The 144,179-nt window shown below is 33.5% G+C and overlaps 10 protein-coding genes across 19 annotated transcripts in view; 5 read left to right on the forward strand and 5 right to left on the reverse strand.

Moving 5' to 3' along the window:
* Window positions 1–5,801, forward strand: part of LOC133314685 (SWI/SNF complex subunit SWI3C-like) — a 6,050-nt gene extending 249 nt beyond the window's left edge. The window contains exons 2-9 of one of the 3 annotated variants that reach the window (XM_061516205.1): window positions 107–634; window positions 1,237–1,772; window positions 2,796–3,163; window positions 3,247–3,304; window positions 3,581–3,708; window positions 4,124–4,188; window positions 4,299–4,483; window positions 5,085–5,801. In XM_061516205.1, the coding sequence (XP_061372189.1) occupies window positions 107–634; window positions 1,237–1,772; window positions 2,796–3,163; window positions 3,247–3,304; window positions 3,581–3,708; window positions 4,124–4,188; window positions 4,299–4,483; window positions 5,085–5,549 (2,333 nt within the window). In that variant the 3' untranslated portion in view covers window positions 5,550–5,801. Of the gene's footprint in view, window positions 1–106; window positions 635–1,236; window positions 1,773–2,795; window positions 3,164–3,230; window positions 3,305–3,580; window positions 3,709–4,123; window positions 4,189–4,298; window positions 4,484–5,084 lie in introns of all 3 variants that reach the window. The other 2 variants (XM_061516203.1, XM_061516204.1) reach the window with 2 other exon arrangements.
* Window positions 5,802–8,606: 2,805 nt separating this feature from the next.
* Window positions 8,607–10,233, reverse strand: LOC133314694 (pentatricopeptide repeat-containing protein At1g77405). The gene has a single exon (XM_061516216.1). The coding sequence runs from the start codon at window positions 10,062–10,064 to the stop codon at window positions 8,718–8,720; it is 1,347 nt and encodes a 448-aa protein (XP_061372200.1). The 5' UTR covers window positions 10,065–10,233; the 3' UTR covers window positions 8,607–8,717.
* A 13,905-nt stretch (window positions 10,234–24,138) lies between these two features.
* LOC133314687 (cyclin-A1-4-like) lies at window positions 24,139–32,892 on the forward strand. The gene is made up of 11 exons (XM_061516207.1): window positions 24,139–24,357; window positions 24,472–24,859; window positions 25,005–25,144; window positions 25,291–25,383; window positions 30,745–30,878; window positions 30,996–31,071; window positions 31,167–31,243; window positions 31,413–31,446; window positions 31,700–31,849; window positions 31,952–32,086; window positions 32,516–32,892. The coding sequence occupies exons 1-11, from the start codon at window positions 24,139–24,141 to the stop codon at window positions 32,576–32,578; spliced, it is 1,509 nt and encodes a 502-aa protein (XP_061372191.1). The 3' UTR covers window positions 32,579–32,892.
* A 24,568-nt stretch (window positions 32,893–57,460) lies between these two features.
* On the forward strand, window positions 57,461–59,979 carry LOC133314692 (amino acid permease 3). Of its 3 annotated transcripts, none has more exons than XM_061516212.1 (6): window positions 57,461–57,906; window positions 58,088–58,321; window positions 58,431–58,524; window positions 58,647–58,871; window positions 58,981–59,113; window positions 59,210–59,979. In XM_061516212.1, the coding sequence occupies exons 1-6, from the start codon at window positions 57,792–57,794 to the stop codon at window positions 59,861–59,863; spliced, it is 1,455 nt and encodes a 484-aa protein (XP_061372196.1). In that variant the 5' UTR covers window positions 57,461–57,791; the 3' UTR covers window positions 59,864–59,979. The 3 variants fall into 3 exon arrangements, with proteins under 3 accessions (XP_061372196.1, XP_061372197.1, XP_061372195.1); XM_061516213.1 differs by having other exon boundaries at window positions 58,984–59,113; XM_061516211.1 differs by having other exon boundaries at window positions 58,647–58,861; window positions 58,974–59,113.
* A 7,691-nt stretch (window positions 59,980–67,670) lies between these two features.
* LOC133314693 (auxilin-related protein 1-like) lies at window positions 67,671–73,887 on the reverse strand. Its single transcript, XM_061516215.1, has 9 exons — window positions 73,582–73,887; window positions 72,332–72,522; window positions 71,975–72,225; window positions 71,753–71,888; window positions 71,409–71,503; window positions 70,946–71,011; window positions 70,648–70,737; window positions 68,319–68,495; window positions 67,671–68,198 (listed from the first exon to the last, which is right to left on the reverse strand). Exons 2-9 carry the CDS (start codon window positions 72,504–72,506, stop codon window positions 68,160–68,162), a joined length of 1,029 nt encoding a protein of 342 aa, XP_061372199.1. The 5' UTR covers window positions 72,507–72,522; window positions 73,582–73,887; the 3' UTR covers window positions 67,671–68,159.
* Window positions 73,888–82,790: 8,903 nt separating this feature from the next.
* On the forward strand, window positions 82,791–83,468 carry LOC133314697 (probable receptor-like protein kinase At1g11050). The gene has a single exon (XM_061516218.1). The coding sequence runs from the start codon at window positions 82,791–82,793 to the stop codon at window positions 83,466–83,468; it is 678 nt and encodes a 225-aa protein (XP_061372202.1).
* Window positions 83,469–86,812: 3,344 nt separating this feature from the next.
* Window positions 86,813–88,809, forward strand: LOC133314686 (probable receptor-like protein kinase At1g11050). The gene has a single exon (XM_061516206.1). The coding sequence runs from the start codon at window positions 86,845–86,847 to the stop codon at window positions 88,651–88,653; it is 1,809 nt and encodes a 602-aa protein (XP_061372190.1). The 5' UTR covers window positions 86,813–86,844; the 3' UTR covers window positions 88,654–88,809.
* Window positions 88,810–89,514: 705 nt separating this feature from the next.
* Window positions 89,515–96,375, reverse strand: LOC133314680 (NAD kinase 2, chloroplastic). The gene is made up of 8 exons (XM_061516192.1): window positions 96,078–96,375; window positions 93,110–95,083; window positions 91,976–92,097; window positions 91,732–91,873; window positions 91,412–91,636; window positions 91,182–91,256; window positions 90,237–90,338; window positions 89,515–89,972 (listed from the first exon to the last, which is right to left on the reverse strand). Exons 1-8 carry the CDS (start codon window positions 96,288–96,290, stop codon window positions 89,769–89,771), a joined length of 3,057 nt encoding a protein of 1,018 aa, XP_061372176.1. The 5' UTR covers window positions 96,291–96,375; the 3' UTR covers window positions 89,515–89,768.
* Window positions 96,376–97,838: 1,463 nt separating this feature from the next.
* LOC133314681 (uncharacterized) lies at window positions 97,839–120,397 on the reverse strand. Of its 4 annotated transcripts, XM_061516196.1 has the most exons (17): window positions 119,927–120,397; window positions 119,812–119,854; window positions 119,383–119,504; window positions 118,514–118,621; window positions 116,595–116,739; window positions 116,425–116,516; window positions 115,390–115,483; window positions 113,994–114,480; window positions 113,629–113,771; window positions 113,117–113,463; window positions 109,188–109,355; window positions 105,127–105,417; window positions 104,564–104,980; window positions 104,323–104,367; window positions 104,139–104,224; window positions 98,895–98,985; window positions 97,839–98,680 (listed from the first exon to the last, which is right to left on the reverse strand). In XM_061516196.1, exons 1-17 carry the CDS (start codon window positions 120,104–120,106, stop codon window positions 98,603–98,605), a joined length of 2,937 nt encoding a protein of 978 aa, XP_061372180.1. In that variant the 5' UTR covers window positions 120,107–120,397; the 3' UTR covers window positions 97,839–98,602. The 4 variants fall into 4 exon arrangements, with proteins under 4 accessions (XP_061372180.1, XP_061372179.1, XP_061372178.1 ...); XM_061516195.1 differs by having other exon boundaries at window positions 98,895–98,976; window positions 119,812–120,397; XM_061516194.1 differs by having other exon boundaries at window positions 98,895–98,982; window positions 119,812–120,397.
* A 1,937-nt stretch (window positions 120,398–122,334) lies between these two features.
* LOC133314679 (ubinuclein-1) lies at window positions 122,335–142,176 on the reverse strand. Of its 3 annotated transcripts, none has more exons than XM_061516190.1 (13): window positions 141,673–142,176; window positions 140,384–140,470; window positions 140,134–140,223; window positions 139,922–139,998; window positions 128,115–128,718; window positions 127,596–127,695; window positions 127,373–127,482; window positions 126,768–126,851; window positions 125,394–125,519; window positions 124,808–124,939; window positions 124,668–124,715; window positions 124,087–124,188; window positions 122,335–123,133 (listed from the first exon to the last, which is right to left on the reverse strand). In XM_061516190.1, the coding sequence occupies exons 1-13, from the start codon at window positions 141,916–141,918 to the stop codon at window positions 122,678–122,680; spliced, it is 2,262 nt and encodes a 753-aa protein (XP_061372174.1). In that variant the 5' UTR covers window positions 141,919–142,176; the 3' UTR covers window positions 122,335–122,677. The 3 variants fall into 3 exon arrangements, with proteins under 3 accessions (XP_061372174.1, XP_061372175.1, XP_061372173.1); XM_061516191.1 differs by having other exon boundaries at window positions 122,335–123,127; window positions 126,768–126,854; XM_061516189.1 differs by having other exon boundaries at window positions 126,768–126,854.
* Window positions 142,177–144,179: the final 2,003 nt, after the last annotated feature.

Raw genomic sequence — 144,179 nt, forward strand, 5'->3', positions numbered from 1 at the left:
CCCCATTCCAATTTATGCAATTTTTGTTTTTAATTTTCACCCTTTACTTCTTAATTTCAATTGCATGCTTTATCTTCTTATCGCTTTTTGCTCTCTCTTTTGCCAGAGAACCGAACCAAATGGAGGAAGAAGCGAAAGAGGGAATCCCAAATCAGTAAGCGCCATCAGAAGCATCTCGACGACGACCAAGACGAAGAAGATAACCAAACCAATGCGGCGGAGGAAGACCGCGAAGACGATTCCGACGACCAATTATCCGCGAATCCGAAGCCTCCCGTCGAGATCGAGTCGCTGTCCCTCGACGGAGTCCAGATTTCGCAGTTCCCGGCGGTGATCAAGCGCGCCGTGAACCGCCCCCACTCGTCGGTTATGGCGATTGTGGCTCTGGAGCGAGCCAACGAGTCTGGCGATTGCAAGGTTCAGTTGCAGCAGAATGTTCCCGTTCTGGAGAATGTGTCTCACGGGCAGCTTCAGATTTTGTCGTCGGTGCCCGCCGATAGCCTCGCCTTGGATTCGGAGGGCGGTGGTGATGGCAGTAACTCGAGCTGCATTGTCGCTCCGCCGCCGATTTTGGAAGGTCCCGGCGTCGTTAAGCGATTTGGGAGTAGGGTTCTTGTAGTCCCTATGCATTCAGGTTCTTCTTCTTCTTCTCTCTCTCTTTCCCTTCCTTTCTCTTTTTCTATATCTATTTAGCTTCTGGTTTGCTTTATTTGTTTTTGAATTGACGTGAGAATGCCATAATCGAGTTTTTTTTTTTTTTTTTTTTCAACCTTAATGATTTAATGGTTTTCTCTAGTGTGGGCAATGTCTCTATTTGATTGGAAGGTGTATCAATACATGATGACATTAAATAGGAGTATAGGACCCCGACTCCTCTATATGCTTTATATTTTTCTCCCTAATTTAAGTTCATGTGTGAAGTTCTAGTGTTTAGGGTGATTTTGTTTTCTCTTTAAAATTGGAGGTGAACTATTGATTTTGTATAATATTTTATTCAATCAAACTGTTTGGCATCTTCCTATTGGGATGAATTTAAAAATCATTTACATGTTTTCTTTTTGCCTGATAAAAGTTTATGTAATTTGTTAGCCCCAGCTATGTACTGGCTTTTGATTTACTGTTTGGGGAGAGGTTGGGTGGGGTGCAGTGGAGTAGTCTTGAGATTTCAAGACTTGAACTTTTGGTTGATCGAAACACACTTTGAATTAAATGATAATTTGGAATATCTGCTAGCAGATTGGTTTTCACCAGCCACTGTGCATCGACTTGAGAGACAAGCAGTGCCACATTTCTTCTCTGGAAAGTCACCAGAACATACTCCAGAGAGGTACATGGAGTGTAGGAACTACATAGTTGCAAGATACATGGAGGACCCAGGGAAGAGGATTGCAGTCTCTAACTGCCACAGGTTGTTGGTTGGTGTTGGTAATGAAGATTTAAATCAAATTTTCAGGTTCCTTGATCACTGGGGAATTATCAATTACTGTGCTGAGGGGCCAAGCCTCGAGCATTGGGACAGCGAGATTTGCCTGAAGGAGGAAACAAGTGGTGCAATCTGTGTGCCATCAGCTGCTTTAAAATCCTTAGATAGTTTGATCAAATTTGACAAGCCCAAATGTAAATTCAAAGCTAACGAAATTTATTCATCGCTGACGACACACAATGGCAATATTTCCGATTTGGATGACAGAATAAGAGAGCATCTATCTGAAAATCATTGCAATTGTTGTTCTCGTCCTCTTCCAATTATATACTATCAGTCACAAAAAGAGGTACACTGGCTTTCAATTGCTTTTGTCATATCAATAACATGCTAGATGAAAAGAGGAATAGAAGTCTGTCAGTTGTTGATTATCACATGTGAACGTGGATTATCAGGTTGATTAGAAGTCTGTCAGTTGTTGATTATCAAATTTTCTTCCTCTTCTGTTTCTCCCAGTTGTGGCTGCAATCTCTTTCTCAAATACATATATCAACATATCTTTCCATATCAACTATACATGAACATGCTGATATATTTTTAGATGTATTTTTATTACATGTCAATGGCTCTTTAATTCCTTGCAAATTTGAATCTAAAACTATGCAATTGTCTGTTCACTGCTGTTAAGTACTCATGCCTTGAAATTCAGTCTTGAATGGACAATCTGCCACTTAACCATAGTAGAGCCTGACAGCTGACAAATGATTGCCAGTTTGTGAGATAGATGGTTCTTGATTAATATAGCCTAGTTGGGGCTTTTTCATGTAATGCTAGTGTAAAGAACCAATTCAACCCAATGGCTTAAGCAGTTGAATAAGGTTACATTAGCGGTTTTATATATATTTAACAGCTAATATATTATTTTAAAAGTTGGCATTCCTATGCAAGGAAGCAATTGCCTGTTAGAGAATAATTTAAAACCATTAAAAAGGTCTTCACCTAACACTTTAAGGTTTTGGGTTGAAGTGGTTCTTTACATGATATCAGAGCTTCAGTGACCATAAGGTCACGAGTTCGATCCTCACCGCCCCCCACTTGTGGAATTAAATAAGCATAAGGTAAAACAAAAAAAAAGTAGGCATATGCAATATCCACGTTTCAAGTCCAAAGGGCTCTTACGTGAGGGTGTGTGTTAGAGAATAATATAAAACCATTAAAAAGGCGCCTTTACTTTACACTTTAAGATTTTGGGTTGAAGTGGTTCTTTACATTGCCTGTTGAATATTATGATGACCCTTCTCTATATAAACTAGGCTGCAGAATACCTTTGAAAACCTTTGCCAGCATTTGTAATTAGCGTCTTATGTTACAGGTTGATATTTTTCTGTGCACTGATTGCTTTCATGACGGTAGATTTATCACTGGTCATTCTAGTATAGATTTTATAAGGGTGGATTCAACAATGGATTATGGTGATCAAGATGGGGATAGTTGGACTGATCAAGAAACTTTGCTGCTGCTTGAAGCAATGGAGATTTACAATGACAGTTGGAATGACATTGCCGAGCATGTAGGTACTAAGTCAAAAGCACAATGCATTCTTCATTTTCTCCGTTTACCCATGGAAGATGGAAAGTTAGAAAATATCAATGTTTCAAGCATGTCTTTGTCATCCAATGTGATAAATAGAGATGATAGTGGAAGACTGCATCGCTGCTTAAATGGGGATTCTGCAGGTCTGTCTTACTAGTACTTTTAAACCTTCTACATTCGATATGGTTTTGATTTTATATATGTGTTCTCACAGGACCTGTACATGGCAGCACAGATTCTGATGACAGGCTTCCTTTTGTAAATTCTGGAAATCCAGTTATGGCTCTGGTAGGTGACTGGTAATTATATGCTTAAGTTTATCATTTATTAAGGGATGCACTTGAAACATGCTTATAAAGAAGACCAGGATGTGGCTATCAGTACTGCATCTGATGTCTTGTCCTTAACTTGTTTCTTCTAGTTGCATTTCTCCACTTTGAATGGGCAAATCTTATTGATAATCATACTGTGTCAGAATTTCACAGCAAATTAGTCTGTCTTTTATATTCTGGAGTTCTTTTGCTACGATTCTTACACACTTCGTTTGGTGGATGCATTCTAAAGGTTGCCTTTTTAGCCTCTGCTGTTGGACCAAGAGTAGCCGCAGCTTGTGCTCATGCTGCATTAGCGGCATTGTCAGAGAATAATTCTGGCAGCATGTCACAAATAGAAGCACTGGAACATGATAATAGGTGAGTGCGACTGTCAAAACACTGATAATATTCTTAGATGAAGTGTTTTCTTGTAGGTTATTTCCTTTGGTTTTTTGTTACTCCTACGAGGACATCTTGTCTTTTACAATTATACTCTTTTTCTCTTCCCTAATAAATTTTATGCTCCTAACAACAACAACCAGCAGCCTTATTGTATTTGGTGGCATCGTCTACATGGGTCAATTCAATTGCCCTATAAAGATCCAAACCCCCCAACCCCCGCCAAAAATAAAAGAAGAAAAAAGCAAAAAAGAAAGGAGTGCAGTTGCATACTGGATTAAACATCAATCACTATAATTTTATAACTTGGAATTAGTTGTGCTGCTTAAGTTATTCTTTCATGGCCTGTAATAATCTTGTACAGAGAATTAAGATTTTATTTCCATCTATGAAGGACGAATCCAGAAAGCATACATAGTAGAGATGGTGGCTCTCATGGAGAAATTGCAATTTCAAATGGTGAGTTATGGTGGTTGTGTTTTTCAGTTGCTGATGTGTAATTGTACCCCATTGTCTGATAAGACCCAGTGTGTAATTATCCTTTAGAGAAATGTTTGTTTTGATTTCAGAGGACAAGGCAAAAATGCTTGGTTCACGGGGTCAAAATGATGGTGGGGCCACCCCACTATCTGCGGAGAAAGTCAAACGCGCTGCTAGAGCAGGCCTCTCTGCTGCAGCAATGAAAGCCAAATTGTTTGCCGATCATGAAGAACGAGAAATTCAGAGGCTATGTGCTAATATTGTTAATAATCAGGTATAGCTCCTTCCTTTTTATTTCTTAACTCCAGTTGCTATACCTAGTATTTCGCTTTATGTATTTTTATCTTTATTTTCACTTTATTTTATTTTATTTTTTAATTATTTATTGCTTTTTTAATTTCTAGTGTCATATATATATATATATATTTATATATAAGGGAAGGATATTGTAACAACCAATTAGTGTTACTGTCAATCAATTTCACCGTTAGATCGATTATGTTGATCCAACGGTCATATTTATTTTTATATTTGTATGATTATGATTCCCTATATTTAATACTTTATATTTATTTACACTTTTGTATGGTTATGATTTTTTATAGGAAATCATAACCATAAAAAGATGAAAATAAATATAACCATTGGATCAACATAATCGATCTAACGGTGAAAATGATTGGTAGTAATACTAATTGCTTGTTACAATATCCTGCTCCACACACACACACATATATATATTATCCTCTCTCTTTTTCCCATAAGCTTTTTGTACTTTTTATTACTGTTTCAATTGCTACCGACTGCAAATAGTCTGGGATAAAGGTATTGTCAATGTTGTTGATAATGAGATGGTGGCTTGCTGTTTTCGACAGTTGAAAAGATTGGACTTGAAGCTGAGGCAGTTCACAGAAATTGACACATTGTTGATGAAAGAATGTGAACAAGTTGAGAAGGTGAGAGAGAGGTTTGCCGCTGAACGGTCCCGTGTTATATCAGCACGTCTTGGAACTGGTGGAGCCACTCCTCCAATGAATGTAGCAGGTGTTGGTCCTTCCATGGTTAACAATAATAGCAGTAATAGGCAACAAATGATGCCTGCTTCTTCCTCACAGCCTAGCATCTCAGGGTATGGTAACAGCCAAGCAGTTCATCCACACATGTCCTTTGTCCCACGGCCTTCAATGTTTGGTTTGGGGCAAAGGTTGCCCTTTTCTATGATACAACAATCACAATCAGTTCCTTCAAATGCGATGTTCAATGCCCCTGCTAACATGCAGCCTTCTCCCAATCATCCGTTGTTGAGGTCTGTATCAGGGACTAACTCCGGTTTAGGTTAACTGGGGGAGTAGATGTTAGTTTTGGAGCTTCATCGTACAATTTTGTTTGGGCATTGTGTTCAGCAGTGAAGAGTAAATTAGGTTGATGTTTCAGGAAAATTGTTTAGATTTTAGGGTAATTGGTTGCAGTTGATTATAGAAGTGTTGCTTAAAGGAAATAATTAGCATTTGATGTTCGACAGTTCTTGTTTCTTTCCTATAGTGCTGCACTTTAGAGAACATCAGAAGTTTATTGTCATCAAAGGAAACAGATCTTGTTTAGTTTGTGTACACAAACAATTAACTTGGAAGAATCATGATCAGGCCATGATGACTTTTATCTGCTATGCAATCTCGTGTTTAACGTTTCTTAGGGGGCATTTGGTACAGGAGAAATTTTTTTAGCTGAGAATTTCAATTTTCAAAAATATAATTTTTACATTCAGTTCATGATAATATCCGAAAATTTAAAATTTAGAAAAATTTATTTTCTCGGGATTCTTGAAGAATCCCGCATACCAAACGCCCCCTGGAGATAAAGTGATCTTAAAACCATGTCGATTTGAGATCAAGAGAATTTGTTTTTAATAATAAAGATTAAATATAGTGTCGAAATAAATTAAAATTATAAAAATATATCTTTCTCAATTTTAAAATGATGTTATTTTGAGATTACTATAGATATTGGAGAAAAGTTATCTCTAATGATGAAAGAAATATATATATATATATATATATATATATATATATATATATATATATATAGGGTTTAATATTTTTGTTTTTATTGCATAATTTGTTTCTGTCACACATAAAATTGAGTGAGTTTCACTAATATTTTATTATTTCTCTTTATAATATGAGTATGGCTGAAAAAAACTTATGTAGCAAAAATAGAAATATTTTTCACACACATAGATATATATATATATATATATATATATATATATATATATATATATATATATATAATCACTCATTAATGATGAGATAAGAGAGAAAAAATGTGATTTTTAAATGAGTGGTTGTAATCAAATATTATGACCACTTTTTGACATAAGAAGATCTAAATCTTAACCGTTGGTAAGAATCACTAGTCTTATATCAAATCTTAACCGTTGATTTTTGTGTATATAACGGTTGAGATTTATTAAGTCTCACTCATTAATTAATTATTAATTTCCAATAATTTTGAATCATTAGATGCATGAAAATCAACGATTAAGATTTGGAATAAGACTTATTATTTTTATACCGGTTGATTTTAAAACACACACACACACACACACATATATATATATTGGTTCATTGTTCTGCCGTTAATGCAGATAAGTTATCTATATTGAGCCCAAAACGACGTTGTTTTGAGGCAAAAATCAAGGTATTTTTGTAATTTTAATTTATTTCAAAGTTATAATAGTATTTATAATTATAATTTTTTAATATTTCAACACCAAAACGACGTCGTTTTGAAAGTAAATACAGATAATTTATCTACAGTAATTACAGAAATAGTTTTCTGTATATATATATGTATATATATATAATGGCATGTTATTCTTACACCAAAATGTTATTCTTACGGCAAATCTTATTTATTGATTTGCTTGAATCTCACATATCTATTAAAAGTAAAGTGCTCACTACACAATTTACAAAAAAAAAAAAAAAAAAAAGTGCTCACTACACACACATGTATATATATATATATATGCGCGCGCGCGTGGTAAGATAAACTTTTATATATATATATATATATATATATATATATATATAAAAGTTGATCTTACCACACGCGCGCACACATATATACATATAAGGAGATGTTATTCTTACAGCAAATCTTATTCATTGGTTTGCTTGCATGTCAGATATATCTAATAAAAGCAAAGTGCTCACTCCCCTGTTTTGAATCGTATAACTGCCCTGTTTTGAATCGTATAACTCACAATGTTTGTACTGTGTAACTAACACTGAGAGAAATGGGGAATCTATGCATAGAAGCTGCAATATTTTACGGGTTCAAGGTTATTTATTCACTATGATAGAAGAACGAAGTAGACTCACATGACATAGCAAATTGAGAGAGAGGTACAAATTTATTGCGTATAGTACAAGGGAATTGAAGTGGAACCTGATCTTTGTGATCCTCGAAAGCAGAGGAAATGGAAGTGGTGATGGAGGCACCGACGGAGCGGTGAAAGCGATGGTGGTGGCATTGGCAAACAGTCTTGAGGCACGAAGAGATAATCCTCAACGAACACGGCAACAAGCCGTTATTCTTCTTGAATTAAAGGGAAATTTAATATATTAGATGTATGAATAAGGGTGGGGGGAAATTGGCGGTGAGCTACATTGCAAATGGATGCTAAGTTAGCGCCACTTTTTTTTATGTCATTGTTCATGACATTAGTATAGGGATAAAATTAAAAACAAATATAGACACCAAATATTTACTAAATTAAAAATTATATAGACCAAATAAAAACTAAATTAGAAACTATGTTTAAGAAGTAAATTTAAAATAAAAGATAATTACATAGACCAAATATATAATGCGTTTATTGTTTATTGCCTACATTTACTATGATAGCATTTCTTATAATATATTAGCTTGAAGAATGATGGGGTTTATTATATATCCTTAATGACGGTAAAATAGGAATAAATTTTTGGTGCTACTGTTGCATCAAAGATTCAGTACATCCTACCAATAAAAATATTACATGTCAGCCAAAGTTTTTTTTCTCTGTCAAATTTTTTTTCTCTCCTCTGATGTGTAATACTCCTATTGGTGAGATGCACTGATTCTAGGTGTAACAGTAGCACCAAAGATTTATTCGATAAAATAGATCGGTAGTCATTAAGAAGTCTACTCATATCACCACACCTGTCACAAGGAATGCAATATAGAACCAGTGAATTAATGCTGAACATGAAAAACATGGCCAAAAAGAGAGAATGATGGGCAAACGATAATTGAAGTTGTAACGTATACTGAGGATTGAGCACTATAAATATGGGAAATCCATGCAAAATGAAGATTTTATAATTAAGGATACAAAAATAGTCACCTACTTACTTCGATTGTATTATGAAACAATGAGTTGGGAAGCCAATACAAAATATTGTATCTTACCAGCAATCTTGATTTGTCGAACATAAACAGTTATTTTTAATGAAAGAAACTCAAACTTGCTCCAACTCGGGATACCCCTTGCGAGCCATAATTGGTTTGAATTTCATTGTTAGCCTATATCTCTTCCATATGCCATCTTTTATTCTCTTGTGCACTTCATCATCCAACAAGCTATCCTGTCCTAAGGCTCGAAGCCCATCACAAACCAATCTATAAGTATATTCTCTAGGTACCGACCCTCCATCAACCAACTCAACAAGAAAACTCCAAGCATCAACAACTCTTCCGGCTTCACAAAGGGCATGAATGATAGGAGTATACGAACTAGAACTTGGTATTCCATGATTCAACCTCTGCATATCCCTCAACATGGCAACAGCCTTATCAATCTCATTCACAGCACTATAGTACCTAATCAAAGAATCATAAGTAACACGGTTGGGGACACAGCCCCTTTTCTTCATATCATCAAACAACTCCAAAGCTCTCTGAGCACGGTAGGTCTTGCAGCAACCATCAATCAAAGCATTGTAAGTCACAACATCAGGAACAAAGCCCTTGAATAGCATAAGCCGGAAAAGACGGCCGGCTTCATACAACCTCCTCCGGGTGGCCTTCCGGCACCCGGTTTGGACACCATACCTGCAATAAGAACTTATCAGTATGGTGTAAGTAAAGATATCCGGTGGGCACTGGAACCCGGGCAACTCCATCTGCTCAAACAAAAACCTAGCCTTGTTGAAGTTCCCAACCCTGCAAAGTACATAGATCAAAGTGTTGTATGCATAAACATCTGGCCTGCAATAGAACTGCTTCATTCTATAAAATGTAAACAAGGCTTCGTTAGCAAGCCCTTCTTCTCCTAGGACTTTTATCAAACATGTGACGGTCGCTGTTGTAACAAGCTTGTCCCTTTCTCTCTGGGACATCACTTTCAAGAAATCCCAAAGGGTCTTCATTCTGTTCCCTCTCGCCAGCACGCACGCCATCTCCCTGCACGTGCTTTCCACGTGGGCGAAACCGAAACGGGTTTCGACCCAACGGTAGAACTCGAGGGCTTTGTTTACTCCGAGGTTGATTTTACGAGGGTCTCTGTGTGCGGCGGGGCCCAAAACGAGGGCGTTGGCGCGGAGCTTGCGGTGTTCCTCGTTGAGGTTGCGTTGTCGCAGCGGAGCGCGGTGGCGGAAGCCTTTCTGGCGACCCATGGAGCGAGGGGACTGGAACGAGTATCGGGAGATGGATCGCAGCACCTCCGTGACTGCGTCGGCGGTCCACGAAGGAGGGTTGGGAGAATGTGGTGGTGGGTGGGCATCGAATGGATGGTCTTTGATTACGGCGACCAGTGCTTGGTTCGCGAGGTGTTTGTGATAATGGCGCAGTGGGTTTGTTGTTATCATGCAAACTGTGGTTTGGAATTGGGAGTGTTTATGGGACTGGACAGTGGACACCGTTAATCACGAAAGCGTTAAGGTCAGGGTTATGAGAATTGAGAATGCAACAAAATTCATGATGGATGGTTACCCCTTAGTTTGGCGTGCGCAATTCTGGCGCGAATAACAATTTGAAAATGATAATAATGGAGTGGCGTGGTTATAACTTTTAAATCCTATATTCATCGTAAGTATTTCGGAAGACAGGAAGAACCTGGCTTAGTAGAGTGACAATTGACAAACTTCTGACGTTATTATTACAACAAAAAATATGTTATTCTACCTTTTTTTTTTACGGTCTATTTTGCCTATTATTTTTCAATATCATTATATCAGAATTTCAATTAATCTTTACAATTTCTCTTTTATCTTCATATTTTGATCTAACAATGTTAAAAAGTGGTAGGCATGAAGAAAAGTAAGTAGAATTATTTATCTCTAAATAAATTTATAAGAAATGTGTTTCTCATGTTGTATGAGGTAATTTTATCCTGTATACATAAAAAATAGATAACATCCACTTTTTCTTTTTCTCTTTTCTTTTTAAGAGATCCCACATATTTTTTTATTTGTTGTATTTTGTCTCATGTAATATAAGAAATATAAATTTATATAGTGCTTTTTTTCCCCTTTGATATATGATTAGTTCAAGAGATGTTGGGCCTCATCATATAGATTAAGTCCGATTCAATTAAAATATGGGACATTTTTGTCGTGAGATAGTTGTGTTGGTGTTGGAGCGATGACCTGTTTATACCAACTTAGTATGATAGTATCTAATTTTATTGATGGACTCAAATGGCTTTTGCAGCCTATCTCGTTTGCAAGATGTCTATTTGTGAGCTATGCGCCTAGCTAAAATTATGTGTTTGTCCGTCGGCCATTAGTTGTTGAGGAAACTTAGGAGCTTTGAACTGTTGTTATTATAGTTGTATGTATGCGGAATGACGTATACGCGGAAGATATGTGTGTCCTCACTCTTTTAAGTTTCTGTTATTAGGCCTCTTAAACTATTAATGAGTAAGACATTTTATCTCACTTAATATGGATTCAGATCAGTATATAAATTAAAAGTGTTCAGTTAAGATTAAAATGTCATATGATTAGATACTTTTTAGGGAAATCAAATTCTCCTGTTGTAGCAAACGCAAATTCTCTCCTGCTCTCACCATAAAAAGCAGTGCATCCCATTTTTGATTTTTATTTTTATTTTTATATTAGGTGGGCTCCATCGATTCTTCTATGTGCAGAAAAAAATGGTCTCTTACTATAACACGAGAGCCATAAACCGCTACTTTTTATATTAACTATTGATGTAAGATTTAGGTTGTGTTTCATACATTGAGGGAAAATACAAAGAGAATAATATATCAAAAGTGATTGAGGTACTAGATAACTTTTTGGGTTATGCACTTAATATGGCTGAAATAATGAGGGGATATGAGTTATAATCTTGTATTCTGTTTGTGATGTGGATGATCTCCTGATTTGATAAAATGGGTAATAAAAAAATTAGAGATTTATGTTGTCCTGAATTACTTTTATCTAGTGTGAGAGATCAAAGGAGTTTTTCACAACCCTCATATTTTTACCGAAGAGGATTTTGTTGTGCCCCTATTTCCCCTCTAACTTTCATGCTTGGTGATCGTTTGGAATGGCTTTGTTTTGATTTGGTTTCCTTTAATTAAAGTTCTTTAAAATAAGGGGGAACTACAGGTTAGATTTAGGGGGAAAAATAAAGGGTTTTACTTTTATCCTTTAACATAACACAACAAACTTTCCTACTCTCACAACATTTTGTGGGGCCCACACTTTTTAAAATAAAAAAATAAATAAAAAATTAAGGCACGCAAAACGAATCTCTATAACATTACACAATCATTTTTCCTACAACATAACTCTTATAAAACCCAAAAATAAATCATCTAAACTAATAACCCTTTTGGGTTGGGTCGGATTAGTTGTAAAAAAGAAAAATTAAAAAAAAAAGAACCAAACCAATTGGACCAAGACTGGATAACTAGTTTGGATTGGACCATCAGGTTCGTGTGCGCCCTGAATTTCCCACTTCTTTAGCTCTCCAAACACATAGGAAACAAAAAGATTCAAAAGAACAAGGAATATATTTTCCAAAAAAAGAAAAAAAGAAGAAGGAACAAGAATAAATTGGTCAAAGAGTTTTAGGGCATGTTTGGTGCATAGTATAGTATAAGGCCGGATAGTATAAGGTCTGATAGTATAAGACCTGATTGTATAAGACCTGATTAAATTTTAATACTATCCAGCGTTTGGTATGATATTGTATAAAGATAATATCCTCCAATATTTTAAAAATTAATATATTAAAAAAAATATTTTAATATATAAATATTAAAATGATATATTAGTTCTTGAGAATTGTACTTGTAAGCAATATTAATACATCAACCCTTTATCAGGCCTAATCCACCACTCCTAGGCCGGATTAAGTTATACATCATTTTGATGTATAAAGGGGTCCTGCTGTATAAGCTTATATTATACGATGGTCACACCAAACAACTGAAAATGTCATAACGTATAGTATAAGCTTATACTATCAGGCCTTATACATCACACCAAACAGGCCCTCAGAGGAACAAGGAAAAAGAATTTCCCAAATTTCGTAAATCGGACACCACCAACATTTGTTGAGAGCCTCTGCGCTTTCCCCTCCAAGACCACTTTTTTCCCTCCTAGATTTATGCTGGAAACCGCCACCTTAGTTGAAGTAGTACATTGTCTTAAAAATATGCTTTGAATACACTGGTTTGAACCTCACATTTTATTCTGTCTTTTTGAAGGGTTGAACTTAATAAGAATTGCAACTATTGCACTCACACTGCCATTGTTATATAATAACTCTGTACTCAATTACCTGTCAAATGCTTTAATATTTCTCCTATAACTGCAGCTAGATTTATTTTAAGGATAACTGATGTTATATTTAAAACATCCGATTTGTAATCCGTATGCCAAAAGAATAGGATGGACGTAAGTTTTATCAGTTTATAAAGATTAATTAATTTAGTTTCTTTATTTATCCGTTAGAGATAATGAAAACCAATTCATGCGAACGTTAAGACTATTTTTAAACTATAAATATATCTTTACTAACCATTCCAAAGCCACCATCAAAGCTTCCTAGTTACCAACAATAATCAAGATCATCGAACTATGTCTACATTCAACAACTTGTGTCTAATGGTGTTATTTATGATTAGTGCTGTTTTGATGTTAGAAACAGGACATTCCTACAATGTACCTCAACCATCAATGGGTCCATCCATTGAAACTAATTATGCACCAGGGCCATTGTCATCATATGAAAAGCATTTAAACGAATGTGGAATGAAGTTAAACCCAGACTGTGGGGATGATGTGTTCTTTGCTATATTTTTTGGTAATCAAACAGTTTGTGATGATTGTTGTGTCAAACTTTTGATGGATGTTGGAAAACGCTGCCACGATGATATGACAAATTACATTCTAGAACAGCCAAAGTTCAACAAAAACAAAATCCAGATTTTGGAGAGGAGTAACATTGTTTGGAATGATTGTCTTTTGCGTGACTTCCCTTTGCCTGAATCGGTTGGTGCTGAATCATAAGAATTTGTACTATTCACAAATTCTATTCTCTCATAAAGAATACAATATTTTCATTTATAATTTGTTGCCATATTTTCTTGAAATTAATCCTCTGTTTTCTAGGATTGCAAGGATTTACTTCTTTGGAATGTTTGAATTATATAACATAATTCAATATTGTTTGACGCATATGCTAAAAGCACACATTTTAAAAAGCTTACATTGTAAAGTTGCATGATAAATCTAGAACTTTTAGCCCATCGAGACAACAAATACATTAAGAGAAAAAATAATTGGATTGAGAATAAAAAGACAAGCGTAAATTAACAAAGATGCACAGTTTGAGTTACACACTCAGAAGACGTATCAGTCACAATAACAAAAATAAATCTGACCTCATCTACTATGCCAATCCTATATACTGCATGACTTGAAATTTTTACTTCTTATTATTAGATATTATTTGACTATATATAATAAATTTTTAGATATTTAACATAAAATCAATTAATCTATAAACATTTGATAGTTCAGTTCAATATGATATGTATAGATGATAAGTGTCCAACACACTATCTTTTTACGGTTAAAAAGAGTTCAAATAATTATTAAAATAGTTAAAAATATAGTGTTAAAATAATAAAACAATAAAACAGAATGAATTGCCAACAAATGGATAAGATTCTAAATATTTGTTGTTGTTTCAGGTTGTTTAGACTAGAATAACAAAGTACCAATATGATAAGGACGAGGCAACAGTAGAATTCACGCATCATGAAGAAAATCAGAAATTAAATAAATAATAGATGAAAAAATATAACGCTCGCTACACTGCTCGCTCAAGCGAATAAGTGAGCGAGCAAAATATTGAAGCTCGCCATACTCCTCGCTCAAGCGAGTGAGTAGGCGACAAGCAAAAAAGAAATGTGTAACGCTCACTAAAATATTGAAGCTCGCCACACTCCTCGCTTAAGCGAGTGAGTAGGCGACAAGCAAAAAAATTGCTTGCTAAGGAGCTCGCTTTAGTGAGCTCTTTAGCAAGCAGGTCCAGAAATTGAAGCCCACATTTTATTTCTTTAAATACAACGCGACGAAAGTCGTGAAATAAATTCCGCAACGCGAAGGAGAAGTCAAAGACCGAGACGAAGTGAAAAGAAGGAGCGGAAGAGAACATTGGATCATTGGAGAGAAGAAGGAAGGAAGCACTTCTGCATCATTGATCGTCACTTTTAAACAAGTTTATCATGAACTCAGTTTCTTTTATTGTTTATTTTAATTCTGCCTTTTTAATTATGTCAAGCTAAATTACTTTTAGTAGTTAGGAAGATATAGAACCAATAGGTTCTTAGTTGATGTTTGTTTATTTCTTATGAATTACATTCTTGCCTTGAATTATGCAATCAATCTGATATTTATGATTAGTTTTATTTATGACTTGATCACTCGTAGATAAACATATGAGTCATATATGACAATAGAGATGTTGGTATGTGATTCTGATTGGTTGATTGCTGGAATTTGCATGATCTAAGGATAGACTTGTGAATTTTATAACTGTGAGTTCTTGTGTTAATGCTTATTTTATGAAATAGTACTAAGAGATTAGGCTTTGGATTAGAATAAAAATTAAATTACCAAGGGATTGAGATTTAGTCAATTATAGAAAGAGCTGTTAATAATCTAATCTTGAATGTAATCGTAAGAATAGACAAACTCGTTAAGAAACCATTGGGGAAGTTGAATTCTAACTACGCCTTTTTATTAAAAATCTAAACTCAATTTCTAGTATTCTAAAGTCGGAATTTAATTTCTAAAATATTAAAAACCAAAAATAGTTTTACAAATTCTGCTTTTAATTAAATCACAATATTCTCAAGAAAACCTTTAATGATCGATCCAACTTTAATTAAATAAATATATTATTGCTTGGTCATCGGTCCTCGTGGGATCGGTAACTTTCTTATCACTTTATTACTTGTACGACCGGTACACTTGCCGAGTCAGCAATAGATAACTACCGTAATAAGTACTTTATTATTTATAACATTCTTGGTCAGTTGACAAAATATTTCCGAAGAAACTTATGTAAAAAGAAAAAGAAAAAGAAAAAGAAATACTTCTAGCAATGACCGAGCTTAGAAAAAAGTCAAGTAATGTCAAAAGATCCGGTTAGATAGAATTAGATGATGTCAAAGTTATATTATTTTTAAAAATTCAACTAATATCTAGGTTGCATCAAAATTTTTAAAGAAAATCTATACTATTTTAAAAAAATTAGGTGGTGTCAACTGTCAAGGCACCTCCTACCTCCCAAGTGGATCAGCCACTGATTTTTAGTTAATGTTGATTTCTAAGAAATATGTATGCTCTTGTAAGCAATTTTTTCTTAAGAAAATCAACTTAAGAAGTCTATTTAGCACTTTTCATGCTGAAATCAAGATCAGAAGTTATTATTGAATATAGTAACTCCTCAAATTCGAGTTTCTGCATAAATTCAAAACTATTTTAGTTAATTTTCTTATTAAAAATCACTTATTATATTTGAATTCTTTTCTTCTTATGAAAATAAGCTCTAATTCAAATGTTGGGAGATATCACAAAAAGAGTACTAAACAAATGATTAAAAGAGAACATAAATTAGTGAAAAAAATATAATTAGATTGTTAAATTTTTGTCATACGTACAAGGAAATGAATTTGCTTTTGTATGGTCATTTTGTCAAATCATAATTTTTTTTACTAGGTCCCTGGCTCGCGTCTGATTAGCTAGTTGGTGAGGCAATAGCTTACCAAGGCGATGATCAGTAGCTAGTCCCAATTTCAATATAGTACTCTCAAATAGAAGCATGTTAACCTATACATAGCATAATTTGGAGTAGGTTATTCTACCTACTTTTATTTTGCCTACCTTTATATATGGGATAGGTTAACCTATACATAGCATAATTTCAATATAAATTGGTCAAATCACTTATACATATATATATATATATATATATATATATATATATATATATATATATAAATATGAGATAGGTTATTCTACCTACCTTTATTTTGCCTACCCTTGCCTACCTCTTTAATACCGTTTGATTATAATCTCATCTAATGGTTGATATTTGCGAATAAAATAAACTTTTTTCCTCTCTTTTTTCCCTCATTTCCTCCCACACCTTTTCTCTCTCTCTCTCCTCCCTTTCTCTCTTCGTCTACGACTTCTCTCTCCGGAAATGAAAAACCCACCACAGTACCTGCAAAGAGTGAAAAAATAGGATTGGAGTATGAAAGCTCCAAGTTGTTTTTTTTTTTTACTTGAATCTAGTGGAGTAATCGGTAATAAGATTGTTTTATTTTAAGCCAAATTTTATAAAATAAACCTTTATCTCTTCCTCTACGACTTCTCTCTCCCGAAATGAAATACCCCAGTGTCTGATTAGCAGCACAGAGACTTTAAGTATTGACGGTAAATCGGTAATAATGTCTTATTTTAAGCCAAATTATAAAAATATCTTATTTCATGTTTGGTTGCTTCATTGAATTTGTATGAATTCCGTGAAGAACGATAGCCAAAAGGACGTGAAATCTTTCCAATTTTAAGTATTCCATTCCTCTTGAGTACTGCTGCTACTACCTAAATTCATCATAGTCACTTTGGAATTATATTCAGCCCAAATGATTTATCAATAAGATTGTTTTCATCTATATTTCTATTTATATTGCAAAAACCTATATCATAATCACAAGTATACTGGTCGCTGAGGAAGAGAGAAAAAGGGAGGAGAGAGAAAGAATGTGGGAGAAAGAAGGAGAAAAAAAAGTTTATTCTATATCGCAAATATAGACTGTTGGATGAGATTATAACCAAAATGTATTAAGAGGGGTAGGTAAAGGTAGGCAAAATAAGAGTAGGTAGAATAACATATATATATATATATATATATATATATATATATATATATATATATAGGGATAAGTTATTCTACCTATCATTTTTACTGTCTACCTTTGTCTACCATTTTCTAATACCGTTAGATCAGAATCTCAAGAAGAGAGAGAAAGATAAATGTTAGTTAAGATTCTAATCTGATGGTGTTTTAGAGTGGTAGACAAAGGTAGCGGGAAAAATGGTAGGTAGAATAGCTTATCCCTATATTCTATTCTATAATATAGTGATGAGTTCGCTTTTTTCTGCAGTTAATGCAGATAAGTTATCTGCAGTAAACTCAATATGATGTCATTTTAGGGTAGAAATCATGGTATTTTTGTAATTTTAATTTATTTCAGAGTTATTACTGTCTTTTTAACTATGATTTTTTAATATTTCAATCCCAAAACGATGTCGCTTTGGGAGTAAATACAGATAACTTATCTGCAGTAACCTATGATGCACGGACACTGACACGGGACACGGGACACGACACGCCGACACGTTAATTCTAAAAAATGGCATATTTCGACACGTTGAGACACGTTTTGATATTAAATAATATTTTTAATATACATAATATAATTTATATTTATTACATATAATAGTCCATAACAAGTCATATAACCAATCAAATATTCAAATTTCATAACATAAATTTTAAAAAAAAAATCGTATCTTGTTAATTTTTCATGTCCAATTTCATAACAGAAAAAAATTGATTTATAAATATTTTTTTTATTTTTAATTAATAAAATAAATTAAGACTAAAAAAAATTAAAAAAAATGTGTCAGAGCGTGCCGGAGCGTTGACCACGTGTCGGAAAAAGTTGACTGCGTGTCGAAAAAACGTGTCGAAGAGTTGACTAAGTGTCCCAAAATATTGACCGTGTGTCGGACGCTTGTCGAAACGTGTCAGAGCGTGTCCGTGTCGGATATTTTAAAAAAAAAGCGTGTCGAGGTATTGCAGGCAGTAACTGCAAAAATATTTTTCTGTATAATGACAAGTAATGTGAAATTGGGGTTTAGTGAGGAAACTCTGCATTAAATACACAACTACACAAGTACAATAAACTGATTCTTTTTCTCATAATTTTTATTTAACATACATAATAATCACTGAATATAACAATAATTAAACATAATAAAACAAAATAAAATAGGGTTTTTATTTGTCTTGTTACAGGATTACTACTCATTTTGCGTGTAGAAATATGTTTTTGTGGGGCCAACAATTTTTTTTTTTAAATAAAGATAAGCTCAAAAATCGAAGCATGACCACTACATCAATTTCTTGTCCCGTAAAAGGATAGATACATTACCCAATAAAATTATCTACTATTTTATCTCCTAAAGAAAATTACCCAAAACTACTCGCTATGATATAATCACTATTTAAATTTTAACCATTCTAAATTGTTAAAAAATTCGCATACACTAGCATGTATTCTATAATATATATTATGGGTTTCATGTTTATCATGTAACATGATATCACATTACTTTCCTACACACACATTAAAGAGGTGAGGTCCACATGTTCTTCTTTCTCTTTTATCATTTTATTTTCTCTCTTCATTTTTGTGTGTGTTTTGGAAACAACACTTAAATCATGTAACATAACACTAATAAAACCCATATATTATATATACATTCTTGAATATATCGTTTCACCGATTAAGTTTTCAGAATCTTGAACAAACATTTAAAAAAGTGGTCCCAACCCGACCCACGTCGAAGAAGACGACATTGATGAGTTAAGGGACTTCCTACAAGACATGGACCACCATGAAACTATCTCTAGGTCCGATTCGTTATTGGGTTTAACCGTGGGCTTCCGGCCCATCTTCCAGCCCAATAATCGCCTTAGCAAAGGCGAGAAGAAACAACCCGACGGCACGCTATCGGTCGGGGCAAGAAAGGGCCGGTCCAACTGCCACCGGTCGGACCGAACCGGAGGAGTTGACTTGAAGGACCGGGTCCAGGGCTCCACCGAAGACATGGACCTTGACGGTGGCGGCCTCAGCTTCGGTGATGGAAATTCCAATGACAGTGGTGAACCATTGTGCTGATGATGTTGTTGTTGTTGTTGTTTGGGGACTCCAGGTTTGATCTCCCACTTGAATGGAACTACACCTGGCTTCTTGAAGGAATCATCCATACCCATTGTTTCCAAGTTTAATACCAACACTTCAACACTGACAACACAAACTAAGAACTTGTTTAATTGTGTCGTGTAACTTGTGTTTGTGTTGTTTGTGTGTCTCTCTCTCTTCTCTATAATTTCGTATTACTAAGATGTATTTATATAGAGTTATTATATGAGCATGGATTTAATTAATTAGTGATAGTTGGTGGGTCCATTTTGAGTTGAGGAGTGGGTGCTTAATTTGGTTTTTTTTACGGCTCTATTAGGAAGCCAAGGTTACACATAATGTGGCTGATGAGCCTTATTGTGTTTACTTTTGAGATGCAGAAAATTTTAACGTTGTAATGCCTTTTGAGATTATGGATGGACCTATTGGTTTTGTACATTTCTTGGGAAAGTGGCTTTTCCTAAATTTGAAAGATTTAGTTTTCTCCAATGGTAGGTAGCTATTGCTTGTCTCTTTTAGGTCCCAAGAGTCCCAACTCTCAAATACAACTATTATTGCAGGTTCAAAGGACCATGCTGTACTTATATTTAGGAAACAGTTATTTGCATAAAATAAGAAAAGAGTAATTCTACCAAAATAGTCCAATGTATGTGTGAGCCTAGTATTAGAGCATAGAGATTGATGAACTGGTGGGAAAATTAGAAGGTATAGTTTAGCCACGGTCCGATAAATTCAAGGAGATGTTCAATCAATTCTCCAATCGACTAGATGGTCAGGTTGCAAGCTCAAGCCGTCAAAAGGGAGACCATTCATCAAATTATTTTACTTAGGTATCACTTCATTCCCATTTTGCATTTGGACCAAGTAATTCATAGGCTTCGAAGCTGGTGAAGTTGGTTTTTTGTTAGGGGATGTTTGGTATAAGTCTTTTTGGTTGAAATGCTGATAAAGTGGGGTGGAGAAATTTTTTTTTACCATTTTTGGCACGAGAAAAAGTAAAAAAATCTCATGATACTTTTTTTTTCATTGTTTCCGTTTTTAATTACACATGAGAAAAAAATAATCTTATCTTATCCATGGTATTATTTTTTTTCATCAATTGGGAAACACATTTTGAGACAAAAATATCGTTACACAATATATCAGCAAATATGTAAAAATAGATAATGTTGTTATTTCGGTTCAGATTCTGATCAAATTTTACAATCAATCACATATAGCATCAGTAAAATTAACTCAACTTTCTCAGAAAAATCTTGGCCCACCATTTATTTTCGTAACTTACCCAGAAAAAAATTTCTCACCATATTCCTCAAAATCTTTTTTCACGGCAAAAAAAAAAAACTCTTTTACCAAATACCCCAAGTCCGTGGAATTAGCCAACAAGCTAAGCAATGATAATTTTTTTTTTTTTTGAGATATTACAATCAATTTATTGCTTCGCGACTAGTCCGATTCGGGGCAAATTCCAGGATTAAAGCTTTAAATCCGTCCCACACACAGTACTAAAAAAGATCAAATATATATTTTCATTCCATCTGCTCAATTTCCTGACGCCAACTGAGCTATACCATCATTTAGTCGACATGATTGTTGAGATATATAGTCCCACATTGATTGGATGGGTAACTAATATGGCCTTTATAAGGCCTTGAGCACTCCCACCCCTTGAGCTAGCTTTTAGGTTGGTGTATCCCAAGGTTCTTTACATGGTATCAGAGCCCCGCCGTCTCCCACTTTCTCTTGTGGCGTTTCTTAGCACAGGTAGGCTGGACTTGTTGGATTGTCCACTCTAATATGGAGTTTATAAGATCTTGGGCACTCCTACCCTTTGAGCTAGCTTTTGGGGTGGTGTAGACAAAGTTTGTAGGAGAATTTCTTGCATTCTTGATACGAAAATATAAGTACAGAAATGTCTCTTCACATGTACAGATCCTAGTTGTGCGCAATCCCTTTGTGTAATTGAACATCAAATGTTATATTTCTTCAACATATTAATATGAATTACCTTTGAAGAAATATATATAAAGAAATCTAACGAGTAAAGTAGAGAGGTCGTGCATATGCTCCTTTTTTTTATTGAAAAATAAGAAAATGTCAACAACAACTAGGAATTACCATGCTGATAAACCAAAAAATTCAACATATGCTCTGCTGAGTATGAATTACCATGCTGATAAATCATATATGCGGATATTAAAATCTAGCATAAACTATTGTTTTTAATATTTTTTTTTATTTAGAAAGGTTGGTCAGTTAACCTGTCGTAAATAGAGTGAATTAATATTTTTAAATTATTTATAAATATAAGTCAACCGGTCTATTTTTTGTCGAGTTAAAAGAGGATTATGATATATTGACCTTTACAAGGCGTTTGGTACGAGGGTTTTTTCAGGATTCATGAGAAACTGAATTTTTCTAAATTTTAAATTTTCAGATATTATCGTAAATTGAATGTAAAAATTATATTTTTAAAAATTAAGATTCTCGGACAAAAACAAAATTCTCCTATACCAAACACCCCTTATTGTCTCTCCAAATTGAACAACAAATAGACTTGGTTAAGCTAAATTTATGCATAAAATTAGCTTGGACAGCATCCCAAAATCACAGCAAATAAGAAAAAATAAGGTGATTGTTGAAAATACATTAGGGTGTTGTTTGATTTGGAGCTTTTCAAGAAATATCTATGTTTCTCAAGTATGGCTTTTAGAAACACCATGTTTGTTTCAACATATTTTCACCAAAAATTCATCTATGCAATTTGTATGGGTTTATGAGAAACATAAATATCCGTACTGTTTAGAAACCCAATTTAAAGGTGGGATTTTTGGAAAACCGGTTATCTCACTTTTAATGCACTGTTGATTTCATAAAGTTACCTAATTTTCTCATTTAATTTTTTTCCCACCAAACAATTTTTTTTTACATTTTTTTACCTATTTCACTTTATCTCACTTTCCAATTATTTCTCTATCTATTACATTTCTCTGCTATTCCAAAAAAAATTCCTCAACCAAACGCCCCATTGAATCAATTTTGAGCAGCACAATTTGCGACAAATTCACTGATATATACACCCTATTTTGTGGCATTACATTTTCCATGAATCAATGTGCAAATTACCGTTACTCGTTTCATAATTTGATTCAATAAGAACGTGTATTCCCCTTAATAGAAATTTTAATTTGGGGAGCCCTCTGTTGTTTATGCAACTTCAGCATAATTAAGTTAGAATTTTTTTAAGAGCCATTGAAAAATGGAATATGTCCACGAGGGACTCAGCGGTTGGGATTCTGTGCCATTTAGTGACCGTTTGAATTCGAATTCAAACTCAAACCTACCACTTCACTGACCGTCACTTTCCATCCTGTAACAGACCAATAGGATTCACCAAAGCCGTGGAAGTCGGATGAATACATCGGTGGACTCCTTGGTGGCATCACAATGCATACTCTTAAAAGGAAAGATTATTATTAGGCTCGATAAGATAATTCACATCTATTCACACATATATTGTCATATCAGTAATGTGCGTCAATTGTTACCATTGACTTTTAACTTTAGCTGTCACATTTACTTCTTTTTTTAAGTTCTTGCCATTGTAATACACTGATACATGATTACCGTGAAGATTATTTTGGAAAATTTCAAAATTAAACGAGGGTATCAAAAGAATCTAATTTAAATGCAATGTCAGGACAAAACTTTGTGAATTTGACATTATATACTGTCATTCAATGAAATACTATTATATTATTTAATGAATTTGACATTTTGTGATGTTAAACTCATTCAATGAATGACAATGTAATTACACTATTAATGCATAAAAATCAAATTCAAAATCTGATAGAAGGAATATATTATAAGAATTCGTTTTTTCTGCGGTTACGGCAGATAAGTTATTTAAGTAAGTCTAATATAATGTTATTTTGAAGCGAAAATAATAATATTTTTATAATTTTAAGTTATTTTAAGATTATTATAATATTTATAATTATAATTTTTTAATTTAAAATAATATTTTTTTATAAATAAATACAAATAATTTATTTGCATTCTGTAATAAATTATATTTCATGTAGTTTTATTACATACCATTTGTGATAAAAAAAAATATTATTTGGGTGTTGTTTTCCAAGAATTTATCAGTTTGAAAAAGTCGAAACCACTGTGGACCCACACTTGCGCTCCCCTGTCCTTAACTAATATGTCCTCTCATTTCAAATCAAATCAAAAATCAACCCATTTCCTCAGCTGAGAGATACGATGATAAAGCAAATTTTATCAAATTTGCACACTCAGAGATTAGAGTAGAGTGTTTCCACCCTCACTTTATTTTATATCTCTCTGTAACACAAAACGCACGCTGGAAGCAGAGTTTTCCATTTTAATTGATTCGAAGATTTCAAATGTCGACCCACAATCGTCGTTCGTCGTCGTTCTCTTCCTCCACGACGTCGTCCTTCGCAAAACGACACGCGTCGAAGACGACGACGACGTCGTCGGTGAAGGGAAAAGTTGTTCCTCCTTCACACATGGCTACGAAGAGAACACCTCTCACCAATCTCTCTAATCAAAAGAGCGTGACTCACGTTGCTTCGCGCAACTCGGGACCTTCCTCTACATTGGTATTAATCCCTTCATTTTTTTGTTTATCTATTTAAATTTGTTGCTAAGTTTTGTTATTTACTTTGGTAAGATTTTATATGGTTTTAAATTAGCTGAATTTTTGTGATTGCAAGGTGCCATGTTCAAATAAAACCGCCAAGGCAAAGAAAGAGCCTCCTCCATGTAACAGCAACAGCAACAGCATAGCAAGATCAACAATTTGCGGAAATGTTAAAACAAGCGCTGTTGTTCTTCCAAAGTCTTCTTCTTGCCCACGAAGAAAAAGAAGTGATGCTGCTGCTCCTGCTACTAAAACAGTTGCCAATGTCATTGTGCCTGTTGTTCCGAGCATCGTGGATGTTTCTCCTAGTAAGTCTGATGGGATGTCAACGTCATCTTCTTGTGATTCTATCAAGAGTCCTGAAGTTGAATACTTGGACAATATTGATGTTTCAGCTGTTGATTCAATTCAGAGAAAGATATCCAGCATTTTGAACATCTCTGATACTACAGAGCCAGCAGGTTTAGTTTTATTGCAATTTTGGTTTTAATTTGGCCTATCAAATTTTGGGTTATGATATCTTGTTTTCTTATTGGGATTTGGAAGTGAAGTGTAGTATTTCATTTTTCAGTGCCTTCTAATGTAATGTTGTTGATTTGTTTTCAGGCAGCAACATCTGCAGGAGAGACATAATTGTTGAGTTAAAAAGAGAGGGCAAAATTGCCAATATCGATAATAATTACCCGGATCCGCAGCTTTGTGCAACCTATGCTTGTGACATCTACAAGCACCTCCGTGCATCTGAGGTTGAACCTCATTTTTTGCTGTTAAAATAATAATTTATGTTGGAATATAATGACATCTTCTTGTTAATATTTGCCATCAAAATGATACCTATTTTATTATAAGTATTCTTATCTTGGGTGTTCTCTTTCAATTTCTGGAATCTTAGGCAAAGAAAAGGCCTTCCACAGACTTCATGGAGAGAATTCAGAAAGACATAAATGTCAGCATGCGCGCCATATTGATTGACTGGCTTGTGGAGGTAATATTTGTTGATAAAAACATTTCGTGCAAATGGTAAGGAGTGTGTGCCCTTTAACTAGAGGTCTCGAGTACGAGGTGTCAAATTTCTGATAATCTATATTTCATTGATTGAAACCTCAACTTGAGGAGTATATATACAGGGAAACAAATATCTAAACAACTACTTTAGAATATTAACAAACTATCAACAAACTAACAACTTCCTAGTTTTCCTATTGTTATCAAAGGATATCAGATCCCAACAAACATTTAAATGAAATAACAAACTTCTCTTCAACACTCCCCCTCAAGTTGGTGCATGAATGTCTATCATGCCCAGCTTGTTAATTGCTTCTCCAAAGGCTTTGCTGGAAATTGCTTTTGTCAGTACATCTGCAACTTGTTCTCTTGATTGAACGAATGGGAGTTGTATTACCTTCTTGTCCAATTTCTCTTTGATGAAATGTCTATCTACTTCCACATGTTTAGTCCTATCATGTTGTACCGGGTTGTGAGCTATTTCAATGGCTGCCTTGTTGTCACAGTAGAGTTGCATTGGTTCATCATGTTTAATCCCGATATCTTGAAGGACGCTTTTAATCCATAGTAGTTCACAAATCCCTTGAGCCATTCCTCTGAATTCTGCTTCAGCACTTGATCTTGCCACTACTTTTTGCTTTTTACTCCTCCAAGTGACTAGGTTGCCTCCTACAAAGGTAAAATATCCAGATGTTGACTGTCTTGTAGTCTTATCTCCGGCCCAATCAGAATCAGTATATCCCATAATAGATGTATTTCTGTTTTTTGAGAAAAGCAGTCCTTTTCCAGGAGTTCCCTTCAAGTATCTGAGAATTCTGTATACTGCATTCATGTGGTCCTCACTTGGAGAGTGCATGAACCTACTCACAACACTTACTGCATAAGAGATATCAGGTCTAGTGTGTGCTAAGTATATTAATTTTCCAACCAATTTTTGATACTTGCCAATATCAGTTTGTGTTTGGCCAGGATAAATAGCAAGGGTATGGTTCATTTCAATTGGAGTATCTATCGGTTTACAGGCTAACATTCCAGTTTCATTCAACAAGTCAAGTACATATTTCTTTTGAGATAGACATATACCTTGATCAGATCTAGCCACTTCGATGCCTAGGAAATATTTCAACTGTCCCAAGTCTTTCATCTCAAATTCGGTTGCTAATTGTACTTCCAAAGCTTGCATCTCTTCTATATCATCACCAGTTAATACAATGTCGTCAACATATACTATAAGGACAGTTACCTTGCTGTCTTGCTGTTTTACAAACATAGTATGGTCAGAATTACATTGTATCCAAATTTTTTCATGGCAAGAGTGAATCGGCCAAACCATGCCCTTGGGGACTGTTTTAGTCCATACAACGCTTTCTTCAACTTACACACTGCATTTTTTTCTAAAGGGCCGTAATCCATACCTGTTGGGATATCCATGTAGACTTCCTCTTCCAAATCTCCATTTAGGAAGGCATTCTTCACGTCAAATTGTTTTAATGACCAATTCTTCGAGACTGCTATGGAGATTAGGATTCGAATGGTATTAAGTTTGGCAATCGGTGCAAATGTTTCTTGATAATCGATTCCAAACTTCTGTGTATACCTTTTTGCCACAAGTCTTGCCTTATACCTATCCAAGCTGCCATCTGACTTGAGTTTTAAGGTGAATACCCACTTACAGCCTATACTTTGTTTTCCGGTAGGTAAGGGAACTATATCCCAAGTGGAATTCTTTTGTAGTGCTGCCATCTCCACTTCCATGGCTGTTTTCCAATTTTTTTCTGCTATAGCATCCTGCACATTTGTAGGAATATATATGCTAGACAATTGATTAGTGGCTAATGCATATGATTCGGTTAATTTTATTGTTGACACATAATTTCCAATTGGGTATTTAATGGAAGCATGAAGATTCGGTTCATACATTTGTTTGGGAATGCCTTTTGTAGCTCTTTCGGATCTCCTCAAGATTGAAGTGGGTTGTGAGGGGTTACAAGAGTTAACTGTAGATAAGATGGGATCAGAATTTACCTCATTGTCCATGAGAAGTGTAGCATTTGGGACATCCAAAGAAGTTGATTCAGTCATAGGTGTTAAGATTGGTGATGCTGCTTGTGTTTCATGTTGTGGTTCTGTTTCTTGGAGCCTTGGGCCGAGAGAGGGGGCTGGAGAAGTTACTGGAATATGAATTGAGACTTCTCCTCCATAGGCAATCTCCTCCTGAGGAGAAGAAGGCAAATCTCCCCCTGAGTAGTAAGCTTCGGATTCTCTAAAGGAGACATCTAAAGTGACATGAATTTTTCGTAAACAAGGATCATAACATCTATAGCCTTTTTGTTCATTGGAATAGCCAACAAAAATACATTTCTTTGCACATGGATCTAACTTATTTCGAAGAACTTTAGGTACATGAACATAAGCAACACATCCAAACACACGGGGTTCAAGGTTGGAGCAGTGGGGAATAGAGAAAAAAGATTCAAGTTTCTGTTGTGGAGTAAGAAAATTTAGGGAACGAGAAGGGATGCGGTTAATTAAATAGGCAGCAGAAACTACAGCTTCACCCCAAAAATATCTAGGAACAGACATACCAAATAGGGATGCACGGACAACCTCAAGAAGGTGTCTATTTTTTCGTTCAGCAAGGCCATTTTGCTGTGGTGTGTATGGGCATGAAGTTTGATGTTTAATCCCATTAATGGTGAGGTAGTCGGTGAAACTGGTATTGATGTATTCGGAACCATTATCAGATTGGAGGATACTAACAGAAGAGTTAAATTGTGTACGAACCATGGTGCAAAAACTTTTGAAGGCAGAAAAGGCACCACTTTTATGAGACAAAAGGGTGACCCACGTCATACGAGTACATTCATCGATAAAGGTAATATAATAAAGTTTGTGGGACAAAGAGGGAATTTTCGCAGGTCCCCAAATATCAGAATGGACAACTTGAAATGGAATTGAACTTTTATTCATACTTGGAGAATAAGAACTTTTGTGACTTTTTGCTAACTCACAAGTAGTACATTGAAAATGAGATACTGGAACAAAAGTAAAAAACTTGGGAAATAATTTTTTAAGATAACTGAAAGATAAATGTCCTAATCTACGATGCCATAGCCAAGCTTGAGAGGAAAGTGAGGAGTCACGAACAGAGGTGCAAGTCCGAGAGGAAGGAATGGTGCATTTGAGGTCCAAGTAGTATAGATCACCAATCTTAACTCCATAACCAAGTGTCTTCTGTTGGCGGATGTCCTGAAAGATGCAGTAAGAGGGGAAAAAAATAACACAGCATATGAGGTCAGATGTTAGACGGCTTACAGAAAGGAGATTAAATTCCAGGGAGGGAATACACAAAACAGAGGAAAGATGTAAGGCAGGAGATAGGGAAAGCTGGCCTTGTCCAGAGATGGAGGAGGTACCTCCATTAGCAGTAGAAATAAATGGCTTAGAACATGGTTGGAAATTAGACAACAAAGAGGGGTCCCGAACCATATGGTCAGAAGCACCCGTATCAATAATCCAGATATTATTCATTGAATGTGCAGTGAAGACAATAGGCTTACCCAAGATGCTGCTCTAGACGACATTGGCTTGAGGAGTGGAGGATTCAGCATCAGCAACAGCAACAATAAGACTTGCTTTTGGGGAAATCTTCTTACGGGGACGTTTGGTGAAGTCCCACCAATCTGGATACCCAATCAACTCGTAACACCGTTGCTTGGAATGACCCACCTCTCCACAATGAGAGCACAAAAATGACGAAGGCCTGGTGAGAGGAGCACTGTCACGGCGAGACCTAGGAGGGTGTGGGGAACTGATGCGTGGGTGATGGGTGAGAAGAGCAGAAGTACTAGAGGGGGTCTTCGTGTGACTCATGGTAAGACGTTGTTGAGAATCACGCCTGACATACGCATAAGAGCCCTCCAGTTCCAATTTCGGATCTTTACGAAGAATTTCACTTCGGACCTGGTCAAATTCAGAATCAAGACCAGCAAGGAAGATGTGAACCCTCAATCGAGACAGGGTCGATTGTTGATGAACAAGATTAGCAACCGAATCAGATGGAGAGGTACGGTGATCAATTTCTTGGAAGATAGCCAAGAGTTCGGTGTAGTAGACAGCAAGGGGACGTCCGAGTTGCTTCGTGGTGAACGACCGCTGGTTAAGGTCGAAGAGGCATGACTCATCAGAGCCATCATAGAACGTCTTCGAAGTGGCTTCCCATATTTCAGATGCCGTTTCCAGTCGAATGAACCTGTGCATCAGGCTTGGGGTCATGGAGTCGATTAACCAACTCTTGACGTGTTTGTTGTCGGTGATCCAAGAATCAAGAGAAGGATCACCAGGGTTTGGTTTGGGTGTAGCACCGGTAAGGAAACCAGTTTTGTTGCGAGCGCCGATTCTCATATCCATGAGTTGGGACCATAGGGGGTAGTTTGTTTCGTCAAGGGTAACAGTGAGAGGGAGAGAAGAATGATCTTGATGGATGACGATGTTTGGTGGTTGTGGAACAGCGGTAGTCAAAGGAGGATCGATTGCGGAATTTTGGTTGTCAAGATATTCGGATTCCATGGCGGTGGAGAAGGGTAGGGTTCAGAATTGGGGAAAAAGAATATTGGGAAGGATACGGGTGTAGAGTGGGTGGTGAGATGGGTATGGGTCGGGTTTGTCAAAGAAATATGGGTAGGGAAAAAAAGACAGATAATATTGGGTACGGAAAAAAGGAAAAGAGAAGAAAAAAAATTATTGGTTACGGGAACGGAGTGGGAATGGGTGGGTACTGGAAAATTTTTTTCGTAGGATCAGAACAAAGCTCGTGATACCATGTCAAATTTCTGATAATCTATATTTCATTGATTGAAACCTCAACTTGAGGAGTATATATACAGGGAAACAAATATCTAAACAACTACTTTAGAATATTAACAAACTATCAACAAACTAACAACTTCCTAGTTTTCCTATTGTTATCAAAGGATATCAGATCCCAACAAACATTTAAATGAAATAACAAACTTCTCTTCAACACGAGCCCTAGTAATAATGGAAAAAAGGATTTGGGAGAGCTTCCCCCTAATGGGATCCGACAAGAGCTCGAACTGGATGTAGTCCGAAGGATGAACCGGTTGGGAAATTAAAAACAATAAAATAAAAATCATTTAGTGCATTTGAGTCTTGACTCTTGAAACTTGTGATTTTGTGAAGTTAAAAATATATTGATCTTGTTATAATGCAAAAGAGGAGGTTTGGGCTAATACATTATTTTTTGTAACCGTCATAACTCAAATTAGAGCTAATTGTCACTGGCCTTTTTGTGTGCTAAACTTCAATTTTTGAACTGCAGGTGTCTGAGGAGTATCGGCTTGTACCTGATACATTGTATTTGTCAGTGAACTACATAGATCGGTATCTGTCGGGGAATGCTATGAATAGGCAAAGGTTACAATTACTTGGTGTTGCCTGCATGATGATTGCCTCGTAAGGAAGCATATTATCCCTCTCGTGTTTTCTGATTGATAGAATTTCTATTTCTTTTTTGCCCCACTATATAGGCATGCAATAACAATAATTTGGTTTTTTGGTTCTTATTGGCAGTAAATACGAGGAGATTTGTGCACCTCAGGTGGAAGAATTTTGTTATATAACTGATAACACTTACTTGAAAGAAGAGGTTTGGATTAAATTCTTTGGCTGATTTTTGCAGTTTCATGATGGTTCTTCCTATTACTTGAATTAAGCTTATCTCAGCCAAGTCATTTGATGCAGGTTTTGCAAATGGAATCTGCTGTCTTGAATTATCTTAAGTTCGAAATGACAGCCCCAACAATTAAATGTTTCCTAAGGTAATAGGTAGTTACCAGTGACGATATTTTTGATATGATTTGAAATTTTTTTGTTGGAGTTCCAAACAACAACCCCAGCAACTGAATGTTTTAATAGATAGTTAAACCTTTTTGAAGTTACATTGTCCTAAAATATTCACTTTTTCTTTTATTGATGATGTGATTTCAGACGATATATTCGTGCAGCTCAAGATGTCAATGAGGTATCTTTCTCGCTCTGGCTGCTCTTTTATTATATGCATGTTCTCTGTCATGGGAAATGTTCAAATAACGTTAGACTAGCATTTATAGCTGTAGCCTGTTACTTCCACCTGTTGTTCTTGTACGGCGTTTATTTACACTGGTATTGCTCACAAGTAAAATAGTAAAATACTATTGTTCAATATTGTTATTGTTATAGATTCCATTTCTAAGATATTGGTCCTTTTTTGGTGGTTTTATCTGTCCATTTCTCAGGTCCCTTCACTACAACTAGAGTGCTTGACTAACTACATTGCCGAATTATCTCTCTTGGAATACAGTATGCTTTGTTATGCCCCATCACTTATAGCTGCTTCTGCAGTTTTCCTAGCCAAATTTATACTTATTCCTTCAAAGAAACCATGGGTATGCTGCTAACCACAAATTTTTCTTTACCATATTTACCAGCGTAAAGGAAATCTTTTATGTATGGGTGGATGGCTTACTGTTTCTGTTTTTTTGCAACAGAATTCCACGTTGCAGCATTACACCCTTTACAGGCCTTCTGATTTGTGTGGATGTGTAAAGGATCTCCATAGTCTTTGTTGCAACGGTCCTAATTCTAATTTACCTGCAGTACGAGAGAAATACAGTCAGCATAAGGTAAGAAAGATGCCTCATATATATATATATATATATATATATATATATATATATATATATATATATATATATATATATAGGGAAATGATCGTTTACAAACTTTTTTTATAAATTTTTACAAATTACATTGTGTACTCCTGGAAGTACACAGTGTAACCTTGTGTACTCCCGAAAGTACACAGTGTAACCTAGTGTACTTCCGGAAGTACATAGTGTAGTTTGTAATAGTTTGTAAATAAAAAGTTTGTAAATATAAATCTCCCCTATATATATATATATATACATACACACACATAAGTATACACATAAGTACATACAGGACTCTCAATCCCCTCATCCCCTTTATAAGTATACACATAATTGCTAATATTTGTTTTTCCCTTGTAATCAGTTTGCTTACTTTCTCCTTTTACTTCATCTGTGTTCCAGTACAAATATGTGGCGAAGAAGTACTTCCCTCCTTCAATACCTCAAGAAGTTTTCCAGAATTGAGTAGATGAACTCGTATTGACAGTCCAATTGTTGGTTGGATAGGCTTAGTTTTGACATAGTTCCTGTCTCATTGATGAGCAGGGATCATTTCCTGTTAAAAGTATAGTGGGAAGATGTCTCATGTGTTGTCACAGATCGAACAGTGACACAAATATCATGGGAGATGTGCTGGTTCAACTATGGTTTGACCATTGGCCCGTGGCTTGCATAACAAATCATTAGAATTCCATATGACGAATCCCCTTCTGTTGTAAATACATGAAGCATAGTATCAAATAGTATCAAATGCTTCCAACCATTTAGGGGAATTGGAATCTCAATCTTCTCTTGAATCTCAGTGTATGTTTTAAACATTGTAGGTATAGTTTATTTCTTTTATATCCGAAATATGCTCAGTTAAGCTTGTAGTGAAGTTTGTCACTCTTCAAAGCATGAAACGAACTTACAGAGAAGTGACATTGTAGGTGTAGTTTGTTTTTTTTATATCTGAAATATGCTCAGTTAAGCTTATAGTAAAGTTTCCTTTCTCGGAGCATGAATCAAACTTACAGAAAAATGACATGATTTCCACTGGTTTCACTGCTTTTTTTCTGACTAATTAAGCATTGTCATTTGCTTAGTGTAACATTCAGAGCATAAAACAAGCTTCATAAAAAATGGATTTCCGACTGCATTTGCTGAACTTTTTGGCTAACTAGTAACTAAACGTTAATGTTGATTCCCACAAAATGTTGTCCCACATATTTAGTTTGTCTTTTACTAATAGTAACTAACTTCAATATTGTCCCACAAAAAAATGTATAACATTCATATTTGAATAATGGAATCTCAGTTTTGGACATTTTTAGTAGGGTGGAAATTCGGGTTGACAGATCATATTTTGGTCAACATAAACATGAATACCATCAATATTAATATGATATGAATAATTATTGGAAAATTATTTTCTTATATTACATAAGATAAAAACACTTTCCTACACTCACAAATAAAGAATTGAGACCCATTTATACATTTTCTCTCTTTTATAATCTATCTCATCTCTCCTCTACATATATGTGTAGAAAACTTTAGTTATGTTATGTAACATAAGAAAATAATTTCCCATAATTATTTGTGTCAAAATCTTCGACACAAATATAGTTTGTTTATTACACGGGACGACACATCATGAATAATCTAATAAATAAAAGTGGGGTAAGTGATAATAAATACGAAAATAATTATTTAATTTAAACGGGCCAATAGGATCATGACATGATTTTTTTTGGGGTCGCTTTTGGTTAATATAAACACGAAACGAATATCAACACAGATTCATACAACAAGGTACATATCACACCAAGAGACAGCATTCTGGCAACTTTTACCACAAAATGGGCCTAAATGGCTTTATGCTATAGCAAGACTTTTAGCTCACCAAGCTTGGCATAGCATCCATTTATCTTCGTCTTTTGGTATCCTTTTGTCATAGTCGGGGATAATGTTGTGAGATTTTAATATTAAGTGTATGTTTTAAATAAAAAAGTGGAGAGATATAACTCATTAATGGAGTGAATTTTAATAATCTCGTAGTTTATTGTACATATGTGTGTATTTTATTATAATTCTAGCCATCGATTTTAAAATAAAAAATTATAACTGTATTTTTTTAGTGTATTCTTACTTCATATTTAACCAAATCAATTATTGTGTGCCTTTTTCTTTCACCACTTTGCTACTAAAACCTGAGCATATATAACTTAAATAAAAAGAATGGGTGGAAGGAGAGGCTTTCTTGTCTACGCCGGTACAGGTTGGTAGAATAACAATCTAGCGAATTCCATAACCATTATTGGTTCATGTACTATAACATTGGATGGTTATTATGCAATTCGGTTGGTACCTACTAAATAATTTTAGTTTGGGGAAAGAGAAGAGAAAAATCTATCTAAATTTTCAACCTTCCATTGACCACTTTAGCTGTCTGTAGCAATTCTATCTCCTACTCACGACTTATCTGAAACGCAAACCAAAGTCTGAGAAAATGCCTAGTTAGCTTTGCGAATTGGGATCACCAAAATTGCTGCAACAAAAAAGGTAAAAAGGGTAGAGTTTTATTTAAGGATAGGATTCGTTTACAATTTTTTTTTTTTTGCAAATCACACTAAGTACGACCGATCGTACACTGCATGATTAGAGTATGACCGGTCGTACTTAGTGTAATTTGTAAGAGTTTGTAAACAAAAAAATTTGTAAATATAACATGTTTTTTTTTTTTTTTTTTAGTATAATATGTGTTTCGCCAAGGACAACCAAACTTGTACAAGATAAACATTGAGATTTGAAAATACATAAATCTTTCCTCATGATACTGATCAAAGGTCTATCAATCCATATCTTTATATACTCTAACCTAACTTATCTTATATCTCAGCTAATGTTTTGGTTTCTTATGAGAATGAACAAAATCCCTAGTAATTCATGTTTTCTTATCTTTTAGGACGAGACTTTGGTATAATACTGGCATAAAGATTGAACTTGAAAATTAACTGAAGCACTTGCCATTTGTGTAAGAGTATTGTTGAAAAAAAATTATAGTGTAATAGTTATTGTCAAATATTTTAGTAAAGATTTCGCTGCTAGCTAGTGTGGAAGATCGATTATGGTGTTTGGAAGGATAAATTTGAATGTTCGATTAATCTCACATATTTTTCCTTGTCTCCTTGTCTATAATCTTGTAGCCAGTTCAGCTTTTTCCAAAAGTTCCATGAACTATTGTACACTTCAAATTTCAAAACCAGCCAATTTAGAATTTGGAAAAGCTTATTAACTTTGCACGCAATTCATTCCAATAAGTACCTTGGACTTCGGCTTTTGTATTGGGCTGGATTAATGGGAAATAGCTTGAGGATTATATCCTACTTTGGTTTGGAGCAAAGGTTAACCCAAAGGCTTAATAACCCAAAATATTAAAAAAAAAGAAAAAAAGAAACCATATTGGCATTACAACGTTAATATCTAATAAATTTTTTTTTCTCAAAAGAGGTACATGGATTTTCTTCAAAATTATTTTATTTTATTTTTTCCACTAAACCAAAGCTATTCAATTAGTCCCTAAAGCGTGAGAGTGTCTACCTAAAGGGATGATGACAGAGCGTAACTATCAATTGAATGAGAGAATTGAACACATACAATTGCACATGACAATATAGAGTCTTGTCTAGTAACCCTGCACTGACAAAAACACGACTATGTCTGAGTAGCTAGTGACTATATAGAAAGTATTATCATCTTAAGTAATTTGTTAGAGTAACAAATTTGAATCATTTCAACGGTACCTGTATATGAAGCGGTGTTAATAAACTTCAATAAAGTAAATAAAACTTTTAGCCTACAGTAAAAGATTAATTCTTTCGAGACGAGAGATCAGATTAAGTAAATAAATATTTTCTAATAAAACTTTTTTCATACACACAGTCAGGGATCAAACCCCTGCCAGTATACTTAAGGAACCCAGCTATCTACGGTAGGCATTAAAGTATCTTTTACTTGAGTCCGAGATTGATATATATACCCCTTCATTTTGTTTACATACTTATCTTGTACGCATGAAGGTTTCCTCTTTGGAAAAAAGTTTATAAATCATCTATGGTTTGCTATGAAATTATGAATACCTTATTTCCCTATATTATTTTAATCATTTATCCCCTATAATTTCTTCCACCTAAGTTCATTCTTAATATCATTAGAAACTTAATTAATTTGTCCATTTTATCCTTTATAGAAGAAAAAAATAGACTGATGACAAAATAAAGAAAAAATAAGATAAAATATGTTAGAAACTTATAACATTTATATAAAAAATTAAAAGTAAGAAAAAAATAAGATCAAATATTTTGAAAAGTTACAACAATAATGGAAAAGACTAAAAGTTGAAAAAATGGAAATAGTCTAAATAAAAAAGAAGAAAAAAAACTGAAAAAAAATAAAAGAAAAAATAAGCCCACATATGTATAAATAAATAAAAAATAGATTGAGGATAAAAAAATAAAAAAATAGAAAAAATAAGACCAAATATGATGGAAACTCATAACACTGATTTCTTTTTCTTCTATATCTTTTTTTTCTTATTTTTTCTTCTATTTCTCTTAACAATGATAAAAAAGACTAAAAGTAAAAAAAAAAAGACCAAATATATTAAAATCAAGAAGAAGAAAATAGATTGAGAACAAAAAATAAAAATAAAGATTAGAAGAAAAATAAAGACATAAAATATTTGGAACTTACAACAATAATTTTTTTTCTTCTATTTCATTTTTATCTTCAGTCTATTTTCTTCTTTTTGATATATACTATTTTATTTTACTTTTTATTTTTTGGTTTAATATAATCTAATATATTTGATCTTATCTTTATTTTGTTCTAAGTCAATTTTATTTTTATTTTTATTTTTTTGGTGTGGAATTTTCTTCTTTTTAATTTAGATATATTTGGATTTTTTTATTCTATATTTATTTCTTTTTATTTTTTAATTTTTTCTGTAAGTTGTAAGTTTTTAACATATTTGATTTTTTTTTATCATCAGTCTATTTTATTATTTAAAGAAAGTTAAAATAAACAGATTAGTTAAGCTTCTAGACGTGTTAAGAATGACTTTAGATAGAAAAAATTATAGGAGATAAGTTATAAGTAATTAAAAAAATATAAAAGAATAAGTGATTCAAAACAAAACCACAAAAGACTTTTAAACTTTGGGAAAAATGTGTATCCTTTTAAAGGATGTAAAATTATGTTATTTTAAGTGAGAGAAAGAGATAGATAAAGGAGGAGAGAGAGTGGACAGAAAAATATAAAGGTGTGAGTTCCATCTTTTTGTGAGAGTGAAATGATATAAGTTGTGTCATTTAAAAGGACAATTATTTTTTTCTTAAACTTTTCCCTAGAATTTTCTCTTTTCATATATCTATGACCATTAGCGGACCCACACTATTGCAAGTGTGGGCACTTGTTGACACAAGTTTTTGTGGGAAATTTTTTTTTGCGAAGGATTAAGAGGTGATTTGAACAGCTCATAATGTAAAATATGCCAAGGTTAAAATTAGTGTTAAGGACACATGGAAAAGTTAGCTAGTGTGCTGTTGGAAATCTCTAGCCACATACCTTTAGGTATAAAGTTGGCTTTACAACCAAAAATATTGAAACTTATTGAAGTTTTTATGAAATATTGTACAACTCATAATATAAATTTTTTTACCTTCACTTGTGATATATAATTATATTTAATATTAAAATAATAATAAAAAATAGGACAAGATTATTTTGCATCGCTATACAAATACAAATCTTAACAAATAATTATTGCTTGAAATTATGATAACTTAGTTAACTCTTGATTATTTTTTTTTATGTTAAGTTGAAGTTTTTTTTTCTTTTATTGTTTTTTTTATTTTTTAATGCATTTAAAAAAATCAAAAAAAAATCAGTGCTACTAAATGTGCAGACAAGAATATAATTTTCTGGGTCCACCACTGTCTGTGACCAAAACCTGTCTTGTAGTTGTAGTCTTGTAGTATAATCTTGGTTTATCTCGATGATAATTTCTCAAAATTAATTTATAATATATTTAACATGCTGAGGGTTTGATAATTACTATATACTAAAATAATTTCTACCGAAAGAAACCTAAATAAATCGTCAAACCTTATTATTTCTTTTCTCGAAAGATTCGGGTGTGCACGACAACCTTCCCGGAATGAGTTTTTTTTTTTAATTTCTTTTTCTGGGAACAAAAATGGATGAGAATTGCGTTTGATAAAATCGGTTTATTTTTTTTGTTCCCGGGAAGAACCGGTTATTTTATGTTGGGGAACAAAAAAAGAATCAAAAATCTTATGATTTTCTAATTCTGGGCACAAAAAAGAGAATCAGTTTTTTTCTCTCGCGATGGACTTATGTTCAATATGATTATATCTCTTCTGTTCAATATGATTATATCTCTTCTCTCGCGATGCAGTTTCAGTTTTACGAATCATGATCCTTAAAGCGGTGGTTCCTTCAATTCAATAAACTGAAACTGAAACTGCATCTCTTCAATTAAATATTCCATATGGTGGTTCCTTCAATTCAATACCAGAAGATTAGCTATTCAATTATATCTCTTCTCTCGCGATGCAGTTTCAGTTTTACGAATCATGATCCTTAAACCATACCACCGTTTCAGTTTTCTCTTCTGGTAGCATGGTTCCTGATGTCCTCGAAGCGGTGGTAGGGCTCAGCGATGGGGGAGATGTAGGCATGGAAGCCGAATCGGGTGATATCAGAGGCGGCTTTGGAGGGGGCGATGGGAGCGAATTCGGGAGGGGAGACAGCGGTGGAGTAGGATTCTAATTTTGGGTTATACCGGAGTGAGGATTCTGGAGCTTAATGGCAGATTCAGGAGCCCAATGGCACCAGGACCATAACCTCTGGTATTGGGTTATACCTGAGTGAGGATTCTGATTCAATTCTATACCATAACCCAATATCCAATGAAATTCTAATTCTAAGAATGAAAAAAAATTGTATTAACAAACGTAATTCTGATTCTCGAAGTAAAAATAAAATATGTTAACAAACGTAATTCTAATTCTCAGAATTCTTCCAAAACACAAAAATAAAAAAAATCATTTTTTTCAGAAACAGTACCAGGAATTAGAATGGTTGTCATGCGCAGCCTTCCTGTGCCAAAACCCAAACACAGGTCAACTATAATGGCATGTGATCTTTACTTAAACAGTATTAGTCGGCACAATGGTTTCATTATATTTTTTTATTGAGATATATGATCTTTACTTAAACCTTATTTGCTGTCAAAATTGTTTTATTATATATTTAATCATTCCCTAAATCCTGCCACACGCGAAACACAGTCACAGACCCGTGAAACCCGTAAACTACTGCACTTCACTAAGTACCAATGAACATGGCCATTTTAGTTCGGTGCTGTCTTGATTCTTCACACGCATGGCGCACTCTTCCTCTATGCGCCACTACTTATCTTACTCTTGTATGGTGCATGCTTTCATAGTCTCACTATTACGATTCACCGCGTTAAAGTCGAGTCAATCTGAGTCAACCATCCTAAGGCCAAGGGGATGATGACAAGAAAAGACATCAAAGGACCAAAAACACGTTTTACGAAGAACTATCGTCCACTACCATTACATCATGGGAGTGGATCCTCTCATGTGAAAAAATAGTCATGTGATTATGTTCTTTGATCACAACCACTCATTCATGATGAGATAAGAAAGAAAAAAGTGTATAAATTTTAAATGAGTGATTGTGATCCAAAAACATGACCACATGTCCACTTTTCCACCTGAAGGGATCCACTCCCATTACATCATACAACAACTTAGATTTGAAGGAATAAATTTTTGATATTATTGCTGTACCAAGATTCAGTGCATCTCATTAATGAGAGCAATACACATCAGAGGAGAGAGAAAAAATTTGACAGAAAAAAATAAAATTAGCTGACATGTAATATTTTTGTTAGTGGGATGCACTGAATCTTTGGTACAGCAGTAGTAGCAAAGATTTATTCGATTTGAAGAGTCGACAATGTAAAAGCCCAATTATATGCGTTAAATATTTAATATAAAGCGCCAATGTCCAATATTAAATCTAAAATTTATGGTAAAAATTATATTTATTAATTTCAGCGTCTAAAATTTATCATGTTATAAGAAATAGAATTATCTTCTACACATATATATATAAATACGAGGAATTCATGTAAAAAGAAGAAAGAAAAAGAGAAAAATTAAATTTCACACATTTTTATGTATTTTTAGAATATAATTTTATCTTTTACAATATGATAAACTTTAAACCCTTAATTTTATATTATACTTTTTTAATAAAACTAAGATAAAAATTTTCAACTGCAATTAAACTTCAGGTTTAAGGTTTCTCATGTGATAGGAGATAAAATTATTATTTTCTACACATGTATTAAAATATATTGAGTTTTAATTTTTCTCTTTTCCCCCTCCTTCTCATATGGTCCAATATAAGTTGCATAGTAAAAAAACACTTTGACCCAAAATCTTATTGTATTAGGTGATGGCCTTTTTTTTTAATGTTTTTTATTTTATTCTCTAACACTCCCTCTCACGCAAGAGCCCTTTGGGCTTGAAGCGTGAATATGGCACAAGCCCATTATTGATCCTTCTTGTGCTGCACAAGTCCATTTTTTGGTCTGCCTTATGCTTTTCTTAATCCCACCTGAAAGTGGGAGGCGGTGAAGATCGAACTCGTGATCTCATGATCACTGAAGCTCTGATACCATATTATAGAACCACTTCAACCCAAAACCTTAAGGTGTTAGGTTAGAGCTTTTTTAATACTTTTTATTTTATTCTCTAACAATGATGATACCATGTAAAGAACTAATTCAACCCAAAATCTTAAAATGTTGGGTGAATACACTTTTAATGATTTATATTATATTCTCTGACACGTACACTTCACTTTCATATATATTTATAATTTTATTTCTTATAACATGAGAACAAATAAATGAGGATATAGGAAAATTTCAACATGTCCGATTTGTCAACACGTTCTAAGTTGGGACCCCAGATGGCTTATGGGGTAGGCATATGAAAACGACGCCACAACCATACAAATTATGCAAGTTGCTGGCACTGAACACGAAAATCGAATAGTACATATCTTCATCTTATTATACATACCCCATATGCTTCCAAGTTATCAGATTATAAATGAGTGAGATGTAGAAAAAGTTCACACACATAGCTGACCTGCGAATCGTCCACATGGTATGGTCTTTGTATGTCCCACTCTCCGTCATTCTTGACCGTACATTTACTGGTTTTATGAATACGAATCTGAAAATTGATAATTCAATAAAAAAATCATTTTTAGAGGATATTTTCTGAGTTATCATTATTTAATTAAAAAGATGAGGCCTATAATCAAAGTTGATTCCGAAACACTACTACTTGTTCTTGATAGCTGCCAAAATGTTGGGGCTTAATTAATTGTGTTAAGCAAAGTTAAGTACAAAGCCGAACTTAAATGGTTGATGGGTTCTTCTAGCCCACTAAAATACATCTTTGTCTATTGGGAAGGACGGTCTCCCAAAGAATATGTGGAAAAAGAAAAAGAAAATAGATTTGACGTTCATTGTTCAGGACTGCATTATTCACATTTTAGTCCGAGACTTATTTTTTCTCTAATAAGCTAAATTGCTGCTAAGTCAAGGTGCCAGTGTCAAGAATTAGAGAATAATATCGTCTTTTAATTAATAATTTAAGATGATAAGGTGTATAATATGATTATTTTCATAATATTTTTTTATTCTTTTGTGTTAATTAATTGCGTATACTGTTTTCGATATGAATACTTCAGGCACTTAAAAGATGTTTTTTTTTTTTTTTTTTTTTCAAGATATCTTCCAGCCGACAGTCGAAGACTAATCCTTTCGAGGTGGAAGATCACATTAAGTGGGTAAATCTCTCCCAACAAAGCCATCTCCATACACACGACCAGGAATTGAACCCCTGTTAGTATGCTTAAAGAACCCAACTATCTACCAACTATGCTGAGCTTTGTTGGTCTTCAAAGATGTTATTGAATAAGGGGTAAGTGAAGGCAGTACTCAGTCTTAATTAAAAATAATTATTATAATTGGGGAAATATTCATTTACAATTTTTTTTTTTACAAATTACACTAAGTATAACCGGTCATATACTTTTGATTGAAGTATGGTTAGTCATACTTAATATAGTGTGTAAGAATTTGTAAACAAAAAGTTTCTAAATATAACCTTCCCCGTTATAATTTGACTAATGTTGTAATAAATATTTAGAACTTGTCTTTAACATCGCAATTTGAATTGGCTTAGCCTTGCCTAAGTGCATGTTATGATAAATTTCTACACGTAATGCACATCTAAAATAGACTTGTTTTATATTTACAAATATTTAATCCATTTTTTTAAAACATTTTACCTATATTTTTGAATAATTGGTCATAAACTTTGAAAATATTTAATCAAATCTTAGTCGTAGACCTTTTTGAAAGTGAATTAAATTAGTCAAACACTCGCGAGTCATGTAGTTAGTCTGAGCGTGACGCATGAAACGAACTTATGGCCTCAAAGTCAACATAATAATTGTTGCCTGAAATTATATCATTGAGGAAATTTGGGCCATTCTTGAAGTTCAGATATCGTCTGTCTAACTTTCCAAAAAAAAAAAAAAATGTTTGCCTCAAATAACAATCAAAATGTGTACTATTAATTAATTTGTTTGGTCAAACACATGCACATATTTAATCATTTGATATGAATTCAACTTGCAATGCCGTTTCCCTGCCAACGTATCGTTTCTCATTGACGACACTTGTGCGCTCTGGAGTCTTTACTTACATAGCTTGTGTTTTACTTTCATTTTATCTTTATGTTTTTGTATTTTATTATCATAGCAGCTTTAATAGTAGTTGGTAGTTGCCTTCACTATGAGTAAAACTTTCTTGAGCGAATCAATCTTATTGAGCTTCAACTTTGTTATTATTTATTGTTGATCAACAAGGGATTCAAAAGCATACAATCCGTGACTTAAGAAAAGGATTAAAGCAAACAAAATTCTGAAGTAGTGATTAGTGATTGATCTTGATTGCTATGTGTGTTTATATATAGGGCAATCTTTTTTCTTTCTTTTTTTGGTTTGGTTTTCTAAGATATCCTCCGGCCGACAGTTGAAGACTAATTCTTTCAAGGCGGAACGATCACACTAAGTGGGTAAACCTCTCCCAACAAAGTCTTCTCTATACACACGGTCAGGAATTGAACCTCTGCCAGCATGCTTAAGGAACCCAACTATCTACCAATTGTGCTGGACTTTTCTGGTAGGGCAATCATTTTTTAGTGGACGCAAATCAGACTATCAACTAATGAGACAATATTTTCAGCAGTGCCGAACCAAAAATTTTTATAATAGGGATGAAAATAAAATTTTAAAATTATAATTAGTATTATTAAGACTAATAAGAGATATTAACTATTATAAATATTTTTCAGAAAGAGACTAGCTAATAGTACTAATAATCTATTATTATTTAAAAATAATATTTTAAACATAAAATATTATAAATTTAAAATTTAGAGAGGGATGGTTGCCTATATATACTAGCCCCTCCCACGATATATCCTGATTTTCAAATTATTGCAGTACTAATAACCTCTACTAATTAAAATTATTTGCAGGTTAATATAAGAACTTCAGACTAAATTCCACGTTTAACTTTTGAGTTTAAAATGATTCTTTTCATTTTTTCAAGTATAGCACGTATGCATAAGTGTATTTTTGGGTAAGTGCATGTGTTGTGTTAGCGTTTGTAAGTTGATAATAGGTTAGAATATGTAATATTTCCCAGATAAATGTCTTTGGAAAAAAATTATAAAATTATAAAATAAAAAAATCAAATTACTGTATTAATTAAAAATTCTCAATTTCATGACAAGGTGTTAACTATAGTTCAAACAAAGGGACATCATATACTTCATTGATAATGTAAAACTTATTATTATAATGTTAATGAATTTGTCTCATATTAGTTAGTAATGAGTTAAGTGAAGTATATATAAATGAGAGAACTCGTAAATTCATCAATGCAGCACGTTGGATCCACTTGTTACAACCCTGGCTTGCTTGAAGTGCATATAATAATAAGAAAATAATTATTTATTATTTCTATCCATTTGTATTTTTTTTTGAAAATATTTCAATCGGTTCATTGCTTCGCAACTAATCCGATTCGGGGCGAGTCCAGGATTAAGGCTTTAAATCCCTTCAAAGGTGGTACTGGGAAGATTCGAACACATACTCACACCTCCACCTGCTTATCTCCCATGCGCCAATTGACTACCACGATTTGGTTATCCATTTGTATTCTTAGTATAACATTTATTCTCTAGAATAGAAAAATAAATTAATTTTATCAAACTATTTTTAATCATTCTATTCCTCAAAATAATAATATAATCTTAGGAACATTGTCATGTACACCCTAAAAGAATATTGTATTTACTATCATCCACGCTACATAGAGGATTAGTCTCATCAAAATGAATAAGAACACTCCTAGGAACCAAAAATAAAATAAAAAAGGAATACGATATTTTTAACATGGATTATAAACAAACTGCTAAAACAATGTTATGGATATAACACACTTTGGATAGTATCTCTTGATTTCTAATATTCATTTTCAATTTGACAAAATAAATGTTAAATGCTTGCCAGCATCAACGAAAGTATTTCAATATGCGAGTACTTATGGAACATGGGCTGATATGATAAGATGAAGTATAAGCATATATGCGAAAGATTGTTCTAGTCTTCTAGACAATTGAAGTAATAGTTTAGAGCACAAGGGGGTGTATATTCTGCTGGTATGGACAAGGAAAAATTAAATAGTATAATTAAAATTAAAATATTGCAAGTTACGACAGTGGCCAAAATCGATAAGTAGTAAAAGTAGGGCAGAGAATATTAGGTAGCACTTAAAATATTTATCACAAAGCCAACTTTTGAATTACGCAAATTTTTCTTGAAAAAATGACAGAGATTTGAGATTCAGACAATTAATTTATAAATTAGAAAGCAAAATGTCAAAAGCCACTTCTTGTATATTACCTACCAGTCTAGGCACACGATGCTTCAGATGAAGTTGTTTAGCACTCAAATCTTGTGATTTGAAAAAAGCCCGTAGTAGAGTTTGATATTACAGAAAAATGTGATATTCTGAAAAGAAAAGAAAAAAACAATTGAGCCCCCTTCTTATATTTTTGCTCAATATGTTGTGATATCATTTTATTATATAATATATTATAGTCAGAATTTACTGATCATTTATCTCCTTATTTTTTTTATCTATTATTTGTTCCTGTGGTATATTTCCGTCCAAGCTAACCTAAACAACATTTTAATGATCCACGTTGTTGGTGGACTCAAACTCATGACTAACACTCGTTTTGCACTTTAATTGCCTCTAGATGCAAAAAGAAGAAGACATATTCATTTCGATGATTTACTTATTTGTTTGAGGCTAAAACTTGAATCATTAAAAACAGAGACAGGGTTGGATTATATATACAGTGATCAAAGGGCATTTTTTATATATTTTAATTTATAAATAAAAAAATAGACAAAAACATCATAGTAGAAACAAATAATAATAAAAAATAAGAATAAATGATTTTAGAGTAAATCACAGTAGAAATATTTGAACTTTACCTTATATTATGTAAAATTATAACACATTTAATTATTACAAGTTTAATTATCGGTAAACTAGGAAACGATAAATTAAGGGAATAAATCCCCTCTCATATCTTATTTTAAAATAATCATATCATATGAAAGATCTCAATTATTCGTTGATAAACTAGTTCCTTCACTCATTTAAGGACCAATTTTAATGCCAAACAGAGAGAAATTTGGCTAATCATTCGAATTGGAATTGTTATGGGGAATTTTTGTTTCCCAAAATACAATAAACAATATTCAAACTTCAACAACTAACTAATTAGGTCTCAAACAGTCGTTAAAAATAAACAAAACAAAAGTGTGAAATTATGAAAATGTCATCATTGTAAACAAAGATAACCTAAAAAAACCCATCAAAATTTACAAAAAAAAAAAAAAAAAAAAAACCCATCAAAATAGCCTGAAACGTGAAAAAAAATGTTGGACCTCATCCCGTTTATATAATTATTGCTTAGAAGCTAGTTTCCGTGAGACAAGTTAAATTTGGGCACATCCTCGTTCATCAGATTCAGTTTCAGAAACATTAGTCTCAATCACGATATCCAAGGGTTGATGGAGTTTTCAAATGTAGATATGAAATTGCGAGTGATGGAGTTAAAGCTAATTAATTAGGTTATAAAGTGCTTGGGAGACATGGTGCAAGCATGCCACTTTGAAATCCAAAAGGGTCATATATTCTTTGACACATGAAAATAAAAAAAAGCAAGATGGCTACATGGTTAATGTTGAGATATATAGTCTCACATTGGTTGTATGTGCAACTAATGTGGAGTTTATAAGATCTTGGACACTCCCACCCTTAGAGCTAGCTTTTGAGGTGATGACCTCAAGGTTCTTTACATGGTATCAGAGTCTTGCCGCACCCCACTTTCTTTTGTGGCGTTTAGCACAGGTAGACTGAGCCTGTTGCATTGTCCACTCTTCAAGCCCAATGGGCTCTCGTGTGAAGGGGCGTGTTGAGATATATAGTCCCACATTGGTTGTATGTGCAACTAATGTAGAGTTTATAAGGTCTTGGGTACTCCCACCCTTTGAGCTAGCTTTTGGGGTAGTGTATCCCAAGGTTCTTTACATGATATAGGTCTTGGGCACTTCCATTTCTGAGCTAGCTTTTGGGGTGGTGTATCCTAAGATTCTTAATAGAATTTATAAGATCTTGGACACTCCCACCCTTAGAGTTAACTTTGGAGTGGTGATCTCAAGGTTCTTTACAGTTAACCTACCAGACTTTTTTTCTTTTTTTTTTTGGAAACCACGGGGGAAGTTGTTTTTCTTCATTTTCTTCTTTTATATTTATAACTTACCAATATCATTAATTAGCAAGTGCCGCACAAGAGCTTAATGGAGAGTGAGATAAGCACGTATTCTAGATCTTTTGTAAATAATAGAAATATATTTATATCTTTCTCTACCCACCACGCAGCAAATATCTCAATTCGTATTCAAAAAATTCAGCTGCGCGGACGTGAGAACTTTTGACTAATATTAGATGCGCTTGATTCTTCTTTGTTAACTGACAAGTGAAACTTCTACTATGCTACCTAGCTAGACATTGTCATCTTTATAAAGACGCTTTTTAATTTTCCAAACACTAATGTCATCATTATCACTTTTCCCCTTATTTCCAACTTTGAAGATTCCCTTGGTTGTATATAAAACATAACCGGAAGCAGTAAAATATTATAGCTACTTGAGAACTATAAAGCATTGGATAGATCAAATATCTAGCTATGATGGACATGGTGAAGATATTTGAGTGACAAACAAGGATTACAAGGACGTTAATCTAATCTCGGCAAGTTAAAAAGTTAAAAACGTTTAAAAGTTTAGGTAAAAAGCGTAAAGACAATAATATTGGCGATTGAAAAGTTAAAATGTTAAAAACTACAGTGAAAAAAGCGTAATTACCTGAAGGTCGGTTTCAAATGAAAGTGGTGCCCGTATTTCTTTTTTCTTTTTCTTTTTTTTTTTGAAAAATGAGATTTCCATTTCAAATTTTCAATTTAAATCCTGTTAATTATGATAGAAATGTTGAGAATTCAACTGATAAAAAAGTTCCATATTAAAAAAAAAATAGAATAAGCATGATATATATAAGTAAAAAGATCCAAAACCTCAATACTTTAAAAATTTTGGTTGAGATATGAATTTGTTACTTATATGTATGAACCTGACTTTTACAAAATTCTGTGGGACTTGTACACTAATCATTAGATAACACCTTTCTTATATAACTTTTTTTGAACAGTCCAAGGGAAAAAATCAAATATGTACGCGTACCATTAAGTCTTTTTGGGACAATATTTGGCTAGCACGTGTAAAAGGTAAACTTACTCTAAGTGAGGCATTTTGCTCCGTTCATTGTATTTATTTATTTTTGGATATACATAATTTTATAATTGTTAAAATTTTGATTTATCATGATTTTATGTTTTTACGATTTTTTTTCATCAAAATGATTTACTAATATTTCAAAAGTTTTTACATTTTTATAATTTTTTTACATTATAATTTTACGTTTTACGATTTTTTAATTCCCTTTCAATTTTAGTTAAAATCTCAATTTTAACAAGCTTGCATAACTCCGTTCATTGTAAAGAATTACATAACGCAACAATAATTAGCTAGCTCCACAATCTCGTGATTAAGATGCGTGTGTCATGTGTATCTGTTACGAGGAATTTGAATTCAACAGAAGACGACCTCACTGTACCTGGTCGTGTCCAAGTTTATTAGTGAAAAAGAGACTTATCATTCTGCACAAAAAAACACATTTAGCTTGAATTCAATCTCGGGAAAGGATTCCTGGTAACAGTATCATGGAATCATTCCTTAATTAGCTTTCCATGTGAAATACATAGACAACATACTGTTGAATATATTTGGACAGTACTTTTGGAACAATTTTCAACACCGCATGATGTTTTGAAATTAAATTCTGCCTCATCAAATTTGTCTTCAGTCATGTGCATCCTGCAGACAACTGATCTATGATCGATTGTTGACACTGACGTGTAAAAGAACCAAAAAAATTAAATTAAATTGTGAATTGAACTAAAAATCAATTCAAGAACCGAACTGATTTTTAAAAATTAGTTCAAGAACTGAATCATTTTATTATTTTATTTCTTTAAAAAAAAATTCTTTTCAGAATAGGTTAAACCAAATCGGTTTTAAATCGAACCGAACAAGTTTTGAATCGAACCCAACTATTTTCAAATCGAACCGAATCATTTAAATCAACTCGATTCACTTCTTTAAAAAATTGAGTTCAATTCGACTCATGTACCTCTTGGTTCTTGAGTGGGATATCATAATAATAGTTAACTGTTATTGTTATTATTATGTTCAATTAGTGTTTCATTAAATTTGAATATACCTTGATTAAATTTAGGAAAAAGATGTGTTTTTTTAATTTATTTTATTTTCAATTAATTTTATTTATAACTAAAAAACATCACTTTATTTTTTTATTTTAAATTTTATTAAAAATGATAAAAAAATGTTTTATTATATATTTATCATTTTTTATTAAAATCAATTTGATGATATGATGTAATCTATATCAAATAGTATTATTATCATTAATTAAATTTAAAAAGGTAATAATCATTTGAAAATCAATAATAAGTTATATACTTTTGTGTAATTATATATTGGGAGAGATTATTTTAAAAAGTTTTATGCTATATATAGTTCTTTAATTTTGTAAAATAAAATGTTTTCATAAAAACAAACTAAAATTAGGAAAAGGCTGCGAAATAGGCTAATAACATGCACAAGCACCTCAGAGTGTATCGCGGGTAACCACATCCAAGTTACTTAGTCTCGAAACTAAAAATTTACAAACCATACTTTGGGAAATTTAACAACAAACAAATCAAACACTGGAACCCCTTTGAATCCAAAAAAACAAAATTGAAAAGATGGTTTGATTCTTGCTTTTGAAGGTAGAAAATTTCAACGGCTTACATATACCTCCAGAACATTATTTCTTTTCATTAATTCTTCTTGGCTTAAATGAATCTCTGCATTTCAAACACAAACTATCTGTTATCCTTTGATAACCCACAAAGTTTTGATGTTCTTGAAAAGTCCACCATTGATAAAGAGGACAAATTCAATTGTAGAAGAACTGATAGCTTCATATTTCGTAAAAGAAGCATCAAATATGCTTACCAAAGCTAACAAACCATATAAAAAACCAAAGTTCAAAAGCGACAATCTCTGAGGAAGAAAGTCGATTATCAGATCACAATAAGATGGATGAAATGCATGAAAGTTATCAAGCTTCACATCAGACAGAAATCCAAGTACAGGGAGACGAGTCTCCCTCTGTTATTCAGGTGACTCTACTTCCTCTTCTATTTAGGATTTCCTATATGCATTTGGAAAAAATATTTGTACGACCATTTTATATAAAATTATTTATAAGTATCTTTTATAACTATATTACCGCGGTAATATATAATTATAACATTAAATTTTTTTATTTTTTTTTCTTCACGTTAGCATATAGGGTTTTTTTGTTTTTTTTTTAAATAAAAGTTTAAGTGGAGTTAGACACCGCTATCCCATTAGAGTCAGTATAGACTCCCTAACCTCTTTGAGGATTTTTGAGAGGAATTACATATCACCCACCAACAAAGTCCTTACATCGACCAGCGAGATTTGAACTCACACCCTTAAAAAGTATAGACCAAATCCTTAGCCAATTGTGCCCACCTTTGTTGGCACATATAGATTTTAAGTAGCTGTAAAATATTTCTCTCTTGTATATTTTAGGTAACATATCGGATAATGCAAATAGTTTAGGCGAATCCAAAACCTTAACACTTTAAGTTGATAACAGTTATTTAATCTATTTTGAATCAATGTGTGAATTAATTATTAATCACTCACACTTAAATTTGAATTTCCAACACCATAGTAGCTTTTATCGGTAAAATTATATGATTTTGGTAGGAATAGTTGAGAAATAGAGATTGAATAATCTGAAATTAATATTGATTTGATGTGATATGAGAAATAAATATATAAATCATGCGCTAACCTTTATTCATTATAATATTAAACTTGATAGAGAAATATAAAAATTATGGGTAAACTTTCACTTACAAACTTAAGCTATTAGATAAAGAGGTAGGATATTCCTACTACTTATTTTTTCTACTACCACTTTAATTACCATTAGATTCAAAAGTTATTTTTTTTTCTCTCTCTTCATTCAACTTTTCCTTTAATCAAATGGTGATTAAAGTGGTAGTAAAAAAAATAAGTAGTTAGAATATCCTAGCTCTTAGATAAAATGATTATTCACCATGGTATCACTTTCATTTATTTTTATTAGTGAAATCGACTTGAGATTAAGTGTAAGATTTGATATTCTTTCATTAATTAATGTATCACCTCGTAATAAACAACAATTGAGGTGATTGACAAAGGTGAATCACTACTAAGTACTAACAGCCGCAACATGAAAGAGAAAGGGTGATTGAAATTTGTCAAGGCTAAGGGAATGCTAAACAATCGATATTATATCATGTTGAAATTATAAGATTTGCGGTTATATTTACTATTAGTTTATGGCAAATATGTTTCTTACGAAACAAATGCTACTAGAAATATATTCTCGGTGTGTTTGGCACGAGGTTTCTTTTAGGATGTGAAAAAGTTGAGATTTTTTGTTGATCATGTTTGTTAATAGATTTTAAAAAATTTATTCATTATTCGAATTTGCATAGCAATTTCAGTTTGAGTGTAAAATTAAATTTTTTTTACCATTTTAAAATACCACCCAAAGGGTGGTATTTTTATCATCCCATAAAATCAAAAAGTAGGAAAAAAATAATGGACATAAATATTTCTTTTCAAAAAATGTGCCAAAAGAAAGCTGAAGAGATAGAATCTTCTTTGTATTTAGTCAAGAGTTGGTTTGATAATTTTATCCCATTTTTCCATCATTATTTTACCATTAACCAAACATAGACTCTGAAAATTTAACTTAATTTTTCCGGTAATATTTTGGCCTTCTCCAAACAACTTTTTTTTAACTTTCTTACAAACTCACTTTTCCACCATATTCTTAGTAATTATATATTTTTGATAAAAAAAAAATTTTCTCTACCAAACGCGTAGTTAGTTTATAGTGCCAAACATGGCAATTGCTTGGGAACCAAATTCAGCTGGTATTTAACCAATATCATTTGGCCACCTTACTATGTTTTTATTTTATTATATTTATTATATATTTTTTATATAAATTAAATTTAACCGGTTTGATTAATAATTTATTAGTTAAAATCAGTGTTATTAAAATCGGACAGACTCGGGAACCGGTAACCCGGTCATATAACCGATCCGGTTGAAGCAACGGATCGGCTATGCATCAGAACCGGTGCTACCTGGTCCAACCCGGCCGATTTTCATAAAAACCGGTGACTCGGCCCGGTCCCAAAAAAAAAAAAAGTTCCAATTTTTTTTTTAAAAAAAATCATAATTAACATATTTGAATATTTTTTTTGTTTATTGACTTACATAAGTTATGTACTTACATCACTAATATTATCTTAATTATGTACTATGCAGAAAATTTTGAATTAATTTATAGTTACAGATGTCGTTTTCAGAACCTAAAACTCTATATCATGATTATTATATTTTTGTTTGATCTTTTATTGGATAATAATATGTTATTTATTATTTTTTATATTAATTTTATCATTTTTTTAGATATTTGAATATGTTTATAATTTTTTAATATAAATTATAAAATTGCATATAATTACTGGGTCATGCGGTTGAACCAGTGACCTACTAGTTGAACCAGTGACCCAATGACCCAGTACCTCGACCAGGTCAATGACCAGACCGATTTTAATAACATTGGTTAAAATAATAATATATATATTAGAATAGAAATGAGGAGAAAAAATATGTTTGACGATTCCTTAAGAATTTATAAATAAATAGGTAAAATTAAATCTTTTTCAAAGGTTTATTCAATTAAATATGTTATGTCAAAAAAATTTAAAATATGAAAAATCTATTTATTTATGTTATTTTGTTTATACACTTACTATATATATATATATATATATATATATATATATATATTACTACCATTTCAGTCTTGTTATGCTTATTACCTGATTAGTTATTGTTGAATGAATTTGAAATCAAAAATTAATTACCGTTTATTTCAAATTGATCCAATGATAACTACTAAAGTAGTAAGAGTAGTAAGATTAAAATAGTAATAATTATAACCGCCGTCCAATTTTTTATACTAAAACATTTTTAACTTAAATATGTTTTAGGTCATTTTAAATTTATAGAATTTTTAATTTTTATCATTGTAAAATTTGAATTTGTATTCGTATCGCTTGTTTTTTAAAAGTAAATGTTTGTTTTTTTGTTTAAGATGATTTGGTTAATTGTTAACGTAACAAAATCACCGAATCACATTTTTGTAACTAGACCATTTGTCAATAGAAACTTATGTGTTTCTCGTTGATGTCGTACACAATATTATCCATTGATAAAAATTGCCATAAAATGGGTCATATATGAACTGGCCGGGCGCGTCTCAGAAATATGTTGAAATATGAAGTTACCATGACATAAGATTGAGAGGATAAATAAAGAAACGAGAGTAAAATAACTCGAAACAAAAAAGGAATTGAACAAAAAAAGTGGGACTTATCGAGGAAGACCAGGAGAGACAAAGATCTTAGAAAGGTATAAAGTAAAAAAAAAAAAAAAAAACTGTAAAAAAAAAATATTAATTTTTTTCAAAAAAAGGAGAAAGATAAATAAAATTTTGATATAAGAAAAAAAGAAGGATTATATTTATAAACTTTTTTTTACAAATTCTTATAAATTACACTATGTATTAGAGATACTATACTGTATGTTGGAATATACTACTCTAATACATATTATAATTTGTAAAAATTTGTAAAAAATATTTGTAAATATAATTTTTTTTTAAAAGGAGAAGTATACATTCAAGTGGCCATTTTATGACTTACGTAGCAATGATTACCAAACACTGCTGTTTTGTCCTTTTTCTTAAAAAAAATTTAAAAAAAATTGTTGAGAGAGACTGTATCGCGTGATCTCTCCTCCTCGAAGGTATTGGCTGTTGGCTTTCGGCTGGAGATGCCCATGGAACAATTTCTGAAAAATAAAATAAAAAAACCACCATCCGGCAGTGGTCGATAATTCGTAATTTTTAGTTCGTTACATTAATTAACAAGTCTTATGTTTATACAAATACTTATCAACATATGAACTAATTTGAACCCATGTAAAAATAATTATAGCATACATAAACATCGTGCATTCGTACTTTATGAGTTGATGATTATTAATTTAATTTAGTTTAATGATATCATTTTTTATCCCGAGGTGAAGCACATGGCTATCGAATAAAATTATACAACGGAAAAGAATTTTCGGTTGTATTAATTAACTAATCAAAGCACATTTTTATTTTTTTAAAGCAAGGTAGCACATGGTCAAAAAAGCAAAAAGTTAGATTTTTATTCTTGTTATACTTCTGTAATAACATTCAGGAGCTACATATGCCTCTATAGTATATGTATATCGGTATCCCTAAAGAAGATCTTAGCAGTTGATATAGTATATTTGAATTTCACACGAGGTAGTGGATTGGTACCTTCTGTCTCCAGCCAATTAAATAAGAAAAGATGAGAAAGTAATAGAAAATTAATTTAGCCCTGAAACTAATAAAATCAAATTAATTATAAACATTTTTTTTATATCAACTCAAATTATTTCTTTGAGACAAGTCAGTCTTTCGAATATCTCCACAAGTTTCAAATCTTTGAATCGGCTATGAGATTTTAATTTTGAATGAGCTTAGTCATTGTAAAAATTCTTTTTTCTTCTCCAAATATATATTTGATGAGAATCGAACTCAGGTTCTCTCTCTACCTAGTACACACGTTGTGTAAATTATAAACATAGTTAAAGATGGCTCTAGGAGACTTTCACTTACAACCTTTCTTTCCTCAGTTATTGGGAACTGAAGATAAGAATAAGATGCCCCATGTCCCCATATTATAAGAGTTTCTGTGAGCATTTTCCGATTGAGGAGAACTGTTAGACCTTATTTATGGATTATTTTAAGATCACAATCATAGAAAAGAAACAATTTGACTGAAATATAGTTGATAAATATGCTTGCTGTGTAGTGCTTTAGGCAAATCATTAAATTCTGATAATGAATAATAAAGGAACCTTATTCTCTCATTCAGTAAGGATGGATGAGAGCACTGCACATCAGAATTTTCTTTTATTCTAATGGTGGTCCTTTAAAGAGATATATAATAATATCTTGTAGGCTATAACACATTGTGTTCCACTATATATGGTAGAGAGATTAGTCCAAAAATAGCACAACAGCTACCTGAGTAATATAGTAGCTTCTATTCTGTTCTACATCTCTTCCCCAGTTTTATTAGTATATAGCTGCTGTGTCGTTGCAGTTGCTGTGCGATTTACATTGCATTTATTAAAGTTGTTACTGAAAACAGCCAAGCATAGGAAAAGTGAGAAAGCCCTGGAACTGAAGGTACGAGAGTTGCGAAGCTTTTAATTAATTTGTGAAGCACTTAGTATTGGTATTACTATTAGCTTTCACTTACTGTTGTTGAAACATTTGAAAGAAACTTTTCAGAAAAACAAAAACAAAAAAATTTCAAATCTCAATTATTCACATTAATTTTTATTAATTCTATATAATCCTCTTATTTGTTAAAAAATTTACTTTTTTTATTTTATTTAGTGCTTTCTATTTTAAATAATTAAGAGAATCGTAAGAAAATTAAGTTAAAGGTTATAACATTACTCATTTTATAACTTTGTTAGCCAGAATTATGAGGCGTAACTAGGTAGATACATCTGTAAGGAGCCTTTTAGTGCATATTGTGATGGAAAAAGTGTATCTGCTGTACTTTATTTTATTTTTATTTTATGTGTTTTCGGTAATATATTATTATAGTATCAAAAGTTATTTTTTTCTATCTTCAATCACATCAGTCAAAGTGGAAAATTAAAAAAAAAAATTATGTTATAATTATGTACTATCAAAAATACATAAAATATGGAAAGTATATAAAGTAAAAAATTTAAAAAAATATAACTTACATCCTTTGAAGAATACAATAAACCTTATCGTGATTATTAAATAAGGGTTTTATAAGAGTTATGTTGTAGGAAAAGTGATTGTGTTATGTTATAGAGATTCGTTTTGCGTGCCGAAGTTTGTTTTTTTTGTTGCTGCGGGCCCCACAAAATGTTGTGTGTAGAAAACTTTTTGTGGTCATGTTAAATAATAGATGATAAACCCATTAAATAAAACACGTTTGAGGAAGACAAAGATAACCTGTCAGAGATATTTTAGGAAGGTAAAAAGGATTTGATAATCTGATACGCTGAATCAAACTCAAGTAGCATGGTTACCTGTCATAAAATATCATGAAGAATCCAAATTAAGCTTGTCTTTTCCAACTTGGATTCAGACAGTTGCAAAAGTGCAGTGACATTTATTTAGGAGATTATGATCATTAATGATGTCTGAAAAACATATCCAAAAAATATAGAGAAGAAAAAGAAAAAAGAAAAAAGAAAAAAGAAAAAAGAAAACGCAATGTGAAGGAAACAGTGTTGGAGAGGTGGTGGCCTGGTGGGGGAGATTTTCTCATAAGATAGAGAGTGGCCGGTGGGCGGTGGCTACACACGGTTTGCGTCAAAGCGGGTTTCTTTAAACGGCAGAAGCTAACGCTCATCATTACGTGTGTCGTTGGGGTATCAAATTTCCCCATCTTCTCTTAAAGGGTTAATATCCGTTGAGATAATTTGATTAATTATATACATACTTTATATTTATATCAATTTTAAATTTTAAATTTCACATTTCATTTAAAAAAATTTAGATTAAAAAATTTCAATTTGTAAGCATGTGACATCATTAATTTTTTTTGATCCAACGACTCTCAGATGAATGTTAAAATTTTCAGATGAGATGTCAAACTTTAAATATGACAACGATGTCAAAGAATCCTATCTTTATCTAAAAATGTGTGGAGTGACATGAAAATAAAAAATAAAATATGAGCCCCTCACATCTTTAATATATATAGCGAATAAAATTTTATATCTTATAATATAATAAACATTAATCCATTAATTTAATTTATAAATTAAAAAGTATTTATAAAGTTATAAGATACACATGCTAAAATTTCACTACAAAGTTGTAAGAAAGAGATTAGTCCAATTTTATTTATTTTTTTCCTAATTTTAGTTGTGTCCATACAAAAAAAAAAAATGTAGAAGATGGTCGAATTTGACCAAACGGATTTACCTATCACTTTACGAACACGTGGCATCAAGTGGCATGTGGGTCTAAACTCATTGGTCAAAATATTTTCTAACACCAACATCTTCCTCCGCCAGCACTTATTTATACCCACACGTCTTGTTCCATTCACTGCATAATCTCCACATTGTTTGAACTCAAAAAGACCATACTTCACATAAACACACACATTCTCGTTCTCATGAACCTAGCAACTCTTTTTGGTTTTCTCATTTCTGGGACTCTCATGAGCTAGGAGGAGTGAAACTTTCTAACAATAGTCACTGTCTCATAACTACCCTTAGATCCATCTCTGAGATACACCCTTCTTCTGTCTGCTGCATAACTTCAAAAAATCATCTTTTTCTTTTTCTTTTCTTTCTATAGATTGGTTGGACTTGGTTGATCATAATTGTTCACAAACTCTTAAGATTTCACATTGGAATCTGAGTCTTCACTCTGAAGCCTAACTTGGTCTCTGTCTGCAATATTAACAAGATGGTTGAGAACGGTGGCAGCAAGAACCATCAACAGCCATTTGAAGTCTCCATTGATGGGCTTCAACAAGGAGGTTCCAAGTGTTTCGATGATGATGGCCGACTCAAACGAACTGGTAATTAATTATGTTCACTACAAATGAAAGCACTTTATTATAAACTGCTTGATTTTCTTGGAACTTGTGTTGTTGTGTTGGTCACAACTCATTCACTGTACTCTTTTTTCTTGGAACTTGTGTTGTTGTGTTGGTCACAACTCATTCACAGTACTCTTTTTTTGTTGTTTCACAAAAACAGGAACTGTGTGGACTGCTAGTGCCCACATAATAACTGCAGTTATTGGTTCTGGGGTTCTGTCTTTGGCTTGGGCTATAGCTCAGCTTGGTTGGATTGCTGGTCCTTCTGTGATGCTTCTCTTCTCTTTTGTGACTTTTTACACCTCAAGTCTTCTGTGTGTTTGTTACCGTTCTGGTGACCAAGTCACTGGCAAGAGAAACTACACTTACATGGATGCTGTTCGATCAAACCTTGGTATGCTGCATAACATAACATATCAAACAAAGCAAATTCTTTTCTTGCAAAAGAAGAATTTGGGTGCTTTTTTTGAGTTTCAAATTTTCAATCTTGGGTTTATGTGCAGGCGGCTTTAAGGTCAAGATTTGTGGGTTGGTTCAGTACCTTAACCTTTTTGGAGTTTCCGTTGGTTACACTATAGCAGCTTCCATAAGCATGATGTGAGTTTGAAAATCCTAAGTGATGTTGAAAGATATAATTATTATTATTATTATTATTATTATTGTGAAAGCAGTGTAAGGAAAATAGTATAATTGGCTAATTTGTGTTGTTGATCCAACAGGGCAATCAAAAGGTCTAATTGTTTCCACAGTAGCGGAGGACAAAATCCATGCCGTATGAATAGCAATATTTACATGATTACTTTTGGTATTGTGGAAATTATTTTCTCCCAAATTCCTGATTTCGATCAGTTATGGTGGCTCTCTGCTGTGGCTGCTGTCATGTCCTTCACATACTCAACAATTGGGCTTGGCCTTGGAGTTGGTAAAGTTATAGGTATGATTCTGTTCATGTAAGCTATGATTAAATTTATTTTTATCTATTTCATTGTTTTTGAGGATTAATCTACTGGTCAGAGATTTGACTAATTAAATTGGACATGTAACAGAAAACAGAAGAGTTAGAGGAAGCCTAACTGGTATAAGTGTTGGCACTGTGACACAAACCCAAAAAGTTTGGAGGAGCTTCCAAGCTCTTGGTAACATAGCCTTTGCCTACTCCTACTCAATGATCCTTTTAGAAATTCAGGTACAATTAATTTTACCAAATTTTGTGAGACTCAAGACACCATATATTGTTCTAAATTGAAGTCTCAACTCAAACGATGGTTATGTTATGAAACAGGACACAGTAAAATCCCCTCCATCAGAGTCAAAAACAATGAAGAAGGCTACTTTTATCAGTGTTATAGTCACAACCCTTTTCTATATGCTGTGTGGTTGTTTCGGGTATGCTGCTTTTGGAGACTTCAGCCCTGGAAACCTTCTTACTGGTTTTGGCTTTTATAATCCATTTTGGCTCCTTGACATAGCCAATGCTGCAATTATTATCCACCTTGTTGGTGCATACCAAGTTTACTGCCAACCCCTTTTCTCATTTGTTGAGAAAGCAGCATCAGAGAGATTCCCAAATAGTGATTTTGTGAACAAAGACATAGAAATACCAATCCCTGGTTACCATCCCTACAAACTCAACCTCTTCCGAATGGTTTGGAGGACAATTTTTGTCATCTTAACCACTGTAATATCGATGCTCCTCCCATTCTTCAATGACATTGTGGGACTTCTTGGATCTATTGGATTTTGGCCTCTAACTGTGTATTTCCCAGTGGAAATGTATATTGTTCAAAAGAAAATACCAAAATGGAGCACAAAATGGATATGCCTACAAATGCTGAGTATTGCTTGCCTTATAATTTCTGTAGCAGCTGCAGCAGGTTCTGTTGCTGGGATTGTTGTTGATCTTGGAACTTACAAGCCGTTCCACACCAGTTACTAATTCAATAGAATTACTTAGTGATCACCATTGTCGAGGATTTCAGTAGCAATAAATTTTCAGTTCTTAGTTGTATGAAGTGAAGTGTTATAGGATGGTGGTCTTGTTAGTTTAACTTGCTCTGTATTCCAAATTTCCATTGAGAAATGGAAGAAATGAAGCAAAAGTTATCAAATTTTCAAAGGCTTTTCAGTCGGTCACTAAGCCCTTTCACTTCACACTCTTTTTTTTAAAAAAAAAAAAAAAAAAAATTAGAACTATTAAAATATAAGAAATAATTCATTAACACCTTTTTCTTTTTCTTTTTTCAATTTTATTTTACATCACCGTCGCTACATAAAAATTAGTCCTAAGGCCCACTAACATGGTGAATTCTAGACATTAATTAGAGCAACTTATGTTCATAAATTGAAATGGTATAAATATAGTATAACAAAAAGAGTTTTGTAAATGTCATGTAATATGAAAATTGATACATCATGTTACAGAGACATTTTTTGTCGGGCCCACCAAATATTAGAAGAAGAAAAAATGAAGAAAAAAGCTTGTACGGAAAAAATGATATGAGAGCACGAGGAAACAAAAATTTCCTGTAAGATGACGTTTGCTTTTCCCTAACAAAAATAGTGTAAAAGCATGAAATTCGCAAAATATCCTTTCGTTCTTGTTTTTTAAATTTCTTCTTTGGTCCTCTTAATTATTAATCTTTTATAATCTTCCATTTGTTTGGAACCTTTCATTGGAAGATAAACTAGTTAAATTCTACTACTTATTTTTATTTTTATTTTTGATAACAATTCTACTACTTATTTTGCCAATGCATTGCAGTTGCACATATATTACATGTGAATTGTACGGATTATTTTAGATTCTACATTTATGATTATGATTTTCTTAATTTCAGAAATAAATATTCAATATATGTTTGAATATTTTGTTTACTTATAAACAAATTTATATTCAAACTATTTTTAAAAATGTAGTGCAAAGTACATTACAATATTTATGATTAGTTATTCATTTTTTATTTTAAATTTATTTTCAGATTTTTTTATTCATTAATTTTCTAATATATGAAATAAAGATTTTTGATGAAGAATTTGATGGACAATGAAATGCTAGAATTGTCATTAAGTCAATTAATTGGTTAACAGTAACTAGACGGAAGAACTAACTGGTGAAATAAGTATTGTTTAGGAACTAAATAAAATAAAACTAAATTAAAATCATGGAAACAATTTACAAAAGAATCAAAATTCAAAATAATTATATATTATTTTCCTTTATTATTGGTATTAAATCTTAAAAAACTTCGAAAAGCAATTAATTGACAGGCATGCGATGAGCAAGTAATAATCATTGATATTTAATATATAATTAATTAGTGCTATGAATGACCTCAAAGCAAGCCGAAAGTGACTTTAGGTTATTACAAAAAAAAAAAAAAAAAAAAAAAAAAAAGTGACTTTAGGTCAATGATTTGATATTTCGTTGATTAGTTCTATTAATAACTTCAAGACAACTTTACTTCGACACTGGTATCTCTGATGTAATTTTTTTTTTCAATTATACCTTCCTAATTTCTATAAGCTTAATGTGGTCCTTTGTTTTTTCTTTTTGTTTGGTTTAGAAAATTTTAGATGGAACAGAGATTGTCTCATTTTAAAGGAAAGAACATGTCACAAGCCTTAATAACATTTTATAATAGAAAGAATTGAAACCCAGGAATTTTCAACTTAATGTAGTTTGATGTCACTAATCGAATGAATTCTCATTAGCAGAGGAGTTCATTAATCCTCATTTGAAGTTTCCACTTGATCAGTTCAACACCAATTGAGTTGTGTCTAACCAGTAACCACACACAATTAAAGGTAGAGAATGTTGAGGAAGAGAAGTAAAGATTGATGAGTTGTTGCTGGGATATTTTGAAGTTTGGCGAGATGGTGTATTGAGTTGCAAGACGATTGGTCAGTACTTTTGCTTTTTTGGGTAGCATGAGAGCAACTGAGGGCACCTGCAAAAGCACTTTGATGCTCAAGTCCATATAATATCCAATGAGGTTCAAGTATTCAAAGAGAAATATCATACCTGGGTCAACGACCTTTGTATTTATAGTGTTTGAGCGTCGTGTTTACCACTGTCCTTCATCAGGTGGTGTTCATGTTGATTAGTGGAGAGGGGTGACCTCTCTTAGGCTATTCCTTAATAGGCAAATCTATGTTCAAAGTAGATTCTATAGATATGGTGGCAAGCAAGAGCCGTCATCCTTTCACTAGTTTTTGGTAGTAGCCAACTTGCCTGAACTGATAACCTTGACAATAATGATTCCTTTTAGGTTAAGTTATATTGACTTGATAGCCTAGTACCTTAACGATATTCATGCCTCTAAAGAGAGATGGTCTGTCTATTAGGCTATGTCAATGGGGTCTTTAGAGCCTTTAATAATTGGGCCTCTATCTTGTATGTAGTGAGTCCAGATCACCACTCAAAGTCAAAATGTAACCAAGTTGCATCCAATCAGAAAGTAGAAGGATTAAGTTGAAAAGCGATACACTACAAGAACAAAATTGAATCTTAAAATTGTGAGGAACTAACTATATAAATAGAGGAGAATTATATTGATAAACTTTTTTTTTTACAAACTTACAAATTGTACTATGTCTTACCGATAAGACTTCACTCAAGAATGTCTTACCGGTAAGACATAGTGTAATTTAAAAGAGTTTGTAAATAAAAAATTTGGAAATATAACTTTTCCTATATAAGTATATATATTTCAAGTTTCTAATTAAGTTGAAAAATAAATTAAAAAACTAATTTCAGTATATTGCTAAAGGCACTCGCACATAACTCACATAAAATTAATTAACATTATTTCTTTTTACGTTTTTTCTCTTCTTTCTCTTTCTTAAGTTTGTTTTAATTTTTCTTTTTCAAAATCAAGTATCCACCAAAATTTCCATAAGCTATATGAGTTGCCCGTTATGTGTAACTACCATTACTCTTTCCTAAGTTATTGGTAGAGGTAGAAGATACCCGGAAACTGGTTATTGATTTGGAATTGGAAAATGTAAGGAGAAAGAAGTGGTTGGGGTAGTGGGGGGCCCACTAGATAAATTATACACCGTTGAAAGTGCAATAATGTTAGTGTCTGTGTGACCTCCATTATATAAAACGAGAATCATGTTCATACTAAAGACCATGCACTGCACACAACTGAACCGTTTCAAATATATATGATTGAAACTTGAAATGATGGGTCATTTGTGGAGTGATAGCAAGGGCACTGATGATGGGTGATAAGCTATAGCTTGAGACGCATATGGTTATATCACATTGCATGATTAGAAAACTTTATAAAGCAAGATTCAACCTGCATGGGTCCTTCCTTAAAAGTAATGAAGTGCCTATGAGTGGTGTTAGGCATCAATCTGAGCGTGGAGTTTGGACGTACCATTTCTTCATTAAACTCATCTAAACTTTGGCAGTTAAAGTACCAATCTTGCCTACAAAATTGTGTTGTAATTCAAGTACATGTTGATGCACTTGAGTCACCATAAGTTATTATAATTGCAGATATTTCAGTTTTAAAGCTTTTTATGAATTTTAATAATTGCAAACGTTTCACCTTGCATGACTTTATGTTTTGTTTATAGTTATTTTTGTTTTCTTTATTATCAGTTACTTTCTGTATTGCCTGATTAAAAGGCTTGTTAGAAGGATCTGAAAGAGAGACTTTTGATTGTTGAAGAATAATAGTATAACAGAAAACTTCTGCATTTGCCTAAAAACCTACTTTCTCAATAATTCTGCATTCACATGTACACTAATGTGACCTCCATTTACAAAAATGAGAAACATGTTCATGCTGGACCATTCAGTACACATCACTGATCTGATTTCAACATATCTTATTGAAACTTGAAAGTGATGGATCATTTGTGGAGTGAAAGCTAAGGCATATTGATGATGGGTGATATGTTATTATGGATTGAGACATCTATATATCAATGCTTGCATTGGATGATTAACATATTTTCTCAAGGCCTTAAAGTAATGAAGGGTCTATTGTTAAGCATCAATTAATTTTTGAACATGTATTATCGACCATTTCTTCATTAAACTCTCTAACCTCACCACATGTCTCTAAACTTTGGCTGTTAAGTTGATAAGTTCCACTCTAAGCCACAAAATTGTGTCATTCGAGTACATGTTCACTGGCTTTGCAATCTTGCGTGCACAAGTATAAAACCTTCCACTAACATGAAAACAACGTTTTCTTGTATTTGGAAATGACAATACATATTGCTTTATCTCGAGGCAACACTTGATTAGACTTCATACTTGTAAAAGGAATCTTTAGAAGAGGAAATGCATACGTAAATAGATTTACGTAGCTAGACATTAAATTTCAGAAAGTTCTATAACAATAACCGTATGTCACCTTGTGATGAAGTTGTTGGAATTAGAAATTAAATTTTGTTAATTGACACACGTGAAAATATCAGTACATAATAATGTGAGAAATGGCAGTACTGACTGTTAAAAAAGTGTCAAGAGATGAAAATTTGTTGGTAGTACTGAGACTGTCAACAACAAGGAACAATATTAAAAGTGCTGCAAATTAAGAATAATGTTTGCTAACCTTTCTATAGTTTTTTAACACCAAAATTTGTGAACACCATAAGGAGAATATGCGAATTCTATTATACATCGGATTTATATTTGCATAAGACACTAGTGACACCTGAATTTACCATATAGAAGAATCAAATTTTGACTGTAATTTAAAAGTAAATAAATGTCTAAATTAACATAACTTTTGCTAGGAACTAATACATATTAGCGGAGACCCTTGAAATAAGGAAGAAATGGTAGTGGAGAGTGGTCATTGGGGCCATTGGAAAGTTGTGGTGGCTTGGAAGTGGTGGGCCTTAAAATTTTCTTAATCACCAGGTTCTTATTTTATGTTTTTTTTTTTGCCTGTTTTAATACCCTCCCTCTTCTTCATTAGGGGTCTAAATCTCATGAATGTTAGTGGGTTAGTGGATGATAATGATAGGAAGTGTCTGACCTACTTATAAAGAGTTTTCTATATGTTTTCTAATGATAAAAAATAAATAATTACTTAAATTGAAATAGAGGATCAAAGATCTCCAAGGGCCAAGGGAAACAAAGATTCTTGGTTTACTTTACAGTAAAACCCACTTCAAATCAAGTGGTGATTTACAACAAAGACAGGCAAAAATTGAAAATGATTTAGTACAGTTTACTGTTGGACTTTTCTTTTATATCCATTTTTGTAAATTGAGTCTATGGATCTTAATTCTGAGTATAGTGTTTGAATCAATTTGTCAATCATTGCAAATAGATACCCCATATCCTTCCCGGTAAAACCCACTATTGTCCATACGAGATTTTTTTTTTTTTTTAGGACCATACAAGAGATTAAAATATGAAGAGTGCAAAGAGAAACTAGGTAATTATTTCATTTACAAAATGACATAAATGATATTTTTATACATCTTTTTTTTCTTAAAATAAAAATATATTAGCGTATACACAAGCAAGTATACATTATTATTATTATCTTTGTTTAGACGACAAAATGAGAGAAGAGTAGTTTTGCAAATATAGGATAACCACTCGCCATTCATTAATTTTAAAAAATAAAAAATAAAATATTTTATTTCTTTAAAATCTAGGATCTGCCTATTTCTAAATACCATGAGATCAAACTTTACCTTAGCCATATCTACTATATTAGTATATAGATGTTACCTATTGTTCCTTTTTGAACTTTATACTTTCTCTTTAGTCAAAAGTTTGCTTTGTGATATCAGATGACAAATAAAACTTAAGCCATAAACATCAAGTCTCCTGAATCAAAATGATTTTGTAAGCAAAGGAGGTAAAACTAATTTTAGATTACGTTTTTCTTCGTAAAAAGAGAATCAAAATACAAATTTTCCACAATGAAAGTGAGGTGACGATTAGATTTATCTCAAAATCAACTATTGGTCCCAAAGTTAGGTAGAAAAAAATCTTTTGGACAATTTTTCCTTTTTTGTGAAAATTATGATAACTTTATAACAATTTTTTTGGGTACAAATTTTACATACCCTTCATAATTAAAAAAATCACTTAAGCAAGACAAAATTCATTCACTTCACGAGCCATTTAATTTGATAGAATGACAAGGCTGACTTAATATAAGAAAAAAAATTAAATTATAATGATGTACATAATTAGTTCAACATAAATTTAAAATGTAAAAAAAAAGGGTTAAGAATGGGGAATATTAAAAAAAAATTAAACTTCTCACAAAGTATGTATTCTAAGTGGATAAAATTATCGGAAATAACATCCCCTATCCAAAAGATTTTAGATAATAATAGTTGCTTTCATATAGAAAATATATCTATCTGAAGTAAGGGATAGGATATTGTGACACACAAATAATGTTACGCACAATGTTACGACCACATCTTAACCGTTGATTTCCGCCAATCAACGGTTATCATTTTTCAAATCAAACTCATTAATTAATTATTAATTCGCAATAAATGATAACCGTTGATTGGCGAAAATCAACGGTTAAGATGTGGTAGTAACCTTGTGCGTAACATTATTTGTGTCACAATATCCTATCCCCTGAAGTAATTTAGGTTAAGTGAGGTTTTTTTTTAGCTTTCAAATATTGGCAATCCAAAGAATAAGCTCAGTGAGCACTAAATAATAAAGCTCGGATGTACTCATGCATCGATTGATATAACCTATTTAGCATGTTTAGTTTTCTACTAATGAGGGAAAGAAAAGCACTTGCCAGAAAATGAAACCTAAATATGTGGGAATTCGGAATCATGGCTCAAATCAACAATCAATTGAAAAGTCAATTTTCTTTCAACAGTACATCATATGCATACAGATATCAAGGACAAACACAACCCTAGTTACAACTTAATAGATAATGGAAGATGAGTGCTATGACTATAATAATGAAGAGGATGATGGGTTAATTGTACCAATGCTAGAAGCTGATAGTGATAATGATAATATTAATCTTTATTTTTATTTTTTATTTTTACTTTCTTATTCTTTTTTGTCCTCTTATATATTCTTATTCTTATTTTCATTTTATTTTATTTTTCCTTTTAATTATTTACTGCTATTTTTTTATGAATAATGTTATATATATATAGGGTTCCCTTTTTGTCATTTGACATGACAAGAGCACTTTCCTACACACACAAATCAAGTGTGGGTCCCACGCTTAAAAAAAAAAAGTCAGACCAAAGTCAGGATACGACGCCGTATCCTTGTTGCAGGAATGAACAGAGCCATTCCTGCAACATGATTCTTATATTTCCCATATATATATATACATTATTATTATTTTAACTTTTTTTCTCAATCTTTTCATACTTTTCATTTGAATTCATCTCCCAGACCCCAACTAGTTTGACATAAAGGTAGTGTTGATGTTGATGATGATATTATATATTTTAAAGTTATTTTTTATTATGTTATTTAATCTTCTAATTCGATAAGATTCATGAAGTTTTATTGAAAAAAGCAATTGAACAATTTACGTATTGTAATTCAAGAACTTGGGGCATGTTTGGTGCATAGTATAGGATAAGACCTGATAGTATAAGACCTGATTGTATAAGACCTGATTAAATTTTAATACTATCCAGCGTTTGGTATGATATTGTATAAGATAATATCCTCCAATATTTTAAAAATTAATATACTAAAAAAAATTATTTTAATATATAAATATTGAAATGATATATTAGTTCTTGGGAATTGTACTTGCAAGCAATATTAATACATCAATCCCTTATCATGCCTAATCCACCACTCCTAGGCCGGATTAAGTTATACATCATTTTGATGTATAAAGGGGTCATGTTGTATAAGCTTATACTATACGATGGTCACACCAAACAATTGAAAATGTCATAACGTATAGTATAAGCTTATACTATCGGGCCTTATACATCACACCAAACAGGCCCTTGGATGACAAACACTTGTCATCAAAATTTTGAGTGAAACTGGCCAGTCTTAACTGATAAGGAGCATTATAAATTTGTACAGATTTATGAATCAGCATTACTATACAAAAGTGATAACTTACAGTGAAGTGCTCTCCACATAATGCATCTGGAAAAGAATCGGCTGCCAAATGAAACCAAGAGTATCTACAACGGTACAAGAAAACTCTATCAGCATTCAGCAGAGCAAGTCTTGGATAGCATTATTCATTCGCGAAGACAATTAGTAAAGGGATCTAAGAAAGCTCTTCTGCACTGAACTTTTTCCAAGCTTCCTGTTTCAAGATAACATGTAGTTATTTTACAAAGAAATTATAAATACAGATAAAAAATCATAGCTCGTAAGATTTCAACTGCAGACGATTTATTTTTCATAATTATTTTTAACAATGTACCTTCAGGATGTCAAAAGCCTTCTCTGCAGTATATTTCTGTTCAAGACTAGCACCTTTCTGTTGGACTTTATCTGGGTGAATGCATAATGTTGCTTTTCTATAGACTTTTTTAACTGAAGACGAAGTGATCATATCTGTCAGAGATACTGGCTGCCAATCACATTCAGGCCAAAGAACCTGCATATAAACTCAATGGTAAGAAAGCATAACGGGAAATTTAAAAAAAATAGAAAAAAAAAGTAATATTTTTGTGATGTAGAAAGAACAGAAAACAAACTGAATGGTAATTTATATATTATCACTAAAATGAAAAAAGATGTTCATAGTAAGGACAGATACATCATTTTCTTTAGCACCTGGAACGGTCTAACAAAAGATTAATCTTCGATTATAAATGTTATTATTTTATTTGCATCAAAGAAGTCTACATATATCTGAAGACAACCAAATAGAAACCATTGAGAAACTCCAAAGCTATACGTTTACAAACAGATCTTGGAAACAACTGAAAAATTTAGCAAGGCAAAGGCCTCCACTTCACCAAAACCAAATCCTATACAGAAGTTGTCATATAGCATAATCAATGCTACCTTTCTTTTGAATAGTTATAAATTCCTAATAGGATTCCCTCACTCCCTTTCCGGCACGAACTTCAGGTCAATTTGACCAGTATAGAGCATACATAACTGAGTCAACATATTCCAATTGGTCCACTATCACTACGGGTGTAAATAGATCAAACAACCTATTAGGAGCCTACATTTTGTGTTAGGCCTGGCCTGACCAGTCTAGTTAAATAGGACATATTTATTGTGGAAGATGGATCCTACATTGCATCTAGACGACGACTCAAGTCCTCGTACTCGTAGAAGCCTGATATTGTTGTGGGCCTCAGGTTACTTTGTATTTTTCTTTTGTTTAGTAGTTTGGGCTTGGGCACGGCTTAAGAGTTTTCTAAAAATGTATTTATATTCTCTGATAACTTAGTGCATTGTAACAAGTGCAATGAGGAGAATATGATGACAAACTTGCTGGACGTAGCACTGCATTAGGGTGAACTAGGGTAAACCGTGTACTGCTTTTCTCTCCCTCTTCTTTTTCTATTTGCAATTGTGTGATTGAATCGGCCCAAACACTAATGCCTAAAAATTAAACTACTTAAAAATCAAGCTAGAGGACTACTTTTAAAAGACATGAAAAACAAAAACAAAGGAAAGGTTTTGTTGATAGCACTGCCATTCACCTTGCAGAACCCGAAGACTGTCCTTATACTTTGTTTCAAATGTTGTTGGCAATTCAAGTCCTCATATGCCTTTTTTCCTCTTGTTTCAAACGATGTTGCCGAAAGTGTGCTAACAAGCATGGGTTCCGTCCTCACCTAGCACGTTACTGTCTCCATTATCTGTATCCCAATTCCCAACTGCATCGATCCCGTTGGTTTTTCCCAAATCACTCTCCACATTAAGAACAAACCTCACCTCGCACTTCGCTTTCTAGACCAAATCCAAATTCCGATGCCACCACAACCTCGCTTCTTACTCAACCATCATCCAACTTACATGTGCCCACCTCAAGTCCCACACCTATAAGCTATAACACCATTTGAACCACCACTTGCGCTTCCAAGCTCGACAACGACGAAGATTGTCATTTAAAGTTGCCACCTTCGAAGGTATTTGAGACCATTGTCTAGAACTACCAAGATTGTGGGTTGGCTCCTTTCGTGTTCAGTTTGTTGACCAGAGCGTGTTTGGAATCCATAAAGGTTGACCATTCAGTTTAGATTGTCAGAATGTTGCTCTCCCGTGGGATCAGCCCCAAAGTTAGCAACTTGAATTCTTTGATTTCTAGGGTTTGCCAAAGTTGAGGGTTAGATATAGGATATGGAATTTACAAGCTTAAACAGGCCCAAACTAGATCTATTACTTTCTAAAATTAGGTCAGACCAGACCTTTTATTTTTTGAAAATAGATCAGGTCAGCCGTACAATTTAGGCTACATATTTGATATCTTCTGTATAAGGCATGGTTCACTGCTTTTTCATTTTTCCATCAGTTAATATTACACTGAATTTTATCATTCTGCACAAAAATTAAAATGGGCAGTTATTCTGAACCTTGGTTATAGTGACTATCTGGCATATACACACAGCCAAAGAACCTAATGTTTCTATTTACTTTTTTATGTGACATAAATGCTACTTTCTTACATTTAGGATAGTGACAATAGTCACCATGCATGCAAATCTGACTACAGGATAAAAGAGATATATTCAAGACCCCTAAAGTGCAATCAAGTATTAACAAGTAACAATGGTAAAAGAGCGCACATGTTGTAATGTTGATAGCAATGCCCGCAGATTGCCTTCCTTCCCTGCAGCCCATCGCTTTATCTGAACATCCGCAATTTCAGCAATTCTCTACAAAATTAAAATCAAATGCCAAACAAAGAAAATGTAATAAATATACAGAATAAAAAACAAAAGAAATACAAGAATAGATAATTACACACTAACTATTCAAATAATATTGTTCACATGAAAAGGAAAAGTGATAAAATAATGAAGAATTAATACTATAACCCTTGGAAATAAATCACTATCCAAATAAAACACTATAAAAGCTTACATGCCTCTCTTCTTCCTCCATCTTAGTTTCAAGGTCACGCTGATTCATATTAGCCAATGCTTTTGCCTGAAAATATGACAGTCAGAAGAATAAAAATTGTACCAAGATAAACTTATTTTAATAAAACATGTAATGCAATGAAAAATAAAGCCAATGTCCATTATGGACTACGAAGACATCATATATGCTTTTGAGTTCAAGATTAAAGAAGTATAGCCAAGCCTCAAAAGGTCAAATACAGATGATATGTTATGCTGGGTCTCGTTAAGGAGCATTAAGCTAAAGATTTGACAACCAAATGAATTCAGAAAATATAATAAATATAAAGAAACAAACTAGGCCTTTTGTAGAACTTAAGATATAGATAGAAAAAATTACATAATTTGCATTATTGAGTTCCAACTTAATCCCCCTTTCTCCTTATCAAAAGAAAATAAAAAACTGAGAAGGTAAAAATGCATACTGCTCGCTCTTGGGTCCTCTGATGACGTCCCAATCTTGCTTTTCGTCTTTCTTCGGTTTCTCCTTCAACTTCATTGAATTCAGATGATGGAGAACCTTTTGAAAAAAAAAAAAGTAAAATAATAAAAACAAATGATATGTTGCAGACACAATCAATATTATAAAATTGGAACATGTTAAATTTTGATTATTTTTTGGAGAAAATTTCATTTTTTTTCAAAAGCTCTCTAAATAAGCTTCTAGTTATAAACTATTTCAAACAAATCAACATCAAATCACCTTTATCCCGAACTAGTTGGGGTCGGCAATCCAAAACACACTCGGTATATTGAAGCAGCAACTTACCACCAAAAATCAATGAAAGATCATCAAGAGGTGTCATCACTGAAGATTTTTTTATGCTTGCTGAGGATCTAGATGGCACCCTTTGCGACACTTCAGGTCTCCCTTTGTTTAGCATTTGGTGATCAAATATATAATCCTGATCAATGCATCAGCAATAAATACTGAATATAGTCTTTTTTATGTTGCAGAATCATTTGAACTTATTATATTAATAACTTTTACCATATCTGAAGACCTTGACTTTGGTGCACTGGTTGCACGAGAACTCATGCTGAAAAATGATTCAAGATCATCCATGCCATTTAATTGATGTCCCTTTGCATTTAGAGCTCCTTTATTTTTGTTTGCCTTAACTACTGAACTTTGTTTAATTTCACCAGTATGTACATTCGCCTCTCTACTGGGATCATTCTGCACCCTACCCATGGCAAATTCCTCAAGTTCATCTATTGATGATACACTTGAGTTGTTAACTGCATCATAAAAATTTCAGATTACCTCTTAAGTATCTGATAAAAAAGATGGTTATTCATGTCTTTTATCTCAAGTATTCAGAAGATCTCAACGACGGGGAGGTACCGGAGCTGGCTCTTGTACCATCAGAACTATTTGGTTTACCAATCTGTTCCAGTGAGTCCAGAAATGATTCTGAAGACGCTGGGCTTGAAGCTGCCTCAAATACTAAAAATGGATCATCATTAGATGTGACTGCTGGTTTGTTTGAGGAGACAGTTGGTTTATGAGGCTTATTCATATCAGTACTTGATCTACTGAAAAAGAGTTCACATTAAGAGACAGTGAGACTAAAGAGAAAGATGATACCTACCAATGAGAAGGTAGAGAATGTCTTCCTTTATTCGTAATTCAAGTTATAAACAACTTAATCACTTGCAGATAGAAAAGATGTGGTATATTAGTTAAGCCACAATATACCAGCATATATAACACGTTCTCAACATATCAGTTAGCTTTCCACGGAGAGCAATGCTCTTATGCTCCCCACACAAACCCTAACACCACTCAAAGCTTGCTAGGAACACATTACTATGCCGATAACTGCTAAAAACTCTTAATTATTGTTGAGGAAAATAACACTACCAGCGTTTACTAATGATCCCTAGTTTTCCATGCATTTATAAACAGGAAGTTGATACAAGAAATTTGGAAGCTTCAAATCCACACCTTAACATATAGGTGTACAAGAAGACTTTTCATTCCAAAGAAGGGAATCACTTGTGAACATTTTTCTTTAATTTTTCCCTCTAATTTACAAGTAGCCCCAACCTCCTGAGAGATTACTATGCATTATGTGAGCACTGCACTTGTCCACTAAAAAATATAATACGCAGCACCACCTAACAATATTGAATTAAATATAAAATACTATTAAATCATACATGAACAATTCCTAATCTGCCGAAAGTATTCCTCTGAGTAAATAAGTATTTCTTTTAAGAGGAATTCTGGTAATACATTTTTATTTTTAGATAAAATCTCGCGTGAACTTCAATAACTTAGAGCTCACTCTTAATTAGGGATAAATTTTCAATACTCCTATTGTAGTAATGGGGAAATACACCATTAACTTAACTGCATTTATTCCATCCTCTTCCTTATTTTCAATGCCACGTGAGTCAACGTATGTCCTCACTCACAGTTACTGAAAATTTACTTCTTTATCTGCCAGCTTACATGAAAATTCATCCAATAATAAAAAAATATATATGCAAAAGAAAGAGTAACATTTCTCTTTTTCTTTATCGACACCGTAAAGAGTTAATACCCAATCAAACGAAGAAAACAGAGGAACGAGTACAAAAGTTCCATACCCATTATTTGTAACAGCGCTGGCACGAAACCCAGGTATCAAGTCATCAAATTCAGATGTTTTCTTAGCAACCCCTTCAGTTCCATTCCCATTCAAACTTTTGGGTTTTGCGTGGATCCCACCAATCTTATCCAGCAAGTCATCAATGGCAACACCCTGCTTTGGCGGCGAAGCAAACTCACCAAATACATCATCAAAATACTCATTATTAACCGAACCGCCATTACCAACATTCGATTTGTTGTGCCCACAAAAGATATCGTCAAAGCCATCAACATCAAGACCCTCAAAATGCTGGGTTTTCTTATTTTCGTCAAAAAAAGGGAGCGAAATCAAAAGTGGGGTTTTGATGAGATCTGGATCCGAATTGGGAAGTTTTGGGGTTTAGAGCCGAATTAGTTAGGGTTTGAGAATCACGTGCATTAGTGGGTCGTTTTGATGACGCCATTGGAGCCGATTTTCCTTGCGGCTTTAGCCCATACTTTTCAGTTAACACACCAAACTTGTCCATTTCTTCTCAGGGAAATTCAAAATTGTCACAATGGAATCGATTGAGTAAAGAATAGAAACTAACTAGAAGCTTTCCCCCCTCTATGAACAGCTGAAATCACCAGCAATTCGGGTAAAGAATTTTTGAATTGTCAATAAAAACTGTGACCTAGAAAAAAAATCAATTTTTTTTTTTTGGGAAGGTTACAAGCGCGTGGAAAATTGTGACCTTTTGGGGTTAGGAAGTGTTTATTTGGTGTTTGAAGGTAGAAAAAAGAAATCTGATAAAAGAGAGAGAAAGAGATGACTTGGAGTTTATTTGGTGTTTGTCAGATGGCGAGGGCGAAGTGGCGGGAATCTTGTGATGAAGAAGGAAAATAGGGGAGAGAAAATTTTCCGTGAAAATGAAATCCGATATGTCTTTCTCATTTTTTTTTATTTTTTTTTTTTGCGTCTTCCCCTTTTCTTTTCCTCTCTCTTTCTGTAGACTTAACTTCAACTTCAACTCTGAATCTGATGCTTAACTTTCACTTTTATTTTTTATTTTTATGGTTTTCCCTTCTACGTGAAGTATTATTAAACTCGACTCAACTTGATTGATCCAAAAATTAGTAAATCAATGACGTGATTGACCCAAAAATTAGTAAATTGATGACGTAACTTATTCGAATTAGTCAATGAATTGACTATGTAATTGACTCAGTAAAAATCGATTTGACTCGACCAATTTTTGATAAAATCGATGACCCAGTCAGATTTTGTTAATCAAATTGAGTTATGCATATTTAAAAAAATTAAAGCAAAACGATATTGCTTTTTAAGTAACGACCAAGGGATAGGTATTAATACTATCAAATAGTATTACTATCAATATTACTATTATATCTCAATCGTTGAATTCTGGCAATCAAATGTTATTATTTTCACAAATCAAACTCATTAATTAATTATTAATTCACGATAAATAATAACCGTTGATTGACGAAAATTAATGGCTAAAACATGATAATAACATTATTTGATAATGACAATATTTTATCCCAACGACCAAATGCAAAATTTCTAAATTGCGTTGCACTATTTTCAATTCACGTATCAATCACACACACAAAAATATGATTAAACATTTAAACTTAAAAATGATGAAATTGAAATGAAAAGTTAAAATGCTAAATAAGTTGGATTGAATTTTGAAAGCGTATAAGACAAGGTAGAATAGCTAATTTGAAAAGTGATATTAATTTTACTTTTTATTAATGACCTTATGGATTTTATTTTTTAAAATTAGGGAAGGCCTAAGTCCGAAAAAAATAAATTACAATATGCAAAAGTTCTATAATTATGAAAAGCAAATAAACTTCCATCCAGTAAACTAACCATACGAGGAAGAGGCTGGTTGAAGATAACAATATCCTCTTCCTTGCCAAAGCTTTCTTTTTGCAAATTAGTTCATACATTTGTTATCAGATATAATTTTAGATAATTCTAAATAGACATAATTATGAATTTTGTTAAATAACATAGAAATCATTATGAAAGAATTTTAAATATAAAATTATATATACCTATCTAAATTATACAATTTAACCAATAATTCATTGGTTAAACCGATGATTTAATGACTCAATATTTCAGCCGAGTCGATCCTGATTTAATAATGTTATGCGAGAAATGTAAAGCTTCTTGAAGGCGACTAATACTTTTACGGACAGAAGAATATAGCTTTTTCGTTTTTACGTGATTAATTTATATCTTGACCTACAACAAAATACATGTAAAATACAAAAGAAGTTAATTAAAAATCATGTTGCAACTAGAACTAGCGTATTAAAATACATGACTTCTTTCTTTTCGCTTTAAACTAAAAGCTATTCGATATTTGTCATTTCTAATTCCTACATGCTAAGCTCCGCTTCCATGTGCTTTTTCGCTAGTAACTCTTGTTGTGTCTTTTGTCAAAGTTTTGATTTATAGTGGGTGATTGTCGTTAGAACCGTCAAAATCGGCTATCTCGATTCCCGTCTTACTAGGTCCTAATTTATATGGATTAGGCCAAAAGATCCACAATAATAAAGACTCTATTAGGACAAAAGCTTTATGGATTAGGGTCAGGTTCGACTCATCCAAAATTATAATTTTATATTTTTTTATTATATTCAATGCATTCAAAATTATTTTAATAAATAAATATTTAACACTTTTATAGAATATTCTACATAAAATATAATTTTTTCTTAATTTAATTTTTTAATGAAATAATATATTATATACACACAAATATACAAGTAAAATTGTAAGCTCGAATTTAATATAAGTAAAAATTTAATTTTACTGCATTTCCTAAGTTTCGTTATTAAAGGATGTCATTAAATGAAGATTTTTTTCGAGAAGTCTAATATGGAAAACCAAAAGGAGCAATGAAAAAATAATTTTAATATCAGTATTGAACAAATGTTCATGCTATATATTTGAAAGTTAAACTACTAATTTTCTTGAACAACTATCATTATAAAAAAAAATTACTTATCATTATTCATAAAACTACCAAAGTGCATTGTATACGGTATATTTCAGTACAAATTTGGGTCCAAACTTTAAAATTAATTATATATGAATAAATTAATTTTTTACCATTTGCTTAAAATCTTCAAATTTCAATAAAATATATTTATTATATATAAATTCTATAGAATTATATATATAAAAGTATATTTTTATCATAATATTATGTTTATAATTTATTTTATATTTATATATATTTTTAATAAAAAAAATTATGTACAAAAATGTTTGGTCCACGAATAAATTTCAACCCAACTCGCTAAATCATAGGGTATGTGAGGTTAGGGATAGAAAATGCCTTATCACAAAAAGGACCTAATAGATTATGGCTAAATATAAAACTTTACATGCTGGCTAACAAAATTCAATCCATTTTAAGACCTCTAATTGTGGTGCCATAGGTCATTATACGACGGGGTAAACCCAATCAAAGTTTTGTCAGCCAAGAGTTCAATTGAGAAGCCCAATTTTACAAAATAGATCAATGAAGAGGACCAAAAAAACACTGGGTGAAGCTCCATTAGTCCATGCATTGGAAAAACTCTCATCTTTTGGAATTTTTTTTCTCTTAGAAGCTCTCATGGTTGCCCTTTGTCCATTGGAAAAATTTAATATGCTCAAGGCCTACTATTTATTCAGTGGTGCCTTTTCTATAAATATAAAATTTTCTTCCATTTCTACTCCTCTATTTTTAATTTTTCTCCTCTTCATCCTTTTTTTTTTTTTTTTTTTTTGGAAAGGACCACCATAATCCAGACCCACAGAATACATTTTCTTTGTCCACAACCAAATAAACGTGGTTCAAACTTTCGTATACAAGTGTTATTTACTGGCCTCAAAGCCCAAAATCAAGGACTAGCCTCTAAAGGCTCAATTAAAGGAGTCATTCTCCTCCTCCTTATAGAATAAATCTTTGGTATTACTGTTGTACCAAAGATTTAGTACATCTCACCAATGAAAATATTGCATGTTAGTTAAAATTCTGTTTTTTCTGTCAGATTTCTTCTCTCTCCTCTGATGTGCAATGCTCTCATTAATGAGATGCACTGAATCTAGGTACAACAATAGTACCAAAGATTTATTCCTCACAATCATAGATATCGTATAGGAGAATCTCTCATTTCCCAATACAACTCACCATACACATTGACAGTGTGCTGCCTCACTCATAGCAGTGAGATAATCAGTAACATGATTATGGCTCATTTTCTCCCATGTGAATATTTTCCACGTGTATATATTACTCTTCACTTATTAGAAGTATCTTGCATCTATTATATTTGTAATGCTCTGTTATACATCTAGTTCGTTAATATTACGAATGATATTAAATGAAGTTATAATCACCACAACAGTTCAATTAAAAATATGATTAAATTTTTTCTTTTTAAACATTATATGTTCCATTAACAATAATTATTGCATTTATGTTATCAAAAAAAAAAACAATAATTATCGCATTTAAAATAAACCAAAATAGTAATTGTAACTCATTGACATTGCGGAATAATCACACCTAGCTTAAACATATACATTACATCTTTTAGACACCATATATAAGAACTCGCCCTGCTAAATTATGAATCTTAATAATTTAATTATAAATTTATAAAATTGGTCCATAATTAAAATAAGATAATTAGAATGAAATTATAATTATTAATATCAAGTCACTTTTTGAAAGAAAAAAAAATGCAAACGCTGTGCATTCGCGGTATAAATGTATACCTATGAAGTGACCCAAAAAATATAAATATAAATATTCATAGAAAATATGCAAAGTTAATATTTTAAAGTTTGGAGAAAAAATAATTATGAGAGGTGTTAGAAGTGATGATAGTGATGGGATGGTGACAACACTGACAGTGTTGGTGGTGGTGGTAATGATAACATGGTTGTCGTGGTGGTGGTGGTGATGGCATAGTGGTGGTGGTGAAAGTGGTGGTAGCAGTGGCTTGGTGATAGTAGTGGTGGTAGTAATGGCAGTGGCTGCAGCGGTGACAATGGCAGTGACAGTGATAGTGGCTATGACGATGGTGGTGGCGTGGTAATGGATGGTAGTGGTGGTAGTGATGATAATAGTAATGGTGAAGAGTGATTGAAAGAGACAATTGTTTCTCATTTCGTGCCTCAAAACAAAAAAACTGAATTTTTTTTATTCCTTTTTATATTTTTAAGCAAATAAATTGAATAGGTTCATTCCCGGGAACAAGAAAATAAATCGGTTTTGTCAAATATTATTTCTATCAATTTTTGTTTTTGGAAACAAAAAAATGAATTTTTTTTTCTTCTAAAAAGGTGTCATGCACACCCTTAATCCAATGCGGTTGGACATTTTACAAATGGAAGTTATTATAACATTTATTAGTTGTTATTTTGCTAAAATTTAGAGTCATTATATCCTTGTATAGTCCCTCTGCCATCATCATAATGGTGTTCATCAATCGATCCAAATTGATTCAAACTGCGGTAACCGAACCAAAAAACCGATAACCGAAAGCCGAAAAATCGAGAATCGAAAAAAATAGTAAATTTTAATTGGATTGGATCGATTTTTGGATGGGATGATGAAAACTGATCTAATCCAAATCAATCCAATATATTAATTTTACTCTATCTACTTGGGTCTTTCCCCGATCATAACCCAAAAATTTCTAAACCCAAGACCTATTAATCCATCAACTAAACTAAAAAAAAAACTAGTCACATCTCATCAACAAAATTTCATCTGTGCAGAGCTTCATATTTCATTGCAAAAAAAAAACTATATTATCGTTTAGCTTTTGTATTTCAAGAAATTTTTTTACAAAGCCTATTATACAAAAGATGTTATTTGCACAATAACCATGAAACAAATTTTAATATTTTTAAAAAATCAAAAATCGATCCAATTTTAAATCAAAAAAATTGGATTGAATTTGAAAAAAAATTCAAACCGAATGAATGATTACATGATCAAACTGAAAGATTAAATCAGATAATTTTTTACTTCCAAAACTGATCTAATTCATATCGCGGACCATCCCTAATCATTGATATATTCACACGTTGAGTCTTTAAAAAACTTTGATCTATATCACTACTTTTATGAGCACGTTCATATTGACATAACTCACCATTCAAGATATATTAATCTAGCTCTCCTATACAAACAACTCAGCAAGGCTAAAAAGTATGAGAAACCACGTGCGGCATGCAATTAAGGCACACAAAAAAAACTCAGCGAGTGTAAATAAAAATTCATCTGATACAATTTAGTTGGTGACAAAATTATATTATTTTTAAAAATTTAACTAATATTAAGATTATATCATAATTTTTGAAAAAAATTTATACAAATTTTAAAAAGGAGAATATTACTCTTATTTTACATGAAATAGTTATCTCATATTTTCTCACTTCAAAAATCTCACCTCCTCTTTGTTTTTTTTTTGCTTTTTATTGGTGGGCTTTACTTAGATTCTCTCTATAATATGATAGAATTATTCTTATATAAAATGAGAGTAATATTTCTCTTTTAAAAATTAGCTATACCAAAATATCAACTGACATACAAATACAAATGATGGTGAAAGCCTTTTGTTGCATAAAAATGATGGTGAAAGTGTGAAAGGAGAAGTAATGAGTTGTTCGGGTGTTTTTCAATAAAGGAGAATCACGTGAGTTACACATGGCAGTTAATTTTGACTTCAAAATAAATGGTCACTTTTTAGAACATTAGTGGTGGAAAATTATGTGTCACAAACAAATTTTAACATGTGAAAAATAAAAATGACATAAACTATGTTGTTAATGTGTGTCATTTGGATGCAAGTTGTTTGCTTATATGATGCCTAATTATTCATTTGTAATTGTCACCAGTCATGTACTCCGGATTTTTAAACAATCGCAGAGGCCAGGAGCGTAGCCAGCTACTCTACTTAATAATAATATAAGGAGGAGTTATTGTCTATTCGGCTTCTTCTCTTTCTACACAGTACTATATTGAATATATATGGGAAAATATTTTCTCCTTTTAAAAGATTTTTTTTTTTATGTTAGTGACTCATAGTATAAGTGGGTTCTACTTTGAATTTTTTTTTCTCTCCACTATTTTGTAGACCCTACTTATATTATAAGTCACTAACATGAAAAAAAATTTCTCCTTTAAAAGGAGAAAATATTTTCCCATATATATATATATATATATAGGTGTGCAAAATAATCAAAAAATTAGGTCAAACCATGAACGGAACCGCCCCATAAAATAACCGGTTTTTAAAAATCAGTTTATGAACCGAACCGATTTTCAAAGAATCGGTTCATGAACCGAACCGATTTTTAGAACCGGTTTAATAACCGAATCGTTTCCGAACCGAACCGAATCATTTTCAAACCGAATCAAATTAATTTTTATAATTTTATTTTTTAAATTTTAAATTTTTTTTTCAAAAGAGGGTCGACCTGAACCGGTTCCAAACCACTTCTGAACCGAACCGAACCACTTTCGAACTAAACTATTTAAATCAATTCGGTTCGAGTTTTCAAAAAATTCAATTCGATTCGACCCATGCTAATATATCTCTCATCCTGTATTATTTATTTCAGCTAATCAGCTATATCTGCGTGTCCTCACTCCTCATCGTAGATTCATATGATCCACAAACTTCACCAGATAAGCCTCTAATGCTGTAATTTGTTGCCAAGGTAAAGTTTGGTCAGATTCCAAAGTTGATTGGCTGATTTTTTCTAAAAACAAGTTCAGATGACTTATTTTATGTGAGGTAATAATCGTATAGTAATATATATTTTTTGGGTACAATTAAATATATACGACATTACTTTTATAATATATATTTACTGTATTACTTTTATGAATTTTCAAGATGTGATTATAATAACTATTATCTTATTTTCATTTTTTAATACATAGTTTAATTTTCATTTATTGTAACATTTAAATTTGTAATTAGTATTGTTTAGCTTTCTAAGACGAAAAGTATGCAAAATCTAGGACAAATACCATTAGTTAAATAAGATTATGTCATATAAGACGATTTTAGTTATTCATAAATGAATTAAGGAAAATATATTTCTCATATTACATATAATACACAAAAAATTGAATAAAACCTACTAAAGAGAAGAGAGAGAAACTAAAACCAATTTTATTTTTATGTGTCTATAAGATAAAATTATTTCATGTAATATGAGAAATATATTTTTCATAAATTAATATTATCTTTTTTCACTCTTTTTTGTAATATTTTTTCTTCTATCGCCATTGATTTATGAGTTTCTTTTTTCTTATGTTGCTGGAAAAAAAATCTTCTTATGTCATAGTTATAATAAAAAAATTATATATTTTTTTCTCTTCATCTCAGTAGATAATTTCTGAAGAGAGAAAAATAAACTTTAATATTATAATTATATAGTTCCCTAAATATATAATTATAACATGTCACATAAAAAGTTTTTTTTTTCAAAAGTAGATTTCCCTTGATTTATTTATAGGGGTTTGCATTCATCATGCAACATGACTACAAAAAGTTTCTTACACACACAACATTTTGTGGGACCCGCAGTTTTTTGAAGCAAAAAATAAAATAAAAAATTCCGGCACCGAAAACGAATTTCTATAACATAACACAATCACTTTTCCTGCTACATAACTTTTTTTTTTTTTTTTTTTTTTTTTTGCATTACATGAGAATTGAACACACACACCACTACACTATACACACCTAACACACACCCAACCACTAGGCTAACTACGTAACTTTTATAAAACCCTTATTTATATACCACTGAACAATTCCCATAACTAGATGAATAGTTGTGTTTGTTTATTTAGACTTTAGATTAAAAGATAATATAAATGTAAGGTAAACGTCCCTAACCAAAAAACAAAAAAAAAACAAAAAGTTAAAGAAAATTGGAAGTAACAATTTGACTATGACCAGCAAAAAGAAACACACCACGTTAGTCACAAATGGCTTTTTTAAGTCCAACACTTGCATTTTACTATGTTTTTATTTATTCAAAACGTGCCTTATAGCAAGCCGTGCATGGTTGACTAGTAAAACTTCACTTCTCTGAAAATGGCTATTATAAGGGTCCCAATGATTCCAAAACCTCTGTGTGTGTGTGTGAATGTGTTGCTTCATCACAAATCTAAACATGGATAAGCAAGTGTTGCTCTTTACCCTCCTCATGTTCTTCCTCTTCACCATTTTCAAAGCTGATGTTGCATCTTCCTCATGTCCCTTGGATCTCAGTTATGTTGAGACCTTTCCATGGGACACTTCATCCTGCAGAGATCCAATTGATACACAACACTGTTGCGAAACTCTGCTCACCCTCTTTGGCATAGGGCTTGCTCAACACCTCAAAGAAACTTCCTTGTTTCAACTTCCTGATGAAAACACTTCCTCCACTTGCTTATCTGATTTCAAAGTCAAGCTTTCATCTATGTCAATTCAACCATCTTTGGTCCCTTCTTGCTTCCATAACTCAACCCAGTTTGTTACTAACTCTTCTAGTTGTGCAGGTATAATAACTACCAAAGATTGGAAGCAAAAAGTAGGTATGTTGAGTTCATTAGACACTTCTTGTAAAGGGGACATGAATGATCAAACTCGATGCAGTATTTGCATCGATGCTGGCTTGAAAGTTACTTCTCAGTTGACTAGTATTGATCCAAAAAATGCCACAAAGTGTTTTTATTTTACAATCTTATATGCTGCAGCTGTTGTTAATCAGTTTGGTCCTACAGATGTTGGCACAGCTAGTTGCATACTTGGCTTGCCACTGTCTAAGGGTCATCACATACATGATAGTAGTGGTGGTAGAGAGTGATTCAAAGAGATAAATGTTTATCATTTTATGTCTGGAAATAAAAAAGCTGAATTTTTTTGATTATTTTTTCTATTTTTAAGCAAAGAAATTAAATTGGTTCATTTGGGAACAAAAAAATAAATCGATTTTGTGAAATACTATTTCATCCATTTCTGTTTCTAGAAACAAAAATTAAAAAAAAAAGTAATTCTGAAAAGACTGTCATGCACACTTTTAATTCAATGCGCTTAGACATTTTACAAATAAAAATTATTATAACATTTATGAGTCGTTATTTTGTTAAAATTTAGAGCCATTATATCTTTATATAGTCCCCCTCCCTCAGCCATCATTGAGATATATTCATATTGATATATATAACTCACCATTCAAGATATATTAATCTAGCACTCCTACACTACAAACAACTCAGCAAGGCTAGAAGAGTCAAAAGCATGAGAAGAAGCCACGTGCGGCATCAACAAGTGTCAAAAAAATACTAAAACTGTACCATAACTTTTGAAAAAAAATTATACCAATTTTAAAAATTAACTGGTACCAAAATATTAACTAACGGAAATGAAATCTCATCTGGAAAAGTGATCCTATTATATGATCATAATTACTTATTTAAAAATTATATATTTTTCTCTCTCTTATCTCATCATCAATAAATAATTATAATCAAATCACATAATCACATAATATTTTTGCACGTAACAAAATCATTCTCTCAACTGACATACAAATGCCTTGCCACTAAGCACGAACCTTTTGCTGCATAAAAATGATGGTGAAAGCCAGAAAGGAGAAGTAATGAGTTGTTCGGGTGTTTTTCAATAAAGGAGAATCACGTGAGTTACACATGTCAGTTAGGATGTGTTTGGTACAAAGTTATTTCAAGGATGACCGGTAAAGCTATCTTGGTAAACATGAATTGCCACGTTTGGTACAACTAAACAAAATTCTTTTTACCAGATATCCTTGATTACCAGTAATCTGATTAACAAAGAAAAATTACTGTTTAAATTACCAAAAAAAACCATGGTAATTCGGAATTCCAATGGAAGGGAAAGGACAACACCAAAATTTGAGACAAATATACCCCGAGCACACATCTCCGCCCATGCTTTCTCAGTTGTATGAATTGCTGTGGCTTGCGAAAACCTTCTTCGGAGGGCCAAAAGCAACGCCACCGTAATTGCTGTGTTTGTGTGAAGGGGAGAGGGACACACATGCGAATAAAATTTAGTTGCACAGCCCACATAAATAATTAACCACAAATTCATTGATCCATTTCATTTCTAAGATTAACAAATGCCAAAAAAAAACAATATCGTACTTGTACAAAATGCTGTTGAAGAATCATATTTTGAAAAGTTAAGGTTATTTTAATAAAATCATCATATATTACCTGTAATATTTTATTATCAGCCAAACATATACTCAGTAAAATTATTAAATATTCTCAGTAATATTTATATCTACTAAACAACTTTTTTATACCATTCCCATTAAATTGGATTTCTCATTATATTATTGAAAATCATGATTTCCGGACACCAAAAAATTTCTCTTGTACCAAACACATCCTTAATTTTAACTTCAAAATGTATGGTCACTTTTTAGAATATTAGTGGTGGAAAGTTATATGTCACAAACAAATTTTAACATGTGAATAATAAAAATGACATAAACTATGTTCTTAATGTGTATCATTTGGATGCAAGTTGTTTGCTAATAATATGATGCCTAATTATTCAATTTTTAAATTGTGACCAATCATGTACTCCGGATTTTTAAACAAGGGTAGAGGCTAGGCAGCTACTCTACTTAATAATAATATAAGGAGGAGTTATTGTCTATTCGGCTTATTCTCTTTCTACACATTACTATATTGAATATATATCTCTCATCCTGTATTATTTATTTCTGCTAATCAGCTATATCTGCGTGTCCTCACTCCTCATCATAGGAAAAAATTTATTGTGGTGCTGCCGTATTATTTATTTAGTGGTTTTTTTCATAAATAAAATTTTTTCTTTCATTTTTATCCTTGTCTTTTTAATTTTTTTTCTCTCAATCTCTACTTTTTTATTTTTATTTTGGGAGGGGACTGTCATACTCTCACCCAACCGAAAACTCTTTCTCATCATCATAGATTCATACGATCCACACACTTCACCAGATAAGCCTTGAGTGTTGTAATTTGTTGCCAAGGTAAAGTTTGGTTAGATTTCAAGGCAAAAAAATTAATTTATTGTTTTTTTAATAAAAAATTATGAAAATGTAGTTATTTTCAAATTATTTATGCAAATATAACACTCAAACACGCTCACATGGGACGTGTTTCAATGGAGAGAGACACGCCCATATGGGGCGTGAGTTATACGAGAAACACGCCCACATGAGGCGTGATCAAGAGAGAGACACGCCTAACAGGGGCGTGGCGTGAGTAATTTGGAGAGAGACACTCCCTATTTGGGCGTGACCCAGGAGAGAGACACTCTCCACTTGGGCGTGTTTCGTCAGGTGCTGCCACGTGTCACAAGAGTCGACAGTAAAACTTTGAAAGTCCATAACTTTTGACTCGGGTGTCCGAATTAGGTAATTTTTTTTTATTCCACATAACTTTTCGAGATCTACGTAATGACATCTCATTTGACATATTTTTTTTGTCAATTTGTTTTTTGAATTTACAACAATGATACCATAAGAACGTTTAAACTCAAATTAATAAAGAGAAAATCGCTTTTTAATTAGGAGAAAGGAGAAGGTTAAAACCCAAATTAATAAAGAGATAGTAACTATAACCTTCTCCTATTTTTTAACCTTCTCTTTCCTCCTAAATAAAAAGTGATTTTATGTGTGTTTGTTTAGACTTTAGATTAAAAGATAGGGTTTATCATCTATCATTTAACATGACTATAAAAAATTTTCTACACACACAACATTTTGTGGAGCTCGCAGCAGAAAAAAAAAAAATCTTTGACACGCAAAACGAATCTTTATAACATAACACAATCACTTTTCCTACAACATAACTCTTATAAAACCCTAAAAGATAATATAAAGGTGATGTAAACGTCCCTAACCAAAAAAAAAAAAACAAAACAAAAAGTTAAAGAAAATTGGAAGTAACAATTTGACTATGACCAGCAAAAAGAAACACACCACGTTAGTCACAAATGGCTTTTTAAGTCCAACACTTGCATTTTACTATGTTTTTATTTATACAAAACGTGCCTTATAGCAAGCCGTGGTTGACTAGTAAAACTTCACATCTCTGAAAATGGCTATTATAAGGGTCCAATGATTCCAAAACCTTTGTGTGTGAATGTGTTGCTTCATCACAAATCAAAACATGGATAAGCAAGTGTTGTTCTTTCCCCTCCTCATGTTCTTCCTCTTCACCATTTTCAAAGCTGATGTTGCATCTTCCTCATGTCCCTTGGATCTCAGTTATGTTGAGACCTTTCCATGGGACACTTCATCCTGCAGAGATCCAATTGATGCACAACACTGTTGCCAAGCTCTGCTCAGCCTCTTTGGCATAGGGCTTGCCCAACACCTCAAAGAAACTTCCTTGTTTCAACTTCCTGATGAAAACACTTCCTCCACTTGCTTATCTGATTTCAAAGTCAAGCTTTCATCTATGTCAATTCAGCCATCTTTGGTCCCTTCTTGCTTCCATAACTCAACCCAGTTTGTTACTAACTCTTCTAGTTGTGCAGGTATAATAACTACCAAAGATTGGAAGCAAAAAGTAGGTACGTTGAGTCCACTAGACACTTCTTGTAATGGGGACATGAAGGATCAAACTCGATGCAGTATTTGCACTGATGCTGGCTTTAAAGTTACTTCTCAGTTGACTAGTATTGATCCAAAAAATGCAACAAAGTGTTTTTATTTTACAATCTTATATGCTGCAGCTGTTGTTAATCAGTTTGGTCCTACAGATGTTGGCACAGCTAGTTGCATACTTGGCTTGCCACTGTCTATAAAAGGGTCATCACATAGAGAAGAAGTGTTGAAATTGGTTTTTGGGTTATTGGGTGCTCTTATTGGTGTTGTGCTTGCTTTTGTTCTGATAATTATGTATAGGAAGTGGGATAGGAGAAGGAAGGAGAATATTTATCACAGGTCAATTGAAAACAGTGTTAGGACCAGTGTTTTGCCTAATACTGGTGCGAAATGGTTTCATATATCAGAGCTTGATCGAGCAACAAATAAGTTTTCACAGAGGAATATGATTGGTCAAGGTGGTGATGGGGTTGTGTACAAAGGGACTCTTTCAGATGGCACTTTGGTTGCAGTTAAGGAGATTTCTGACTTGGAAACTAGAGGGGATGAAGAGTTTGGCTATGAAGTGGAGATCATAAGCAAAATAAAGCACAGGAATCTTCTTGCTCTTCGGGGTTGTTGTGTTACAAGTGATAATTTGAGAGGTAAGAGGAGGTTTCTAGTTTATGATTTTATGCCTAATGGCAGCCTCAGTTACCAATTGTCAATTGCTGGGGCTAATAGGCTAACATGGCCACAAAGGAAGAACATAATTCTTGATGTGGCTAAAGGGCTTGCTTATTTGCATTATGAAATCAAACCCCCAATTTATCACCGTGACATAAAGGCTACAAATATACTTCTGGATTCCAAAATGAAAGCTAAAGTTGCAGATTTTGGCTTGGCAAAGCAAGGTAGTGAAGGCCAATCTCATCTCACCACAAGGGTTGCTGGCACATATGGTTATTTGGCACCAGAGTATGCTCTATATGGGCAACTAACTGAGAAAAGTGATGTCTACAGTTTTGGTATTGTGATTCTTGAAATCATGAGTGGAAGAAAAGTGCTTGACACTTTGAATTCATCTGTGGTTTTAATCACTGATTGGGCATGGTCACTTGCAAAATCAGAAAAAGTGGAGGAAATTTTTGATCAGTCTATAAGAGAAGAAGGGCCAGAAAAAATTATGGAAAGGTTTGTTCTTGTTGGGATTCTTTGTGCTCATGCAATGGTGGCATTAAGGCCTACAATTGCTGAAGCCCTTAAGATGTTAGAGGGTGACATTGACATTCCCAAATTACCAGATAGGCCAGTTCCACTTGGTCATGAGTCGTTTCAATCTTCTTTGTTGTATGGTATGCAAAGAAGTGGAAGATCAACACCATATCTTTCATCTTATTCAACAAGTATGAGCACAATATAGATAGAAGCTCTATACTAGTTTGTTTGTGCAGATAGTCTTTGGATCAGAATTAGGTATGAGTCAGAAATTCACGGCCACCACTTGGTGAAGGTTCAAACTACCCTTAAAGTCGTGCCATATATATCTTGATTTTTTTTTTTTGTACACATTTGTAATCTGATCATATACGATTATGGTTTATAGAAGAAATATTTGAGATAAAGTTTGATTTGTTGCATATGTATAGTGTTATAGAAAAGACTTTAAAAAATATAAAAATCCTAATCTGTGCAGTGGAGTCAAAGAGCCTTTTGCATTAACTACCCGTGACATTAATTGGGTCTGCCGTCAAGCACCTGAATTAATAAAAAGATAAGCACTAATAGTCTACAACTCAATTTTTTTAATCAACACAAGTTGTTTTATATTTTTATATTCCTTATTCTTATTTGCTTACCTGTTTTTTTTGACATTTTAAACACATCCATAAGTTGTTAACAGTTCACAGCCACCACCTAACCACATGTCTTTCCTATTGCCGCAATGGTTGACCAAATATAAGAACTGCATATTTTCAAGGGCAGCAGTCAAAGTAGTCTTTTTATGAAGTTTTTCAATTATGTGCAGCTAAGATTCGGATTCTTAATCACACACTTTATTGATTGGCAAGTAGATATTTGTTTATACTTGGCCACGACAAAATCCATAACCTTTAATTTGATATGAAAGTTGGTGAACCCCGTAACCATTTAGCATTCATTATTTGATGAATCAAACAAGTTGATCCAAGGCTTCGTTTTATCGTATAAGAAAAAATAAAAGAAAGGACCCCATAAAAAGAAAAGAAAAGAAAAGAAAAAGTGATAAATTTTCAGATGGAACAATGAGCTGCTTCTAAGATCAGCAATTTACTGCTTTTTAAAAATGTCTACATATACAAACAGCATCTTGCTATTATAACATGTTGAAAAACTATTGGCAAACCCTATCTTCACAATGGAAGCCAATGTAATAAACTGGTAGTATGTACTATATCTATGTTCTGTAATCTCAATGTATACCATCTGTACAGGAATTACACAAGCCCTGTCTTCAGGGTAGGATAATGCATATCTACTCTTTCACTTTCACATGCATTAGAGAGCCTTTTGATCAAGCCTCTCGTTCCAATTTAGGCAGCGAATCAAGCTACGGAACCAATCACCTGTTTGGTCAAACTTGTTAACGGTTGGAAGGGGATGCTGACTCATAGATATTCGGACAGAATCTCCTCTTGAGAGTTGCTGCCTTCTCTTCCCATCAAATGAAACCCAGGCATTACTTCTTGCGTCTTCTGGAATCTGTTATTCATAAACCTTATGTAACTCACATCTTTTACTAAACTCAATTATTAATCACAAAATGAACGCTAAATCCCAAATCATAATTCATCGCGGAGCCTTTTTTCTAACACATGCCGGATAGACAACTTATCATAAGCTCGAAAAAGGAAACATTTTCTCGCATAGAAGAAGCATCATAAGACATGAAATAATAACATCCAATTCTGGCAACAAGAATATCCAATATGATTCTTTTACCACGGAGAGAATGATTAACTTCACCTTTAATTCTAGTTGAACAGAATCTGGAAGTATAACTGGCCTAAATGAGAGCGAATGTGGACAGATTGGGGTAAACAGCACGCAGGGAACATTTGGATGGACCTGAAATTTTCTTTTGTCATTAGATAAAACATAATGGAAAGCAATGATGAATTCCAGTATAAAGCAACATTGATTTATATATTGTGCTGATACCTTACCATTAGAAGATGTACACATATTAGATTTAAGAAGTTCCATTACAGAAAATTATACAAGATGACTTCTATGAGGTTTCTGTACTAATTCAAACTTTGAATAGCAATTATTTTACATCCACCATCTGCAAGTGGAACAAGTGTTTACTGTATGACATCTAAAGAGTAATTTACTCGTTTAACATATGTTCACTATTTCTAGTTCACATATGATAGAAGCAAAGCTACAATGGGAAGCATAAAAAAGAGTATTTTTCCTTTAAGGGATCAGGTAAATGTAGGTACTGATGACACGGAGCCTATTCTTGGGGAAGCAAAGAAAGAGAGGAAACTCTATTTAAGTATTTATTTCACAAAAGAGAAAAAGGAAAGAGAAGAAAATAAAAATTACAACACTATATTCAGGTATAGAAAGCTGCAGCTCATTCCGACTAGTCTCCTAACACTTGCAATGTAGGAAAAAGAGGATTACAACTTAAACAATATCATTACTATCACTAGTTTCAGCCTCTTTGGAACATTATAAAGATACTCATCCAATCATATTTAGTTTCCACCTATAATGCAATGCCATAAAACATGCAAGACACATCAACACAATATTCAATGTCTACCATTCTTGCGCAGAGAGAACAGAATAATGGCTGAAGATTATAATAATTGTCATCAAAGTATTTCAAGGCAAGAATATCAGGCCAATACATCTAATTAATTCCATTACTAGTAAAACACTGGCACATTAACTTACCATGGAACCTCCAGCAGCTGTAGAATAGGCAGTGCTTCCTGTAGGGGTGGCCACAATGACTCCATCACCTTGTACCTGAAAGACATGACATTCGTCATATAGAAGGTATGCCACTGCTTCATAAAGGTGTATTGACATATGAAATTTTGAATATTGACTGTTTTCATCATAGAACAAAAAATATGTGAGGAAATTTAGAGCACAAATAATCAAGACCCAATAAAACTCACTTTGGTTATGAGCCGATCATGTTCATAACATTCAATCTTTGAAAGGTATGGATTAGAACCCCGATCAACAACCACCTCGTTGAGGATATCAAATACTTTCCCTGGCATAGCTTTACCCTTACGAAAAATTTCACATCGGAGACGCATTCTGAGAGTAATGTATACACCATCTCGTGTATTATTTCCATGGATGACTTGTCGTAAGTCATGCTTATAATCTTCAAACTACATACAGAGAACAGAATGGAAGTCAAATATATGAGTAAGAAGCTACCTATAATATTCTATGGCAATATAAATTATGGATTTGAAAAGCTTACACTATGAGAAGTCAGAAAACCAAGGGAGCCAAGATTAAATGACACAATAGGGGGAACGGCATCTCTGAATAAATTTGACGCATGCAGTATAACACCATCTCCACCCAAGCATGCCACAAAATCCACTTTCTCATGTAGATCACTGAATCAAAGGCATTTAATATGTTGAGCTAACATTCAATGAAAGCACAGCTATATAAGGAAAAAATGCTCTGAAGTGAATTGACATTACAAACTCCCCTACCTGGTATCATGACTATAGAAGGTCTGAACAAACCCAAAGCCTGGAATTCTAGCAAATATATCATGAACATCAGGTTCCACAAGAACATTCATTTTCTCTTGGTGATACAGAAAAGAAGCAACCTGCAGATTAGATATAGAAACTGTATTGAGAAAGGATGTTTATTTGCAAAAGTTCATAATAAATACTCATAATTTCCATAAGAATTTAAAAATGACCAAATAAAATTGGAATACCATTCAAACCTCAAAACTACCCCAATTTCATGTTCCCTAACAGATTTGATTCCTAAATTTCATGTTCTCCAATTTCCATATTTGAAAAGTCATTACAAATTGAACACAAGAAAGGGACAAACAAATTGATATAGCTTTCAAGTTAAAATTATCTTTAATAGTTCTTTCATGAAGAACTTCAAAATACTTGAAGCTCCAGTGATTAAACCTGTCAATCATATATAATTGGTTACCATAATGAGCACATATAAACGAACTCGACCTTAAATGAGCCCAAACCTTAAATGAAATTCAATATAATACAAGCTTTTAACGAGAACCCATACAAAACTTCCGTACATATCTGTTACATAATTATATAATTGTAAGAAATATGAAATATATTTATATAATAGAAAAATATTACATACATAAAATAATAAAACTAAATAAAAAGGGCAAACCTCCTACACTAGGCTTCATGACTTTGAGAGAGTAAGGTATCTAAGATAATAAAACTATATAATATATATAATTATAATATAGGAGTAATTCTCAAGCTAGGCTTGTTGATTAAATAGGTTTTATGACCATCTCAAGTTTGATTTAGTTACTATATGAGACAAGCCAAGCCTGGGCCTCCACTAAAAGCTCAGCTTAACTACAGCCCAACAGCTACTGTTCTTCAGATTAATAAGGGGCTGATTATATAATGTTGATTAAAGATACAATTACGCGCATAGTTGATTGAAAGCAATGTCAATGTTTTCCATGTTCAATGCTAAATGCCTAAATCTCTTGCAAAAAAATGTTCCTGAACATCAATTTCAAAAACTCTGATTCTAGACCATTGAAATGCCAAAGACGACCATTGCTTTGAACCATTTTCATGCTTTTTAGGGTCTAAGAAAATCATTACCATTTTTGCTTCTTCCATTAGTTCTTCCCCCAGCTTTTTCAACAATAACACATTCTTTGGCGTCGACTTCCACATAAGCATCTGTTGCTGGGTGCTAGGGTGAGTAAAAGCCAAAGAAGATTCAGTCACCTTTTCTCTGGTACAAGAAAATCCATCTGTTCGAACTAGGAACATCTCTGCTTTCTTTCTTGATTGCACCCTTACAACTCCTGTTGAAGATGCACACATATCTCCTTCGATGGATCCCAGGTCTTCATTACCCAAGGCTGGCCCAGCCTTAACCTCATCATCTTGAACCCTTTGAGAGTTAGTTGTGACATTATCAAAGTCTTTGTTCACGATGTTGGAGACAATGGCATTAGCCGTGTAATGCATCTCTCCTTCACTAAATCCATTTACTGTTCTGCTAACAGGACTAGAAGTACTCCCGTTCACTAACTTCCAACTGCCACCAACTTTAATCTGGGGCTCTCCATATGGATAATCCACATGAGCTGACCCATTTGAACTTTCTGGACCCACAATTTTAGGTACAGGATTATCACCACTGCTGACAATCATACCCTCATGTAGTCTTTCAATATGCATGTTCCTTGATTGTGGTAAGCATTCCAACCTTTTAATCTGATAATTGAAATAAGAGGGTGGTGAGATCTTCCTCCTTCCCAAAAATCTGGACATCTCTGTTTTGGAAAAAATATCACTAGGAGGAACTTGAGCTTTTAAAGGGTTAATTTTGCTTAAGAAACTTGGAAAAGATCCTTCCTCATTAGCAGCAGTGGCCTCTGATAATTTCCTATTATCAGGAGTAATTGCATTTAAGGCCGCATTACCTTGTGATTTTTCATTATACTTCTTTTGAGAGGTGCTTCTGTCAAATGTTTCAACAGAATTATGTGTTTTATTCAAACCCTCTTGCAGTGAACTGATATCCTTTTCCAGGAAGGATCTCTCTGCAGTCATTGAAGAGTCGTGCAGTGTCCCAGATCCATTGGTATAAGGTGATAACATGTCATAGGGAGTAACTGGTGGATTAGAAACAATCTGTGATGTAGAACGAGTCATGTATTGCCTCCATCGGGAGACCATGGCAGATTTTCTCCAAACTCCTTCCTTGCTATGAACATAGATAGGCCTTTTGCTACAATCTGAAACATAAGATGCAAACCTCACCACCTGTTCCATTGTAGGTGCAGTCCTAACTTCAACTGGGATTTTTACCAAATCAATTTTTCCAGATGAAATAGCATCATGCACAGCTGCTTGATAGAAGTTATCTTTTACACTCTCTGCTCTGAGATCTATAATCGTTTTATATCCTCTATCCAGTAACCACTTTAGGCCTTCTTCTGTTACCTGACCACCTGTCCAAAAAGCTGCCTCCAAGTCTTTGGATTCTGTGTCCTCTTTAGAAGTAGATAAATATACAGGACTCCAATTTGCAAATAGTGTATGACAAGGATAACCCTCCCCACGAGGAAAACCAGTATCATAGCAGACATTCTTCAGCCTCTGAAGTTTCCTCCATACATTTAAGCTTCGATCATCATCAGGTATTAAATAGTTCTCAAGAGCAACATGCAGGCTCTCAGAACACCTTTTCATCTCACTCCTAAAAACGGCAAGTGGGGGGAGGTTATCCTCCATTGTGCTAACCTCTGCATCAGGAAAGGGATTCATAATTGAGGATCTTCCAGAAAGAACATCTTCCCTGCCTTTGTTCACAAGGGAAACCATGCATCCGAGGACCGAAACTATTTTATCTTCTAGTTGAGGTTTCTCATCTGATGGAACCTCATATGACACATTACATTCACCAGTCAATGGGTTACATAACGCATCCATTAATGCAGAATGAAGCCTTTCAGAATTCCTAAAGATCCTACAATATGCCTCAACTTCAGCAATATCACCCGGAACTGGACCCATCCAAGACAACTGTGATGGCTCATAGGATTGGAAGGTATTCAAATTCTAAAAAGAAAAGTATCAAAAACAAATTTGAAAGCTAAGTGTCAGTACATGACATGAATTTCAGGAGTTAATTCATCAAAGCATACAAAAAAAAAAAGAAGACGACAAAGACACCAACAACAGTATGCTTAAGCGCACACACAAAACTAACAAAAGAAGTTCAATATAGTTTAATTTGATATTCTGGGGTTTAGATTTACTCAGAAATGCCCACTTGTTCTTAAGCAAAGTAACTAAGAGAATGAAACAAATGGCTCATCAATAGCATGCATCAGAATTTGTCAAGTTCACATTGCAAGAAGAAGGAATTAAAAGAATGGAGAAAGCAACCAAAATGCACAGAGATGAACAATTTAGGCTTGTGCAACATTCAGAGAATAGGACAAATGATTTCCTTATGTGGATCCTTGCTTAAGAAACCATACATCTGTGAGTGAGTGAAGAGTTCACCAACAGCAAGTCTAGAGAATTTTATTTTTATTTTTTTCAGAAGAAGAAACAAAAAATAATTTTCACTCATTTTGAGGCAAACGGTTCAACATGCACAACACAAATTTGAGTAACAGATGAAGTGATCAACCGGACACTCTTTAGTAGTACATACTCCCACACTAAAATTAGAAATACATGCATTTAACATCAAAAAGTGAATGGAAAAAAATGCAATTGGGTGAGTCATGTGTTTCTAATTTTACTAGCTGTAAAGAAAAGTACTGAAATTTGTTCCTTTTGATTACATGAGAACCAATCTTGAGTAAAAACGGACTTCCCCACATAAAAACTTCGTATCCACATGAACTGTGGTTTTTCAAAACTTAAATATCAAAACATGATCACACAAACCAGCCAACGATTTCTTATAATAAAACCTACGCCACTGAGTGTCCAGGAACAGTGTATATAGAGAAAGAGAAACTGAAAAAGCTTGCAATTCTGAAAGTAACATAAAGAGGAGTTGAGAAAGAAGAAGTTAGATGAAGTAATAGAGACATACCCGAGAGTCGAGTCCGAAGTTCAAAGAAAATGACTTGGAAAGTTGGGCGCTGATGACGAACTTGAGGTGTCTCCGAAGTCTTCTTCCCTTCCTCTGAAATTCGAAGCCCAAACCCAAACCGAAACCGAAACCGAAGATTCTTGCATTGGCCAACGACGGAGGAGGCTCGAAGAAGCAGAGATACGAAGGGGACAGAATGCCATGTCGATACATGCTACCATCGGAGTTCAAGAACGAACGATTCTCCTAAAAAATAAAAATGTTTTTATTTTATTTTTGTTTTATTTTTGTTTGAGATGTTATTATGCTGTGTTGTTTGGATGAATGAAAATGTTGTGGTTGGAACATGGCGGGTGATATGGGATTGCGTCTAATGATAATTTCGGTGGTGGAGGCTACATGTCTGGTCTGTTCAATGGACATTTGCCGTTATGCTCCTTCTTGATTTGATGTTTATGTATTCCTTTACCTTTTTTTTCCCCTTCTCATTATCCATTTATTTTTTCTAATATGATTGGTCCAGGTCATCACGGCAACATCTTAAATCTGATTGCTATTTTATATAATTAAAACAACAGAAAATCATTTCTGCATATTATTTCCGTCACAGAGACAAATACTTAAGGGAGAAAAATCATAAAGAAAAGAGCTACACGGCATAGAGCCCATTCTTATTTTAGAGTGATTTTTATGTGCTCCCGGCACATTTTTTTTTTCTGTGGACGGAAGTGAAAGAAAGAAAGAAAAGATTGAGGAAAGAGGAGAAAAGAAAGAAAATAAAATTTTTGGTCCAGGTGTCAATTTTTTAATGAAAAGAACATGATGGTCCTAAATCATATTAATTTTTTTTTTATTTTATGTATGTGACAGAAAAATAATTTCTATTACAGATGCAAAAATGATTTGCCCTTAAAACAATTAACTTTTCTCTTTATGAAGAAACTAAGATTTTTTTTAATTTAATAAACAAATAATGACAATCATTGATTTCTATTCATCAACGGCTGTGATAGGAAGTAAAAGTTCTAAATCTTACAGTCAAAAGAATCCAAGTTTAGGAGATGAATATTTTGAAATTGAATGTTATATGCAAGTGGATCAATGAAATTGAATGTAAGATTTTTCATTTTTATATCGGTCCAAATTAATCATGTCTCGTATATACCTAATCACATGAGTTATGCAATTGGACCAAGGATTAATAATATCTCAAATTTGTTACATTTTAAGTTAATCTCCTCATATATAACGGGGTAAACTGCACCCGTTACACTAGCAACAGCAAGGATACGTTAAGAAATGATGACAACAAACGGGAAACTGGAATACCCAAGTCCAGAGAAGTACCATGTTTTGCAATATTTGTACAAGATTTTCCTCACTTAATGTATAGTTCCAGGCTACTTCCCCCGGTCAGATTGAACGAGCAGATTAATATCATTTACCAGGGAAAGCAAGGATGAATTGTAGCACAACCATGTAAAGACTGATGAAGAGAAAAGATTTAAATTCACCCATAAAAGAAAGCTATCAGTGGAAGTTAAAGAAACAAATCTAACCAATCTCAACTTCCTCTCCGAGAGACAAAACCCATTGTTGGACTTCCACCTAAACGCTGAAGCATTTGAGATTTATTTATTTTCTAACATTGCATCCAGAGATAAATTGATCCTTGACACCCTTAATGTCAATAAAAGCAGCCCAAATCAACAGTCCAGAAGACTAATTCTTGATGAGAAGGCATTGAATGTCTCACCAGTAATGTTACGTGTGATTTCAGATTTGGGAAAAGCATTCTACATAGCAGAACAGTCATACCAACAGAAATTGCCCACTCAGACAACTTATCACATGGCAACCCCCTTTCTTCCGCCCCTTCCCACTAAATAGTAATAATAAAGAGAGCTACTCTTAAGTTACTTGACAATCTGGTAGACTGGGACTATGCAGGCGTGACTCAATAACCCCTTTTTCCCATTACTTGGCTATGTCACTTGTTTCTATTTGTTACTTACAAAGAATTGATTACAACATACAGCCCTGCCATTTTGTCTATGATTTTCCAATAATTCCAGCGAATTAGGGATGCTGCTTCTCAAAACCAAAATCATAAACATGTTCAAACATGAAGGTACAACAAATTGATATTGATATTCTCTACTAACCTACTGCTTGTTTCCTCCATTAGCTGGCCAAGGTTGAGTTTTTTTTTTAATCATACGCTAATCATGAAGAGGGTGAGCCTGAAGCAGTAGTAAAGTCCTTCCTTTGTGACTGAAAGGTCGTGAGTTCGAATTCGGGTAATAGCAATTTTACAAATATGCAAAGGTAAGCTTGTATACAAGAATTGTCCTCATCCCTACTATCGCTGGTTAGGGTTTAATGGAGAGTAATTTATATGCTAATCATGAAGGACCTGACAGATTCTTGTGTATTAGCTTCTTGTAAGCTCAGATATACCATTAGACCATCAAATGAGGAAAATGCTATACTGAAATCTTTCCTAAGGGGGGTGTCCTCCTATTTCAGTGCATGCTACTTCGAGTTCGGACTCTATCTATAAGCATTTGCCTTCCTGATAAATCTTCTTCATAACTAACAACCTGCATGAGAAATATACAGAACTTGCAATCAGGATATCGTTAACACCCAGAATACTAATGATTTCTCATTAGTCAACAGTCTATGCAGAAGGTAACAAATTCTTGTTCCAGTTTCAGATAGATATCTGACAATAATGTTAAATAAAATAGAAGACACAATCAAGATGAAGTAATTGGAAAACTTTAAGTAAAAGGAGTTGCACAAAGATAAAACCTGAGATTCTGTTTGTGTTTCACTAAAACCATCATAGATTCCTGCTCTTCCGTCTTGAGAAGCCTCACCATTATTGTCTTTTCTGCCACTTCTAAAAACGTATAAGCTCAGTACTGATTTAAAGAAAGGTGAAAAATGATATGCTTGATGCTTCTGGTATAATTCACATTGTTCTCAGGTCATTAGCTTGGAATGGATATCATTTTCAATCTCATTGATCAAGTTAAATACCCATCTAGCAGACACCTGAATTTTGGGGCTGAAGCTGAAAAAGATTAGGAAAAATTTGAAACCCCTCTCCCAATTTCTTTTAAGGAGATATATTTAAGGTGCAAGAACCTGGGTAGGAGAGGGGGAAAGGGAGTTTGGTGGCGGATAGGACCTGAGATATCAACATTTTTTTAAAACAAAAAATTATTAGGACGGAGAGAAGAAATTACAAAAAGTTTGGATGATACAGAATCCTCTTCAACGTAAGTGTAAAATACAAGACAAAAGAGAAAAGAGAAAACATTAATATAGTAAAGCTGTCCAATCTCTCGTCATATCTAAAGGAAATCCCATTAAAAAAATTATGTGCTTTATACCAAATAGAAGCCAAAAGTCAGATCTTATCCCAAATCAATTGTGCTAAAGAAACCTCCTTAAAAATTTCAGAGTTATGCTCCAACCAAATGCACCAAAAAGTATTGCAAAATACCACAATGATTCAGCCTCTTTACTCCTACCAAAATCATTAAAGGCCAATCATACAAAATTGGTCGAAGGACCTAGGGCACACCGGACATTTGTCAAAAAAGCTGAACAAAAAATTCCAAAGAAAAACAGTCACAGGGCTCCGCAAGATCAGACGAAGAGCAAATTCTGAGAGCAGGCACCACACATAACACACATATCAAGGGTAAAGGCATTATGCCGCCTACAAACTGGAACATGTTATAATGACCCTATATGGTAAATCTTAATTAGAGATTTAAATTAAGGATTTAAATTCCATAATTAGATTCAGTGAGTGAATTCGAGTATTTTGACTGTAATCATGACTAGGTTGTGAACAGTGCGTTCTGCCGGAGAATTTGCAGTCTTGTGAATTAACCGGTAGAGCAAACACGAGTAAAATGATTTTAGAGACATAATTTGACAATTCTGACTCCATATATGAGTTCAGAACGAAAAATTGTATAGTCTGGCACTTTCTGTGAAAATCTCGTGAATAGTGTTTCTATCGGGTATTTTGTACTGCTGTTTAAGCAACCGGTAGAGTCCAGAAGCAAATAAATGATGAAATAAGAATAAGAAAGTCCAATATATGCCAAGCAAGTCAATATAGGCCCAAGAAAATAATAAGTTTATAAGTTTTAAGTTCAGAAGTAAGCGAAGTACAGTTAGTGATTCACAGTGCATTTCGTCAAAAACGGTGCAGAAACCATACTGTGAATTATGAATATTGTTTTGTAACAAATAAAAAATTAATGTAAATGATTTTAGAAAAATAAAAATATGTTCGTAGCTTTAAGTTAGTTCCGGGTCAATTTAAGTTAAAATACGCGATAGAAAAACAATCGGCTAAAAAGCCACGTGTGCTTAAAAACCCCAAGTCACTTAAACAACCACTATTCACATCAGTTTCTCTCTCTTCTTTTCTCCAAAAACCGAGCTGCACATGGGAAGAAGGGGGTTAGAGTTTTGATTCTTGTTTTCTTGATTTCTCCCTAAATACTCATCCAAATCCTTTGATCCACACATGGAAATCATAGGAAAAAGTCCAATGAATCCATTCCACCGATCAATTTGAGCTATAATTGAGTGTGTGAAGTGTTCTTCCTCCCCCCATTTTCGAGCTACTATTCATCAAGAAGAAAAAATGGATCTTTGGATGGAGCTTTGCTTGGTGAATGCCTTCTAGGCTTTGGGTAGTTCATTGGAGGTAACAAAACTCTAATCCTATGGTTTTATTATTATGAATAATGTTTTGAAAGTTATGAGCATGGATGGGTGGGAAATAAAGTAGTATAGAACTTGAAAGTGATGATGGTTTGTTTTGTATAGGAAGTCATAGGTAAAAGATAAACATCCACGTGTGTTAAATGAAGAAAAATTCTCTTGGTTTGTACTCCCCTAGGTTCGGCCATGATGGGTTGTATAGGGGTCATTGGGCAAGATTTTATATGATGTATTATGAGGGTTTAAGGTGTAGGAATTAAGTGGAAATTTCATAAATTGGTGAGAATGCCAAAGGGGAAAAAATTATATGAAATATGTCCTTATGTTTGGCCTTGGGGGCTTTGGAGGAACTTGTCATTGCAAAATTAATTGAGGCTTGATGAATAGATACATGTGTATGTGTAAGTTGTTAAAATGAGTGAAGAATATGAAATGAAAAAGAAGAGAAAACCTTTGTTTTTCCTATTGGACTTCGACTTAGAGGATGATTTAAGGGTACATTTTGTTACATTTTATTTTAATAAAATGAGTTGTAATTCAATGAATAAAATTGATGAGTTAAGAAGTTAATTGGCTTGAAAAATGGTTGAAAAATACCTTGATTTTCCTAAAGGTATGTCCACGGTTTTTTTGAAGTAAAATGGCATGATTTATGTTGAAAATCCTTAATGGAATGCTAGATTAAATTAAAGAACATCTAACGGTTATAAAGTGGTCTAGACTTGTGTATTGGCATAGCATTGGCAAAAACGGAAGGAAACGAAAAGAAGCGATAAAATGTATTCCTTATGAGAAATCTAGGCATGATAGCATTTTATTGATTTGTATTTGTGGATTCTTGCTCTAGGTGTACCTAGGGACTGAAAATGATCGTAATCTCTTGAAGATATATAAGTAACTTGTGTCACAAGTAAGCAGATTGATAAAGCTTCAAGAGGTAAGCTCTATGTTTAAGGAGTCTTTTCCTGCTCGAGTGCTCCACCATAGTTAGTGGACTATGGTTGGAATGTATGACTGTTGATATGATACTTTGTATAGATGCATTCATATAGAGTTATTTGATAACATGATATGACTTGCTCTGATATGACTTCTGTATTCATATATGGTACACTGATGTCTTCTTGGGGCTTCCCTGAGATTGACGATGTACACCTCTGACATGTTCTGGTTCCGCTTGGGGTCCTCCCTTGGGAACACGTGCGTTGATTTCCGCTTGGGGTCCTCCCTTGGGAATGACGGCGCACGCCTCCGATATGATATGGATATATGCTCTGTTCTGTTATGATATCTGCTATATGTTGTATTTGTATACTCTGTATCTGACTTTCATGCAGGAGTGAGCCAGGGGTATGAAGAATTCTCTATAAACCTGGAGCTTATTGAGATTTGTAATCTCACCCCTCGTTGGGGCCATATTTTCAGGTGCCCAGATCTCCGGTGAGACCTCTCTAGTCAGGGACGCGCCCGTGGCTGAGGATTTTGGACGTATTGGATTTTGAGTAGCTGTAGGCTACTTCTATTTTGGAGTATAGTGCTTTCATTTAGTATTTCAGTATTTTGTGGATCATGATGTTAGATCCTTTATTTTGTATATGGCCTATATATGTTTTGTACATGTCTGTCAGTTGATGCATGTACATTTGAGTATTCAGGCACGTTATATGATGATGTAATATTCAGTTATGTTTATGTATTGGATTGCATGCTGTTAGATTAGAGGCACTGAGCCAAGTTATGCATGTGCTCATGGATGGGTATCTGATTATATCTGCATGACTGGTACTTCTGGATTGATGTGCTGTATAAACTGTTTATCAAGAAATGCTTTTGAGTGGGATTGGAAAATCCCCAGTTGTCCGATTTATAGAGGAAACTCTGTCCGATTTTCGTTTACGTCGAGTAAGAATTAAAGTAGAAAAAGAAAAAGTTAGCTCGTACTTTTGTAAGTTAAATCTTCCGCTGTTTCTGTTTATATCATATGTATGTTAATTGAACCGGCTTGAGACGGGGATGTTAGACATGTCATTACCATTAATTCTATCATGCCCAAGTCTTAAAAGATTCGGGATTGTGCCAATTGAGCTACAAGCTCATTGGCAACCCAATTCATCTTTATTCCATCTACAGTTTATGCAAGGTTTTGGTTGATGCAATTCATCCGATAGACATCTGTCATAGTACTATTCAAATTGGTAACATAAATATAGCGATTTACCCCCATTAAATTTCCAATACGTGCAACTTACCCCCATCATCTATTAAATTATATTGTCGATAATTTTAAGAGAAATATGATTTATGACTTTTAACTTTTAAGGGGTAAATTGCATATTCAGATAGGCTATAGGAATAATTGTAAGAGGAGTAAATTTAGAAACCATTCTTTTCTAGATTTACAACTAAAAATAAAATCAATACATTGGTGAGATTTCTTTGGGGCTGGTTATGAATTAAATCAGATTAATTTAACGGGAACAGGTTCAAATGGTTTCAAAATGTATTCAAGTCAAGCTCAACAACAAGCTAAAATATGTTATGACATGCAGGTATAAGATACATGGGCTCAACTCAGTCCTGGCTCATAATAAAGGATAAGATTTTTTTGAGCCAAACTGAAGAAAATGAATATGCCTACCTCGACTAATTTGGCTTATTGAAATGAGTAATTGGATAATTATTAAGCCAATTAATTTATATTTGGATAATGGTTATTGTAAACATAAGAATTTGATGAAGGAAAAAAGTTCTGCAGCCACCACACTTCCGGTATACATGATAATCATTCTGATCCTTTAATTCTCGAGAGAAATAATTTTATTTTTTATTTATGTGAGAGTTTCTGAATAGAAAAATATATTTGATAACACATATTCTATGATGTGTATTTTAATAAATAGAGTTTCATTTGTTTCAACTTTCAAATCGTGATAACAAAATCTACTATATGTGTATTTAATAAATAATGTGTCCAGGAATGAAAAAACAAAAAAAGTTTTTTTTTTTTTTTCAATTTTTGCTCCTGGGCTACGGGAAATTGGTTTTACCAAATGCAATTTCTAACTATTTCTGTTCCTAAACTAAAAATTGAAAAATAAAAAAAAAAAAATTTGAAAATGTTGTCATTAACACCTTAGACTTCTATAAAATACTGAACTAAACCGCTAATAAGCTGATATATATGTGTGTTCAAGGCCATTGATATAAAACCCTGTATAATTTCGACAAAGGAAGAGAAGAATATATGGCAAGATGACAACAGCATGATAGAATTTAAACAGGGAACTATAGAGAGCTTACCTGTTTAACCAGTTTTTAGATAATCCGAAGACAGTATGAGGATTTGAATTGTCTTCACCAAGGGCTGAACAATCAGATGAGTAAATCTATTCTATCATCAAGGATGACTACTACTTACAAAATTTATTAAAGACTCATAAAACAAAACACAATCTCCATGAAATTGTTCAAACTTAAAGGATACAGTTCCCTCACACCCTGTCCTCCTAGGCGACCTCTGATCATGCATCTTTGAGGGAAGAAGAAAAAGAGCAGGTTAAGAAGGAATACTTCGAACATAGCAGAGTAAAACAATATATATATATATATATATATATATATATATATATATATATATGCGTGTGTGTAAACAAAAAATCAGCTCTTTTATATATATATATATATATATATATGCGTGTGTGTAAACAAAAAATCAGCTCTTTTACCTTGCTTGTCTGCTCTAACAAGTCCTCAATTGCAGCAGCAACATCAGGAACAACATGAGAAACTTCCCCAGCATCTTTAAGCATATTGTTTTCAGAAAAGTTCATGTCATGGACATGAATACCTGAATTTACGGCAGAAGGCACCTTTTCATGTAGACCAGGTTCTTCCACGGGCCTCGCCTTTTTGCTGTAAATACTTGTTATTTTAGAATCAGTCCCATGATTGTCAACTCCACTACCTATGTTTTTATTTGCCATGTTTCTCAGATTTTGTGTTTGACTTGGAAGCTGGGAGGGCATGTCACTTATCATTCGAACAGCCTGGGTAGGATTTTGACTCACAGTGCAAATTCCTGCCTCTTGGTCTTGAGCAGTGACCTCTTTTGGTAAAAATCGATCAATGGCAACAACTCCATTCTGAAAAAAAGAATTGCATATTGATAAGTACTTTTTTCCCAATCAAAAGTACGTAACATAGAAAATACATGCATAACAAAATGTTTATGCACAAGCATTGATTAAAGCTCTCACTGCCCTGTACACAGCCACTATAAATGTATTACCTGTTTGACACATTCAAAGATCCATTCAGATGTAACTGACCGGATCCCCCACTTACAAGCAGCCTTGTACTTGGGCCCATTGGTGAATTTACATACTAAATGGGTGACCTTCTTAGTCAACTTCTCCACAAATTTAGCTCCCAGAACAAAACACAGGTTCCTAAGTAGAATTCTATCTTTCTCCTCATATTGTGAAACACAAAACCGGAAGCTTTCAAACCCAGGCAAGGGAACACGGCAGGGAAGTGGAGAATAAAGAATATGACTGTCAACTTCCAGCAACGACCCAGCCTTGAAAAAAAAACAATAAAACATCATAATCACAATATTAGTACATAAACAAACATAAATTCTCAAAGAATCCAGTTCACAACAGAAATGAAATTTCATCATGACTACATTATTATTATTATTATCATTACAATAAATATTATTGTATAAACATGGCTACATTAATGATTTACCATTATCATAGTCATTCATGACAATAGTTGCTCAGCCATCTCCTAAAAGCTTAAGCTTTTGGAATAGTTACTTATCAATCATCACGAAGAACAAAGATATACAGCACCAAATTAAGAGAAAAAAGATAATTCAACTTGACTACATTCATGAATTCAGCTCACAACAGAAATGCAATTATCACGAATCATGACTACATTCATGATTTACCATGATAAGACATATAGTAGCAACTTGAGATAAGATCCAAGATTACTCACCATTAGCCAATAAGCATCAAGAGCATGATGAGTTAGGCAAAAATTAAATACTCACAATGGCAAAAGGAAAGTTAAAAGAGGGCATATATACACCTACTGTCGATGATTGATAGCACCCAAAATTGGAGAGCTATCTTGTGTATTGTTGAATTCCCGACTTTTTGATGTTAATTTCGTCAATTGGGCCAAGCCCAAATAACCTGCTAGAATAAATAATACAATTCTATATAATATTATATTATTTCTAACAAGAACTAAGTTTGCGTTCAAGAGCGATTAATTGTTATTTGCACTGGAGCAATTTGAACTTATGGAAATTAGGGAGCAACTCAGTGTAAAATGGTTTATTTTTATTACTTTCGGGCTTACTAGACTATTTTGCATTTTTAGGAGGCTCAATAATCATTTAGAAGAGGGCCAATTCAGAAAAGAAGCAAACTTGGGGAGAAAGAAAGAAGAGAGGGAGAAGGGAGACAAGAAAGTAGAAAAAGTAGTTGTACCAGCGTCCTTTTCTTGAAAAAGCAACCTATGGTTGGTGGACACGTCAGCAGAGCAGAGAGGGGAATGGCACAATGTTTTGCAACATCACATCATCAGAAACTCAGCAAAAGAAGAAGGAATTTAGGGCTGACTTGGACAGGAGCACGTCCTTGATTAGGGAGCAACTGACGAAATCTGAACCGTTGATTAAATCAAGGGACATGATTGACTCAAGGAGGACCTCTCACCTATAAATACTAAAGAAATCACAACCTAAAGGAGCTTTTTGACACTCTTAGAGAGGACTCATCGTCCTCCTTAAGACTTCTTTCTATTTTTATTTTCTTTTTGTAGTTAGGTTTTTATTATACTCCTTCGTATGAGCTGAGTATTTTTAGTTGGCAAGGGTGAAGTAGAAGTGCCCCACTTTGTCTTAGGTTGGACTTGTAATGTAAATGTTTTTCTTTAATGAAATGTGTGTTGTTTCTTGGTTTAATATTTTAATATTATGAAACCTCTTGGTTTGCAACCTCATCCTGAGACCACCTGGTCGATGAATCCCTCACAAGGCAGTGTGGAGCAACATTAGAAGTTTTAGGGTATTTTGCTCTAAGCTAAAGGAATATTGAGAAGGAGAAGCACTGTTATGTGTAAATCGCTTTTGCTAGTGATCCTTTCAGCCATACTTCTTCGAAGGAGGCAAACATAATCTTCCTTGAATTTTAACTAATAGGACTCTTAAAGTAGTTTGGTGTAAAAGGCCTTTGCTCCAGACTGCTTGGGTGTTAAAACTTGGTGATAGAAAAATCTGTCTCCAAAGCCTTAAAAGTTGCTGGAAGCATATTTTGTTTCTGAAAACGGATGAAGTTGTAGGAACGACCAAGAGGATGAAAATACCAACCCGAGCCTACGATTTTTTTATCTTGATTCTACATTATTTTATTTCTTTATTGTTCTTACTTGTTTGACGAAGCTAAGAATTTGTAAAGAACCAATTCAACCCAAAAGCTTAAGCTGTTGGGAGAGGCTACTTTAATGGTTTTATATATCTCAACACGCCCCCTCACACGAGAGCCACTGGGCTTGAAGGGTGGACGATGCACAGGCCCACCTACCTGTGTGAAGAAAGAAAATCCACTAGAAAGAAAGTGGAGAACGGTGAGGATTGAACCCGGTACACCGAGTCTCTGATACCATGTAAAGAACTAATTCAACCCAAAAGCTTAAGCTGTTGGGAGAGGCTACATTAATGGTTTTATATATCTCAACAGAATTTGTCAACCATCATTTCTCTTTTGCTCTCTGTTTCTGTTAGTGTTCTCACTATTATTGGTTTCCAACTGTTGCTCTTGATTTCTTTCACTCTCTGTTCTGTTGCTCTCAACTCCCATGTTTCCCAAATTCCTTCAAGGCAAGGTTCAATAAAACTTAAGGGAGAAACTCAGCTCTTAGTAACTCATATTATTTGACTACATTCAACCAGCTAGTGACAAATGCTTGTTGGCTAAACTTGATTTGAGAACAAATTGGCTCCTTGAAGCGAATTGCTCTTTACTTTCAGTTTGCTCTCTGTTATTTCCTTTTCTTATTTACACTTCTTTTAAACACAACTTTTACAATTATTCCCTGAGAATGATAATCTGGGGCTCGTAACAGACCCTATATTACTTGATGCGTACGCTTGCGCAGCTTGGATAAATTTGCTCTCTAAATGATACTTGCTCCTTATATTTTTGCTCCCACATTTTCCTAAGCATATCTTGGCCCAACAATGATCATACAAACAAATGTACTAGTTGGAAAGACAAGAAGAAGAAAGCAAGGAATTTGATAGAGGATCATGAAGTTCATTCAAGAGCCGTCAAAGTAAACCTCCAAATTTTCATCTCAAATTCAAATTTTCATCTCAAATTCAAATTTTCATTCCTTCTTTCCTAGATAAGAGCTGTTGGGTCCTACACCTTGTTTACTATCTCTATTATGATCAAAGGAGCATCCCGAAGATCATTAGGATTCTTAAAGTGGGGTCTCTTAAACAACCCTTAAGATTTTGCTTCTTGTTATTTCTATTCAGTACTTTTCTTTGTAATCAAACTTGGTGCCGCTACCGTTAGGCATTTAGTTTGAATATTCAATAAAAGTCTCTTTTTATATCCCCAATTTCCATCCTATTCTGATCCAATTTCATCAAGGTGCAACTAGAATTTTAACTTTTACATTCAAAAAAGTAGAAAGTATAAAGAATCATTTCAATCTAAAAGCTTAAGCTATTAGATAAAGGACACATTAATGGTTTTATAACATACTTCTCTAACACGCCTCCTCACATAAGAGCCCATTGGGCTTGAAGGGTGGACAATGCACAAGCCCACCTACCTGTACTAAGAAACTCCACAACAGTAATTATTGATTAATAGAATGGGAGCGGTGAAGATCAAACTCGTGACCACTTGGTCACAGATGCTGTAATACTATGTAAAACAACTAATTCAATTCAAAAGCTTAAGTTGTTAAGTGAAAACCACGTTAATGGTTTTATAACATACTTCTTTAACAAAAAGAATAGAAAATACGGATCATGTATGATCTATATATTAAGTTCTTGCAACCATGTATTATTGAACCACTTTCGTCACTTTCCATCATTATTTTCTCCCTACTAATTGCACTTATGAGATAACAACTTGGAACAATTGGGCCAAAAAAGGTTTTGTGTTTCCCCATCAACCTATGTTCCTATTTATTCAATATAAAAATCAAGATCTATAACCAATTGAACACCTGAAAATGTAGAAGATAACATTACCAAAAACAATAAACCTGAAAAAGGAAATTTGCATTTGTGACCCATCAACCTACCTCCAAACAAGATCGTATCCAATGACTGGAAATATGTATGCTTTCAGAATCACCTGTCAACCTGGGTGTTACACCATGACACTCGATAATATAAGGGACACTCTGTTTTGTTTGCCGACTTACTACCTCTCCTCCTCCTTGACTTATCCATTGAACAATCTCAGCTCTCTGGCAAAAGAGATCAAAACAAAAATTAAACAACATCAATGAACAACATAGGTGTACATTTTTTTAGTGCAACAGCAGATATATGTTAACATATAGTAACTATTAATTCAACTGGAAAAAAATAGAAATTAGTATTTAAACAGTAAATGATTGTACCAAACTCAAAAGAGATTATTCAAGAATTTGAGAAAACAAGGTCCACCAAAAGGCTGTGGTTGAAATAGCTACTATGGATATCAACCATCTTGGTAATTTATTCAAAATTGTCTAGAAATCTTCTAATAAATCACCTATAATGCCAAATTAACAATTGAGTTCACACCTCAAGAATATTGATATATAATTATACTCAATCTGATAATTAATTACTTGACTCAACCTCAAGTAACCTCAACTAATGCTTGAGGCTTTTAGAAAAAATAAACTTTCTTGGGAACATTGAATATCAGGAACTAAGAGTTCATTTATTTAGTTGAAATGATGTATTTGTTTTTCAAATTGTTACAAAAAAGCTAGAGCATGTAGTGAAATGTGTATGTCTCAATTACACAGTTGGGTTTGGATTATATAGCAAAAAACAATATATACAGACATACTACTATCCTAATTATTGTAATTCCATAATTTTGACTACCCTATTCATATTATCAGCAAGATACCATTTACATAGTTACACAATTACCAACTCTCCGCCACAAGCTCAAGAATGTAGGTCTTATGCACCAAGTTTGTTTCATATGTAGGAGCTCTCAAGGACTTGGTGAAAACATTTACTAGTTAATCATTTGAGTGGACAAGGCTAGTGATAATGTCTCGCGATAACATTTTCTTCTAATAAAGTGACAATATTTGCATGTGTTTGGCCCTCTTGTGAAACACTAGATTGGAGGCAATGTGCAAAGCAACCTAGTTATACAAATTAGTGTCATTTGTGTAACCTCTACAAATTAGAAATCTCTAAGTAGCTATTTTATCCAAATAAGTTCACACGTGACTGAGGCCATGGCTCAATACTCTACTTTGACATTTCATCTTGCAACCACATTTTACTTCTTACTTTTCCAAGATATCAAATTATCCCAGATGAATATACAATATCTAGAGTGGACATTCTATCAGTAGGGGAACCTACCCAATCAGTATCTGAGTATTTGACATTCTAAGTGTGACCTTTGTCTTCATAGATAAGGCCTTTCCTTGGGGTACTTTTGACATATTATAAGATACAAATCACGAAATCCCAATGTTCAGCACAAAGTTAATAGAGCAACTTTTACCACACTGTCTGCAAAAAAGATATCCGGATGAGCAACTTGAAATAGATAGGTTTTCCAACTAACATATATCTTCCTAGATCCAAAAGTGGCTTCCCATTAGTGCTTGAATCCACCGGAGTATTAATCAGCTTTGCATTCAAAGGTTTAGTTTCTTCAAGAATGTCCATAGTATATTTTCTCTATGAAACTACAATACCATCCTAGGTTTGTAATACCTATTTTCCCTAGAAATATCAAAGCTTGCCAAGATCTTTGGTTTGAAAGTGATGACCAAGATATTGTTTTATATGAAAGATGCAATGATCATTACAAGTGATGACTTTGTCGTGGACATATACAATCAAATAAATATATCCTTGAGATGAATGTCAATAAAATAAAGAGTGGTCAACTTCACTTTGTGTCGACAGTGATGGATTTGTAATGGATGAAAGGTGGTGCAGGGTTCCACAATAGGGCAGAACAAATGTGGAGGAACATTAACCAAGATAGGAGAAGTAGGAAAGGAAATAGCTAGTAAGGGTAATACCTCAAAGACTGACTATGGAGTCGATGAAGGAGACATGAAGAAGGAAATAGACTAAAAAAAGTAACATTAGCCAAGACTAGATAACATTGTAAACTAGGTAAGAAACATCTTAGCCTTTTTGACATTGAGTGTATCCTAGAAAGATAAACATGAGGGATCGAGTCGAGAGCTTCTCAAGACCCGCAGTAGGATAATGGACAAAACAAGTAAACTTTATATACAAGATTGTAAAACATGTATAGGCTATTCGGGAAACAACACATCGTGAGGTATTTGGAAGTCTAAGACAAAGAAGGGCATAGGTTAATGAGGTAGCAGGCAGTAAGAACAACATCATCCCAAAAACAAAGGGAAAGTGACCATGAAGCAAGAGTGTCCTAACAATTTCAAAGAGGTGGTGATTTTTATGTTTAGCAACCCCGTTTTCTTGAGAGATATGGGCACAAGAAGTTTGGTAAAGAATGCTATGAGAAGCCTTAAATCTTTGAAAGGCTGAGACAAATATTCATGGGTATTATCATTACGAAATGTGTGACTTGGAACACCAAATTGTGTTCGGATTTCATGATAAAAACTTTGAAAAATGAAAAATAACCAATAAAAATTTCACAAGCATCCTCCTCAGGACTGCCAAAGGAAGCAGATTCAGCCATGGGTCACCCTAGGTAGTGGAAAAGAGAACCAGACAAATGGCGGAAGGAATCAGAAAAGTGCTAATAGAGGCGGTTCAAGGTGAAGAAGGCAGATTCGAGTAGACAATAGCAGGATGAGCACAAAGGGACAAGACATGGCCTAAGACAGTGGCTCACGCACTACCACGCACAACGAAATAGGAGATGTGCATAGGAGAAATGGCGCACGTGTTGGCGCATGCAACAGTGGTTCGACATGGAACCTTCGGGGATGGGCTTCACTTGAGGAGATATTTTAAATCTTGAGGTCTCCAGCTGAAAAAGTCATTAGCCTGTGCCAAACAATGTTCGAAAAACTAACAGAGGGTCAATGGAAAAAGATTTCAGGCTGTCAGAATAACAACACTGCAATGAGACCAAAAACCTAAGTTGAAATACGGTTTCCAAAAAATAAAAATGAAAAAATCATTGATGGGCAGTGGGTCCACTAGGAAGACACGCACTATGATTGCCTTTCATCATGCTCCAGATACCATGTAAAGGGAAGAAGAAATAAAAGATATTTTGTGAAATCTACGTCTTAACTACACAACATGGTTCGGATTATACAGCCAAAAATAATAAACACAAAATATATACAAACAACACTACTATCCTAATTACCATAATTGCATAATTATGACTATCCTATTTACATAATCTGAAAGATACTATTTACAAAGTTACTCACAATCACTAACAATTTCTATATTACATTTCTAACATATCCCTTCGTACATAAGGCCTTTGGGCTTAAAAATGGACAATACACAACCCCATCTGCCTTGTGCTAAAATTCAACTTTCCATTAGAAGAATAGGGTAACACGGATCAATCTCAAGACTATTTGGTTATAAAGGCTCAAATATTATGTCACAAACCAACTATCTTAAAAACTTAAATTGTTAGGTGAAAGGACATGAATGGTTTTTCTATCACATCTCTAACACTAATAAAGTTCAAGGCTTTGCTAGAATATGGCTGTTGCATTTTTCTATCTAAAAACCTATATATATCTTGTCTATGTAGTATGAAGAAGGTTTTCTTTTTTGAAAGTAATTTTGAAGAAGAATACATCAATTCTAAAGTTCACCAACTGAATAGTTCAAGTGTATCTTTCCAGATATATTTCTTAAAGCAAAGCATACAACATTCCTCTTATCAGTTCTCCTACTTCTATCTTTCAAACTTCCTGTGCATCGATCCCTTATATTACAACTCACAATTCTGGTTAAAAAATATATTATATCCATCTTTATACTTTTAAAGATACTATTAACTTACCCTTTCTTCAGGAAATAAATTTGAGAAACAAAATATTTTCCCTCTGAAAACAGTTGTTGACTTCACATATTGGACGCTGGAGTCATATTGTGTCATCTTTTGTACCCTCAATTTATTATCAGGAATTTGATTTTCCGCCATAGCTCTGCCAGTTGCTTTATTGAATGTGTGAACGTTTGTACCAATACCCAGTTTCTCTTCTTTGTCTTTCTCCAAAGATTTTGGCATTACAACTCCGAAGTCTGTGATACCCACCACCTGATCAGTCTGTAAACTTTGATGAAAGCCAGATCTTTTACCTTGATCCATGGACATAATGCTTGTTACTGCTCCATTTACCAAGCTTGCTGAATTTATGAAATCAGAGGAGGAGAAAGCATGAATTCATAAAAGCATATACATAAATTATTTAAGAAAAATCTAAGATTAACCAAAAAGCATTCTCCAGCTTGAACATGACTAAGAGGCAATAGACACGGACAGACACACACATTAACATCATAATAGCAGACCTTTTGGAAGAATTAGATCAAGCGCTATGTGTCTTCTAAGAACAGGAACTTCTTTCTTCTCACGGTCACAATCTTCAAGCCATGAGGTTTTAACAACATAAATGACACCCAAAGCAGCAAGACTCCTTACATCTTTTTTTTCCCTTAAAAAACACAAATGAATGTGAAGATAAATCATACGTATTAGAAAAGGAGTAAGGTTGGCCAAACTAAGCCTATAAAATAGCTATATTAGTGAAAGTAACATCCACGTATCATCAAAATTAATAATGCTAACAATCTAACACAGATTCAGTGAAGCTATCAAGAAACAGACACATGATATGCATCCAAGAAGTTTCTTCTAAATATCAGAATAGACGTACGTTTCTGTAGGATTCCCAATTATTATGTGCGTCAACCTGTCATTAAGAGACACATATCGGGAGCCTCCACCTTTACGCACCATACTAACTAGTTTCCGCATTTCAGAAGCTTCGAAGCCAACAAGTGATATTCGGCACTCTGATAAGTACAGGTCATTATCATCAGTTTCAGAATCATTGGCAACAGCACCATCAAAGTTCAATTCATTGCTGGTCTGCACTGGAGGTGCTTCAGCATCTGCCTCTTTAGCAAATAAAGGAGCATTTGAGGAAGATATGTGTTCTGGCTGTGTAGCTTCTAGATCTATATCCATAAACTCAGCATTAGAAAAAACTGGCATATTTAAATCTGTAGCTCCTGAGGATGCCTCAGATTGCAATTTCCCAATATCCTTTTCTTGGCTGTGTTGCACATTTAAGTCCCTAGTTACTTTATGTGAAGATACAGATCCATTCTGAACAGGGTATGATTCCTCATTCAGACATGCTATCCATGAAAAAAAAAATACAAATAAATAAAAATTGATGGTCAGGTACTGTATGTGGCATTGAAAATTTATAGATGACATGGAAAGGAAAAAGGAGAGAATATATTTAAGTAATACAGCTTAGAATAATTGTGTAATGATACTGTAAAGAACCAATTCAACCCAAAAGCTTGTGCTGTGGGTGAGGTTACATTAAAACCATCACCTAACAACTTAAGGTTTTGGGTTGAAATGGTTCTTTACATGATATCAGAACCTCGATGTCATGGGTTCGATCCTCACCGCCTCCCACTTTCTCTTGTGGAATTTCTTAGCACAAGTAGGTGGGCCTGTGCATTATCCACCCTTCATGCCCAGTGGGCTCTCGTGTGAGGGGTGTGTTAGAAAAAATATAAATCATTGATGGGCCTTCACTTAATAGCGTAAGCTTTTGGGTTGAATTGGTTCTTTACAGATACAAAAAATGAACCTTACACTCCTATGTATAGAGTAAATGCCCATTTTAGTCTTCCAATCCAATGATATACGTGACATCACATTTTTCCTCCATTTATAAATACAACAATTGTTCCTCCAAAGATACACGCAACGTCAACTTGGTCCTTAAAATGACATCAAATTGTTCCTTGAGAGACAAAACTGATAGCATTAATTATCATTGAAGGACCAATTTATATCACTAATGAATGGAGTACCAATGCGATATCGCATATATCTCTGAAAGACCAAAATGAAATTTGGTTCAAGCACAAGTGTTGTACAACTAGTATAAGCCCAATCCAATAATTCCTGACACAATAAGACTCCCAACGCCATAATAACACTAATATTCTAACCAGTGGAATCCTAATGTTCAGTTTGAAACTCAAAAGATTTTGAAATATACAGCATTAAAACATATAAGTTACCTCTTCGAGCAATAGATTGATCAAACCATTTCGTTGACACAACATGAATGTGGCCCCAACACTTTGCCACCTTATGTTTGGCACCTTCAGGAGCGTAAGAACAGTCAAGAACACAAATATCCACCATGCTTAAACTTTAAACCACAACAATAGATCTTTGAGTTCAAACTCAGAATTACTCAGTCATAGAGGATTGCAAGCACAGCAAATGAAAAGAACAAACCTTTCAAACTTTTATACAAATTGCAATTAATCAGGGCATCTAAGCCCTATGGCAATGCAATAGGAGACACTGAGACAAGAAAAATAAAATAACACCTCACAAAAAAATATCATATACAGAAATCTGTCTCCTCAAAAGGTTCACTTATACAGCTACTACGAAACAAAACGTCAACAATTTTGCCAACTAGTGTAGAAAAAAATCAATCCGAAAATTATTTGCAGACTGTTAAGAAGAACAATCTGAATATAAACAAATTGTCATTCGTTCTAACAGATTAAGAAGAACAAATAACAAAGCTGAATACTATCAAGTATCAAGGCATCAAAGCAGGTAATCCGAATTCTTGTCTAAATGAATCTCAATTCTTTTCTGTTCAAACTCAAAATGTTTACAAAATTTGTCCAGGGGAAGTGTGGCCGTATAAGACAAATGGATTGAGATTGATGATAAGAAATAAAATGCATGCTCTATAATAGCCAATGGACAATAGCTCAATCTTTTGTCAACTGATTATCAATAAGCACTAATATGTGCAGCATTACAGTATCAAAAAGCAGATATTATTCTGAGTGCAAAATAATGAAAATGTTAATGCAGACTTGAGCCTCTGTACCAAGAAGCTGATGATCCAACAATAAAAATGACCCTAAAGTAAAATTAAGAAACACACTTATGCAGCTGAAATTGAAGCTGTGACAAAAGGTTTTGCTAAAAAACAAAGAGATGTGCACCCCACTTTTTGAATAATAGATGAATATTTGCATGCCCAAAAGAAACACCATTATTTAAGATATCTTTCAGAAGGATATGTTAGAAATCAAATGTGTGCACTTCTTTGTCAGTTCCGCAGAATATTTTCCACCATTTTGTAAAATAAGCTCCTTCATTTCTCCGCGCGTATCTGAAAAACTCGAGCAAATCAGCATCCACCAAAAAGCATTTTATTATGACCAATACTAGCAGATAGCTAAGTTATAACCTGCTGGGATTCCAGTAACACAAATCTCTAACCCGGAGAAAGGAAGGACCTTGTATGACTCTTGAGGAACAACACGATGCTCCTCTGAGCATTGCTTTAACCATTCATAAGTGACTATTGGTTTCTTCAGGATATTCAATGCCCACTGCCAGACTAAAGCAATGTATATTAGATTGTATAGCATGAACATAAGTTCAATGACAATTAAAACCCCCACAAAGATTGGATAAGAATGCGGAACTGGTCTGTTGAATTATCACACAAGCAGAACCGACAGCTTGAATATTTAAAATAGGCAGATAAGTTTTTCACATCTGTGAATTTCCATAATAAAGTGGCTGTCTAGACGCAATGTTGACATGTAGCCAGACTCAAAACACAATGAGATAGACCAAGAAACAAAACATGAGCTCAATTAAAAGAATATTAGCCACCACTAGCCACCAACAATTTGGGAGCTAAGCTAAACAGAGCAAAGCACAAAAAAAATGAGTGCCAAACAACAACTTATTCCACTGAAAATAGATATATCAAATTTCACTGAACACTGAGGCATGACTAAGGACATAAAATTTAGTTAAATCACGACCGCAAGAAGGATCAACAAACTATTTTAGTCATTTCATCTGACAGAAGATCTTATCAGGGTGCATTGCAACTACTTTAGTCAACTTGAATTACCAACTAACAAATGTATGAACAAAAGTCTCGAGGTCATTGAATTGTCTCCATTTGTTACAATCTTAGAGCATATGATTGCTCTCTGATAAGGACGTGGCACTAAGTAACAGGTTCAGAAAAGTTTACGCAAGGAAGAGATGTAGAGGATCACAAGCCCCTACTGCTGAGTCAGCAGTTAGTTAAAAGGAATGCATATTTGGTGGTCACACAATCAGCCCCTAATACCCTGGGTTGTAGTTAATTTTGTGGAATTTCTTGTCTTGAGTCTGTCATTTACTTGTAACCTTCTCTTCTTGACTTGGTTAATTTTCTGGGAATTTTCAGTGTAATATTTGAGCTGTAACCAAGTTGGAAAAGTTCAGATTATTAATACAGTGTGTTTTTTTTTTTTTAATTCTTTCCTTGCTTGTTACTTGGTTCTCTATCACTCTCACTTGGTTTAATTGGAATTTTCATTTTGTTAGAGCCAATTGGCATCAACTGAACCATGTAAACCAATCCTTCCTAATGGGATAAGACTTGGTTTTTGTTGTGGTTGCATTATTTATTGTATATACACATACTTTTATACTACAAACTTCATAGAGCCTCTTTCTCAGTTATAAATAACACTGAGGTGTACAGTGCTTGCCACTTACATATTTACATAGATGAAAGTTCTCACTCTGATCCTTTTCTATTTCTACAATTTCCATAAAATATTACAACCAGTGAACCAACCTCGGCTTCAAATTACAAAAAGCAATTCGTCATTAGTTTAAGATTCTACTTAAGGCTGAAAAACATTGACTTCAAATGTAATCGCTGAGAAAGATTAAATCATGCATCATACCAAACAGTCCTAAGACATTACAATGAAAATGAAAAAAAAAAAAAAAAAAAATTATCACTACTCCCTATAGTACTAGCCAATTAACACCAAATATGTCCAAGTCCAGAAGCTTCCTCCTATGGACCAAATGCTGTGTTACTCCCTTCAACAAATGTCAAGCAATGAAGTATTTCTTTCCATTGACTTTAATGTCCATAATTGCACACAATTCCCCAAGTGCTTTTTATGTGCGTACATTGAGGGAGGGGATTATAAGATGCAAGAGAGAATATACATATTTTAGGAATATGAATAAAATGGAACATAATAAGACAGAAAAGAAAGACTCTTGCTTGTAAGAATAAAAAAAGTATGTCACAATTAAGAATACAATGGAAATATGGAACAAAAACTTCATGTACCAGACCTTGTACTTTGCAGCTAAAACATTTTTCACAATGACAAAGTTCAAATCCAGTGATGCTTTCGTGTGTAGAACTCCCCCCATTTCAATCACAAACTCTTCTATCTTAACCTGCAGGGTCACATGCATTAAACACTGTAGTTGAGAGCAAAAATAAGGAGGGAGGAATGAAGAAGACAATAAGAGAAAATAACTGAAAACTGAAGGGCCTTAAGCACAATGGTAACAAAATTTTAATCAAGATTAAGAAAGTCAAATCAATGAAGAGAACAAAAAAATCATAATTCCATATGTTAGCTTTAAATAAAAGAGGAGGAGGACGGGGGAGGGGGGGGGGGGGGATACTGAAAATATGAATGGAAAATGATAATCACTACACCGCAATTAGTAAAAATATTTAAAATCAGAAGTTGTTTATATTAAAGAAATTTTATAACTCTTATTTGATTTTAGAATATTACTCCTCAAAAGAAATATTTGTTCCTCGTTTTCCAATGTTCTTTTTCTATCTTTTCGTTGGGTAAGGTTCAAGAAGAGACAGTATGCTAACCAAAGAGAACTAGATAGTACTAAACGGCAAGAACAAAATGAAAAATTAATATATCACAGAAACCTTCTGTGAAAGAAGGGGAGGGGGGGATCTGGTGCTATAAAGCTCTTGTTATATACAGGATAGGGTCAGACCCATTGTGTGAGTCTATAATAAGCAGACTTACCTTGCATTTACAAGAGGCTGATTACATGGATCAAACCTGTGACCTCTAGGTCGCATAGCGACAATACCAACAGTTGTGCCAAGGTTTCCCTTCAGCAAACTTCAGTAAATAAAAAGAAAAAAGGAAACATTCAAACATGGACAACAACGACTATACCTTCTCAACTGTGCCAAAGCCAGATGCAAGTACTTTGACACCATCCATGGCAAGGCAACAAGTGAATCCCTGTTTAGGCAGAGGCCTATGCTCTTTAGCACATGAAAGAACACATCTAGGACCTGCTCAATAAGAATGAAACAAATCTCAGGAAGCCAAACCAATTTCAATTTCGACTATGGAAACCAACGCCACTACACATGAATAGAGAGAAAGCATACTATCACGAGCGCTCAAACCTTAAAGATGCACATGGCTTATCAAAACCTGGATGCTCGAATTGTCTAACACAAACACTAAAGACTGTTCCAACTATCAAATTTTCATCTCATAGCATCAATTGAAAGCAATTTCAAACACAAACATTACTGACAGCTCCTAAAATCATTGTTGCAAGGAAAATTGGAAAATTAGATCTGCAACACATACCAAGCAATTTACAACCCTTGGCTTTAAGATCCTCAAACTTCTCCTGCAAAACGGAGAACGAAATCAACAATAAATAAATAAAACGCAAAAGAGGAGGGTGGAATTGAGGAATTACGTGTTTATTGGAAGAAATGATGTGGTAATCATTGGGGCCATTGCGTGAAGGATCGCAACAAAGGTGGAGTTCGGCGCCGTTATCCTTGACGGCGTCATGGAGCGCGTCGAAGATTTCGGGCGGCACGAGGTTCCGCGACATGAACACGTTCGCGCCGTGAAATGCATTCGTCTTCAACATCTTCTTCTTCTCCGATTTCTCTCCCTCTCTCTCTCTCTCTTTCTTAAGCGTAGGTACTTCTTGTTGTTGTTGATGATGTTGCTGTGATTCCTTGCACTTGGAAAGGGAATAAGATTCAAATTAATTGAGAGAGGGAAATAAAAAAAAAAAAAGAGGTGAACTGAAGTGAAGAAGATTGTGGAATGAGTTTGGTGTGCGTGAAGAGAAGAAAAAACGCGGGAAAGTAAGTTCGGAGTTCAGATTCTGTATGTGGATTGTGCTGTGGTATGATGCAGCTTAGTGTGGTTCATCTTCTTGTATTCTATGCACCATATAGAGAAAAATCTTCATAATCTTTTTAAATAATGGTTGGAAAAACTCTTTTAAAGTAAATTTGCTTTTAAAATACCTACTATTTTTTTCGCTTATCTTTACCTATCACTTTCAAATATTCTTAGATTAAAATTTTAATTAACATTTATTTTTTTCTCTCCTTTTTAAATTCTGATTTAACGGTATTGGAGGGTGATAGAAAAAAGTAAGCAAAAAAAAAAAAGAGATAGAATAATCTATCCCTTAAAATAAATAAAAAAGAGAGTATCATAATTTAATCTTACTAAAAATATAAGATACGTTCCGATTTATTTAAGGGGTCGTTTGGTACACGGATTTTTTTCGAATTTCCGGGAAACTGAAATTTTTAAAATTTTAAATTTTCAGATATTATCGTAAACTGAATATAAAAATTATATTTTTGAAAATCGAGATTCTCGGACAAATAAAAATTTCTTCTGTACCAAACGCCTCGTAAAGGTAAAGTGAAAGCCTAATGATATTCAAAAATAAGATACTCCGCAGTGGCATGAGGTTAAACTCTTAATTCCCGAACACGCTGAAACAACCATGTTTCAAATTAAGTTAATAAATAATTTTGTAGATGTTATATTATGATTTGGGTGGGATTATTTCAAGTAAAAAAATCACTAAAATCGTTTTACCTTTTATTATTGAGCACGTATGACATAAATAAAGTTTGTCTCATAATCAATTCATCCAAAATCGTGCTTGAACAAGACATGGATATAGTTTCGTTCAGTTTGGTTATTTATGATGAACACAAGCCAATTTTAGGCCTGTTTGAGTAATTTTTCAAGAACAGTTTTTTAATTTTCAAAATAAGAAAAAAAAAAACTTGTTTGATAATGTATGTTTTGCAAAAATAATTTTAAAAATTATAATTATTAAAATAATTTTTAAAATCAAATTTAGAAAATATATTTTAATTGTTTTTGTTTTGTATTTTGACTTTTAACTTAAAAAAAAAACTTATTTTATTAACTATTCTACAAAATAATTTTTAGGAAAAAAAGCAGAACACAATTTGTTTAATTTCGATAACCCAACTGATCTTAATGGTTCTCTTTAGCCTTTTAGCAGAATCAAACTGATTTTATTTTTTAAGAATCAATTATGAACTGATTTTCAAGAAAATAAATAAAAATATTAATAATTAAAGAAAAATAATTGATTCAATTTTTTTTTTTTCGAACTGATTCAACCATGTGAACCCCTTTGAGAAGTCAGAACCTGAGTCCTTGAGAATTATTAATGGCACTTTATAATTATGAGAATTCATCAATGACACTTTCATAAATAAATACAAATTTTTTTCAATTTTAAAGTATTTTGAGCTGACAATTTTGTAATTATAAAAGTTCATTGATGATATTTTTATAAATAAACATTACTTCTTTATAACTTTAAATCGAACCATATTTAAACAAGTTTTGTTATTCTCCTACTCTCAAAATCAGTTTTCAGAATTTATATTCAAAATAATTTTTTAAATAAAAAAAACAATATTCAAACAGAGTTAATCGGTTATATCTTTGAATTCGTGCCCAAATCCAAAAACACACATCTGATTTTGAAGACTCAAACTACTCTAATTAACTTTGGATCAAATCAAGCTATCGATTGAGGTCCTGAACCAATACTCAACACATAAGTTCATTGTTGTCATATAAGCGCTAATATTGTTTGGACGGGACAAAATCAATCTCTCACAAAATCTTGAAAATTTTGTAGATTAAAATTATAATGCAATTTTTTTTATTTTTCTTTTTGTACAGAGGGAGGGCATAAGCCCAATTACAATGCAACTGAACTCAAGTTAAAAATAAATACATCGTAACTCGCTCACAGTAAAGACAGACAAGTTTATTTTAGAAGAATTTTATCCTTTGTAGTTTAACCTCTAGCTAGGCCACTTCAAATTGAATTTTGATCAATGACACGTGTTCGAGAACCACAAAAATTTACTTCAATTGTCTTAAGCCAAGTATAACTACTCTACTCAATCTCAATTCTAGATAACTAAAGCTTGTCTTCCCATCAAAATTGCAAGCTGAATGCAAAAGTACCACTACCAGCAAGACCTTGCAAGGATATTTAATTACAAAAATGGTAACAATTAGTAGGATACAAATTGATTTTGGGAGGGGAGGATTGAGAGAAAAATAAAATAGTAAAAAAACAAAAAATTGTGATACACGGACATTCCTTTGTCTAAACATCATAGTTGATATCATGTTAGCTTGACTGTTCAAGACCAGGGAGAGATGATGTTTGAAGGTTTGATTTGGGGGAAAGAACTACAGACTGCTTTAGGGACCTAGGCCTTTCTTCTCCCTGCATAGAAGCCAGCTTCTCAGGGCGAAAATGAGTTCCTTCCAGCTCCAGTTCTGGCTTTCTCTTTACCTTCTTCTTTATTAAAACACCATCTGCAGCCTTGACATCATCCAGGGAACCACTTGAACTTCCCTTTGATTTTTCTTGTTTTGGACCATTTACTGAAGGATTGAGAACCCGAGCAGCTGTAGCTGTATTAGAAACTGCCTTGTTCACAGAAGCAAAAGCATGACTGCTAGATTCTGAAGCTGATCTCTCACGCGTGTTTTGTTGCGAATTAATTGAGCTAGCATTAAATTGAACATTCTCCTCTGGCCGAGGTGCAAATAACTTTTTCCTCTTTATCTTTTCCTGATCCTAACAATAAGGATAAACCAATGAGATCAAAATAAACTAAACATTATTCTACCAAATATAAAATCTTGCTTGTTATCTGAACATTAAAAGAACAAAAATCAAGCTCTCCCATTCCAACACTTGGGATTCAAAACCACCAACTACCAACATAGATATTTATCTGAAATTCAAAAACAGTGATAAAATATAGAGATTTCTAAAGAAGTATGCTGCCATCATTAGAACAGCGAAAAAATAGATAGCATAGCCAATAGTCACATGGGGAGGGAAACATAAGAAGAAATGGGGACCGGAACAGACGCACAGAATGGAAAAGTAAAATCCAGAAATAAATACTATTCTTTGAAATGGGAGATCATTGATCAACTCATGGAACAAAGCACACTTCCGTTGTTGAGAAAAACAATAACATCACATTAACAAGAATGATCAATAACGAAGAGAGAGACAGACAGAGGGACCAGAAAAAATGCCAAAAGCCACCGAAGAAATAGTAACAATCTTCCATCCAACTAGCGTATCATATTCTTGTTGAAAACAGAACCATGTCCAATTAAGAATCCAGAAGTAACAAAATATGAATTTCCATTTTAACTATAGTAAAGAAGATTTAATACATCCAGGATATAATAGTTTCAATAACTGAATATATTGACAATATTTTCTGCAGTTCATTATCCATTGTTATCTATTTAAAGCCCCAACAAAATATTGAAATAGGTGTCATTCTACGCCAATTTTAGGTTATGACAAGGAAAAAGAACTAAAAGCCCAGGCATGTATAGTTTTCAATGAGGACATACCATATAAGTATTTACAGGCTAGAACACAAACTATGTTATAAAACTCTTCTCTTAAATTTATATAACTTTAAGAACAAGGGAAAAATGTTCTTCATTTTTAGAATGTTACTCACCAAAGTTATAGGTTATTATTCACTGCAAATGCCATACCTTATGTCTGCTGTACAGTGCTCTGCGCCTCTCTTTTGCCCTGCAAATTGCTCGTTTGATCCCATGGTTGTCCATGTAACCATTTGGCCATAATTCCGCAAGCTGAAGAAGACATGGGACTTGAGAGTTCGAAAAAATTATGTTGTTTATAAAAATGCAAACAGATTAACTTGGGACACCAGAACCTACACATTCAACATAAACACACACAAAAGTAACACAAAGGCCCCTAAACGATGAGAATTGTTTGAGGACTAGGAAGCAAAAAAAAAAGTCAAAATGGCAGTGAAGTAAATTTACATGGGTGAAAAGACCAATTCAGAACCATTTTCTTTTCTTGATAGAAGGAGGGAATTCAAATAGAGTACACTGTGTGATGTGATTTTATATGCAAATACTTAAGTAATTTTAACTTAATGAGGAGCCACAGATAAACCAAATCAAACTCAATTCAGGAAGCAGGTCAAAAAAAAAAAAGTTGTGATCGCCGGTAACATAAATTCATGATACAGCTCAAGATAAACATAACACAAGCAATCCAAGAACAATATTGAGAGGAAGACTTAGAAAATTTGAACCACCTGAGCATACAACTTTCTGATTTGCGGACCTGAATTTTCATCCAATCCCTAGAACAATTGCAAACAAGAATCAATAAGAACAAGCTTTTTCAATCCAAACAGAACTTCAAAATAAGTATTCAAGGCTCAAATTTCTGTACATCAACAAAAAGGTCATAGAGATCACAAATCTTGTCCTCCAATGCAGTGTCCATACTAAAATTCTTTTTAGCTATTGGTTTTCCATCAGGATTTAACTCTTGATCCCCAGATGCTCCAGCTTGTTGCTGTTGCTGAAATGCCAGGAAAATATAAGCAGCATCCCAAATTAGAAAAAACAAAATATTAGTTGATCAAAAGCATAATTGTTTCCAGAAAATATGTAATCAAGATACAGTGCAATATCAGATAATGTAAAAAAGAAAACAAGATTCAGTGTCATAATTACAGCTAATGAAATTCCTTTCCAGGTAAATGATACATAAGTAAGCACGCCAAAATCAGGATTTGCACAGCAAACCGCCAAACCAAAAATTGCATTGAATCCATTAAGAGAAGCATCCATAAGAAAGAACGAAAATAAGTATACTATGGATTATAATATAATATGGGGGAATGAAAATAGAGTACTGATGTGCCAGCTAAGATAAGAAAAAAAAAGTATTGAATGAGTAAAAAACAACCACATAGAAGCTAGTTTACCAATATCTGATAAAGAATGAAATAGCAAGGGTAACTATAATAAACCTTGGATTCCATAGATGGGGCCTGTATCTTTATCATCTCAACAACTTCCTTCTTTGTCTGTTGAAACCTATCATCTTTCTCCTGCTTCGCGGACAAACCTGAACTAATCATAATTTTTAAATTTCTCTGCAGCAGGAAGAGATTACATGAGAAAATAAGTAATTTCAAGCACCAAGGGAAACAATACATGCCTATACAATAATGAATATAAACAAAGAAGAATAGTCATGAAAACTTTAAGATTATGACATACACAATAAATAATGTTGGAAAATTGCCTTTTGGGGATGGATTGTAAAAGAATTGATTTCAAAATTGACTTTGTTTGATTTTTATAGAGCAGAATAACTTTTAAAGTGTAATTATAGGGATATCTCCCAAAATTAGAATCTCACTTACTAAAATCGATTTTGCAGTGTTGAGTGTAGAGATTCTTTTGAAAAATCTCCAGGTCCTTCCCACTACTAAAATATTCTATTCAATAAAGCAACAACAAAATTTTATTTTTCCTAAGATCAATTCTATGCATAAAAAATGTGAGCTTGAAAAACCAAGCAAACATGATCAGTTACTATTAGAATCAATCTATAAGACCAAATTGATAGTCTCCAAATCTTAAACAAACAGGTCCTTCATTTCTCAAGAGAGAACAGTTTTTATTAAACTAAAAATTGGCAGACTATCATTTCGAGAAGAATTTGATAGACTCAACAGCCATGTCACATTGAAGTACACAAACAAAAGGGAAAATAAAAAGGAAAAAAAGAGAAATAATCTTTCAGAAGTCACAAAAGTCACTTAAACCACAATGTGATTTATGTCACGAATGTATTCAAAGCATAACTATGGAATTGTTGAATCATATACTAATAGTTTTAAACAAACAACAAATTGTTCAAAAGTTCAGGATGGAGGACAGCAGGATAGTTGACTTGAACGAGATACAACCTTTAGTCTCAACTCTACGTAACAACCCTGACATTACAAAGCTCCCAATATGCATGGAGTTCAAGCAAAAGCCAGACCCATTATGGGGGCAAACCGGAGCAGTGGTAAAACTGTTCTTTCATGACTGAAAGGTCATGGATTCGAATCCAGGAAACAGCCTCTTTGCAATTATGCAAGGGTAAGGCTGTGTACAAGGATTTTCTCCACCCCATACTCGCTAGTCGGGTTTAACGAGAAGTGATTTTTTTTTTTTTATAATAGGCAGCCTTACCAATGGTAATGGTGACAAATAGTATCAGACTGAAATAACTGCACCAATCATCTCACTGACAACCAATAGTGATGGTGACAATTGACAAATTATAGTTGATAACTGAAACAACAGATACTAAAAGGCTATCTATCATATTTAAAAGGCTGAAATACCTTTAGTGTTCTGAGTTGCATCAGGTGCCCAACAATACTCATAAGACGGCTAATTAACTCCTTCGAAAGTTTCCCTTGGCTTGCCTGCTGCAACAAAAAACATACATTTGATATCACAATGTTCAAAGACCTGAAGAAATTTATATATATATATATATATATATATATCTTGAAGAGAATTTGAAAAAATTTAGATTGGCTAGAACAAATGTCAGGAAAGCAGTGTCGCTAGAGGCAAAGTTTTCACCGAGATGTAAAAAAATTAAAATCAAAGAAGGAGAAAAATGTATCTATGGGCTTGCAAAGATAAGGGATAAGAAAAGTAAAGACTTAACCCAGGTTAGGTACCTCAAGGATGAAAATAAAAAAAATAAAAAATACCTATGCAAAAGTTAAAGAAAGGTGGCGAGCTATTTTAACAAAGTTTTTATTGGAGGAGCAACAAAGTGGAGAAAAACTATTAAAATTGTGGCAGGGTAGAATTTTCCTATTTATTCATTTACTTATTATTTATTTTTCCTTAATCTATTTTTTCTTTTATATGGGTTCATCGACTACCAAACCCAACTTGTTTGGGATAAAGGAAAGCAGAATTTTGCCAGTACCGCTAATCTAGCAACTTTAGCAAGTTTTAGCTTTATTTCTCTTGGCAATCTTCGTTTGACTGCCTGGGACGTGCTATCAGCCTCCTGGTTTTCCACAGCTGGTGGCCTTGCTGTAATAATATTCAAACAAAAAAGAAAGGAAACAAAATTAGCATTATGAATGAACTTCCCACATTGCCTATCTATGAGACATGTAAACCTACAAAACAATTTCATAACTTACATTCCGCAACCATCTTTGCTAACTCCCGAATAGCTTTCTCAAGCATTGTAATTTTTGGCCTGACACTAGAACCATCTTTCTTGAGCATGTTTTCAGATTTCTGCATAAGATTCAACCCAACTCATGACTAATATAGTACATGCTACACTTGCACACATAAGATTCCACTTTCACCATCAGTAGTCACAGTAATTAGAACATGTTAACTCACCAAGTTGACTAATGTTGTATGCACTTTGTTTGGCACACAACATGTCATGCCTAAATGTAAGATTTGATGTGCTAATTGCAATGCAAATTGATTCTACAAAGAAAGTGTTATTTGGTGGGCAGTTCCATCATGCTTCGTGGGATAACTATGCCTGAGTGGTAGAACCCTTTAATTTAATGCTGAATAGAAAAAATAAATTGATAGAAATGCCGCAGAGAACATTTTCTTGGTATTACTTGTTTCTTTAAATTATTTATCATCTTGAAATTAAAATAAAGACAACAGAAAAGCAAAAGAAGTAAACTTACTGGTGCTTGAAGAGCAGATTTTCCCACAGACAAGTTAAGATCTGGTAGTTCACGGGTGCCATTTTTTTCTTTTGACCGACCTGTATTTTCTAACTCATCAATTTTGCTTGGGGGTGTTCCAAGTTGGGATTTGGAATGTGCATATGCATTTTTTTCATGGAACTTCTGATGAGAAGTATCAAGCAATCCACTTGCATCTTTATATTTATGACTTGTGTTCTTAGATTGAAGTACTCCTATCTTCTGTTTATCAGCATCTTTTGCTTCTGCCACAGAAGAGGGAACATCATCATTTGATACTTTCAAACAGACAGAAGGATCTGATATTGGTCTAGTATCAGCAATTTTCTTTTTTGAACTAATTCCAGAGATATCCAATTGATTCCGAAATTTCAAGTCTTCATAATGTTCACCCGGTACAACAAAATTCTGTGAGGAATTAGACATATTCTTCCCAGGTAACAATGCATTCTTTCCAGCAGCTGTCTTGCCCACTTTAACATGATTATTTGATCCATGACCATCTTCTTCACCAGAATTCTTCGATATATCCTTACGGCGCCTTTTCTTTGCTTGCTGGTTAGGTAATACTGGAGGTTCATTTCTTGAAAAATAGAAAGAAATAGAAAATCAATAAGAATAATCAAGAATTGCCAAAAAAAACAGTTATTTACTCCAATCTTAAATTTAATATATTCAATGGTGCAACATTTGTTGACAAGTGTCACAGGAAAAAATATTCAACTGTAAGACAGAAAAATAATGATAAAAATATTGCCAGCAAAAATATTCAATCATAAGCCACAAGATCATATTACTATTAAAGGCATTCATGTCATTTGGAAGCAACCCAAAAAAAAGGTTATAACTGATGAATAATTGAATACTCTAAAGAAAGAAGTTATTCAAAAGTAAATACAATAAAATTAGAAGTGTACAACAATAAAACCAACCATCAGCAATCAAAGAAGATTAACAATGATAACAACAAGTACAAACTTCATTGCTTATAAAAGAAGAAAATTGAATAAAGAAGATATATGGAATACAAAAAGGGAAAACAATAAAAATAAAATTCGCTACTCAAAAAATGCTATAGGAATATCTGACAACAAATTTAATGTTTGTGTCATGGTAGTTAAACTCAAGATCCTACCTAAGATCGGAAGGGGTTGAAAAGATTGTAAATCGAGAGATCAACACGTATCATTAAGATCTTATCTTTTAACACACACACACATATATATATATAAACACAAATAAAAAACCTCTAAATCATTATTAAAATGTAATTAAAACTAAGATTTTGATGTCATTTATTTTCATTTTCATAAGAATATCCATATTGTAAATAATTAGTGATTAATATTCAATTATAATTCCATTTCATTTAAATATAAAAACAATTTATTATGTTTTATATTTTAAATATGTGAAATATATAATTAAATACAAATTATACTTACACAAAAAATATGTATACTATTTTACATCTTATTTATTTAAAAAGTAGATAAAAATATATTAATGAAAGATAATAACTAAAACTGAAAACCCAAGTTTCAGCCCACACTAACAATGGTTCAGCAGGCCCAATCTAGTCCAAACTAAAGTTAAAATTGAAAAACCTAATTTCAGTTTTGAAGAGAAAGTCCTCATCACACAAGAAACACATACATTGTGCTTCTATTAGAGGCTGGGGCTTCGCACAGAAGAAAGGCTCGAACACAGGATAGATAGTTCAGTTGCTGGGTAGGGTTCGCAGGGGTTCTCTCTTTCTCTTTGTTCGATTCTCCATTAGTATATGAAAAATGAAGGGGTTCTAGGTAGATGAAATAGAAATGGGTTCTCTATTCGCAGATCGTCTAAAACGGTTAAATAATGATTTCACCGTTTTTGCAACGTTGCTCGGCGATCCTGTGTGATCCCAACCGAACCCAATACCACAACCGAGTTGGATTGCCCAAGTCAAAAGAACTCAACACGATTTTGACTACCTTGGTCTTACATGATGCTAGTCTCCTGATGAATTCAAATATGAATGTAACAAAACTGTTTAAAGACCATAGAGAGGCCAACTTTGTATTAAATACATTTAATTTCTACATGGTAATGCGCTGCCTAAAAATGCAGATATTATTACCCTTTTAGGTGGGAGATAAAACAAAATTAGAAAATGGTTACTACATATAAGTATTAAAAAGAAAACAATTAATACAAATGAGAAGATACAAAGCCCATTTAGCAACTTAAACATCTCAGTTAACATAGGCCAGCAGTACCAATTTGGACCCTAAAAATAATCTTACAACAAAATAGTATTTTATGGACCAAACATTATATGGAGATAGTCAAACAGAGTAAAACTCCTCAAAATTTATGGTTCAAGCTGCTAAAACTAAAGATCAAGTTCTACTCGTGCATTTAGACAATAATCATCCATCATCAACTCCACCTTGCTGCCTCGAGATCCACTACTTCAAAACCCTTCTAGGATTTGTATAAACTTTAACAATGAGAAAATAACCACATCAGGCAAGTCCAACACCATGTCACAAGTCACAACCCAAAACCCTTAAGGCATTGGTTCATGCGTCTTCCCACTTATATGGACTTCACTTAGCCTATTACCAACCAATGTGGAATTCATCACACTTGAATATTCCAACAATAATATAAAGCTTAAACTTTTGGGTGAGGGCCTTTTTAATGGTTTATATTATTCTCTAACATGTCCCCTCACACGAGAACCCATTTGGTTTGAAGGATGGATGATGCATCAGGCCCAGTCTACCTGTGCTAAGAAATTCCACAAGAGAAAGTGGGGGACGGTGAGGATCGAACCCATGACACCGAGGCTTTGATATCATGTAAAGCTTAAGCTTTTAGGTGAGGGCCTTTTTAATAGTTTATACTATTCTCTACATCTCAACATCTACACATAAAGAAGAGAGATGATATTGAAGTTCAATGTGGAAGCCATCAATGAAGAAGAAAAACTGAGTGAGAAAGAGAGAGGAAAGAGAAAGGAAAGATGAAGAGAAAGTGTATTCTGATCTATATCATACAAAAGGAAATACATGTATCAGGACACTTGTCCTATTTATAAAGAAGAAAGTGACTCAACAGTGAGTCACAAGTTCCACCAGAACCCAACTAACAATCCTAACTAAGTAACCGTAAGTGGTTACAGTAACAACTAATAGGTAAAACTATCCCCCGTGTGCACAAGTAAAATAATACGATACAACATGGTAAAGTAACAAAGGTAAAACAGTAAAAGATATCAGCTACTACTAATACTCCCCCTCAAGCTCAAGAGGGTGGAGCTGAGGACCAGAATCCAAGACCCTGAGCCTGTGTCTTAATTCAGCAAATCTGATGGGTGAGAGAGCCTTGGCGAGGGTATCTACAACTTGGGTAGAAACAAGAACATGAGAAACAAGAAGTTCCTTGACAAGAACCCTTTCTCAAACAAAGCGAATGTCAAGTTCAAGATGCTTTGTCCTTGCATGTAAAACGAAATTGTGAGACAAAGGAATTGCACTCAAATTACCACATAAAATCTGAAGAGTGGAGAAAGGAAGTTGCAACTCATTCAAAAGAGATTTAATCCACAGAACTTCTGAACAAGCAAGAGCTAGGCTTCTATATCTTGCTTCAGCGATGGATCTAGCAACCACGTTTTGTTTCTTGGACCACCAAGAAACCTGATTGGGACCAAGAAATATGCATGCCCGAGAAGTAGATCTCCTGTCATATGAGTCAATGGCCAGTCAGCATCACAAAAGGCACACAATGAGAAAGGAAGATGAGGATTAACTAACTGAAGAAAGAGACGAAGGTGCAAGTCCCTTTGAGATACCTCAGAATCCGTTTGACAGCCTTTCAATGGTCCACTAAAGGCTGACTCATGAACTGACAAACCTTATCTACTGTAAAGCTTATCTCTGGTCTGGTTATGGTAACATATTGAAGAGCTCTCAATATGGAGTGATATAAGGATGGATCAGAAAAACAATTGAAATCAATACTGGTGAGTTTACAGCTTGAGGGCATAGGAGAAGAGATTGCCTTAGCATCATGCATATTTTCCCTGATCAGTAAGTCACGAATATATTTGCATTGTGTGAGAAAGAGTGCAGTAGGAGACCTTTGCTTGACCTCTAAAAGTAATCAAGGGCACCCAGATCCTTCAGAGCAAATTTGGAATGCAGGTCAGAAATATAAGTGATTGGACAAAGGCAACATCATTACCAGTGATGATGATATCATCCACATATATCTAAAACCAGTCGAGAGGCAGCTTTGTAGGTAAAAAAAGAGGGATCACAACGACTAATTTGGAACCCAAGATACATCAGTGACCAATGTTGTTAAAACGTAGAGTCTACGCTGAAACGGTAGGGGAAAGCAAAAACGTAAAATCGAGAAACGTAAACGAAACGTAAGAGTTTACTCCATACCAAAAAAATAAAATATATCCAACATATATATAACCAAAACACACCAATACATAAGTCATTACAAATTTAAGTGCAAACACTAAAGAAATAAAAATTAAGTTCAAACTCAGTCATGATAATACATATTAAAATCAAAACACCTAGGTAATAAAATCATAAAAGATATCAACATCTCTAATTTAAGTCATTGGAGTCCAAGTCAATATCATCTTCATCTTCATCCCCTTCTCCACTAATAAATTCACCAATAAATTCAGGAATTTCCAAATTATCCAAGTTCGCTTCTTCTTCAATTGGATCATCCAAGCCAAAGGGATCTTGATCTTCTTCAACATCTTCCAAATGATCTTCATATGTTGGTTCCACAATCCAATCATCATCTGACTCAATGTCATCAAAGTTATAATCAATTTGAGGAGACACTCTATGTTTTGTCTTGCCTAATCTTGAGTTAGCCATGACAAAAACAACATTATTCATTGTCTCCTGCTTCAAACGATTTTTTTTTTTTTTGTGTGGACCTAAGCAAATACAAGAAAATAATTTAGCAGCTAGACTAATATCATATTTTTCAAATCAAATGCATTTCATATTAAAATTATACCATCTCAAAAGCACTCCAATTTCGCTCACACCCAGAGGAACTACATGTCAAGCTAAGCACACGAATAGCCAATTTTTGGAGCTCTGGAACACCATCACCGTAAGATTCCCACCATGCTGCTGAACTCTTGGTTTCAACTCCATCCTTAGCAAAGGTAGTCCCAAAAAGACCTCTACGATACTTGAATTCCTCAAGTTGCTCATCAATCTTTCTTTCTACAGCTGTATCTGCAACCATCCTTTTTATACAATCGTATAATCCAACCTTTACTTCATAATCAACTTTAAATGTAGGAGAATAATGTTGTTTTGGGTTAAGGTAATAGCCTGCAGCATGCAAAGGCCTATGGAGTTGCCTCTCCCATCTTGCATCAATGACATCCCAAATAGGTTGATAACTAAAAAAATAAAAAGATAAGAATTGAATTAATTTTGAGTTAAACATGTCTATAACTTTGAATTAAAAAAATTAATTGATAACTTACAATGAAGGTTTTTTTTTTTAAATCCTCTTCAATTTTCTCCTTGGCATGATCCATTGCCTCATAAATAGAGCCCATGGCTGCATCATCTGAATCAACCAATCGAAGCACTTCAATCAAAGGAAGTGCCCCTATCAAACAAATCTCAACCCTTTTCCAAAAGTGTTTGTCCATCACTACATTTTCAATAAGTTTTCCATCTGCTGACTTTGCATATTTGCTATTCTTCCATTCATCTGACATGAACATTCTTTTTATAGGAAGTTTGTGGTCATGGAGACATTTCAAAGTCAAATAGGATGTGGCAAAACGAGTCATGGCCGGTCTAATTAAATCTTTCCCACTGGTGAAGCTGTGCAATATTGGAATAAGAGATGTTCTTGAATAAATATAAGTTGTAATTTTCTTCCCCTTAAAAATTGTGTCTTTATGAAGGGGTATTTTCTTCTCTAAATCTTCCAGCATCAAATCAATACAATGAGCAGCACAAGGTGTCCAATAAATTTTCTTTCTTTTCTCCATCAACAAAGCCCCAGCAGCTTTATAATTTGCAGCGTTGTCCGTCACAACTTGGACAATGTTTTCTTCACCAACGTCCTGTACCACTTCATCAATCATCTTAAAAATCTTGTCAGCTGTTTTGGTAATGAGAGATGCATCAATGGACTTAAGGAACACAATTCCCATAGTGCTATGCACACAAAAATTGATTATTGTTCTTCTTCTTTTATCAGTCCACCCATCAGTCATTATTGTGCATCCAGTTTTCTTCCATAAAGCCTTATGTGTTTCAACAACAGTCGTTGTCATATCATATTTTTGCTTCAAGTATTTCACTCTACACTCGTGATAAGATGGTGGCTTGAAACCTGGTCCATGCTTTGCAATTGATTCACACATCTTTTTGAAATCATCGCTATTCACAAAATTGAAAGGAATTCCATTGTTATATATAGCAGTACAAATGTCAAGACATGCCTCCTCCCTCAAGCTCTTCTTGAATATGGTGTTTAAGGTTAGAGGAACAGATGCTCTACTTTTCTTGAAAATATCGGAGCCATCACTAACAGCTTCCTTTTCTACTTCTTGCATATCGCCCTCCAAATTTTTATTCAATGGTTTTCCTTGTTGTGCTGCTCCAATAAGAAGATTCAACATCTCTGTTTTTACTTCATCTGGCACAGCTATACATGGTTCAACATCTTTAGATGTTCCTGCCAAATGGTGCTTGACACGAAAAACTCCAGCAGACATTACTTTAGGACAATACTTGCATTTAAGCTTTTTTGTTCCCGGAACTTCAATTATATGCTTCCATGCAGGATCTTGCCTATTTCCAGGAGCATTTCTAGGCAATTTTCTGCCCCCAAGAGTAGTGTTACTTACACTTGCAGAAGCCCCAGTGCTACTACTACCAATAGCACTTGATGAAGCCATATGATTTCAAACTATATTTAATCAAAGTTCAGATAAATGCATTTAGTATAATTAAATGCATGATATAAGCAAGTATTATATTACAGTGGCACAGAAATAGCAAAAATAAATGCATAGACTCTTGGCATGTTTTTGAAGCCATGACAAAACTGTGATTCAACTCAAATCAACCAATTTATATAATTAGGTCCAGGCCACTAATTTCACACGTCCAGAAGCAATAAAATTTGGATCATTTTTAATAATAAAACAATCATTTCACACGTCCAGATTCAACTCAAACAATTTATACAATTTATATAATTTGGATCATTTTTAATAATAAAACATAAAACATTGTTTAGATTTGAATTAAAATTAAATACTTCTACTTTCAAGTTTCAACAATATTTATAAAAATTAAATACAGTCAAATATTTCTACTTTCAACAATATATCAAATACTTTAGGAAAATTCAATATTTATTTTATTATAAATAAAAAACTAGATCTGTATTAAAATAAAAAAATAAAAATTACTTTAGGAAAATTCAATATTTCTTTTATTATAAATAAAAAACTAGATCTGTATTAAAATTAAAAATAAAAATTAAAAAATTATAAAAATTCAATATTCAACTATATCACATATCAGTATGAAAGCAAAAAAGGAGCAAAGAAAAATGAGCAGCGATCTGAAGAAGAAACAAGGATGAAGAATGATATATCTCACTTAGTCACTAACAAAATACGAGAACTGAAGAATGATATAGCAGCGAAAGCAAAATAGGAGAAGTAAAGAAGCAAGAAGCAAGGATGAAGAAGCAAGCAAGCAGTAACTGAAGAAGCACCGATTTGAAAATACCTCGCTTAGTCACTTTTATACGAGAACTGAAGAAGCACCAATTTTTTTTATTTTGGGGGAAGAAGCAAGCAATCAGGAACTCAGCAACAGCAACGCGTACGCGGCGACTTTGAATGCGGTAGGGTTTTTTTTTTTATTTTAAGTTGGGGATGACTTGATTTGACAAAAATACCCCTGTTTTTTTTTTAAAAAAAAAACTCGGTCAACTCGCCGAGTCAACCGAATTTACCGAGTTGACTCGCCGTTTCAACCGTTTCGACCCAAATTCCGTTTCAACCACCGTTTCGACACGTTTTTGGTCATAAAAACGTAGAAAGGGTACGTTTCTACGTTTCGACACTACGTTTTAACAACAATGTCAGTGACTCCCTAAGCTAACCAATCCCTAGAGGCCTATTGCAGCCCTTAAGGTGATTTTGTAAGCCTACGTACCAGAGATTTATCCTGCACTTAAAAGTCAGGGAGTTGTTGCATGTATACCTCTTCCTTCAAATCCCCATTAAGGAAAGTGTTGTTAATATCAAGTCGTCTCAAAAACCAGCCAAAAGAGAGAGCAATGGTTAGTATGATCCGAACTATGACAGGCTTCACAACGGGAGAAAACATCTCATTGTAATCAAATCCAGCCCTTTAATGAAAGCCTTTAGCCACCAATCTAGCCTTGTACTTGTTGAAACTCCCATTTGGTTCTCCTTGACCTTGAAAACCCATTTGCATCCAATTACTTCCCTACCAAGATGTAAGGGAACAAGTTTCCAAGTATCGTTAGTTTGCAAAGCATCAAATTCCAATTGCATAGCCTTGAACCATTTACAACTGTTCAAGGCTTGATTCATTATGGAAGGCTCAACATGTGTGAGAAGAGCCAGATTACGAGCTGTTGTAGCCTTGGACCTTGTGATAATGGAATGGGCTAGTGAAGATGAGCTAAAATCAGTAGAAAGGGTAAACTCAGAATGTCACAGGGGAAAAAAGAGAGGTGGAGGAAATGGAAGATGAAATAGAAGAAAGAGAGGAGAAATCTAGGAGATGTTGGACAAAACTGGGAGAAGATGGGGAAAATTCACCAATGGTAGAAGAAGAACTAGGGGTGTGAGGTGTCACTTGAGTAGATCCAGGTGGTTTATGGTGACCAAGAGAATGTGAAGAAGAATTTGCAGTGTTGTTGATTTGTAGGGAATCAGTGAGATCTGAATTAGCAGCAACTGGGGACTAACTTTGAGACATAAAGGATAAATGAATAGACGATGGAATATGAGAAGTTGGATTAACAGAAGAAGTGAGATTCCTAAACCATGTTGGGTAGCAAAACTTGTATTCATTGAACAAAACATTGATGGAATATAAGAAGAAGTTGGATTAACAGAAGGAGTGAGATTCCTAGACCATGTGGGGTAAGGAAATTTGCATTCATTAGACAAATTTTTTTTCAAAATGTATATCCTTCCATCATGACTAAGGCAGTAGTACCTTTTATGTTTTGGGGAATAGGAATACCCAAGAAATATGCCTCGAGACCTTAAGTCAAGCTTGTGCTTGTTGTATGGTCTAAGAAAAGGAAAACAAGCATATCCAAATATTTTTCGGAAGTCATACTTTGGATTTTTGTAGAGAAGTTTACAAAAAGGAACCTCAAAATTAATAGTTGCAGAAGGGAGTATGTTGATGAGAAAAATAGATGAGATAAATGCATAATCCCAGAATTGCATAGGGAGTGATATATAAGCTTTTAAGGCCAGACTTGTTTCCACTATGTGCCTGTGTTTTCTTTCAACCACACCATTTTGGTGGTGCATGTTGGACAAGTTAGACGATGTGAGATGCCATGGATATTGAAATACTGAGTAAATGTTATGTACTCTCCACCCTAGACTATTTGTAGGGCTTTGAGAGGTTTTTGAAATTGGTTGGTGATCATCATGTGAAACTGTTTAAATACACTTTCGTTTCAGTGGGTAAATCCAAGGGTATATAGTGGGGCATCAACAAAGGATATATAATAGGAACTCCTCCAGGTTGATTTCAGAGGTGAGGGTCCCTATAAGTCAGTGTACACAAGTTCAAAGGGATCTTTGTAAACTACTTTAGAGGGCAACAAAACATGAAGTGCAAAAGTCTTTTGCCATTTTATTAACATGTATGTTACAAGATTTTAGTACATTTTTCACTGACTCAAAATATGGATGTCCTGAGCAACAATGTCAGAGAGAAAATGAAGAATTGGAAAGAATACAAGGCTTTAGGTTGTTGATTTGCAAGACTGACATATTGATAAAAACATTGATACTGTGATTGATGATTAAAATAGGACGTGCTTTGTGGTGGAGGTAAGGTTGGGCCAAAGCTTTCATCATAACAGTGCCAACAAGACTTGGCATCGTGCCCAAACTTGAAGCACAACTGGCAATGCACATCGGTTTTGTTCCCACACACCCTGCTTTGGTTGGAGCGACCTCCAAACTGTCCTCTACCTCGATTTTGACCATCGGAGGAATTTTGTTCTTTATTGTACTAACCATGAGAATCTTCTTTAGTTTGCTTTGGCTGCTGAGTTAGATTTACAATTATCGTTTTAGATAGTGGAGACTTGTTTTGCTTCATTAACAACTACTCATGTGCCATCAATTCAACTACAAAATCTGCTATAAAGTATGGCCTTTCTCTTCCATGTCCAAGCATAAAGGCATTATAATCTGTTGGTAGTCCATCTAGAATCAACTTTTTATGTACTTCAGCAGAAACCAGATTTCCAATAGCTTTAAATAAGTCATATATAGACTTGATTCGTGCAAGATACTACTTGATTGATTTAGTCCCTTTCTTCACGGGTCTGAGCTCAGATCTCAGTTGACGCACTCTAGACTTCATCATCCTCTGGAAAAGCCTATGCACGTTATCCCAAGCTTCAAAAGCATGCTTTACTAGCAGTATATCATTGACTATATGTTCAAGAATGGCAGAAAAGAGCCATGTTAAAATCATCTGGTCCTATGTGGGCCACTGTATATATGACAGACTGAAAATCTCGTTCTCGTGATCTTCGTCAGACTCATGCTTCAGTGGAATCTTAGGATTCACAAGGAATTTGTGAAGCTGGTGAGATGTAATGACTAGTTTTATAATTTGGTTCCAAAGAGGTAATTATTCTCTGTAAGTTTGGCCGAGAGTTGAAGGTTGGAGAGATTAGAGGAAGTTTTAGGCTCCATTCGAACTAGAATTTGACGCGGAAGACATTGGTGTGAACGATATGGCTCAGGCCCTTAGAAAGAGCACTTTGATACCATATTGAAGTTCAATGTGGAAGCCATAAATGAAGAAAAGCTCTGAGTGAGAGACAAAGAGAGGAGAGAGAAAGAGAAGAAGAACAGAAAGTGTACTCTAATCTATATCATACAAAAGGAAAAAAGGTATGTGTTTCAGGACCCTTGTCCTATTTCTAAAGAAGAAAACTGACTCAACATTGAGTCACGGGTTCCAGAACCCAAACTAATAATCCTAACTAAGTAACTGTAAGTGGTTACAGTAACAACTAATAGGTAAAACTATCCACTGTATGCAAACGTAAAATAATAGGATACACCACGGTAAAGTAACAAAGGTAAAACTAGTAAAAGATAACAGCTACTGCTAATAGATGGAATTTTCCCTTCCATTGCACTCAACAAATTATTACTTCTTAACATGACAAGCATCCAAAAAGTTTCAACAGGAATTCTAATATTAGTTGTCCTTGTCACAACTCACAAACTCAAATAATGACCGTGAACTATAAATGATCTCATTTATGTTCATGTAACACCATAAGCATGCATAAATGACCATTAAAAAAAGTCACCCGTTGTGGCAATATTGTTCCATTGACTTCACCAATAAACCAACAAAGAAAAAAGTGCAAAGGCTTGCAAAATAAAGTAGTTTACAAGGGAAAGAAATAGGAAATACTCAAAGCAAATATTCAAACAAAATAAAACTTACATGCGTTCCAACTTCCCCCTATTTACAAAGAATCCGTCATGCTTGATTGCAGAATTATCAACCTCAAAATACTCATCCTGCAGAAAGGACATTTAAATTCAATCAATATTAATATATATATATATATATATATATATATATATAGAACTACACTATTCCTGTTAGTAATAAAAGAGTCATAATAGGCCAAAACAATAAGCAAAGATACCAACCAGCTCAGCATCATCGATGAAAGAGTCTTCTGTATCATACTGATCATCAGGAACATCAAGTAGATCCTCCTCATCACTACTATCCTTACCCTGAAAATGATTCACTATCCCATTATTCCCAACATGGAAGCAACCAAGAAAAATTAATATGATACTTAAATACACATCTATGATATGAATTTATAGAATATATTAATTTATGCTTGTACGGAGCATTGAGTAACAATCTCGGTGAGCAACATACACATACCATGTAAAGGCGTTCAATCTTCTCTATTACAGCACTGAAACGGTTTGTCTGAGGAGCATCTTGTTCTTCAATCTCAGCAGGTTTCCCCTAAAAATGACATGTGAGGGTAGTAAAAATAATGAAGCACAAAACCACATACAATTTCAAAAAGACAAAAAGCTGAAGTTTATGCTGGTATACAAGTACCCAGATGACAAAATAATAAAATACTATAGCATAAAACAAGCTAGACTCAACTCAAGCCATGATTACCTTGACTCCATATAAAAAAATAGATTTACTATATGTACCGTATAGTCATGCATTATGAGAATAAATTCAAAACAACACTTAATATATATATATATATATATGTATATATAAGATGACGTTGCCAGATTCTGATGAACGGTGAACTTTGGCGGATTTACATGTATCTGTTCACTAACTACCACATGTTATACGTCTCTCAAATAGAAAAGCCTTAATATGATCTATCTACTAATCTCAATAGAAAATTCAGCTAAAGAGTTTCAACAAAAAGTGAATATGTATTAAAGAAATAAGTCAAGAACAATAAGTATGAAACAAATACAAAAATCCTGCAAATAATACTGACTGATTTTATGCAAATATAATTTCCTTGAACTTGTGAGAGAATTCCAGGGCCTCACTTATGAAACTAGTTCGCCCAACTAAAATCATCAAGAGAGCCATGATACATAACATTAGCCCCTACTACTCTTAAATCACTTTAAATGAAAGCAAATTTATGAAGTTTAATCAAGATCACCAAATTTAAAAGAGGAACTCATATTAAGTCAAACAGGCACCACCGTTCAACCTAATAAATTTCATGTCAGATAATAGGAGGGCTTGGAGATTTCAGTTTTCCACAAAACACTTTCAAATAATTTTCTGCATGAGCAGTGCTGTATAGAACAACGTGGCATACATTTGTGCTGATTTTCAGTTAACAAATGCTAATTTTATTTTAAAAGAGAATAGTAAATTATTAGACAGAAATCATGCCAGGTCAATCGTAAATGATTTCGCAGAATGTTTTCATAACAATTGGCATTATCCTGACCCAAAATTCTATGCCAAAAGAAAAAAAAATCACAATCACAGTAAACTGAACAGCCTCGCATACAATGCTAAATGCCATCCACATTGCTATCTCGTTAGCGAATAATAATGTATATATGCAGATAGTTTCAGAAAACACACCAACACATACTTGGAATTCGGAAATTAAAGATGCAGAGAAAAGCTCGAATTCGATAGCGAAATGGAAAAAAGAGACTCACCGGAGCGATTCTGGACTCGAGCGCAGGGTTTACGTTGGGACGGTGTTCGGGTGCGGAAGCGGATCCATTGTTAACCTTGCTGGCGTCCTTCATCAGCTTCTTCCACGACACTATGGTGGTCTCTCCCGGCCGGAGCTCCACCGTGAACAATTGCCGGTCGCCCTTTTTCACGAACGACGACGGAGCTCTCAACGACGAATCGCCACCATCACCGCCGCCGGGAGGAGCATTCCCCTCCCCCGCCATGGGAACGGTTATTGATTGGCTTCGAGGCGAGCGAGTTTCTCTGGCGTCGATGCGAAGATTTCACAGAGAATTAGGGTGCGCGAAACATGGCGGAATCGAAAAAGATAAGCCCTAAGACGAAAAAGAAGAAGAAGAAGAAGCGAATTGGTAAGGAGAGAGATTGCGCGGGATTCAAAAAAACGAGAAAGGGCAAAAAAAAAATGGAAAATAGTATGGAAAAATAAAAGAAAAAGAAAAAGAAAAAGGAGTTTCGAGGGGTTTTAAGTTTAACTGCAATTTCGACTCTGTCGTAAAAATTTTCCAGCTCTTTCTTTTCCGAGAAAACGAGTGAGGAAAAAGGTATTTGGGCCGGATCCTATATCCAATTTGACCCCCTTTTTTTTTTTTTTTATGGAATAAATAGTATTGTCCTTAAGTGATGAAAATAATGTTTGAGGTTGTTGAATATGCGTTTCTTCAGTTATACACATTCAGTGACTAATTTAAATTTCAAACTATTACCAGCATATTCAACAAATTTTGATACTAATATAACTGACAGCTTATTTTTTTAAAAGAAAGTTTTTTTTATGTGAAATAACATATTCAAACTAGTTCCTTAATCATTACGCAAAGTGCTATTAGTGAGTTTCAAAATGTATCAGTTAATATGATTATATTCAAATTATTTTCAGAATTACTTAAATCAAATTTAGAAACTACCTTACACATATAAACAAGTTAGAGTGTAAAAAAAATGTGGAATAATTATAATAAGATAAAATAAAAGAGTATCGAGTTAATCCCCGAAAACAAGAAGAGTATAAAGTTTGAGAAGTTAATAGCTCCTATTTATAAGCGATTTGGGTTAAAGGCTATTTATGGTTTGGACTGAATTTGGGTGTTTGGACTTTGGACCATTTGGCCTATCAATATATAAGGTACTTGGAAGTAAAATTTATCCTTATCTAAACTGAAATAGCAATTTGTTACTTGTTCATAATTTGCAAATTAAAAACAATCACAAATTCATTTTTTTGTATATATCAAGGAAAAATAAAGAAATTAATTCATATCCCAATTACATCACCTTATTCTGTCTATAACTAGAGACAAAAAAATTATTATTCAAAGGGTTAAGTGTTTATCATTTTAAATGACACAATTTTGTGTCATTTTTAATAAAATTATGTTATTTTGGTGTGTCTTTGGTTTTTTTTTATATTTTTTCTTTTTATAAAAATGGGGGAAAGAATACAAAAATACATCAAAATGACATAATTTTATTAAAAATAATACAAAATTATGTTATTTAAAATTACAAATATTTTTCCCTTATTTCAAAGTGTTACTTACATATCCATTCATGTTTCAATGCCCATATAGTATTTGGCGCCGTTGCCGGGTTTTGAGGTACCGTTAATCCAAGATCCTTGCAATTTGATCATGAGATAAAAAAGAAAGATAAAAGGCTCAAAAAAAGCGCAAAAGAGAGAAAAGAAAGAGAAGCTTCAAGTTCAACAGAACCAAAGAAGAAAACAATGGCAGACCAACCCCCACCTATTTAGAGGATGTTGGGAGTTTATATGAATCCAGCTTGAGTTCTTCAAACTGCGAGTATTATTAGACCAAACGTGGAGATTAATAATTTTGAGCTTAAGCCAGCATTGTTGCAACTAATTCAAAAATATCAGTTTGCCGAAGAAAGCACAGAAGATCCCTACATTCATCTTGACAACTTTCTGCTTTACTGTGATACTTTGAAGATGAATGAAATATCTCGTGATATCATCTTGCTCAGCCTCTCTTCTCATGTTCACTTAAGGAAGATTTTATGACAGGTTGAATCTTCTCTTATTGACTAAGCTTAAGCCGTGAAGGAGTAGCAATCTTAAAAAGCTAGATAGCTCACGGACTCTATTTTTTATTTTATTATTATTATTATTGCTCATATTATAAGACACATTATTGCCGCAGACATACATATAGTTTAAGTATTTTTTATTTCTATAAAATATTTCCTCAATTAACCATACAATAGGATTTTCTTTTCGCACTACGGATTTTTTTTTTTTTTTGGGTAGGTAAGGAAAGGACTCTTTTACCTCAGTATATGTTCACTTTTTTATGATATCGTTATACATTGGTTGATGGTGGAATCCATATTTTAAGACACGTATCCATGTTTTTTATTTATTTATTAGTTCTTGATAAAATGGGACGTAGGATTATTGAATATTTTATATAAAAAGTTTATACAAAGCACTATTAGGTGGTGTTTG

Source organism: Gastrolobium bilobum, unplaced genomic scaffold, assembly GCF_033153095.1.
Source record: "Gastrolobium bilobum isolate Gb01-03AN ecotype WA unplaced genomic scaffold, APGP_CSIRO_Gbil_v1 utg7360, whole genome shotgun sequence".
Taxonomy (NCBI): Eukaryota; Viridiplantae; Streptophyta; class Magnoliopsida; order Fabales; family Fabaceae; genus Gastrolobium; species Gastrolobium bilobum.

What these genes read in the sequence shown, in the direction of transcription:
- LOC133314694 (XM_061516216.1), bottom strand. Translation starts at nt 10,064, where the DNA reads ATGATAACAACAAACCCACTGCGCCATTATCACAAACACCTCGCGAAC.
- LOC133314687 (XM_061516207.1), top strand. Translation starts at nt 24,139, where the DNA reads ATGTCGACCCACAATCGTCGTTCGTCGTCGTTCTCTTCCTCCACGACG. An exon ending in TGATACTACAGAGCCAGCAG is followed by an intron (nt 24,860 to 25,004) that starts GTTTAGTTTTAT and finishes ATTTGTTTTCAG; the next exon opens with GCAGCAACATCTGCAGGAGA. An exon ending in ACAATTAAATGTTTCCTAAG is followed by an intron (nt 31,244 to 31,412) that starts GTAATAGGTAGT and finishes ATGTGATTTCAG; the next exon opens with ACGATATATTCGTGCAGCTC.
- LOC133314692 (XM_061516212.1), top strand. Translation starts at nt 57,792, where the DNA reads ATGGTTGAGAACGGTGGCAGCAAGAACCATCAACAGCCATTTGAAGTC. An exon ending in TGCTGTTCGATCAAACCTTG is followed by an intron (nt 58,322 to 58,430) that starts GTATGCTGCATA and finishes GTTTATGTGCAG; the next exon opens with GCGGCTTTAAGGTCAAGATT. An exon ending in TGATCCTTTTAGAAATTCAG is followed by an intron (nt 59,114 to 59,209) that starts GTACAATTAATT and finishes GTTATGAAACAG; the next exon opens with GACACAGTAAAATCCCCTCC.
- LOC133314693 (XM_061516215.1), bottom strand. Translation starts at nt 72,506, where the DNA reads ATGAATAAGCCTCATAAACCAACTGTCTCCTCAAACAAACCAGCAGTC. An exon ending in TGGTACAAGAGCCAGCTCCG is followed by an intron (nt 72,226 to 72,331) that starts GTACCTCCCCGT and finishes TTTATGATGCAG; the next exon opens with TTAACAACTCAAGTGTATCA. An exon ending in TGCTATCAACATTACAACAT is followed by an intron (nt 68,496 to 70,647) that starts GTGCGCTCTTTT and finishes GTTTATATGCAG; the next exon opens with GTTCTTTGGCCTGAATGTGA.
- LOC133314697 (XM_061516218.1), top strand. Translation starts at nt 82,791, where the DNA reads ATGGATAAGCAAGTGTTGCTCTTTACCCTCCTCATGTTCTTCCTCTTC.
- LOC133314686 (XM_061516206.1), top strand. Translation starts at nt 86,845, where the DNA reads ATGTTCTTCCTCTTCACCATTTTCAAAGCTGATGTTGCATCTTCCTCA.
- LOC133314680 (XM_061516192.1), bottom strand. Translation starts at nt 96,290, where the DNA reads ATGTATCGACATGGCATTCTGTCCCCTTCGTATCTCTGCTTCTTCGAG. An exon ending in TAATGGAAGAAGCAAAAATG is followed by an intron (nt 92,098 to 93,109) that starts GTAATGATTTTC and finishes TCTAATCTGCAG; the next exon opens with GTTGCTTCTTTTCTGTATCA. An exon ending in CTGTTCAACTAGAATTAAAG is followed by an intron (nt 89,973 to 90,236) that starts GTGAAGTTAATC and finishes TATGAATAACAG; the next exon opens with ATTCCAGAAGACGCAAGAAG.
- LOC133314681 (XM_061516193.1), bottom strand. Translation starts at nt 120,106, where the DNA reads ATGTTGAAGACGAATGCATTTCACGGCGCGAACGTGTTCATGTCGCGG. An exon ending in CAAGGGTTGTAAATTGCTTG is followed by an intron (nt 119,505 to 119,811) that starts GTATGTGTTGCA and finishes CTTATTGAGCAG; the next exon opens with GTCCTAGATGTGTTCTTTCA. An exon ending in TTTTAGCTGCAAAGTACAAG is followed by an intron (nt 116,740 to 118,513) that starts GTCTGGTACATG and finishes TTAGTCTGGCAG; the next exon opens with TGGGCATTGAATATCCTGAA.
- LOC133314679 (XM_061516189.1), bottom strand. Translation starts at nt 141,918, where the DNA reads ATGGCGGGGGAGGGGAATGCTCCTCCCGGCGGCGGTGATGGTGGCGAT. An exon ending in TCATCGATGATGCTGAGCTG is followed by an intron (nt 139,999 to 140,133) that starts GTTGGTATCTTT and finishes TCCTTTCTGCAG; the next exon opens with GATGAGTATTTTGAGGTTGA. An exon ending in TGCAACTCAGAACACTAAAG is followed by an intron (nt 125,520 to 126,767) that starts GTATTTCAGCCT and finishes TTCCTGCTGCAG; the next exon opens with AGAAATTTAAAAATTATGAT.